Source organism: Scleropages formosus, chromosome 7 (genome assembly GCF_900964775.1).
Source record: "Scleropages formosus chromosome 7, fSclFor1.1, whole genome shotgun sequence".
Lineage (NCBI taxonomy): Eukaryota > Metazoa > Chordata > Actinopteri > Osteoglossiformes > Osteoglossidae > Scleropages > Scleropages formosus.
Window position 1 is genome coordinate 1,842,065 of NC_041812.1, and position 141,961 is coordinate 1,984,025.

General features: G+C 44.4%; 3 protein-coding genes across 11 annotated transcripts; all 3 read right to left on the reverse strand.

The window, feature by feature from the left end:
- Positions 1 to 39,311: 39,311 nt before the first annotated feature.
- Positions 39,312 to 43,074, reverse strand: zbtb14 (zinc finger and BTB domain containing 14). 2 transcript variants are annotated; one of them, XM_018745103.2, is made up of 2 exons: positions 42,578 to 43,074; positions 39,312 to 40,716 (listed from the first exon to the last, which is right to left on the reverse strand). In XM_018745103.2, the coding sequence occupies exon 2, from the start codon at positions 40,700 to 40,702 to the stop codon at positions 39,365 to 39,367; it is 1,338 nt and encodes a 445-aa protein (XP_018600619.1). In that variant the 5' UTR covers positions 40,703 to 40,716; positions 42,578 to 43,074; the 3' UTR covers positions 39,312 to 39,364. The 2 variants fall into 2 exon arrangements, with proteins under 2 accessions (XP_018600619.1, XP_018600620.1); XM_018745104.2 differs by lacking the exon at positions 42,578 to 43,074 and adding an exon at positions 42,042 to 42,571.
- Positions 43,075 to 45,337: 2,263 nt separating this feature from the next.
- On the reverse strand, positions 45,338 to 113,595 carry epb41l3a (erythrocyte membrane protein band 4.1-like 3a). 8 transcript variants are annotated; one of them, XM_029253725.1, is made up of 26 exons: positions 113,405 to 113,595; positions 81,895 to 82,037; positions 80,955 to 81,143; positions 75,091 to 75,195; positions 74,965 to 75,007; positions 74,798 to 74,873; positions 74,164 to 74,382; positions 73,230 to 73,317; positions 70,720 to 70,872; positions 69,809 to 69,906; positions 67,134 to 67,309; positions 65,638 to 65,813; positions 62,330 to 62,899; positions 60,553 to 60,606; positions 59,416 to 59,454; positions 58,961 to 59,026; positions 58,254 to 58,439; positions 56,072 to 56,149; positions 53,836 to 54,177; positions 51,678 to 51,797; positions 51,064 to 51,141; positions 50,102 to 50,230; positions 49,616 to 49,714; positions 49,112 to 49,192; positions 48,730 to 48,845; positions 45,338 to 46,439 (listed from the first exon to the last, which is right to left on the reverse strand). In XM_029253725.1, exons 1-25 carry the CDS (start codon positions 113,565 to 113,567, stop codon positions 48,735 to 48,737), a joined length of 3,582 nt encoding a protein of 1,193 aa, XP_029109558.1. In that variant the 5' UTR covers positions 113,568 to 113,595; the 3' UTR covers positions 45,338 to 46,439; positions 48,730 to 48,734. The 8 variants fall into 8 exon arrangements, with proteins under 8 accessions (XP_029109558.1, XP_029109557.1, XP_029109560.1 ...); XM_029253724.1 differs by having other exon boundaries at positions 65,638 to 65,867; XM_029253727.1 differs by lacking the exon at positions 58,961 to 59,026.
- A 12,578-nt stretch (positions 113,596 to 126,173) lies between these two features.
- On the reverse strand, positions 126,174 to 139,354 carry tmem200ca (transmembrane protein 200C, genome duplicate a). The gene is made up of 2 exons (XM_018741720.2): positions 138,968 to 139,354; positions 126,174 to 129,316 (listed from the first exon to the last, which is right to left on the reverse strand). The coding sequence occupies exon 2, from the start codon at positions 129,281 to 129,283 to the stop codon at positions 127,757 to 127,759; it is 1,527 nt and encodes a 508-aa protein (XP_018597236.1). The 5' UTR covers positions 129,284 to 129,316; positions 138,968 to 139,354; the 3' UTR covers positions 126,174 to 127,756.
- Between the last annotated feature and the right edge of the window lie 2,607 nt (positions 139,355 to 141,961).

Genomic DNA, 141,961 nt, shown 5'->3' on the forward strand with positions numbered 1-141,961 from the left:
CGGATGCCTGTTGAATGTGTGTAATGGGAGCCTTTTGTGTGTTTTCTGATTGCATTGTGAACCCAGGTCCTCGGGCAGCAGTTCAAGAGTTCCTACTCCGGGGCTACTGGTGGTTCCAGAACTTTCTGGTTTGCAGCCCATCAGGGACTCACCACACTGGCTGCGCACACATCATGATTTTTGTTTAATAATGTTTTTTTTTCTTCCCCTATGCTAGTAGTTTCACTGCAGGCGTGCGAGATGGGACAGGCATTCCAGACGTCCCGCTGTGGTCCGTTTCTTCCTGAGGGAAAATGACTTGAGTAAATTACTCTGGCGTCGTGTTTCACAATACATCAACGTGCTGTTAATCTTCCTTCGATTCCTCCCTTTTGGTGTCCGGCTCGTGTGATGAGGGTGCTCTTGTTTTCATGTCTGAAAGGCCCTCACGTCGTTCCCAGACAGGTTCTGTCACGGCCGGTTTTTGATCTCACCTTTACCTGGTAATTTGGGGATTTTCAGTGCAAAGGTGGGGATTTTCAGTGCAGTGGAAGGTTTTTCATGAAGTGAGATAAAACGCGGTGTGACTAAACGCCTGTCTTGAAGATCCTTTTTAATTGCTCACTTTTTTTAAAAAAAGGTCTCCACCTCAAAAATGTACTGTAGTAGATCACTTCCATTTACACCCATTTCATTTATCAGACACTTTTCTAAAGAGTGACAAACATCTCATGGAAAATACAATGTGTTCATTATATTAAGAGACACTTAGATGCAGAGACACTGAGAACCTGCACTGCCTGGGAATCCAGTGGTTGATCGGTAACCATCACACAAGTACTCAGGGTAAGAGAGGTGAGCCTGGTAAAGCTAAGAAGCTGCACTGGTCAGGAATCGAACCCAGGTTCCCTGCCCCGCGGGAACGAAGTCTTGCGATCAAGCACCGACACAAAGCGCTTACCCTCTTGGGCCAAAATTCCATGTTGTCCATCTAACAATTAATGCTTTGAAAGTAAACGTAGCACAGGGGTCTGCCTGGAAAGAAAAGGTCAAACAGGATCCAGTAGCGGGGAGATCGGCGCCGACTTTCCCGTTGTGTACGAACCATGTGCTCCTTCTTAAACGTTATTCTTTTCATTAAGAATAAGTGTTAAATACTCAATGGCTCATTACTGCACTGTGGCCGTGGCTTCCAGCTCAGCGCTGAGCGAGGACACCCCCTGTGGGGGGGATGAATGGGACCGGATTTGCTGAATGGGAGCCGCTGGAATGGAGGGGGGGTCCTCAAGAGGCGGTAGGGCGCACAGTGTGTAGGGCTGCTGCCTTGCAGCCAAAGGAGCAGGGTTTGAATCCCACTCTTGCTCTAGTACCCTTGGGCAAGGTACTTACCCTAAAGTGCTCCATAAAGGGGTAAATAACTGAGTGTACCTTGTCATTGTAAGTTGCTTTGGTGAAGAACACAGTTAATTGTGTAAAAAAGTAAATTATAAATGTTAAAGTAGAAGAGGGAGGTGGAGCTACAAGACCAATAGGAGGGGGTGGGGGGGGTTAGAGTCTGCGATCAGTCGTTCTCAATTCCCATTGCTGCCACCAAGTCTTGGAAAAAGAGCCAACAGCCTTTCCAACAATGAAGCAAGAGAAACACATGTGGAAAGTGCATGTTCACTCAACACAGGACTGATTTGCTGTAGCGGTTCCTCTCTTTATGACATAATCATAGGAACTGTTTCATGGCACATGTATTTTTGACATTGAATGTGACCAAAACATTTACATATTTACCAGATGCTTTTCTCCAAAGCGACTTCCAACCAACTCTATGTAGTGTTATCAGCCCACACACCTTATTCACCGCGGTGACTTACACTGCTGGATACACTACGTCACTCATCCATACAGTGGAAGACACACACTCTCTCTGTCACTCACACACTACGGGTGAACCTGAACAGCATGTCTTTGGAGTGTGTGAGGAAACCAGAGCACCCAGAAGAAAGCCACACAGACATGGGGAGAACATGCAAACTCCACATAGACTAAATGCGGATTGAACCCACATCATCTCGCACCATCCAGGCACTGTGAGACAACAGTGCTACTCATTGTGCCACCTTGCTGCTTGTTCCCCGCGCACTCTGTGTGGAGCCTGCATGTTCTCCCTGTGTTTGCGTGGGTTTCCTCCAGGTGCTCTGGTTTCCTTCCACACTCCAAAGACATGCTGTTCAGGCTCAGCCATAGTGTGTGAGTGACACACAGAGAGAGTGTGTGTGTGTGTGTGTGTGTGTTCCGCTGCTGTATGGATGAGTGACCCAGTATAAATAGTGTATCTAGCAGTGTAAGTCACTGTGGTGAATAAGGTGTGCGGGCTCATAACACTACAGAGAGTTCATTGGAAGTTGCTTTGGAGAAAAGCGTCTGCTAAGTGAACAAATGTAAATGTAAATATACCCTCATCTTCAGTGTAAACATCCACAATAGTAATAAGCAATGTTGTTCATGCTTGATTGTGTGTTATATTCCTTTTACCAAGGTTTGTTAAAATAGCTGATTTTCATGCGTGAACCTGTCCGTTTTCTTTAAAAAGTAAAAGAAAGAACAAATTTTTGGTAGGAAGGTCATCAGAATTCATCTATCCTGCATTTTATGCACCTACCCGATTGATGAACATCGGTGCATCAAGTGGAAAGTAACAAACTAGGTTTATTTAAGAATCACATGTCCGCAGCCATGTCTCTTTCTCTTAACGTAATGAACACATTGTATTTTCGCTGAGATGTTTGTTGCTTTGGAGAAAAGCATCTGCTTAATGAATAAATGTAAATGTAAATGTCTGAAAAAATAACAATAGTTTCCTTTTTGACCTGGCAATGGTAGCTCATTTATTCATTCCAAATCAAGCTGCTTTTGGAACTATTTCCACCACTGAATATTTTATGATTGGCAGCATATGACTTTTATTGTCAAAAACCGAGCAGGTGACCTTTTCTAGGTAACGTCGATAAGTTGGGATTCCAGAATGACCCCCCAGAATTTACTGAGCTCAGCGCATTTACTGTACTTTTACATACTTCTGCATTCGTGATTTAGCAGACGCTTTTCTCCAAAGTGAGCAAATTTCCACTTTGTCGCCGTAAACATGTTTCGTTAACATGACAGTATGTCTGCTTCGTTACTATTCGCAGATAATTTGGAGGGGAGTGGGCGGAGGGGGGGCAGAGGGGATTACTTTCAAAGCTTTCCTTCACAAGTCAGCGGCTGGGCCCGGGACCGACTCATTCCCAGTGTTCATAAATGGTCGCAGCTGCCATTTTTCCAAAAGTGAGGTCAGGCGGCGGTGCGAGGGAGCGGGGGGTTGGGGGGGGGGCAGAGAGAATGTCTCCCAGATCTCTCCTCCTCTCCCTCCTCTGGACGAGCTCCACGCTGCTTTGATGTGGCCCGTTCTGGGATGGCGACCGCAGCGCCAAGGAGAACCAGATGGCGGCCCGTCTCCCTTGCGGTGCGAGAGCGTGTATAAATAAAGTCTCGGGACGGGCCTCCGCACAGGCACAGCTCGCTTTCAAGTTCACCAGCAGAGCAGCCCAGTGCGGCGGCGTACGGCGCTCATCTGCGCTCTCGCAACGCACGGCGCAGTGTCCCTCGGCGCACGTGAGCGTACGACGAGTCGCGCGGAGCACCTCGAGCGCCGAGACGCGAAAAAGAACGAGCGAAATGGGGCGTTACGGCGAGAGGTGTCCGAAGACATTTCCGCCTGAGAATATTAGGTTGCCGGAGGTGCCCCGCTTGGCTCCCGATGCTTCGGGAGGAGGGCTGGGCGGCGTTCTGCCAATTTGCCACTGAACCTTGAAATGAAATCTGCTTAATTCCATAAGAAATGCAGTATAATAAATGAAAGCTGACTCAGTGACTTGCTGATGGATTGATTACAGCGTTTTCTCCTCCCCGCTCAGCTGGCCTCTGTGTTTTGGAAACATTCTGCAGGTAGACTCTGTGAGGTGAAACGGGCACCGACAAGTCCTTGCCCGGGTTCCGGTGGGCCGCTCGCTCTGCCCTGTAGCGCCCGTCTTTCTTTGCTGGTGTTCGCTGTGGCCACCTGGGATTCGGAGGAGGAAACCTGAGTACCCGAGGCAGGCAGGTGTGGGAGCGAAGGTGAGGACAGCGGAGTCGTGCTGGGGAACCGAGAACAGCATCAGCACCTGAGAAACGGGAAGTGTAAGTGAGCAGGAATCCTGTCTGATGATGCTCCTACACATCGTGCTGCCAGACTGATCGACTCATCGAGCGAAAAACAGCTCTGCACTCAGTGCTGCCGTTTCCGAAACACCCAGCTTCGTTTTTTAGTTTGCATAAGTGTACACATCCATAGCATAGTACACGTTTATGGAGCTCAAGGGAGATAAGGGCAAAAGTGGGTCTGAGACAGATGACTTTTGAGAACCTTCTTGGAGGCTGAGAGGGGATTCAGTAGTTCTGAGTGCAAGAGGGAGCTCAAAAACCACCTTTCTTCTCTGCTCTAAAATAATTTCCCTTAGTGATCAGCTGAACTGCAGCTGTGCACTTTGTACACATGTGGAATTTAATTAGCATGAAAATCTTCAAACCTTGTGAGCCCAAACATTTAAATTCTGCTATGACAAAAATCACAGACAAATTGAGTAAATCCCTGTATTTGTCATCAATAACAGTTCATCCTCCTATTTGAGCTTTACTAGGTTACATTTATTTACTTAACTGATGAATTTCTCCGAAGAGACTCACAATGTTAAGTTACAATTATTTACCGCTTGAAAGAGCCGGGCAATTTTACTGCAGCAGTTTAGGGTAAGTACTTTGCTCAAGGGTACTACAGCCTGGCGTGGGATTCAAACCTGTGACCTTTGGGTGCAAAAACCACACCTCAAACCACTACACTGCCAGTTGCCCCTTCCTGGCTAGTAGGCCTGGAAATGATACAAATGGTGCGTGTGTCCCCAAGGCAACAGAGCTGTTTATGTGTCGGGATACAGTTGTTTACTATAGTATTTTAGACACTTCAGCAAAGGGAAGTAACTGGAAAACAAAACTGCTCTCCAGCTCCCTTAAAAAGCTCATTATCGTTTGATTTACAAACCCCTCGTTACTCCGAAGGCTTCGGTTCGCCTCAGAAAGCCATTCGTCTCTCTCCATAGCTTGACCACATGCACACGCAAAGTGCCATTTAGAACTTTCCTCCGGTTGGGCGACAGTCCACGTCCAAGTCTCGCCCTGTTGAGGACAACCAGCCAACGGCCTCCAAAGGGCTGGCATTCCAGTCGAAGGTCTCGCTCAGCTTTGCGTTCTCCGAACTGCGAGCGGCCTTTCGTCCTTTGGGAGAAGAAGATCACGAGTTGCGTGAGAAACATCAAGGGGGTTGAGAAGTCTTCCAGCTCTGTGGACGCAGGAAACACTACACATTGCTTCTTTGAAACGATAGAGCGTTATCACTACCGAAGAACCTTGACTTTGTTCAGGAAACTCCAAACTGTGTACCGTAGCACACTGGGTTTGAATGGGCGAAGAACAATGCACAGACACCGTTCGTTACGAACACTTATTAGACCACCAGCACGCAGCAAGACATATGAGCCAAAACCCAACAGAATAATACATTTAGTCTAAAGACCCCTTTTCCTCAAGGGCCTGCATCTCAAACCACCTCCTCCAGCCTGCTTAGAACATCTCAGATTTTCCTTACTTCAGAGAAGCCGACAGACACCGACCCCCTTATATTTCCCGTGAGTCCCCACAGCGGTTGAACAACCATTTCACATTTTACCCACAATTCTCAGCTATTTACCATAAACCTCTTTTCCCGCTCAATCATGACCCTCCCCAATAACGCGGCTCGTTCCAGTATTATCCGAGTCTCAGGAAAAACGTGAATTGTGAGGAAATGTGTTGCGTTTCCCTACTGATGATGTCACTTGCGTTGAATGTTATGAGCCGTTAAGGTCAGATAAACAGTTGTTCATATGCTTTGAGCCTACAGTTCGCTAACATGTCCCTTGTGGTAAACGCACACCACTGACATTCCCCTCTGGGCTAATTCTCCACCAGATTTCCCCCCAGTGATCAAAAGACAGATGTAGGCAATATCTGAGTGCACCATGCCTGTCTCCTCAGGCTCTGTGATCTTAGAAAGTCGACGACCCCGTCTGGTCGCTAAGTGCCCCTCCTCGCTGCGGCCCCGCGGACCCATCAACAACAATGCGACCGCTGATCTCCACATTAAAGTCACCGCTGAGCAGTGAGGTTATGAGCTTCCTGGAGATCACAGCATCTTTGATGAGGCCCTCAAGATGGGACTAATAAACGCTTCTGAGTGAGCGGGTTGCGAAAATTAAACGCCAGTCCTCGAAGAGGATCCTCTCCAAAAAAGAAGCACACGTTCAACATGGTTTTCCGTTGAGAGCGACGAGGCGCTGTTATCGCAAGAATGGAGGCGCCGGATTTTTGTTTGAGGGTCACATCGCATTGTCACGGAAAATAAGAGCTCTTTGAAGCCAATGTTTAATTTATAACATGCAGCTCCGCCGGACGCCACGTGTGGTTGATTCAGCACAAGTTAGTGTACGGATCTGCGTGAGATTTTTGAATTTCTAGTGAAAAGGAGTTGATGTGTCTCGCTAATTTCAGTTTATTTCCTCATTGGCTTCCACAGGGTCAAGGGTCTAGCAGGAAAGACGGAGACGCCGTGTCCTCCCGGCCCCGCATAGCCGCGCGTGTTGGGTTCCGCTTCAGCGGTCCGGAATGCAGCACCTGGAAGAGCGGCCCGGCTCTGTTTGCACAACACGCGCGAGCTCCAGTGACACCACACAGTGTTGACTTTGTTACCGATAAGGAGCCACAAAGGGCGGATTCGGAGCTCACTTTCAAAAGCACGTCCGCACAACAGCAGCTAGTTGAAAATGAGGGACACGAGACGAGTGGACGCTTTCATGTGCTGCGGTCCACAAGTTGCCTTGACCTGGTCCTTTGCGCTAAGGGTGTTTTTTATATTCATTGATTACGATTTATTCGACGGACAGAAGACACACTGGAGCAAAGGCACCTCGACAAGTCACAGGTGGCCCCCGATTTACGATGGTTCGACTTGCGATTTTTCCAACTTTACGATGCTGAGCTGGCAATAGACATTCAGTATAAACCGTACTTCAGATTTTGAATTTAGATTTTTTACACGAAGCGATACTCTCTCGCGACGCTGGACAGCGACAGCGATCCGCATCTCCCAGTCTGTCACGCAGAGGTGCGTATTAGCTGTATTAGGTGTATTAAGTGCATTTCCGACTTGCAATATTTTCCACTTATGATGGGTTTCGGGAAACGTAACTCCATTGTGAGTCGGGGACCACCTGTACATTTTAATGCAACGCAGTATGACTTGAATAAACTTGTTATAAAACTGAAGACATAAGCGAATGATGATGATGAGATGATGAGGTGATGATGAGATACTTTGCTGTCATTGTACGCAATGCAATACGACGAAATGTTGTGTGGCAGCCCTCAGAGCAACAGCAGCAGAAAGAAAGAACACTTAAAATAAGTAAATAAAGAAACAGATAAATCAATAATAAATAGGTAAATAAGTAAGAAACTGAAACTTTGAAGTCCTTTCATGAAGATATTTTCTAATGGTAACGTAGCCTTGGCCCTTGGCATAGCCTCCTGCACCAGCTGTTATTCGCATAGACGCACAGTCTCCTCCTCTGCTCTTCCCAGAGTCCCTCGTCCGATCCGCTTCTGATCTCGCCCATCTCGTTGGTAATAGACCTGGGGGTGGTGAGGAACGGGCTCGGAAGCGCTGGTCTCTATGGGTTTGCCTTTAGCTGAACATGTGGCCCGGGCTCGCATCCCCGCTTCTGTTTCGTCTCCCTCCGCCGCCTGCGCTGCCTCGCCGGAGGGATGGCAATTCCGATGGGCTCTGGGGGGCGTAGGATCTCCGAGGGGTTGGCTTGATGGCTTGTACATGGTTAGAGCCTAAGGATATGTATTGATCTTTATTTGTCTTTTCTGCACTTCTCTTTGGAAAACAGCAATTCATGCTGAACATAGTTTGTATTATTAAACATTTTGGTAGAAGCTTATGTAGCCTGAACTGTGAGGCGTGAACATTTATGGTAAAGGTGCCACGTGGCACTAAACACTACATTGCTGTGACTTTCTGCCTTCCCTGTCTAAGACTTCCCACTGACCACTGTAACCCCAGGCTCGGGAGACACGTGTGTATGGAGACGACCATGTTCCTTGTGCACAGTATGATGTATAGTACTGTGCACAAGTTTTAGGCACTTGGGGAAAAAAAGCTGTAAAGTGCTTTTAATAAACTTTTAATAAACTTCCTACAAAGCTCAGTAAGCATCCATCGTCAAAAACCGCTTCTCCCCACCGGGGTTGTGATGGGCTTGGCCTGGCCCCTCTCTCCGGTGGGTCTGGGGTTCGAGTCCCGCTTGGGGTGCCTTGCGATGGACTGGCATCCTGTCCTAGGTGTGTCCCCTCCAGCCTTGCGCCCTGCGTTGCCGGTTAGGCTCCGGTTCGCTGCGACCCCGCTTGGGATAAGTGGTTTCAGACTGTGTGTGCGTTTGTACTTTCTTTCTTTAACGACATACAAAACCCTTACTGTAATACTGTAACTTTTTGCAGAAGGAATGCTTGGAAATGTAAAATATGCTCTTTCCCATTGACACTAATGCAGAAGACATTAAATAAGCATCTAAAACAAATATTTCTGTGAAACATCTAAGTGCCTAAGACTTTTGCCCAGTACTGTACCTGCCACCCGCAAGGAACACTTCTGTCTAATTTTTGAACCACCGTTTCAAAATCTGCAGAGGCCCATAGTGCACAAGCGGTTTGCACGTTTCCAATAGTTGTACCCCAGAGAAAGGTATTTAAACCGAATCACTGGAGTAAAATATGCAGCTTTATTAACTGCCAAAATTGCAAGTCATATTGGATAAAACCGTCTAACATGTTGCCCACACTGACCAGTGGTTATTTTTTCACTAACGTGCTCAAGAAAGAGTGAATGGAGGTTTCATGCTGCGCTGTGCCAGGGTTCGAGCTTGGAGGCAAACAGCGGCGATGTGAGTGAAAGTCAGAGAAACTATCGTCTTACGGTGCAACACTGCCTTCCTGGCAGATGGAACAGCCAGATCCGTCACAATGAATAATGGAAACAGCATCAGCAACAACAGCAGCAGAAAAAAATCCTGAACAAACTGGTTCGCTTGAGCATTCGATTCTGATGTTGAATCGGCCCGTTCGCATTGCATTACATTACGTTTACATTACGTTTACATTTATTTATTTATCAGACACTTTTCTCCAAAGCGACTTCCAACCAACTCTATGTAGTGTTATCAGCCCACACACCTTATTCACCGCGGTCACTTACCCTGCTAGATACACTACTTACACTGGGTCGCTCATCCATACAGCAGTGGAAGACACACACTCTCTCTGTCACTCACACACTATGGGTGAACCTGAACAGCATGTCTTTGGAGTGTGTGAGGAAACCAGAGCACCCAGAGGAAACACATGCAGAACAAGAGAAGAACATGAAAACTCCACACAGAGCGAGCGGGGATCAAACCCCGCTTCTTTTGACCATACAGCCCCCCGGCCCCCAACTGCCACAAAGCCAAGGCCCCTCCTGAGCTGGGACACCTCAACAACCCATCAAACCACCGCCGAGCAGTCAGCCTCACGATGGGACTGTGTTATCCGCCGTCTAATGAAAACAGGGTGAGGCACTTGAGAGCGACTCGGGACATCGTCATTCGAGAGCCTTGGAAACGAGGATCCCTGTAGATCTGTGTCTCATTAAGAGACTGTGAGGCTCCAATTGCGATTAGCAGCTACAATAATAAATCGAGAGATTGGACACATATGATTAAAAGTCACCCACATTTCTGCTTTCTTTCGCAGGCTGAAGGGACGGCTTTGCCCCCTCACGACTTCTCTGCAAAGAGGCCTCGCTGCTCACGGAACGACACACCAGCAGCTCCTAGAAGTGGACGCAGTCCCCGAATGTCCGAAACGAGGACTGCAGTCCTTTTCTGTCCACTCATACAAACTGACCCCGAACCTGAGCATGGCTGAGAGCAGAGCGCTCAGCTGAAGTGCGGAGTTATTCAGAGGTGACGGTTCTCCCTGCATTCCTTTCCCTGCCCACCTCTGTCTGGCCACCCAAGCAACGAGCCCTCGTCCACAGGGAAGACGATCACCTGAGAGGGGGGACCTACATGGGGCATTTGGAGAGCAGCCCACGCTTCCATTAATGTGAGCTGAGGAAAAGCTGTGGCAGAGACCCCGGTTCTCTGGTGGGGGGCACATGAGGGTCACAGTGGATCAGAGAAATAAGGGCACTGCCCTCCAGGGGCAGCAGGGGGGGGTAGCGGTTGAAGAGGTCACCTCGCATCTGCAAGGTTCGCATCCCATTCTTGCTGAAGTACCCTTAAGTAAGAGACTTACCCTTCACCGATCGCGTAAAAAGTGTCCTGCTGTAGAGATCAATAAATAAATAAATACAGGTTCAATAAATGTGAGATGTTTACCAAGTCACTTTCAACAAAATGTCAGCTAGATGAATCAATTTCACTCACTCACAGGGTTGTGGTGGTGCAGAGCCTATCCTGGAAGCACTGGGCACAAGATTCACCCAAGTCTTTGCCTTCTGCTGAAATGTAACATTTCTTCAAGGGGTGCATATAGTAGAGACCTTCATCAACTGTTACTCCACCCATTTTGAGTACACACACACACATCGTCTGAAACCGCCTGTCCCATATGGGGTCGCGGCGAACCGGAGCCTAACCCGGCAACACAGGGTGCGAGGCTGGAGGGGGACGGGACACACCCAGGACGGGACGCAAGTCCGTCGCAAGACACCCCAAGCGAGACTGGAACCCCAGACCCAACGGAGAGCAGGCCCCGGCCAAACCCGCTGCGCCCCCCCTCATTTTGAGGAATACAACAAAATGTTTATTATATTATATACAATATAATATAGCATATTATTAATGTTCCGAAATACTTGTGGTTTTCTGAGAGAATCGAGCAATTTTACGGTGACTAGTAGTTTTTAAAATTCCACAGTCTAAGGACTGGAAAAGTGGCAGAAGCGTGTTTGGTACCCCCCCCCCCCCCAACCCCCAGCTCTGTGAAACAAATCCTGACAGATGAAGTGTGAGACAGACAATTGTGCACAAAGACTCATTTTTTTCCCGCTCGTGACACTGACACCAGCAGTGTGTTTAAAATAGCCTCGAGAAGAGAGGTGAGGCTTTACGAAAGTGTCCAGAGAAAGCAGTATTTCTTAAAACCTCTTTTTTAACAAGTCCATCCAGGGCTTCCCTGCACCCCCACACCCTTCAAGTTTTCAAAAAGGCAGCTGCTTTATGAACAAAAAAGGCCGACTTTGGAACTTCCTTTGAGCTTTCAATAAAATATAATGAGAGGGTTTCATTCATTACTGTAACAAATATGACTGACATGTTTCTTGTGGGTCAATAAGAAGTCAAGTTTGCAGACAAACACAAGTAATCCATTGAGTTTTTCTGTGTTAAATACCACGTGAACTTGTGATTTTGACATCTTTACGGAGTCAGTGTGTTTCACTGTCTATATTACAGTGTTACAGCCCCATTCGTACAAATACTGTATTTTGTTCAACAGTCATGATAAAGAAATGGTCGGAATCTTGGCTCATTCTGTGGCCATAAAAACCTGAATCTCCTAAAATACCGGAGTATTTCGTCAGTGAAAGAAGCGATTGAACTTGTGCTCCGTGTCATTAATAGGAGCTGTATTCATCCACAGGAATAAATAACAAAGTATTATGTTTGTGATGTTATTTTGAATGTTAATATTTAGACTTTAGGGCTGCACAGTGGCGCAGCGGGTAGCGCTGCAGACTCACAGCACATGGGCTGTTCAAGCGTAGACTTAGGTTCAAAAACAGCTCAGCCTCTGTAGATTTTGCATGTTCTCCTCCTGTCTGTGTGGGTTTCCTCTGGGCGCTCTGGTTTCCTCCTAAAGAGGTGCACTTCAATTGATGTGGCCAAGCTGAATTGCCTCATATCTGGGTGTATTTCAACATGTGCGGCTCTGGAATCCCAGCAACGGACTGGCGTCCCATCCAGGGTGAAGCCCTACTGTCGCAGTGCTTCTGGGAAAGGCTCTGGGCTGCTGTGACCCTCGCGTGAACAAGCAGTTAAGAGAAGCGAGAGAGTTAGTATATGAAGTATAAACACGCACGTTTCATGACGAGTAAGTCCAGATGGAAGTGCACACACCTGTTAGAAACATGACTAGGAATTAGGCTGCTTAATGGGCCATTAAGAACATCAGCGCCAGGGCTGAGCAGCGGGTCACGTTCATTACCGTTCCGCATGCGGTAACGTCGCCGTTCACACTAACACTGGGTTCGTTCATTTCCGCACGGTGAAAATCTTCAGGTTTGTATGAGAAAATTTGCAGATTCATGGCTGTTCCACTGCTGTGTTGCACAACTTTTTTGTTCCGATCCAGTTTGAAAAGTTGACGCTGACTGACGGAGGGACCCGGTTCTGGCTCCTGGGACAATGTGTACAGCCAGCTCTGCATTGCCCCAGAGCAGTTGTTTTGAGCTCATCGCTTTCGGACGTTTCCCTGGGACACGCTGAACTTCAGGCAATTAATCTGCAGCCAAACTGCTTGGCTTCGGATGCAGCAACTCACATTTTAACCCTTGACGTGGCCACAGCAGAACCGCAGAAATCATATGAAGGGCCGAACCTTTCGGGAGGGTTATTGCGGTGGGCGGGAGACGTTAAAGTGTCACGCTTTTCTTCCCCATCTACGGAAACATCTAGTCTATCTTGTGTGAAGTTTAAGCCCGCTGAACGTTTCAGCGGCGTCTTCCCGATTTACGGTGCTTGGAAGCTCCGCTAGATGCAAATCCGTGACCGTATTGATTGCTGGGAACCCGTGTTGATGATCCTCAGGACACCACAGAACAAACAGGCTCTCGATGCCTGTTGGAGTCGCGACGGGCCAAAGCCGTGGTTTCCTAGGAACACTGGCTCCATCAGCAGCTCCCCTGCTCTTGCCATTCTCATGCTCCTGGAAGTGGTTTGCAATAAAATGCCCAGCCTTTCTGCTTCTCCCCTCCGCACAGGCACCACTCATTCCTCTGGAGGGGAGGCTCCAGAGTCCAGATGTGCTCAAGTCATTAGGCCAAAAACAGTGCTCTGCAACTGAGTCCCATGAAGGTAGAACTCCTGCTCCGGCAGGACCAGAGCACGCAGACAGGTGTGCGTCCCGTGGGAGCGCTTATAAAATGAGGCGCCCACCCAAGAAGCACGCTTTTCGGACCTGTGGAGAGGCGGAGACCTACAGCCATTGAGGTTCCACCTCCACAGCACCTTCACCTGTGTCACGATCGGATTCACGGAGCCAGATGGAAGAACGTTGGCAAGAATGAGCAGGAGGGGCTTTCGGCACAAACTGGATTTTGTTCCGGAAAATGGACTTGACTTACATCGGATCTGTTTGATTTCCAAGGAAAGCTGAGGATGGCAGAAAGAGCGAGAGCACAATTTACACTGGAAATCTGCCACACAGTGTTGACTGCACCGCGGTAAAACATTTAAAGAAAATGTTTCTGAAGTGACAAATACACTGCACTCAACTCCCTGCAGTTCTTCACCCATCTGTAAATCACAGCAATGCAATGTATACATACACACATGCATTTATTTACCAGACACTTTTGTCCAAAGCAACTTCCACTCTATGTAGTGTTAGCAGCCCACACACCTTATTCACCACAGTGACTTACACTGCTAGATACACTACTTACAAGGGGTCACTCATCCATACATCAGCAGAACACACACACACACACACACTGGGTGAACCTGAACAACATGTCTTTGGAGTGTGGGAGGAAACCAGAGCACCCAAAGGAAACCCACACAGACAGAGGGAGAACACACAAACTCCACACAGACCAAGCGGGAATCGAACCCATGTTCTCCCGCACCACCCAGGCGCTATGAGACAGCTGTGCCACCATGCCAGCCACACACCTTATGGGCCATTTAGAGTCATCGGTTCTCTTGAAGCCGTGTATTTCTGGACCGTGGGAGGAAACTGGGTGAACAGGTGGAGAACAAAAAACCGAGCAGAGGCCGAACACCTATCACACCCACCTCTATGCACACATCTGGGGCACTGTGAGACACCGACGCGAGCCGCTGCACCGCCCACACCAGAGACCAGTGCCACCATGTGGTCTCCTTCGCAGCTACACTTCGGCTCGGCCTGCGCTCACATCTCACCCTCCACAAGCTGTCCGTCTTATTCCACGAGCGGCGCTTCGTCTGCACTCTCTTCGTTGATTCCTTTTGTCTTTGCTCTTTTTGGCATTAAAGGTTGAGCGAATGCATAAACGATGATGATCATGTGTCTCTATGTTTCTCTTGCGAGTGTTTCTTGACCACAGTACGCAACAGCTACGAAAGAGCTGAAAAACAGCATCTTGCACAATATCAGAGTAACATTTGAGGAGTAACACTGAGTAATAGTACAGCACGAGCCGGGGGCGGAATTGGTCCAGGAGCTCTTCCGCGGACGTTAAAGGGTCAACGAGCGTGTGTCAGTGGTGGCCGTGGTCAGCGGCAGGTCAAGGTTATGAAAAGGGGGTCACATCACATCGTGAGCGCTGAGAGCGTGTCCATTTATTCACCAAAATTTGATCAATTTACGAGCTGCGCAATGACTGTACGGGTCGTGTGCGAGGAATGTTTTTCTTGACCCATCCAGCAAATTCAAAGCAAAGTTTTTAAATCCTTCTCAGCTGTGCTGAATGCAGCATTTGTTCCATCCTAGAATCCAAATACGCCAGGAACTGTAACGTATAACAAGGAGTTGCGCAAACATTACGCCTGTAAATTGCATCTTGCCAGAATTTATTCTAAAGCGCATTTCCATGATAGCAGAACATATTTACATCAGTGCAAATGTATGTTCCCTGTTTCTTTTTATTCCAAGAATGCCATTGTTTAAATGTTTTTTTTTTTTGAATCGTGAAAGAAAAATAAGATCCAGTCACAGAAAACCCTTCTCATTATAATGCCACATTTAATACTAAAACATTTTGTTCCCCAGTCCAACATGTTGAACGCTTTAAAGCGGACAGAATCCATAAAATATGATTCATGATTTGCATCCTGGTTGTTTATGCCACTTGGGCACATTGAAAGCTTTCTGGCCGCTTTCATTACGTACCGCATGAAAAGGGGGCATCAGTTACTATGTCGCCAAAATATTTGAACGCTTCGGTCTTCAGCACCGCCGTTGGGTAAATGCTGCAGCACAGCGCCGAGAACACGACTGAAAGTCGGCTTTAAAAAGGCTTTTCTGAACACGTTACGACGCCCGTCCCTCATCCGGCCGAGCTCGGAACTGACCGCCGCTGGACAACATGGAGCAAAAGTGATCATCGGGTCTGGATGCTGTTTGATAGGCTGCGTCATGCTTTTAGAAACATTCATTTGTGTTTCTACAAAATACGTTCCCGGCAACAGAACGATTTGCAGCGAAGCACTCGTGGAGGAGTCTGAGCGGGACCCCCATTGGTGTGGCACAGTCATCACACTGAGACTTGTGCTTCATCTCAGCAGTTATCTCAAGCAGTTTATTTCCACGATCGCAACCCCGTGACATGAAATCACCGCTTTTCACAGAGACGGAGGACTGCGGAACGTCCGACCGAGTCTGGATTACATCACCGTAAACCATGTGGGCTCTGTGTGAATGGCTGGGGGGGGCCCTGCGTAGAGAAACATTCGCAAAAAACATGTTTTATCAGCCAAAGGCAAAGGGAGGAAGCGCCAGGCTTTGCGATGAGTATCAATTCCACATTCTTTAAACCCTCTTCTGGACTGGAGATACACGTGGCCTTCTGTTATAGTACATTCGTTACACATTGTTATTTCTCTTTCTTTTCTTATTAAGATTATGCAGTAAAAACGCTGCACTTTGCAGTAATTTACACTGAGCACGGAGACTGAGTGGCACCCTGCGGTTTATTTTCCGAATGATGCTGTCGTTACTCTTACTGTTTGCTGCAAGAAATGGTCCTGGGTCACAGCAGAGGGTGTTTTCTTCTCCAGTATAACACTTGGGCGACACGTGAAGCGGCCGCTGCAGGCTGGCGAACGGCACGGCGGAAGAGAATGAAAGTGACTTTTCCGGAACTCTTCCCCGGCGGCTGTTGGGAAGAAGGACGGACGGAAGGCATTCTGGCGCCTCCATAACAACATCAGTGAAGCATGCTGATAAATCTGCCCCCTCGCGTTGTCCTGCCTCTCTGCTGTAATCCCTGGGACAAACAGGCGGGTCCTTAACCGCGCTGCTAGGTCACACCGAGGTGCTGCCCGCAAGCGAGACAATAGCGGTCGGCTGTTTGGTCCCGCTTCCCCAGAGCGGCTGGGATGGATGTTCCGGGGCCCCATTGTGATGTCTCTGCGCCTGGGGGTCCGGCCTGCCGCCGGTCCTTTTGTGCCGTTCAGCTCGGATCGGGACTGAGCCGGTGAAGCGGAGACCCGGACCGCGCCCGCTTCTTTATCCGTGTTCATTCGAAAGCATCGGCAGGAAATGGAACAGGACGACGGAAGAGCGGAACCTCGAGCGCACATTCGTAGTGTTTCCAACATCCGATTAATCGCTTGTTTTGTTTTAGCCACAAACCAGGGAGTGTTTCTGTCGGTGCTGGAAAGTCATTATTAATATTCTGAAAGTGGCAGCTGAAGCACTTTTTGTCAGACAAGCCTTGAATTCATTTTTTAACACTCGCCTTATGATTTTCTTAATCATCTGGAGAACACAAAGGTCACCGTTAGATATTTAGAATTATGAGCAGCACGCAAGCTGCAGCGTTTGCCCCCTTTCCTCATTTCCACCTTTATTGCAGATTGTTGACGCTGAATGCTTTCGGGTCTCCGAGCAGAACCCCAGACTCATTCACTTTCACTAACTGCTTGTCCTGCTCAGTCTGGTCTGCGGTGACCCAGAGCCTATCCCAGAAGAACTGAGTGTGAGGCTGGGGGAGGGGGTACACCCTGGACAGCATGCCAGTCCATTGCAGGGTAGCCCCACGTACACACATACTCATTCACACACTGTAGGCAATTTAGCATCTCCAGTCCACCTGATCTACATGTCTTTGGGCTGTAGGAGGAAACCAGAGCACCCAGAGAACATACAGACTCAATGCAGACTGAGCCAGAATTGAACCTACGCCTGAACAGCCCAGGTGCTACCCGCTGCGCCACTGTGCCAGTACCAACCAGAACCTAATATTAGATAAAGGTCACCTGAGTGAAAAATAACTGATTTTTTTTTAACTTATTTAATTGTAAGTAATGTATTTCATTCAATTTTTATACGTTTTTAATTTCACAGCTTGTGCTTGGTGAAAAAGTATAATTCAATATCAGCCCTTCAGATTGGAATTTTAGCCCACTCTTCCTTGCAGAACTGCGTTAATTCAGAAACACCGGGAGGTTTTCAAGCATAAACTGCTCTTTTCAGGTCTTGCCACAGCACCTCTAATGGGTTTAGGTCTGGACGTTGACTAGGCCTCTCATAAACTTTCCTTCCGCTTCTTTTTAGCTATACTGATGTAGACTTGTTCCTGTATTTTGGATCACTGTGTTTTTCATGGTCCAAATATGCTTCAGCTTCAGCTCATGAAGAGATGGGCAGACATTCTCTTTAGCAATTCTGTGATACAGAGCAGGATTCATGGGTCCTTCACTGATGGCAAGTCATGCAGGTCTTTCGGCAGCAAAGCATCCCCACAGCATCACGCTACCGCCACCGCATCAGACTGTCTGTATTATGTCCTTACTGGAAATGCTATACTTGCTTTATGCCAGACATAATGTGACAAATGTCACCCAGAAAGTTATGCCTTTCATTTATCTGTCCGTAGAAAATTCTTCCCAAAACTTGGGGATTATGCGGATGCTTCTTGGTAAATGAGAGACAAGCCTTTCTGTTCTTGGCTTGCAATGATCTTTGCCCTTACTATGCTACCTTGAAGCCCATTTTTGCTCTGTCTCCTTCTGAGACAATGGAGTCACAAGCACTGATCTAAGCTAATGCAAAACAATCCTGCGGTTCTTTAGGTGTTTTATGATTCTTTTTGACTTCTTGGATGATTGTACCCTGTACCATTGGAGAAATTTTGGCAGGACGGTCACTCCTGGGACGATTCAGTACTGTTCCAAGCGTTCTCCATTTGGAGATTATGATTCTCGCTATTGATTGGTGGCATCCCAGAGGATCATAAATGGTTTTGTACCAATTTCCAGACTGATAGATATCAACAATTTAGTTCTAACCACTTCAGGAGTCCCTTTTGATCGTGCCATAATGTACTTGCAGAACGTTTGTCCTGAAACTTGACCGTGATGGTAAGGGTCAAAATACGAGAGGTTTGTACTGAGCAGGACTGGCTCTGTTCCATCAGCTGACTCTGATGATCCCTTTAATATGGTTTATTTAATGTTTACTTTATAAAACAGTGCCAGCTGATGTTGGATAACTTGATTCTAGATGTTTCTGACCTGGAAACATTCAGTGTCAAAAGTTTGCAATGATGAAGGAAATGAGGAAGGGGGCAAATACTTTTTCACGGCACTGTAAGCATCACGGGCTTTTTTCTAAACAATGATTCCTATGATGATTCATCGGAACATCATGACTCTGACAGCATGTTGTAAGCAGTGACTAGAGGCTAATGCAGCCTGACTTCATGTTCAGAATGTGATCCGCATCAGTTTCACGAAACAAAATAATATGTGACTTGTAAATTTGAGGCCCAGTTTTATAAAAATTCTCTTGCAAAATCAAGTCTTTAATGGTTGCTGTTTCATTCTAAATGCTTTTATGCTTAATATAGTTTAAGAATGCAGTCTGAGGCATCCACTGGCCACTTTGAAGGAGCAGAACGAGCCTCTTTGCAACACATCCTCGGAGCATCAAGTCGAAAGTCACATCTGAACGGTTGGAGAGCGGGTGCCGGACGTGATGTGTTTTCTAATTACACCATGCAAAGGGCCTCCGCCACCAGACGGGTGGGTCCTGCGTGCGCCCAAAGCCATCCGCGTGCGTGGCTCAGAATGTTCTGGAATGTGCAGCTGTGTTCCATTTGACCGACGGCAAGGCGCAGCGTGCCGGAAGATGGGAGGAATGCGATCGAGGCCACCGACGCAAGAAGGGAGATTTTCCAGACGGATCCGCCTGCATTTGATGCAAACGGGCAACTGGTGCGTGAGAAGCCTTCTCCCGCACGGACTCCTCGAGCGCCACGACTCTGCGTACAGCTGCTGGGCTGATGGGCGCTCCTTCCTGTCGGACAAGGCGTGAGCACCGGTTTCAGTTCTGTTTACAGCTCACGCTGTTTACATTTGTTGCTGCATCAGTAGTGGGGAACGGTGCCAAGCTGAAGAGCTGCTTCCATCTGTGGCGCAGACAAGCCTTATTTAGGCTCCATCTAACAGCTACTTTGTTATGTACATTTATTTATCTATCAGATGCTTTTCTCCAAAGTGACTTCCTATGAACTCTATGGAGTGCTATCAGCCCACACACCTTATTCACCATGCTGACTTACACTGCTGGATACACTAGTTACACTGGCTCACTCATCCATACATCAGTGGAACACTCACACACACACACACACTGTGGATGAAGCTGAACACCATGTGTTTGGAGTGTGGGAGGAAACCAGAGCACCTGGAGGAAACCCACACAGACACAAGGAGAACATGCAAACTCCACACAGACTGAGCGGGGATCAAACCCACCTCCTCTCGCACCACCCAGCCGCTGTGAGACAGCAGCGCTACTTGCTGTGCCACTGTGTCGCCATTTATATTATTTTTTTAAAGTTTGCAAGCAGTACAGTTCCAGCGTTTCTGAGCCTCGTGCACTTTTGAAAAAGCTGATTATAAAAGCGTGCTTTCAAATTCCTACTGCACTGCCGAGCAGAAGTGCCACCGAGTTTAGCGTTACGATTACAATTGTCTTAAAAAGACTTAAAAAGACAGAGTGTCTCCTGTACAGGTCAGTCTGCTCTTTAAAAGTTGCCTCCAATCTCATGGTCATGTTCCACATGCAGGAACTGCGCTCACGGGGCCCTTACCATAAAGTCCAGGATGCTGCCCAACACAGATCTGTAAGCTGAGTAAAAACCTTCATTTACCGCTCCTTCCTTCTGCAGTCAAAACCAAAGTGAGACACCGAGGTTACGGTTTACGCGCCAGTTGGAAATTAGAGGAACGCAGATGGAACGAGGGACCAGGCAGCGCCTGCATGATGAACGGCGGTGACAGCGGGAACGGTGAAAAGGAGAAGAAAGAGACGGTGAATTCAGGAGGATCGAAGTTAATGAGCACGACCACTCGCTCCTCGATCGAAACCGAGCAAAGCAAACGAAACTCTTTCTGCCCAAGTGGAACTCATTACACATTAACTCATCGGCTCTTTGTAGCCATGGCTTCAGTGGGAGTGAACGTTTAGAGCTTCCTTTGAACGCCTCATTTCGAGGGTCTGGCTGTAATTTAAAAGGTCGGGGTGTGACCGGGCTGCGCGTTAAACAAATGTGCCCGGCGGCTGCGCCCAAACGTTTCCCAGCATGCAGCATGGCGTGAACGCGTGGGGCCTTCCTGAGCGGCCCTGTCGCAGGACCACTGCGGTGTCTAGGCACACGGAGGGGAACGTTGCATGATGGGTCCAGCCAGGGTGGGAAGGGGTGTCCGTCCATCTGAACCACTCTCGCCCCATACGGGACATGGGGAACCGGAGCCTAACCCAGCACGCAGGGCATAAGGCCGGAGTGGGAGGGGACACACCCGGGACGGGATGCCAGTCCATCGCAAGGCACCCCAAGCGGGACTTGAACCCCAGACCCACCAAAGAGCAGGACCAGGACCAGCCAACTGTGCCACCGCACCATGGGGGGGGGGGGGGGGGGTCCCATCTTGTATTTCCAGGGTAAAAAGTAATGTACCACAGTAGAAAGACTCCTCACCCTGTGGCCACTCTTTTTGCAGGACCAGGTAACAACGGGCAGAGTTGGACTGACGCAGGATGACTCTTTCGTTCGTTACCCGTCCTCAGAAAACGGAGGGAAATAACCGGAACAAATCTCGCACGGAAGGTACTCGTCACGTCCCGGTTTACGGGGTGATGCCAGCGACAGGGCTGTTCTTCTCGGAAAGCGACGCTTCTTTTGATTGTTTGCCACTCCACGTGTGGAAGTTTTACATCATGACTGGAAGTACAATGAAACCCGATGTCCTGCGGAGAGCAGCTGGTTATTCGACATTATCAAAGGGGGGTCAGCATGTGACCTAGGCACGGAGCACACCCTCCTGGGGGGGTCCTGGTCTCTTCTGGGGCTTTGAGAAGGGCTTTTGAAGAAGACAAGGTGAGTGCAGCTGGATGGTCGCTGCTCACACACGCTGATCCAGAGAAGAAGCACAGATCCTGGAAGGATTTGGCTAGAAGTTCTAGGTGGAAAATTCGGATCACGTTCCTCTCATTCCTCGCTCCGGGAATCGGACTCTTGTGTGTAAAATCATAGTTATCTTTGTGTTACTATGAGCGGAGCGGTAAGCGCAGGTCGACGAGGACCGTGGAAATAGGAGTCACTGGTTTTCCTGGCATCTCCAGGTTCATTTAGAGCCGTTTACTGAAAGCCTACAAGGAACGGGACGGAATTTGCCACCTGACAGCAACTGTCACCGCAGCGGCGCTGGACACGCGCAGTTAGAGCGGACGGACTGGCGTCCGGAGCGTTCGCCACCAGTATCGCGAGAATGCAAACCTCCGTCCTTTAACCCCAGACCCGAGGCCCAGCAAAGGACTCCACACATCACCGGCCAAGAAGGCTGAACCACTGAGAACATCCGAAGCACAAGTTCACACAGAGAGCTTTTCACCTGCAACCCTTCAGCTCTACTCAATCCTTCCTCTGTGCGTTTTTATTTATTTATTTATTTTTGATGAATTAACTTCAGTCGGTGTTTCAGCAGTTAAACTGGATTCACGGTCTCAGATGCTGGGACTCTGCGGGGCTCTGATGCTGCTCAGACCTTAGTAAAAGACACCTCAGATGGGACTGAGGAGCAGAGGGGAATGTAGCGTAGACAGTGATGGGTATGCTTACCGTAAATAACCAGGTAAATCAGGGCCCCAACACCACGTCTCCCGTTTCTTCACCCAACGGAGGTTAGAAAAGCCCCCAGGTTACTGTATCAGGTCTTGTGCTGTGAATATAGGAGCGTTCACAAAGCGCGCACACACACACACACACACACACACACACACACACACACACACACACACAAACGTGCACAAAGAGCCAATCGGGGGAGGAGATCCCTGACAAAGACAAACTGCTCCTCATCAAGTGTCTTTGGAGTTGAATTCCAGTGCTAATTAGAACTTATTAATAGTAATTTATTTCAGTTGCTATAACTTTTCTTTGAGTAGAGGAAGAGGAGGAGGATGAATCAAAGCTTCGTGTTTGATGGATGTGTAGAGTCTCAGGGGTAACATCTACCTCTGAGTTTCTTCAAGCGGTGCCTCCACAACCTTCAAAGTTAAGGGAGTAATGATGATGATGATGATGATGATGATGATGATCGTGATGAGGGACACATTCTGTGGTTCTCCAGGGTTATAGTCCTGGGCCTTTTACAGGATGCACTTTAATTACTGTCTGGCTGACACCTGAAACAACAGGTAAGGTGGCATAACATACAGAAAACTAAAATTAGTGCTGTCTCACAGCGCCTTGGGGGTACGAGAGGACGTGGGTACGATCCCCGCTCAGTCTGTGTGGAGTTTGCATGTTCTCCCTGTGTCTGTGTGGGTTCCTCTGGGTGCTCTGGTTTCCTCCCACAGTCCAAAGACATGCTGTTCAGGTTCCCCTGTAGTGTGTGAGTGACAAAGAGAGAGAGAGAGAGAGAGAGAGAGAGAGAGAGAGAGAGAGAGAGTGTGTGTGTGTGTGTTCCACTGATGTATGGATGAGTGACCCATCGTAAGTAGTGTATCTAGCAGTGTAAGTCACCGCGGTGAATGAGGTGCGTGAGCTGATAACACTACACAGAGTTCATTGGAGGTTGCTTTGGAGAAAAGTGTCAGATAGATAGATAGATAGATAGATAGATAGATAGATAGATAGATAGATGTAAAACTAGCCAAAATATAAAACTAGAAAAAACACCCTATGGCTCCCAAGGACTGGATTGTGTTCCATTGGTTTGACTCAGCTGAGAAATGCAGTTATAATTGATAAATATGCTGTAAGACATGAATAAATTGTAAGTGTAACTGATAAAATACTGTGACAAATGCACTGTAACAATAACTGATACACTGTAACTGATCAATATACTGTAAATGTACAGCAGTTCTTGTTGTATTGGAGCTATTTTAGCAAAGAGGTGTTTGGAAGAATCAATGTAAAGATTTTTTCCAGAAGTGGCCCTTTTGGCCCATTTTTTCTGCTCCACAGACTGTGAATTTCACTCTTGAAATGAGTGACCCTGAGCCTTCAGAGAGCACAGGCAGAACGTCGAGCAGTCCCCGAATTTCCATCCCTTGCGATGGACGCAGTCGACGATAATCGGCGGCAGCGCGTCTGTAAGGTGTCGCTCATCTTATATCGTCTTGAGCGTTTCACCGCAGAGTTTGCCTTTGAAACTGTGGGAGACGTTTGTTCGCCCGGGGGGTGGAGGTGTTTTCGCTCTTCAGGTCTCCATTGACCCTGAGCTGCGGTCAAGGCAAATATGTTTCAGATATTGGCTTTTGCCGCACACACATACCAGCGTTAACGGAGGTCCAGATCCGATCGAGCGTGTTTTCCAACCTTCTGCTCTCAATCCAGACTCAGACAGGAACATCGTGGATCCCCCGGCACGTCCGCGGAGAACGGAGGCGTGCGAGCCGCGCTGGATCGGGGAGAGCTCGCACACTTCGGCTCCGCGGTTTCTACGGTTACGAGTCTGACGAGAGCTCGAGGAGAAAAGTACTTTTTTATTCCCTAATTTATTGCCGCAAAACGACTGGAAAAAAGTGACAAGTCCGTCAGAACGCAAGGGGTGTTGGTGCGGAAACCGGCGGTTGGAGGTGCGTGCGTCTGGGGTTAATCCTTGTGGCACGGCCACCTCCGTGGGCTTCGAGAAAAAGCCCCGGCACTGCAGTCAGTCAGGAGGCCGCCCGGGAACACCCCCCTTGCACCCAGGACCGGGGACCGGGAGGACTGCTTTCTCAGGTTGCAAGGCAGCGCTGGGCCTTCAGCGAAAGTGTCTCCGGCGGGTCCCTGAGCGTCCAGGTCGTCGCACCAGCCGCCGCTCACCGTTCACGCGGCGACTCAGGGCACGTATCGTTCGTGCTTCGCCTTTCCCACCCACTGAAAGGCATGCACATACACGCGCGCACACGCGGCATGTTTATATTTCACATTAATTTAAAACTTTCCTCCACACCTTAGTAGAACAGCCAACGTCTCTGTACGTCAATAATCTCTGTAGAAAAGGTCTGCATCAATGGAAAAAATATTACTGAACTTGGTATAAAAAAACATATATATGTAATGTTACTTACACACACACACATTTTCAGAACCGCTCGTCCCATATGGGGTCGCGGGGAACCGGAGCCTACCCGGTAACAGAGGGCGTAGGGCCAGAAGGGGACACACCCAGGATAGGACACCAGTCCATCACAAGGCACCCCAACCGGGACTCGAACCCCAGACCCACCGGAGAGCAGGACTGTGGTCCAACCCACTGCGCCACCGCGCCCCCGCGCCCCTCCGCCATGCAATGTTACATTTTACATATATACACATACATTTATATATGTATGTGTATGTTGTATTTATAAAGTGCTGTATCGGTGTCAGTCTGTTGACGATAACTTCCGATCAATTTGCCACCTTGGTGACAATGCAGGTGTGTGAGAAGTGACTGTGAAACAGAACCTTATTCAAACTGCGCCAAACGTCTCGCTCTCCTGCTTTTTTGTTTGCAAATAACGATAAAAATCACTACATCATTGACAACAAATAAGTACAGCGGCTTCCTCCGTTAATGTCACACGTCGGCAAGAACGATTCACCTCTATTACCCATTCAGACACCCCGGTAATTTCAGGGTAAGCGCACTTCAGCAGGACGGGGATTCGAACCCCCGACCTCTGTGTCCGAACGCAGGAGTGCTACCCACTACACCTCCAGCTGCCTTTCACACATTCACATATTCTGGGGTTTTTTTTGTTCTTCTGCTCTGCATGTGTGGCACTCAAGCGCACCGGCCTGGGGAGAAGCTGCCCGTGACCCTGCTCCTTCGGCTCACGATGCTCTCGGTCCGCTTTGGGACACCGAAGGCTGTATCTGGCGTCCGGCCGGACGAAGGGCCCGTGACGGAGGCGACGTGGCTCTTCGAGGGCAGCGAGGGCCGTAGCCCGGCGTGAGCCTGTGCCGAGGCGCTCCGTGCGCGGGAGGTCTGTCATTCCAGTCGTCCGTTCGCCCGTCCACCAGCCTCTGGAGGGTGAGCGTAAGTGTAGGTAGAAAAGAACTCCTTTGAAATGAAGTGATGACGTAAATGATGCTCCTCCCCTTTGGCACGTGCAGGTAAAAAAGTCCTCAGAGTCCTTAAAGTGGGAACATGAAGGCAGCAGTAAAAAAATCAGCGCGAAGACACGCGACATGCAAGCACTCTTCCCATATAGTCCCTCACGATTTAGGCTTCTGAACAGAAGTGTTGCTCTTCAATACGCATCCGGTGGGGGGGGGTCCACAGCGAGGGAACAGGTGGCAAGTGGTCAGAGCTGCCACCTCGAGCAAAGTACTTTAGTGGAGACTGTGAAAGTGAAATTACGCAGCTGTACATTGACATCTATTTATTTATCAGACATTTTCGTCCAAAGCGACTTCCAGTGAATTCTATGTAGTGTCATCAGCCCACACACCTTATTCACCACGGTGACTTACACTGCTAGATACACTACTTACACTGGGTCACTCATCCATACAGCAGTGGAACACACACTCTCTTTCTGTCATTCACACACTGTGGGTGAACCTGAACAGCAGGTCTTCGGACTGTGGGAGGAAACCAGAGCACCCAGAGGGGGCCCACGCAGACACAGGGAGAACATGCAAGTGGGGGTCGAACCCACGTCCTCTCGCACCACCCAGGCGCTGTTAGACAGCAGTGCTACTCAAACAAAACATCAGTGTTAGCACGTTAATTCTGCACATTGCTGTCAGCTACATGAATGAACACACACGTTCACAAAGTATGGGAGAAGTCAAGCTCCTCAATTCACACACCTTCAGTCGCAACAGAAAGATCTTGCTGGTGGAGCTCATGACCCCGATCGCTCAAGACAGTCGCTCACAAACACGGTAAGTGCTAAGTGCACAATTAATAAGAGTTTCCTCTTCGTGATGAACAAACAAATGATTCATTTTGGCATTTTCACACGAATGGTGAAAATCGAAACAGCTAAAGAGTGAAGAGAAAGGCGCCACATGCAGATCCTGGGGACCTTTGAAGCTCTCGAACCCGACGCAGCCTGGGCCACAGGTGTCAGACATCATGCCAACTGTTCCCTTTCTATCAGCGGTTCAAGCGCTGAGTTATTAGCGATGTGCTGCGGCACTTCAAGCGCTATTTTCTTACACACACCACAGCTCGGAGGGAGGGCTGAGGACCCTCTGAAGAGCAGATGGGGCGCAACCCTTCCGAGCTGGTTAAAAGAAGCAGGGTTCGATCCCCGCTCGCTCTGTGTGGAGTTTTCATGTTCTCCTCGTGTCTGCATGGGTTTCGTCTGGGTGCTCTGGTTTCCTCCCACACTCCAAAGACATGCTGTTCAGGTCCCCCCATAATGTGTGAGTGACACAAAGAGAGTGTGTTCCACTGATGTATGGATGAGTGACCCATTGTAAGTAGTGTATCTAGCAGTGTAAGTCACCATGGTGAATAAGGTATGTGTGTGAGTTCATTGGAAGTCACACACACATTGTCTGAAACTGCTGGTCCCCAGCAGGGTCACCATGAGCCAGAGCCTAACCCAGCAACAGAGGGTGCGAGGCCAAAGGGGACACACCCAGGAGGGGACACCAGTCTGTTGCAAGGCACCCCTAGCAGGACTCGAACCCCAGACCCACTGGAGAGTAGGCCCTGGCCAAACCCGCTGGGCCAGCGTGCTCTCTTCATTGGAAGTTGCTTTGGAGAAAACTGTCTGCTAAATAAATAAATGTACTACAGCTGGAGACAAGACTCAAAGCTGCAACCTCTGGGTCTAAAGGCAGCAGCTCCAACCCATACGCCACCAGCTGCCAACTTTACTCCAGTTACGTGAACAGAAGGGTGATCACTCCAAGGAGCACAACAGTAGAACCACACGCTCAATTATCACTGAATGTTCAAAACCAGGTTTTTTCTGAACGGTAAAGATACAGGAAGCCCTGAGTTTTCATTCCTCACTCAATTTATAACATATGACAAAGCTGTGGACGCAGGGTAAACGCTGCACCGCCGGGGGTCCGCAGGGCCAGAAGCAGCCCACCGGCGTGCTGGCCGGGACCGGAGCGCTATGAACACGACCCCGGGGTCCCGGGGCTTCAAAGGGCCCCTGCCCTGCTGGGAGAGGCTGGAGCCGAGCTGCGCTACGAGGGACACAGCCGATACTGTTGATCCGCAGCGGGGCGCGGGGCCGCGGGTCGCCGCTCATTAAAGGCACACATGAAAGGCGCTGCTGGGGTCGCTGAGGAAAGACGCAACTGGGCTCCACTGATACTTCCACACCTGCCGGGATAATGAAAGAGCAGCAGCCCCCCCGACCCCCCCGACACGTGGGCCGAATAAAGAGAGGCTGAAGACAAGATCCTCACTATGCAGAAACGCCCCGTCCCCACCGGGTGTCCCGCACAGTCGTTTGGCACCTACACGCAGGAGGTGACGAGAGGCTCCGGAAACCTGGCCTCCGGGTCATGTGATCTGATTTAAAACGCACACAGAAAGCTGGTGTTTGCACAGCGGCTCTTGAAGCTCAGCATATCTGGCTCAAATCTCACTTCCGATGGGAAACACGGCACTCGTAACAGCAACAGGTCGAGAGTACGAGCAGCAGCCTCTCCTCCAGCCAGCCCGAGAAAGAACCATTTATTTCGTCTCATCTTCGTCAGAAACACTTGCGGCTCATGGCTGAAACCGATCAATATCAGGCAATCAATATCAGTCCCGTTGACTTGCTGTAACCCTGGAACACAGTCTGGGAGAAGAACGGACATTTTCCACACATTGCTTGATTACACACAAACTGAGCATGAATGAAAATGGGCATGCACGGTATGAATCAATGTCAAGTAAACTAATAAACATCAACAACTGGAACGGTGAAAATGAGAAGTACTTCAATAACCCCTCGATCGGCCCTCCCTGCTCCCAAAGCCCTCGCATGTGACCTGCTGCACATCCTCTCCTGTCCTTCCTCACGTCTCCAGAACGATCCCTGAAGGCTGCTACTGAAGCTGCTCAGGTGAGGTGTCCTCACTCTACAAGTTGAAATCTGCAGCCTTCGTGAAGATGTGCACCCGCAAACGCCCCTCCACCCCCCCCCCCCCCGTCACGCAGACGCACAAACCTCGGCCCCCCGCTCGCGGAGCGTTGGCGAGTCCGAGGTGCACCTGGACATACCTTTCATGTCGAAGGCGGATGTTTGAGATCTGGGACCTGGACAGGTGATGAAAGTTCTGGGAGGAAGGTAGGCGTGAGCCTCGGACTGTGGGGGGGGGGGTCCTTCTGTAATCGATTAGGAGCCTCGCAAATGGACACCCCCTCTTTCCAGAGACCTGCTTAATGTAAATGTGTTCCAGGGATGTAAATCAGGTTTGACCACTTAAAGCACGTGTCTCTTAAGTGTCACGGGGGGGTTTACTCTATTTTTTCGGCACATGGACTGGTCCAGATCTTTAAAGTGTAGCGGCAAACATTTTCATGGCAACATTTGTATTTGTAGTCCCTCTGCTGCAGCGGCACATGTGTTTTGTAAGGTTACATTATATCCTCTTTTCACAAATATGCACTGGCAATAAAGACCCTGGACCGACATATTACAGCATAATTAGAGAACCAAATAACTTAAGGCAAAAAATTATTATTTTCTTCTCTGCTCGCAATTTTCGGCGAAATAGCGATAGATTTTGGCTTTTAATAGCACACGAAGTGAACATAAACTCATAAAGACAACCACACATTTCACAGCTATACCACGTCCTTCGGTTTTTATTATTAGAACAGTCATCGTGCATTTAAATATCTGAAGAGGAACGCTTACAGTACAGAAATACATATTTTAAATGTCTCTTTAATAACACTAATCACATGCTTGCAAGGATGGACTCAGTGTGACATTTACAGAGCAGCAGTAGAGGAATAAGGTGCTAAAACCCTGATCGGTAACGAGACTCGAATTTAGAGCCGGACACGATGTTACACTGAGCACGTGTTGCATGTGCGTTACGGAGCCCAGAAAAAGGATCGCGGCATTTTGGCACAACAAAGCCTGCAGTGTTTTATCAAACTTTTTATCCAAGACAGCTCCTAATCATCTCTGCTCGATGGCTTAAAAACACGATGAAAATAACTTCGTGAGAGGTCACGTGGGAACCATCTGGATGCCACATGTGGCTTCTCTTGGGGTCACCAGGGCTGCTCCCACCCGGTGCCCAGGTCCTCGCTATGAGCCACCGCAGCCATCGCGGGGCCCCGGGCAGAGCCCGATACCCAGACGCTGGCTGGCAATAAACTGGCCCGAAAAGGGCCTGGAAACCACGGGTTCGCGTCCCATCGGCCCCTGCTCCACAGCGCACGCTCCGCAGGGCCACGTGCGGTACGTCCCTAGATAATGTCACTTCAGTTAAGCGCGAGTGGACTGGAAAAGTACAAGATTCATGGAAACGTAGCTGTTGCTTCTCTGCCTGACCCGCCCAAGTTAATTTTAATTCCGATTTTTAACACACTTATTGGTACGAGGCTTTTCGGTACGGCAGCAAACGGTTTATTTTCGGAAAATACAGTGATTCTTCGAGGTCATCTGATCGCATGTGTGCTTTACCACTTTTCTGCTACACAGTTAAAAATCTTACAAGCAACATATAGAGTCAGTGTGTGGCATTCCGGCTACGGTTCAGCACTTTGCGTTTCTGTGTTTTCATGGCTCCTCCTCAAGGGGAAATCTGATTAATTTACAAAAAGACCTTTACCCTGCGTCTGGACTGTACTGCCCCCACCCCCACAAACAAGTCCACTGATGGATTTCTTTTCAAAGCCATAAATGTGGTATTAAGTGTACTGTAAGTGTAAGAAGGGACGGGTTCGTGACCCGTTTGGGTTTTGAACACAGAGCCGCACGTTCATATACTGTGTGCCAGCGACTGCAAACGCCAAATGCGGCACTGCTCATTTCACGAAAATATGACTTGTTTGCACTGTCCATTTTACCATTTTTAATAAGTCTATGGGAAATATAAAAAAACTGATTAATTCTGTCTTTTTTTTCTGCAAAGCCACAGTCAATTAAAACGTTGATCTTTAAAACCAAGCGGACGAGCTCAAGCAACTGGATATTTAACCAGGTGATTTCTGAATTTTCACTTTAACCACATGAAACCACACACACACACACACACACACACACACACACACACACAGTTTCTGAACTGCTTGTCCCATTTAGGGCCGCGGGGAGCCGGAGCCTAACCCGGCAGCACAGGGCGCAGGGCTGGAGGGGACGCACCCAGGACGGGGTCTGCTGAACGAATTAACGAAAACGCGAAGCTCCTCGCTCCGGGGTTCAAGAGCAGGAGCGTACCTTTCACTTGACCCAGCAACCCTCGAGCGCTCATCCTTCGGCGCCTCTGCTGTGCGCTGCGCTCATCGTCCCGAGGCGGCTCTCGCGCTTCCCCGCCGACCCCCCCCCTCCGGCGTGTCCCTCGTCCCGTCCAGGAACACGCAGCTCCGTTCTTTACTGTAATTGTGCAGCACCAGCAAAACCACAGCAGAGGCGTAATGACTCAAGGAAGAGAGGCGGCGGCGAACAGACCCACCTGCCCTTGATGAAATTAATATTCCACCAGGGCCTCTTATAAAAATGACCAAGCGAGACTAAAATAAGAGAAAACACGACGACTGCTAATCCTGACCTCGCCAGGACAGTCGTTTTCTTCACGATTCGTGTCACTTCAGGAACAATAATAAGTAAAAGGCTCAATGTTCGTAAACAACTCTTCAGCGGTTGTTTACCATGTCCCCGGTGCCAGGATACACCCTTTGCGGCGTACGAGAGCAATGCCCACGAGGAGAGTCGTTGGATTTGCGGTGGCGCATCGCCGAACGAGAAAAGTGTCGCAATTTTGAGCACCACGGAATGTTCTGGAGGAAGAAAGTCCCAAAGTGGCTGTTTTGCATCTCTCTTCTGGAAAAGAAATCAATGTACTTGATTGCTTTTTCTTTCCATCCATCCATCCATCCATCCATCCACTTGTCCTGAGGGGGGTCCCAGTGATCCAGACCCTATCCTGGAAGTAATGAGGTCAAGGCTAAAGCGGGGAGGGGGTTACAGCAGTCCGTCACAATGTTTTTTTTTTTTCATTTTGCTTAAATTTACTTACAGCAATTGTAACGGAATAGTTTCTGGGAACTGGTGGCTGTGTGTGTGTGTGTGTGTGTGTGTGTGTGTGTGTGTGTGTGTGTGTGTGTGTGGGTGGGGGGGTCATTTCTGCATTCATTTATAATTCAGACAAAAAACATTAAACATCAAACAATGCGAAATGAAACGATCCATTGTTCTCATTTCTCTTCCGGACGCAGACTAAGACAAGCTGAGCTGTACAATAAGGAGGAACATTTATTTCGTTTACAGGCCCATGTTGAGCTCCGCAGACTCTGCGATTAAAGGAAAACTCTGCGGATGCAACTAAGAGGCTGAAAATGAAATAATGATGTTGCTTGTTTTCCATTTCATTCATATATTTTTGTGTGTTACACTTTTTCCTTATGAAATGAGGCATCATGCAGGGAGGTGAACAGGGGACCTTCTTTGTATTAATTGTATTCTTTCTCTTTGAACTTTCTCTTTGAACTTCATGGTGCACTTTACTTTCGCCACATTCGCTCCGTCTTCCGCAACCGAGCACGACCGGATAACGGGGACACGTGTCTGTGAGCGCGCGTGACACTGCCCCACTGCGCATGTGCCGGGGAGCGCGCGGCTGCGTGGAGACAGGAAGTCTGAGGGCGGACGCGAGAGGCGCGGCGTCGTAATGGAAACCGCGTGTTCGTGAGCGCGCACGTAGACGCAAAGGCCCGCGAGTCAGTTTTCGCCACCAGAGGAGCCAAGCGCGTCCACGAGAGCTCGCACGTGAACGAGGAACGGCGGCGAGAAGAGGAGGAACGAGGCGCCGCCTTTTCCGTTCAGACGTTGACGTCATTTTTGCGAAAGACGTTTAACCCCAAATTACGGGGGATCCAAGGGCTTCTGCGAAGAGCTAAGAAGAGAGGTATCAGTGCTGGGGGGGGAAGGGGAAGGAGACGCGGACGCGGCCCCTCCACACGCACACATAAAGGCACTTCTTAGTTATTGTTTCTCCGCGTGTCACAGTGACAAGCCGTTTTCCACAATAAAGTGCTTCAGGAGACCGGGTAACATTTACAGTATCGTGCAGGTTTGTTACTCGATGAGTTCAGTGTGTCGGTGAAAAGGCCCGAAACAGGAGGACCAGGGCAGAGGCATTAATCCCAATGTCGCCCGAGAATCACAAACTCTGCAGCGGTAACCACGCATCAGTGTTTTTTTTTTTTTTTAAACATCTTTCGAGATTCATCAAGACCCCACACGGGTAGAACACGCGCTGCCCCCGTTTCTACAAAGGGCCGTGTGCCACCTAGTGGTCGCTTTGGAGAAGCGCAGTCAAAGTGGCGGTGCTACTGCGCTGTTACGCGTTGCGATTTACTGTAATTATAAATGCAAAGAGACTAAACAAGTGGTAAGATAGAAGAAAGCACAGTTTTGTGTTAGAAATGCTGAAAGGATTTAGAGCAAATTCACAGATCCACTTCAAATCTTGAATTTCCTCTCAAAACCTAGCAAGTTATGCTTAGTTCATTTGGTGTCCCTTCACAATAGTCTTATACATACGCATATAAATGATACAAAATGTAATTAAACGACAAATACACACACCCATCTGAACCGCTTGTCCCATACGGGGTCGCGGGGAGCCGGAGCCTAACCCTTCACACAGGGCGAAAGGGACACACCCAGGACGGGACGCCAGTCCGTCGCAAGGCACCCCAAGCGGGACTTGAACCCCCCAGACCCACCAGAGAGCAGGACCCAATCCAACCCACTGCGCCACTGCACCCCCCTAAACGGCAAATAGTGTGTGATTTAATCCTTGTTCAGTGTGAGTGAAGCACGGCTAATATGAATTTGTGGATTTCAAAGTAGAACCTTCAAAGAATATACAGGTTGTACAAGTGTTGATCTATTATAAGGGATCTCAAAACAGTTATAAATCCAAACTGATAGAGAACTGACCTGTTCCAGAAAACAGTACCTGTGCATCCAGTCCCCACAGTGCAGCTTAGGCAGCACGCTAAAGTTACTCTTCCAGGTTTTATTCCGTTTCATTGCAATCAATGCCTGCGATTTGAAGTTATCCGGAACATTTTCAGCAAGAACATCATAGGCTTCTTTGCTTAGATTTTACCATGTTACGAAGAAGGACTGGACGAGGAGCAGGTCATTGACACACTCTGGGCCGGAGAGTAAAAACCGTGTCGAGTGTAGCTCTTCACACACAGTAACTGTGTACTGTACTGTAGTGTACTGTACATCGGTTCGTTCGGTCACGAAGCGCCTAACTGTAATTTCACCTTGAGGCCACACGAGGGCGCTGGTTGCGCAAAACTTCCACTGTTAAGATAGAGCTCCGCGGCAGTATGACGGCGCACTGATTGCGCGCTGAGCGGCCCGAACTCCTGAAAACGGACCGAATAAGGAAAAGCCGGATAATGAAATGACTGATTTCATTATTTCCTGTGGGGAAAAATTCCAATTCTTCCCAAGCCCATCGCAGGTTCACCCTAAAATCACACTAAAGGATGCCAGTAAAAAGTTGCTTATCACATTAAATTTGATTCAAACATTTCATAACATTATTCATGTTTTCTTTTATTTCATCGCGTTTGGGAAGCTTTTTTTGTCGAATCGCGCGCCTATCTGCTGAGCTTTTAACAGCAAACACAGGCCTGGACATAAAAAGGTTCCTCGCCTTTCTACATCGTAGGGGTTTTTTTAAGTCTAATTTTGGAATGCAGAAAAGAACAATGAATTTTCAGTTCATTATATTCTATGTTTAAAAATACACTCTAAATTACAAATAAATGCTAAAATTAAATGTTTATTATTTTATAATTTCTCCCTCGATATTTACCGCGTCGGCAGGATAACAGCAAGTTATTGACGGAAATTTCCATGAAGGGTCGTGTATAAAAAATTATTTTATAAAGCAAATTACACTTTTACACTGTCAAGACTGGCTTTAAGACGAATAGGACGATTATAGCAATTGTAGCACAATTAAATAAATTTAAGTTTCTCATATAAGGAAATTAAAGCACAGTGTTGTTTTTATTTGCAGTTGTCAAATGCATACAATTAATTAAAATACCAAAATAAAGTGTTTTTATACATGGTAGCAATAACAAAGACATATTTTATCATATTTTAAAAATTATTCTTATCATGTCTTTTAATGCTTTATTTTATATTCATCTTCACTTTTTCAGTGAAGGGTCACGGAGGTCCGGAATCTATCCAGAGAAAACAGGACACCAGGCAGGGGACACTGGATAGGGGACACTGGATCACTTGGTGCTGAGTAGATGTAGTGACACTACATGATCTTCATTTGATTGTCACATTAAGGCTTTATTTATGATAGTGTGAAGGTATTTATTTTATTAAAGCTGTTTATGTTGCTCAAGTAATTGATTTCACATTGACATGTTTTCAAAAGCTAGTACTAAAGGGAACAAGAAGCCCAGCAGTTAGAGCCACTGCCTTGGATTGAAAGAGCCTGGATTTTAATCCCAAATCCACCTATAACAGGCTTGAGCTGGGGTGCTGACCCTGAACTGATACTGTAAAAATTACCTTGATGTACAAATGGGAATGAAGCAGTAACACTGTAAATCAATTTGAAGAAAAGCTCTGGTAAATTATTTTTACAAAACAATATTGAATCTATTTCAGTCGTGATTTATATTTACCTTAATTGAGACTTGTGATTGGTTGAGATTGTCCATGTGACAGGAAGTAGACATATCTATCTAGTGTCTGCTAAATGAATAAATGTATCTGTCTATACAAAATCATACAATACAAATAGGATACATGCGACAAACACTACACTGGCCAGACAGGGAGGAAATTTTTGACACAACTCTGAACACAAACTGGCCACAAGAACACAAGACCCATTGTCCCTGATATCTGTGCACCAGGACCAGGAAGGACGTATTTTTAACCTGGACAACCCAGAAATCCTGTCTCAGGCGGATACAAAGCACTTGAGAGAGTTCCTCAAGGCCTGGTGCTCTTCAAGAAAGTCAGTAAACAAGCATATCAACCTGGACCCCCTCTATGAGCCCATACGATGCAAAAACCACCCAGCGTGCACTAAAAACTAAACTGGTAGGGTTTCATTGTCACGCCCCTGGGAACGAGCAAAGCACAGACACCTGTGCCCACTCAAGAAGACCAGGGATAAAAGAGGCTGCAGGTCCACACCTTGGCGTGGATTCTTGCAATTGTGCTGTGTCTTTGCAGTTTTAGTGGCTCTCCTCAGCATCTGGTCCTAGCTGCCTCTTGTGTCTTGAGCTTTGCTTGTTCTTTGTTTGACCACTGAGTTTGGATTGCCATGTTTGTCCCTGATTGACCCATGCCTGTTCTTGACTCTGACCTTGTCTTATCCCTTGAACCTGTCCTAGGAGATTAAAGTCCAACCTGCAATGGAGTCCACAAACTTACCTGTGTCCAGTCCTTGTTCCTGACACTAATCAGGTTAATCAACCAGGTTAATTAGGTTTAGAATCAGTTACAGCTGCAGTGATCAGCCAACCAGAAAGTAGAAGGGGATCCAATGCTCAAGGTCATCTTAAATCAGCCTCGCAAGGAAGTGTCCAGCTTCCAGACCCAATATAAAGACTGATATTCAAAAGTGCATTAAACAGATTGAGCACTGATGGTGTTACCTTGACTGGTGAGGAAATAGTTGCAGTCTGAATACCAAGCTTGGTCAAAAGTTTGGAATCACCCTGAAATTTTCAAGTTTTTGAAAGAATTCATACTTTTTGAATGAAGGTGCCACTGAATTAATTTAAAAATATTGCCGAAACATCATTACTAATGCTGCAAATGGCTGATTGAAATGACTCATTTATCATTTACTATTCACATATGGCTGCAACCCGTCTTCAGCAGCCATTACTCCACAGCAGCTTGAACCACTACGATGCCTGCTGCCTTTCAGAGGTTCAGATGTTCATGGTTTTTTATTGGGCTGCTCTGCATTTTTGGCACTCGGACACTCTGTCCTGGGGAAAATCTGCCCATTACCCTGTTCCTTCGGCTCATGATGCTCTCAGTCAAATCCCTCCTCTAGCTGTAGTGCCCGGAAGTAAGGTACTTGCCATAAATTGCTCCAGTAGAAATTACCCAATTGTATAAATGGCTAAATAGCTTTACAATGTAGGTGGCTTTGGAGAAAAGCATCAGATAAATGAACAGATGTTTTCATTAGGGACAGGTGACCTGTTACCAGTGTTTATCCTAAATGTCTTACTTACATATCAGGCTTCAGAACCACAAATATAATAGCCTTTCCTTGTGTAACAGGCGTAATTCACTCCTGAGATCTGCTCATAATGAAAATTCTCTTCAAGAAATTCTTTAAGAACTCGTTTACCAAACTATAGCCATTGTATCACCTTACATTTATTTAGGGGTTTGCCCTTTTAACTTGTAGCACTTTCTTTCTTTAGTGCTCTTTTTTTTCTTTTCTTTTTTTTACTGTTGAGCTCATTGTTATAGATGATAGTCATGAGATTTCTGAGAGATGCTCTCAGGTTGTTATGGGTAACTGACATGTGCAGGAGAAGCTATGCCCCGAGCAGGGGGGGGGGGGCGGGGGTCTTTGTTGTCAGCTGTTCACCTTCTGGGCATCACGAAGACACATATTTTGAATTGAGATGTTTGTTTTTCTAAATTGCAAAATTCTCATGCAAATTGTTATGCAAATTCTCAGGTACAAACTACATTTGCTCCTAATCTGGAATTCTTACAAAAGCCTTCATTATACGAGGTAAGTCTGTACAGGGTTTGGAAGCAAAGGTGGCATGAAACATGCATGGCCCCCAGTGTCTTAGCAACATTTCACATAAATCATATGAAATAAATATAACCTCTGCACAAAAAGATCTATCTGCTACAGCACATATTATCCAAAATGTACCAGAAATAACTTCTTAAATACCACATAATGTAGTTCATAGAACTTTTTAGAATGTGGAAATAAAATTCCTAAGCAGTTTCTGAAGAGTATATAAAATTCCTTAATAATAAAATGTAACTGCTGGCAGATAATAGTGTGCTTTATACATCTACTATTATCTTTTGAGTTATCTGGGCATTTATTACACATCCTTGGCCAGGTACACCTACAGCTTATAAAAATATGAAAATTAGACAATTACCAGAATATTAGAAAAAAATTATACAATTGAAAATGTATTTACAGAGACAATGTATATACAGGAGTAAAATTATTTTACACAAATCCATTTTTATATCTTAATAAAATCCAAAAACAACATTCATTGCACAGATTAAATTTAAGAACTGTAATGATAATATCTCAGTCTGACACTCGCTATTCTTTTACACTTGTTTTGGTTTGCCTCTAGTTAAAATCGGGTATGGGTAAACCCAACAATGTATTTTTTTTTTTTTTTATTTTCAAGGTATCCCCCTACTTCCAGAAAGCGTATACAAATGCCTGTCCTCTGTGCCTATTAAATCTTTCCATTTTCCTGAATGGCACCATTCACAATGTATGTAGAATTTAAGGGAGCAGTAGATTTAGCTGCACCTTTAAACAATAGCAGTTATGAACTATTGGGTGTAGATAATGGTAGTGACAAGTTCAGATTTATCTATAATTTCCCCCATGTTAAATATTCAAGAATATGTAAGATGAGTGGAATTTTTTATTTATTCTCCCATGCCCTCTTTGAGCACAAAGGCTTACAAAAGGGTGAATTTGTAGAGGAAACCAACAATGTGCTGTAAGTGAAAGAATAATGCAACTGAAACAAGATACAAGAACTAGGAAACACTTGCAGTTATGTTTAAGCGATTCTTCCATCTACTAAGTTTCATTAAACCACCATTAATTGTTAGTTTTTATATAACTTCATATTCTGCTCACTGGAGATATTAGGATATAATATGAAAATTCCCATGGAATTTCACACTTTAATTCTGTTGCTTAGCTAACCTTTGACCCAAAGCAACATAATACTTTAGCAAACTGGATATTTTACTGCAGCAATATTTACGTATATTACAGCTACTTGTGAGCTACTGTTAAAAATTAATAAAATGTAGCTAACGGGAACTATTTCTTCATTACAGCAGACATTTAAAAGTGCTTTATCCATTCATTTGAGTTTATTTTTCCCATTCCACGCTCAAGCTAGAACATACATTTTGGGATCACACATAAAACTGAAGCTGAAATAATTATCAGTCTATACAGTATGCATCTAAATCTTTTCATTAATGCTACAAATTACTTATATACAGATTGTGTGATGATAAAATTGGTACTGTATAACAGTACATATATTGTAAACCAGGTTAAGGCTAAGCAGCCCTAAAAATGACTGCCAGAAATATCGCACAGCTTTGGTATGATCTGTGTCAGAGACCAAACTCCTCTTCCACTTAAAACGTTATGAGTAAATCTTACCACTGAACAATAAAACTAAGCCAAAACTTAAAAGGAAAGAAGTCTGAGACATACAAATTTTCTTATAAGAGTAAATTTAACATTAAAAACGCTTTATTTATAGAGAATTTTCCAAAATGAAATAAGAAAATTATGTTCTAAGGATATTACAGTGGCAGGCCCACATGGAGCTGGCGCTCAGGGCTACGAACACGCGATGGATTCCAGCTGCTGATCGGCCTCAGCCGCCATAGCGGCAGCCTGGAGCTGCTCTGTCTCGCTCTGTAAAGCGCCGATGGGCAGCTGCTTCCGCTCACTGTGCATGTTGTTCTCATGCCTCTTCAGGTCCGAGGCTTTGGCGAAGGCCTTCGTGCAGGCACCGCACACAAAGGGCTTCTCGCCCCGGTGCCGCCGTTCATGGTCCTTCAGGTGCGATTTGTGCTTAAAGGCCTTGTCGCACATCTGGCAGCCAAACGGTCGCTCATTGCTGTGGACGCGCTCGTGCTTCTTCAGGTCCGGTGCCCGGATGAAGGACTTCCCGCACACGTCGCAGCGGTATGGTTTGAAGCCTGTGTGGATCTTCAGGTGCTCTTTGAGGTGGGCTTGGGTGGTGAATGCCTTCGTGCATATCTCGCAGATGAAGGGCCGTTCAGCAGAGTGGAGCTTCTCATGCTTCCGCAAACGATTCTCATCGATGAAGGTCTTGCCACACACCGTGCAAGCAAGCTGCTCTCGGTGCCCGTATAGCAAGTACTCAAATTTCATGTCGCTGGCTGCAGTGGTCCACCCCGGTGGTTGCTCGTCTTTGACTTCGCCCATGCTGTCAGCAAATGTCAGAGTCTGGGTGGCGTGTGACCCCAAGTCCTTCGGCTCAGCCTCCATGGCTTCTACTTCCTGATCGTAGCAGCCAACTTTGTGAACCTCCTCAGCAGCACTCAGCTCCTTCAGAATGGCTTCCTGCACCCTCAAGGCACTGTTGGGAGACTTCTCCAAGTCTTGGTTGGAGTTTGGCTCCTCAACAATGTCATCCGTCGGATTTTCCTCGTGGTCCCCAAGTACCTGCACCTCCTGATCCCGATTCTCTTGAGATTCCTCGTTTGGAATGGTTATTTTCACGATATCGTAGGCAAACTTTGCATTTACGCTATCAGTCTTCTCCTCGGGTGGAGACATATCACGTTTCTGTGAGCAGAGCTTGTCCAAAAACCTGATGCCAAGAATCTGACCTGAAGACATCATCAAATTGACATCTTTCTTCTTCACAGATATCTTGGCTGTGTACATGTAGTTCAGGACCTCTTCAAAAATGTCTGAGCGGATGAAATCGATCTCTATGACAGAGGAATTGTCTACCTCGTGTTTCTTAAAAAGTTTCTTGAAGTAATTGCTGCAAGCTGCTAAAACACAACGATGTGCCCTGAATTTTACGTCTTCAACAACCACAGCAATGTCACAGTGTTCACCTTCCAGTCTTTGTTCGTTAAGTATCTTCAGAAAGATGGTTTTGTGTTCTTCGTCAACATACTTAATGGTCTCTGACATGTTGTAAAGGTTTCCTTAAATAAAAAATAAAAACACACAGAATATAAAAATATTTCAGGAAATCACTTTATGTGCACGAAAGACACACAACTAATATTACCGCAGCAAGAAAAGTTCAGTACACTGAGTGTGCTATTAATTATTATGATCACATTATTCAATTACTACACGTTTTCAGTTTCAACTAAATGAAAATAAAGTTTTAAAAACACTATGAGAAACTCCAAAAGAAACATTACTGACAGAAAAAGTTACAGCAAAAAGGCTTCGCTAATGTTAAGTGCACAATTCTCCATGAGTACATAAATATTTTTTAAAATTCATTTCATTTATGTACACAACTGAATTGCCTGGCTAAGGCTCAAACTTAAACTCGGTAAGCTGAAGAAAAACATAATAAATTGCAGCTTCAACGTCACTTCGATCGTTTCGAGCCAGTTTATGAGTGAAAATGTGTGCAGTTAACAGTTAAATACAACAACGGCTACAAAATCCAGGCGAGCGCGCGGTAACGACAGGGCACAGGTGAGAATGCACGAGAACGGCTCGCGGCGTTCACTCGCGCGCATCGGGCACACCGCGCGCATGCTAGGGTTCTGGCCGCGTGCAGAGCGGCGGCGGTCTCGCGCCGGAAGGACGGCCCGGGAACCCGCACGCACGCGACTTTATAACGCCACGAATAGGCTGCGATCGCGACAGTCACGGGCGGCGGCTAAAGTAATGCGCGTGGAAGTGCAAAGCGGAGTAACTGTGTCGTGTTTACCGCCGTGGAGGAGTAAGACAATGAGGGTCGAGCACGAGACGGGGGGTTTCTAATGGCGCCAATTCTCCTGCTATGCCTGTGTTCGTGTTGTATTGTTCGCTACCCAGTCTGTGTTTATGCTGTAAATAACCGTTTACTTGGCGCGCCGTTAACTTGTCACGTCTGGGAAATTATTCTTGTATGTTGTGGCATTTTATCCCTTCTGGCTGCTGGTTAGCCAGCGTTAGCTACTTCTGTAATATAAAAAAAAAAAAAAAAAAACTGAAAAGCCGCCCAATGTTTTCTTTTCTAAAAAGCCACTATTGGGGACGCAATGCATGTTTTCGGCACGGCCGGCTGGCTAATTGTTCTTGCTTGTGCAACGAAGCCTTGTTTTCTGGGCTTTTTGTTAGTGCACGGGAGTATGTTCACTGTGCCTTACAGTACCCGCCAGAACTGCAACATGCCCGAGCAGCCATGAACGCTCCTAGAGACGAACTCGAGCTTCTAATGAAATCGTGAGCGCGCAGGCATCTCAGCCCACTGTAGTGGCTTACTGAACTATGGTAACTCTCGCGCAAAAAATATCGTGCTTACCTGTATTGAAAATGTGTGCCCTTTTTAGCAAAGTCTGTGAAAAATGTCAGCAAAGCAAAAAAAGGAATAAATACTTTGTGCAGTATTAGCTTGAGGACGAGCATTGGCGGAAGAACGCGCTGCGCAGGCACGGAACTGCCGCTGGCTCGAGCACCCAGTGACAATGCGCGTACGCAGAGCGGATTGCAAATGGCGGCCGATGGAAACGAAACGGCGGCATAACCTCCACTTGAGCAATAGTCATCCGAAAAGTGGGCTCTACACCGAAAAACACGGCTCTCCCGAGTGACACTGACTTTAACGGACGTTAAAATTGAGGTCCAAATACGTAGCCACTACTGGGGGAACGGGAGAGCTCCGCGTGAGGCGATCATCATCATGCCTGCTCACAACCGTTTGACTCAACTACCGAGATTATAGATGGGTGTACCTCCATGTCGATTGTTAAACTTAAACGCTACGATCTTCGAACTGAACTACATAGAATCCCACTTCCTTAACAAATTGCCGTTACAATTGCTTAAGATTCAACTCACATTTCTGCCTTCGGTAGAGCATGCGCAGTCCGTCTGAATGGCTGGGTAGCGGGAACGGGCGCGTCGCGGGAGCGCGGTCGGTCGTATAGCCTTACGTCAGTCTTACGTCACGGGCTTAATATAATTAATCGCACAGAAGAATATTTATACGGTCCGTCAGTGGCGCTTCTAAATTGACGATAACATCTGCAGTTCTTGCATGTGCGTGGTGTACAATTTTGAAGTGCGTTTCATGATTCCAGATATACGTTTTTGTGTCCTTTGTAAATCTCATCACCACTACTTACGCAGCCCAGTAGGGGGCCCTCTCTCCCAGCCAAAAACATAGAGGGACGAACGTCATTTTGTGGAATATGGACGATGTCTTAGTACCATGGTAACTGGGTCGCTTTTCAGCATGACAAATTAACGTTGAACATTTTCCTGAAATAGTGCAATCTTTAAGTAAATTCTGTTGCACTTAAATGACCAACAGAGACGGACTCCAGGGTTCATTGTGAACATCCCATACGATTCAAGCGTATATAAATAGAAATATTAGTTATTTAGACTTTTTTTTTTTTTAAACATTCACACCTTTTCAGTCACGGATTTAAAAAAATGACTAAATACTGAAATGTCGATTTAAATTGAATTCATTTTTTTTTTTTTTTTTTTTTTTCCCCAAGCCGGGAAAAGGATTATTGTGAATTTGATATGACGTTGACTGAGCTGAATGATTCCTGAAGGAAATTGTTTAACTTAAGTTATTTACCTGATCATGCAGTGAAGTGTAGTATAGTACAGCCATTTACTACATACAGGTGTTCCTTCGTGAAGTGAAATGACCAAGTTATGTAAATTAACAGTTGTGATGGGGCTGGAATTATTTCGTATGGAAAACAATTGGTTGTAGGGCAAAAATGTCTCATTGTTACCTAGATGAAAGGTATTTCTGTGTTTGGAAATATCAACATTTTATATTTGTTGTTTTTATATTTGTTATTTCTGGCTTGTATGTCAAATGTTTAAATTATCTAACTTTTTCCAGTGCAGGGTCACAGCAGTCCATGGTATACCTTGGAAGTAGATAGGATGGAGACAGTTTATATTACAAATGTTTACACTGATGAATGAAAAGTTCACAAGATCACTTCCCATGTCTTCAATGCTGCAGAGTACAGACACTAAGCCATTAGAGGCACTCTGAAGTGTAACTTGTTTGGCACTAGAAAAGTGTGGCCTGCAACCCTAACATAGGTTACGACATCTCCCAAGTGTCATATTCGACAAAGAATGAGGGGAAAGTGTCACAAAAGTCTTTGATTGCAACGGTAATGCTTTATTTACATCGGTGTAAGGGTATTCATGTTACTAAAGCTGTTTCAATGTAAATATCAGGTTAAAAGTTGCATGTGTATTTCTAAAATGTAGTATTAGTTTTGGACTCGGCTTAGAATCTATGTTCCTCCTGAGCAAGGTACTTGCATTAACGTTTATTTAAGATGCTTTTCTCCAAAGCGACTTCCAATGAACTCTATGTAGTGTTATCAGCCCACACACCTTATTCACCACAGTGACTTACACTGCTAGATACACTACTTACACAGGGTCACTCATCCATACATCAGTGGAACACACACACACACACTATGGGTGAACCTGAACACTGTGGGAGGAAACCCACACAGACACAGGGAGAACATGCAAACTCCACACAGACTGAGCAGGGATCGAACCCACGTTGTCTTGCACCACCCAGGTGCTGTGAAACAGCAGTGCTACTCTCTGCCAATCAGTAAATCAGTGTAAGCATCTTAAAATCATAAGTTGTTTTGGAGAATGATGCCAGTTGAATTGATGGTATTGAATTTAGTTTTTCCATTTGTGATTTATAGTTACCTTAATCAGTGATCCTGATTGGTAGATTGTCAGTGTGACAGGAGGGAAATGGCTGGTTTTGTCATGGAAGAAATGTGACTGAAGGAAAACTGACACAGATTCCAGTCCTCGCTGAGAGACAAAAGCCTTTTGGGTTTTAGGTACCAGGCGTGCATCTCTGTTCCAAAATGTGACATAAGACATCATGAAAAAGACAATACGTGTTGTATCAAATGTGCTGTTGCATTGAGTAAAAAGTTGCTCTATACAGAGTGTGTTTTTATAAGCTATTTCATAAGCAGCTTTTTGTTGCATGGGAGCCCAAATGAGGAGCTGAGTATACGTCAGAATAAGACTGGAAGAGATTGACTGTAGGACTTTGATAAATGTTTCACAAGCTCAGTATCTAAATGCATACTGATAAACAGCCTACAATTCTGAATGACCCCCCCCCCCCCCCCACTGTAAACTTATGCAAAAAAAATTAGGCATTTAAAAGTGTAATGACTTTCTGTACATGGTAGAATTATTTTTAGATGAGGCCATCACTTTTTCTGAACAAAACATTTTCATTTGCATGTATTTGACTGCCATGTCCATTAGCTATGGCAATTTCCACCCTGCGAAGCCTTTCAGACTGAACCAGAAATCAGATCAGTTATTCCTCAAATTTGTTGATAAAACAATGATTTTAGTCCCACCCCCCCAGTTATGAGCTTAGCTGCATGTTTTTCAAAATTCTTTGAATGTTGATGATACTTGTCCTACAGTAAGTCAAAAACCCATTTCACAAATTAGTTGTCACTTTTGACCCTCTTGTCCATCTGCAAGTTATCTTAACACCTTTTTGTCTAGCTGGAAAAGTGCTATTTGCATTTGTTCATAATTATCTGGCCTTAATTGCCACACAATACAGAATGACTGATGGTTTCATCAATATAGTTTTATTAAAAAGAAAAGACAAAATAAATCACAAAATGCATTTGCCACTTTTATTTCACTAATGTGGAAACACATTTGACATGGATGCTATTTGCCAGCTAACAGTGGGACAGAGCACACATTCACACACCTGGTGTCAGACCAAACAGTCTCCCCTGTACGATTTAAGGCTCAGCCGTGCCCGGCAGACTGAGTGGAGTGGGGGGGTGGGGGAGGCTCTGGAGATTTGCATGTCCCCACCTTGGGACAACAGCTACATCACAGCTCCTTAAGCAACAGCGTCAGTTTCTTTTATTGGCGAACAGTAATGAGTGAACGATAAGCTTTCTCCATCAATCTGAGATAATTTAGTGGAAAATTGTTAGAACAATTAAGAAGGAAAATAAATTGGTAAAAAACAAGACAGAATTGTGGTTGAATATTTGACTTGCCTAAGAAGCAAAATGTACATATGTGTTATATTCAGACCTTTTAAACTTCAAGGTTTACATTTTTTGTTTGGCAGGCAACAGGATTAAAGTAAATGAAACAATGGAGGGAGGAAACAGGATCTTGGCAATATGGTTGGCACATCTATTGAATGGTTAAATATTGTGCGCTCATATTCATAAAGCCTATATTAATTTTGGAGTGAAAGGTTGTCACATAAATAAAATGAAGCTACATAAATTATATTTTTAACTCATTACTTCATAAGGCAGTGAATAAAAAGTTGTTTTCCCCTTCAGTATGTCTGCCTATTGTTCAAACGTGCATGTGAAATAGGAACCAGTTATATTATTTTTTTCCTTCTACAATTTATTTTCTTTAAAAAAAAATGCACCATTGCTTCTTTGTCATGCAATATGCATTTTCCCATTGATGGATCAGCGTGATCTGGAAACACATAAGCCGGTGTTCTTAAGGGCGATTAGAGTGGGAAGTTGATTAGTCCTATAGTGATTCAATGCAGTAAAATATCCGTTAATGCGTGTTGGCGCCGAAGTCAAAGTAAACTCCTCTTGGGTGTTCTTTATTCTTTAAGTAGTGAAGGAGAGTATCTGAAGCACAGGCCTCAGTCCTAGGAGCAGAGATGGAGAGAGTTCATTAGCACAGACAGATGGGCAAAAGTGCAGAGCAACAGAAAACTGGATGGGAATATTGTTAAGGGCTTCACTGCTCACATTTCCAGACTTTGCTGCCACTATTGTAGCCAGTGGCATTCCAGAAAGGGGAGTGTTTTACACATGAAAAATTGTCACAATCGGCTATTTTTTTTAAGCAACAAAACAGGACTGGGTCACAACAGACAGTCAATGTAGTAATACTGTTTTTTATAAATCTAACACGCAATGCAAGACTAAATCCTCATGCAGATAGAATAAAGACATTGAAAAATACAGAACCAAAAAGCAGCAAAAAGCTTTATGCAAGCACACTGAAGAGATGGCTTCTCGCTGGGCTCATTTCCTACTGATAAGTTTACACAGCCCAGATGCTAAGAAAGAGACTTTCCCCACGTCTCGACAAATGAAAGTACTCTGCATCTGAGTGAAAAGCATGATGCAGCAGGAAACACCAGAGGCCCAAAGAATATGGGTTTTCTCATTCAAAGCAAATGCAATTACTCATATTCACACTGGATGTACATGTATTTTCATAGTATCGCTGTAGAAGCTATTTGAGAAAGAAGAAATTAGCCATGGAAATCATGGTTAATGGAAAGACCCGTGTTCCATCAAGCTCGTTTAAGGCTCTTGATGAAAACATGCCAATTACAGTGGCTCGCCACACATGCGCTGCTCGTCAGCCTGTACCAAGGGGACGCTGTACACTTCAGATGGTAACTTTACACAAAAATGTGCACACAGAATGACTTAGTTTGACATGTGACTTAATGATGCAATTTACCTCTCTGATGGATATTCCCACAACTGAATACCCCAAACCTGATTAAACTATTGATCTGCTGAAAGCTGGTAAATGTTTACTCCAGCCCTGTATAAGTCATGGTGTGTATTTTTCAGACATTGTCCATCTCCAATAGGTCCAGTGTTGATTGTGTGGGGGTTTTTTTTGGGTTTTTTTTTTTTTTTTTTAATAAAATAAAAAACACGTCCCCTGTTAACTAGTGCTCGCTCGTTCAGGTGAGCAGCAGTGTAGGGAAGACCAGCGTGGGGATGGCTTCCACGTCTCGACATGTTTCCATCTGGTAATGGAACAGCTGAGCCTGGGCACAGCAGAATCTGCGTTTTGACAGCAGGGGCATGTCAGCACACCATGCAGATAAAAATGAAATCCTAAAAACCCCCCCCACTGGCCAAAAGAAAGACTCAGATGTAAACGCTTTGGACTCCATGTACTCTTGAGGTCAGCCACATTAGCCAGTAATTCCTGTACACTTTACAGGACAGAAAACTGCAGCACCACAGTCAATTTTATTGCAATGGTTTTTTAAACAGATTTTGTTTTTTTAAACACATAACCAAGCACAGATTTAAGCCATCTTTTCAGCAGGGTTTACAGATTTGGTATCCACCAATACAGCAGACCATGGTAAAGCCACTCCACTGCACACAGTTTGTATCCAACCCCTGTATTTAGGTCATTTCTTTTCATGAAAAGTAATAATACAGTGTAGCTGAGTGGCAGATCCATCTACAAATCCAGTTCCTTCAGAACTGTTCAGTGGAACAGCAGGCCGACTTTAATGTACTTATTTACTTTTTATGGCCTCACGTACAGCACTATATGCAGCGCTTCCCTATTTGAATTTTCTCAAACCTGTTATCAGCCATGGTTAAAAAGTAGGAGCAGTCTGCCTTTTGTACACAATGTACCATTACTATTAGAGTAAATTCTGTTCGTAAACAATGTTTTGCTTAAAGGCTCATGGAATTAGAACTGAGCTGGAGAAAATGTGATCTGTATCAAAATGCAATTCAGAAAAGCAGCAGTTTGAAAACACTGCATAAATAATTCTGAAGTGTTTCATTCGGGAGAAGGTGTGCTGGACCACATGAATGTGCTGCAACTGTATTGGTGGAAATCAGGTGGCCTTGGATTGTTCGCTGTAAGGTATGTGGGCCATGACAGCAGTAGTATTACTCTTCTACATACATTGCTTACATTAGCTGCAAATATAATTTGACCATGGTAAGATTAGTGTTGAGTCCTGTCAGCAGAGCAATAGGCAGAGAAGTGAAAGCTGATAGAAGCTGCTGGTCAGTAGCGTATGAGTCGAGCTGGTTGCCAGTGGGAGGGGTGAGTTTCGTCACACCAGACAGGTAGGATTGCGGAACTGGAGGGGTGGAACGGATAGGGTGGGAGTGGTAGTGGCCCTGCCCGCAAGCCGACCGCAGCCTTCTTACCTGCTTTACTCGTCCCCCTCCTCGGGCGTGATCTCTGTCTCTTTATGTACCACTACTTTGGTCACTGACATGTCAGGGTGCTGCTCTTTGGCTTCCTTAATGGCCTGAGCCAGCGCCTAGCTCAAGGGGATCGCGTGCCGGGAGACAGAGAGGAGGCGGAACGGGCATGATCAGAGGCAGGGAGGAGAACCCCTAACACGTCACGCACATCATTCAATAGGGAGAACCAACCAATTACGGCAATTATGAAACAAATGCAAAGGGCAGGGGAAGGAGGAGCCGTTAACTCGGTACTTTTCCTCTTTCCCTTCAGTGTTACTATTGAAAAAAGACGATCATACATTGGACGGGTCAAGGAAAGGGTGGGTGGGAGAGTTGTTACCTGATCGTGGTCGATGTCTGCGTCCCCAGTGATGACGATTCGTTTCTCAATCCTCGTTTCAGAGATGCCTCCTTTCACAGTCTTTAGGAAGAAAACAATTTGTCGATCACCTCACTCTTCCATTACATGACCTTCAGGACTCATGTAGAGCTCTGCATTTTCACCTGAGCAATTCAGGAGAAGTACCTTGGTCAAGTGCACTGCAGAAGGAGCAGGGAACTGGGGCTTGAACCAGCAACCTTCACGTTACAAGTCCTTAAGCACCATGCCACACCTACCACCAACTTCACAAATTCCTTTGTGATTCATTAACTCACAGAAACATGTTGCTATGTTCTCGCCAGAGGCATTTGTCAAAGCTGAAGCAGTTATAGCCACTGATGCTAAGAACTGGTGAGAAAAAGGAGACTGATGTATGACATTTGATCTACCAGCTCATCATGGAGCTCCTTGACCTGTGTAATGTGAAGAGGGGCAAAACAGGAGAACCCATTGACCTCTGACCTTTGTGATGTGTGTGGTGGTGGTGGTGCTTGTCGTTTCAGAAGTGATGGTCTGGGCACTCATCAGAATTCCGGGGTCAGAATCACCGCTGCCATCGCCCTGTTGGGGGGGCGGGGTGTTAAGCAGAAAAAGACACATCAGCACAGTATACTTGTTAAGTGTTCAGTGTCTAAAGTAACAGGTCTCATCCCCAACATTCACAATTAGAATTATGTTTTTTGTTAAACTGGTACTCATTATTTGCATAATGGGAATTACTTGCTTTGTATGGTTTATTATTATTATTATTTTTTTTTTAGTTATTTACTAACTGCAAGGTTTGCAATTAAACAAAAGTACTGATATAAATCCTGCATTACCAGCCATAACTGGATTTTCTAATAGTAATTCATCTTCATTCACTGTTTAATTATAGATCTTTAGAAGGTAGAACTGTAAACAATTACCAGGCAAAAAGTTGTGTGCCTTTCCCACAGGGAAACTTACCACTGAAGATTCATAGGTGATGGTCTTGGTCTCTGTGTGGACAACTGGCACCTCCTTCGTGGTAAACTCCTCCTTGTCCTCTTGTGTTGTGCTGCTGAAACTCACAGGCTCTGTTTTCAGCACCGGGGACTGCGAGTGAAAAATGTGGACAGACATGACTGTGAGAGCAGTGGAGTAAATTCTCACTCATCACATGAGTGAATAGGGAAAAAGAAGGTAGTTTTTTTTTAAAAAAATTTCTATCAGCTGCTTTATACCTGAATCTCCAAAATCACAGTGAAATGTCTATGTTTGGAAAGCTGTAGAATGTACTACACGTGTGGAGTCGAGCAAAGTCTTTTTTCTACTGAGATTACAGATGACCTGATTCAATTTTTACTGTGCATCATACAGATTTCTTTACTGTCTAGCAGGTATGCAGCTCCTGCTCACTGAGTTGCTCATGAGAACACAAGAATATTTCTTTCGGCCTGTTCCTGGTTTCAAGCGCACATCGCCCTGCCTCTGCGGAACTGGATGAATTTCAGAGCACACACACTGCTCCCTGAGAGGTTATGTCCTCTTCCCACTTGTCGTGACCGGGGCAGAAAGTGTTCCAGGTGGAAATGCTCTTCCCCTAATCTGCTTCAGCAGCTCCGTGCAGCCAACAGAGAAGCTGAGCATGTGGCTGATCTGAGTTTTTGTGACAATTTCCAATATGTGGTCAAGTCTGAGAAGTGCAGAACTTGGCTGACACACTGATGTGCAAAGACGTCAACAAAAGGACCCATTTTGGCGGTTAAATATGAGCTCAAAAGAGGGCCGTTGCCTAGGCTGGACAGTGTAGGGGGGTGTGTGGGGCAGCCCACTTGGGGTGTCTGAGGGTTGTATTGGGGGCCTGCCTGCCTGCCCTGCACCTGCGGCTCAAGCAGTGTCAATGTAGTCCCTCCCGTGCACGTTCTCCACTGGCCCGTGAAGCACACCTGTGACACAGATGTCATTCCCGCCTGCTGCTGGGCTTCTAGAGTCTCTGACGCCTTCCCCTCTGCCTCCTCCGTGGACTGCAAGACAGCGATGCCAATGCTGCCATCAGGCGTCTGGACACACAGCCCCTCCCCCCCCCATGTCATGACACTGCCCATTCAGCAATCCCATAGACTTATGCACTTGTGAGCTGAGCCGGACAAAAAAGTCAGTGAGAGATGCCCTACATAAGGAGATGTTTCATTTTGTATCGGTTTTAAATTTACAGGGAAAAGTTCCTTTGGGTGTCCTGAAAGCAGCAACATACTGCATGAAGGAAAAAAAAGATGTGGAATTACCAATTTGTCAGTGATGAAACAAACAGCGGAAGTTCTTCCCTGATTAGAATGATATATTCATGTCTCTACCTATTTACCTAACGCTACCAGAAAAATGCTACTTAATGAACCACATTAAGGAAGGACAGAGAAGCCTTAAACATGACAAAATTTGCATACAGGATACAAGGGGCTCAGTACAAAGCCATGTTTCAGTGTGTACAGTGCAAAGATCACTGCTAACAGTGTAACTTCCAGATTATCTGTGCACACAGACCAGAGTAAAGAATGGCCACCTTAAAAATGGTCTGACTATGTGAAGTCGTGGTGGTCCATCCCACTGAGCTGGTCTGACCTCTCGCAGATGCTAAAAGAGCGGTTAGCTGCGGCGACATCTCATCAAAGGTCGGCTTAGGCTGAACAGACAGAGAAATGGAAAGTCAACAGAGTGGAAGGAAGGCAGACAGTGAGCACACAGGACAGAGGCTCAGACAGATCTCTAGTGACACCAAGACACATGGGGGGGTGGGGGGAATGAAATTCTGGACTTATTCATAAGAGCGCATTCTGACACAGAAACCACCGACTCCAAACTAACCCCAGGTTTTACAGGGGTTGAGAAACTATTCCAGGGGCTTTGGTACTGGGGTTCTCTGAGCAACACACATCAAAAATGCAATGAAATGGCTGGCAGTGGTTTCAGGGAGGGGTCAGAATGGGAAATACTTAAGAATACTAAGAATACTGCCAGCACTAGTAACAAGGCTACAAAACATGGTACGGTTTTCTCAGCCTCAGGACGACACGTGAGGCACAAACTACTGAAACTGGGATACCAGTAATTGGGGAGGAGCTGTACAACTGCTGCTGCAGTTCCACGAACACAGTAAATCCGTGTACAAGTTAACATACACGTCCGGGGGGGGGGGGCACAAAAGCCTCTCATAGTCCTGGGAACGTTGGCACACCGGTGGATCCTGCTGTAGTTACTGGGACAACCCACATCTCCTAGGGCAGGGTGGCCCCCAACAGAGATGGGAAGAACTGTGACTTTAGGGATGAGCTTCTTCTACACAGCATGTTGGCTACATTTATATTTATTCATTTAGCAGATGCTTTTTTTTTCCCCAAAGCGACATACATCTCATAGAAAAGGGAACTAGATTAGAAGGGAACATTACCTGGCACCAGGCCAACGTGCCTCATTGCACAAGGTAAGGGCTATGACTTCTGCGCTGTAAACTCATGAGACGTTTACTACAGTGCTGCATGAATGGGTACACCTCTCAGTCCTACTATCAGTTCCACTTTAAAATGTGTTTTGGAAGCACGAGACACAGCACCACTGCATTCCAGACAGGCAGAGAGACAGAGAGACACTCAATCTTCTCTGCTGGTTCAGTTCCAGGGGTCAGCTGCATGCAAGCGCACATACACACGCAGACACACACACACAGATGCAGAGCTGCAATGCAGTGGAGGAGGTAGCAGCGACTCAGCAGCCACTGTGTGTGATGCAGTGTTAAGCACAGGTCTACTCCCTCCAGTCAATCCAGTTAAGACGGACGTGGGCTCCGTTGGGTTTCGGTACGCGGTGTAAAGAGTGTTGCAGCAATAATCGTGAGCAATGCTGCAGAGGTTCAGGTGAACACTAGTGGTAGCAGCATGAACAGCAAGATGAGGAAATGTGCCTTAATGAGCTCACCTCTGCACAGAACATGTCCCATTTCTCTCAGGCATTTCCAATTAAATAGGTGAACGAGGGAACAGCGGTCGTGCTTCATGTAAGGAGTTTAACGCATGCAGCTATGTAAATACTGAAAGCTGCATTTTTTTAAATGACTTCAAAGTTTTCAAAAAGCTTCACAATTTACAGTAGTAATAAGAAGGCCTACACCAAGTTATACTGGAGTGAGGAAAAGAAAAAAAAAAACTTCCCAATATCTCTTATGAATAGTGATACAGAGGAAATAAATTAAAAGCAAAGCAGCAAGAGAAAAGGAGAAAAGGCACAGAGCAGAGGACAAGTCAAAGTGCGGGGGTGTTCAAGCAGTGCCAAGTAGCTGGAGCGTGGATCGCCGATTCAAGATTGACATAACACCTCGCAAGAGTGCCGCTGTGTGAAGCCTTGGAAGCAGAAGCTGTTATCCACCAACTGAAGGCCAAAATGAAGGGGTGAAAATAAATAATAAGCAGATAAAATTAAACTGAACTGCTGCTGTCCGGCAACTGCATATTGGACGACACAAAGTACCACAAAAGAGGGATTTGTGTCATTTTCCACAGAAGCCAAGCAGCTGGTGGTGATGTTTTTTTTTCCCTCAGGCAACTGTGGCTGTTTTTTTTTTTTTTTTCCCCCTCCCTCTTTTGCCTCAGCCATGCGGTGGTTGGGGCACTCGGGGCAGGGGCTCATGGCAAGTGGAAGGGAAGATGGCATTGGGACTCATTTCATACCACCGGTCTGAACGTGGGCGACTTCTTGGCGACATAGTGAGCCGTGGTAATGCTGGGCTGCAGCTCCCCCGGACCCTCTCTTTGAGCCTCGTCCTTCTGCAGCAGTCTTGCTTCCAGCCTTCTGACCTCACCCATCTCCTCAGTGGACCTCACAATTACCACATTTCTGAAACCACCCAGCGGGGCTTCAGAGGGGGATGGCGTCTCTGCCTCCTTGATGGCGATCAAGGTGCTCTTCCTGGCCTCTGCCGTGGGCCCCGGTGACTCATACTCGTCCGTCACAGGGATGATCTTGATGGTCGAGGACCTGTCGGCCATCCTTCTCACATCCTGCGAGGTGAACTGAACAGACTTGTCGTCGTCTATGGTACGAGTCGTCATGGTGACAATTTTCCCAGACACAGTGTCATAGGACTTCCCCAGGGTGTAGGTCTTCTGTTGAACCTCTTCCTCTGTGGACTTTGTGTTGTTGCGGACTTCCTCAAAGATTTCCCCACCTTCGCGCACTTTGTCAGAAGCAGTGCTACTCACGGCTATTATGTTACGGCTGACAATGATTTTCTTTTCTGCTACCTTAGGAGGGATTTTGTTTACAGTAACCCTCCCCTCTGAATCCTACATGTGAGATATAAAAATTGGATTAATTGTTTGAAATGTAGAAGTTTGAAGCAAAAGTGACAGAAAATCCCAAGGAGCAACACAATGAGACTTTTCAGATTGGAATGGATCTAAGCGCTTCTGAATAAATGGAAAATAACCAAATTTTTCAGAGCCAATCTTAAATTATACATTTAATGTAAATATGATCTTCGTATGAAAACTGACCGGGCAGACTGTGAGCAAGTGGAATCTAAAATATGGAATAATATTTGTGTTTTAAAACGACTTCACTAGAGACATTTGGGAAATTGTTTTTTATGCAATAAAAGGATCAGTTTGATCCCCTACACACTACCCGCTTCATCAAAATTGAAGACTTGCAATGGCTTCAAATAAAACAGCTGTCCAGGAGAAAGGACACAACCACCTCAGCACTGAGACAAACACCTGAAATACCATTCATATAGGAATCGTGGCTCCTGAAAGTTACTCATGGGATCATGGGGAATATTAGTGGATGTTTAAGTAACTTAAAAAGTCAGTTTGAATCTACAAGCATCCTTACTGAACGGAACAAATAACAAGCTTTTTCTAGCTTTAAAAAAAAAAAAAACAAAAAAAAACTATCCTTCAGGTTTGTCTTTTAGCAACTCACTGCTGCTGTGCAAAAAAGCCACTAAATGGTCTCGCAGTGTGGAGGGACCTGTGCAAAACGGTAGCAACGTTTGCTGCTGCAGCGGGAACAGCGAGCTGTTCTGTGCCCAGAAGAGCAGGGAGAAGCTCATGGCTCAGCTACAGAACAAATGGCTACATTTCACTTGTCTGAACCTACATAAATCAACAAACTCAAAGGGCAGCAGATTCCATTTTTTTCATAGCTCTCTGATAAAACTCAAAAATAATACATTTATTCATTTTGCTGATGCTTCTCTCCAAAGTGACTTACAATGTTAAACTTACAATTATTTATCCAGCTAGGTCATTTTTACTGGAGCAATTTAGGGTAAATGCCTTGCTCAAGGCCAATACAGGTAGAGGTGGGATTTGAACCTACAACCTTGGGGTTCAAAGGCAGTAGCTCTAACCATTTTGCTACCAGCTGTCCCCATGTAACTTTGTCAGGCTGATGCTTTTTGGTCATGGGATTATATTTTAAAATGCTAACAATTATTGAATTTTCTAACATGATAGTATGCTTCATTAAAAAGAATCAAGAAATAAATCAAATTAATCCTTTAACAGTGAGCAAGAAACATGTCGATTTACTTCTGTTGCACAACGGCAGTCAGTGAAAAGTAGGCTGTAGTATCTCCCCTCCTCGCTGTGCTAAATCTTTTTTCTTAGCTATTTAAATAATCCACTCCCTTATCTGACTCCTATTCCCCAGTCTAATTTAGAGATCCTGAGGGCGAAGACAAAAGCAGATACCCCCAACCCCCCGCTCTGCTCCAAAGCCCAGCTCACAATGACACACAACGCACAGCGGAAGCACCGTTGGCAGCACGTCCTCACCAGTAACAGGCAGGTGTCACTGCAAAGCTGCTGTGCGTCTCTCCCTACCATGTGCTCCCAACGTGGAGTATGCAGTGTGTCGTGTAGTTAGCTGTGTCTGGGATCACGACTTGTTGCTGCGTACCTTCAGGGGTTTACTTTCTGAGACGATGGGCTTCAATTCCGTGGCATCGAACACCACTGCCACTGTGTCTTCTTTGGTCTGCAGAAACAGGAGGAGACTGAGCAAATAAAGATAAAACTAAGAACAATCACTACTGGCCAGCAAGACACTCCTAATACATTGGAACTAGATTTACCTGAACTATACCCTATACATTTTGGGATTTCATAAAGTGACCTGTTCTTGAGATTCAAGAAATCTTAAGTGTACAAACACATAAAACTACTGAGCACACATGCATGACTGAAAAAAAAGAAAAATCACGAAAGAATAACTGCTGTGAAGACAGCTTGTAAAAAAATAAACCATGTAATTTTGAAGAATGTTATATAGAAAACCAGTGCAATGACATTCTTCAGTCAGTATAGATAGAAGAGATATATCTAAGGGAATAAATGTTCATTCCTTCTGAAGACCATGACCACAGGTGAGAAGCCACGGTAACCCTGGTAGCTCTGGTGATTTACTGAAAGCCAAGCAGCTGAAGGTGCTGTACTACATTTCCTGGGGTCCCATTCTCAAGGACCCTCCCATGTCACATCAATCACACACAAACAATCTGAAGGTGTCAATGGAAGGTCAAGTGACCCACACATGTGACTTCGGGTGTTTACTAAAAAGCACCATTTGCTACCATAAGCCTACAAAACCACAAGTCCCATCCTCATAATTACAAAAATATTTGACAGAAAATGCAAATAGCCTACAATGTAAAGCAGCAGCATTTTGTTATATACTCATAAAATTTGTATTTCAGATCAAAAGATGAATTTGATGCCGAAATACAGAATGTCATCTTTTATTTCTGTTTAAAGTGTTTCATATAGCAAGCATTTTCCTATTAAATAGTAATGATAATTTTATGTGTTTTCATTGGTTCAAATTTTTACATTAGACATTTTTTGTTTCGTCCACCAGTTATAGCTAATTGCAAACACTGAAATAAATTTAAACAAATTACTAAGTGAAATTTCATTAAAAAAACAAACCGAAGTTGAGTAAAGCTAGGATTTAGGGCAAAGAAGGTGTCACCAGGCTCTTAATACATTTCTTTGAGATGCTCTGCATTGGTTATAACAGGCATATAAGTTCATCTGTTCTTAAGAATTGCTTGTTTTTCCATCAGTCAACTTTCTAGTTTTCACCTTAGGTTCTACCTTTTACATGAAAACCAGACTCAGACTCCATTGGTTACAACCAATTCGACACATTCAACACCTTGTGTGTGCACAACTAAGGGAACAGGGGACACTTGGGCAGTTAACACCACCTGTCCCCCATTTGTCCCAATACTTATATTCAACTCAAAGTGGGAGACTAAACAGAAAATAATTGTTCCAGCACAGTTTAACCTGTATAAAAATACTACCCAGAAATGAAAGCTGACATTCTGTACTTCAGCCTTGTATTCATCTTTTCATCTGAAATACAAATTTCACATAAATGCAACAAAAATAACCATTATTAATTCACTGCCCCAATACTTCTGCTTCTCACTGTGTATTTAAGTTGTAGTGTCAAAAAGGCACCTTACTTCCTTCTCATTCACTTCATTATATATTCTGTAACGGTCAACATTATTGTGAGACTTCATGCACATGAGGGTAGTCTCTCCCCCTTTTCTCCACTATTAATACAGAATTTTAATATTAAAATTACTTTATGATACACAAAAGGCTTTTACAAAATGCCGACGGCTGTTACGTTCATCTCAAGTGTATTTGAAAATGTTGATCTGACTTTTCATGCAGTTAATCAGCCACCTGACAGACAATTGCCTCTGTTAGCGAAGACTCAAGAATACGTAATCCTCTCCCTCTTGCCTGGTGGTCCACTGTTGTCTAACACAATGAGTTTTGTATCCCACATGATGAGTAACTATGAAAAGTACTATGAAGGTATTAGTAGATTCAGACAGAAACTGAGCGACTGTATACAGAATAGAGCGTTTCAATTTAAAGAGCAGCTTCACGCGGTGAATTAAAGCAACATGTGAGCATTTGTACTTTCGTACTTTACACTTGTATACAGTAAATCCATGTGGCTGCTGCTCTTGGAAACCCGCAATAGCACTAATCTGTCTGTGTAACTTCAATCTGAGTAGAGTTGCCTCGGGGTGTTCTGAGACCACTCTGGCGCTTACATCCTCGGGCACAAGAGGCTCGATCATGGGGGCGTCGTCCAGCCTGGGCGAGCGCACAGGTGACGTGGACAGCCTCTTCTCCCACTCGGTGAGCGTGGCTGTGTCCGAGCCCGTCTCCAGAAACGAGCGTTTTAATTCGCTTATATTGGTTTGCCGTTTCAGCAGCTCATCTGGGGTTGCGGTTTCCTGGCCAACCAATGGTGAAAGGTAAGAGGTGGAGGGGACAGTTTGTGATCTACACACTTCCACACAATGTAATGAGCATCACCCCTGACAGAGCACACAAAACGAACAGTAAGCGTGCGTCACACTGTAAGAATGCCTCCTGACACAGTTAATGATACGAACAAAGTTAATCTGGCCTCAACTTTTTAAATCTCATGCCTGTCACATCTCCATGAAGTTTCAAGTCAAGAAAGCTGTACAAGCAGTTCACGGAAATCAATTAAAACGGAGATGACCATACCCAACAGAGTGATGTAAATTCCAGACAAACCACACGGACAAAACGGGTGTTTGCAAATTAAAGATGTAAACGTATAAGACACAGGGACACACAGCTGGGGAGGGAAGTATGCACACAGTTAATGCTGCTCTTCAGAAGAATCTGCCAGAGACATAGGGTCTCCATGCAGTTAGAATTCATCAACTCTCAACTTCTCAAACAAAACCATCCAGCATGCAATTTCCTGTCACCCCATACCAACCTCTAACATCAGATTACTGTGTTTGACAAATACATTTTCTCCTTTTACTCGTCTTACGAAACTATACTGGAAAGACAGAGAAGAGAGGAGATGTACATCTGAGCACAATTTATGTTTCATTCCACAGCTGTGCATCACGAGGTCCTTGTTAACTTTTAACACTCAACAGGAACGGCACCTCTGGAACTTTCTTCTCCTGGGGCCATCTGCCCAATTGTTAAGACTGTAAATTTTACCCTGCCACTGCATAGGCCAGGCCACTGTACAGTAATACAGGGGATTACTCCACCATCATACCACCTCCATCTAAGTGTTCAAGATGGGCTGCCCTGAGCAAGCGGGGGGGGGGCAAAAACAGTGCAGAGAATGAAGTTGTCATGTTGATAGTCCGTGACCCACGGTGAAATGAAGTGAAGCTTGAATTGCCAGGCTGAGACAGACAGAGCCCTCAATACCTGTGTCTTTATCTCAGAGATCTCATCCTCCTGGTCCGACTGAGAGCATGAGGCAGTAAGCAGAGGGAGAAAGGATGTTAGGGAAGGAAACAGTATAGAAATGGACACGTCCTGCAGCAGCAGGCACACAGTTCACTCACAGAGACCCAAAAAGCAAGTTATAATAGGAGGGTAGAATAAATAAACCCTGTTCAGCAGCATATTTCCAGTATGACCTCCTCAGAGTCCTGATTCCACATCACAGCTCTGGGAAGCTGAAGCCAGAGGATGCTTCTTTCAAGACCGCAGAAGATCCCCAAAGTGTACTTCTATTTTCCTTTGTATCAGCAGGCTACACTGGGGGCTGTGGGGACTGGCGTTTGATTGATCTCCTGTCTGCTACTGGATCTGATAAATTTCACATGCATTAAAAAGGATGATGTTAAAAATGAGCTACTGACAAACAGGAATGGCCTGCATTTTATCAGCTGCCATAAATTTCTTACTGTGCATAAAACGTAGCCTGAACCCGAACATTTTCCTGCAACAAATAATGTAGCTCCTGTAACAACCGTATATTTAGTGGTTTTCTAATTTTAAGAACCCAGTCACCAATATTAGTCATGTGTGGCAACAGAAAGAATGGAACATAATCCAGATAAATACCTTCCAAATAAAGGCTTCTGCTGCAATATAATGTTCAGGTTCAGCTTTATCAAATAACCAAGCATTCAATGAACTATTCTTCATCTAGGAATACACTGGAGGCACATTACATGTTTCAACATACCACATTTCATAATGTTACAAGTTCTGTGTGCCTGAGAGGTGGTGAGAAGATTAGTCTTATGCAAGTTACGCTCGCTGTGCGCTCAAAAACAACACAGGAGATGAGGGCTGTTTTAACTGATTCACCTCTGCATTGGTGACTGCTGAAGGACAATTGTTTCTTTTTTCTCCATGGTTACACATGAACCAGCACAGCCCAAGAGCACCTGAAATAATGTGCTGCTGCAAAGGCTTGTAAATTTTAAATTAAATAAATAACTTGTCATGGACTATAATTTATCCTATTAATTTCATCTCAAGAGGAACTGAGCTACTGTTGCAAGGACAACCCATTGACTGGGGGTGCCTAACAACAGGCTGCATACAAACCTCAGTGGCCGTTGTCTCCCCATCGCAGGCAAAGTCTGTCTGCTCGCTGTCGGTCTGCGCAACAAAACGATACCATTCATCCAAAGGAAGGCAGGAATAGAGAGAAAACCCAGTTCGTCAGTGGTGTGCACGTAAACTGGTCTGCCCAAAAACTCACATACTCACACTGACGAATGGGACTGTGGCAAGGTGACGGGATTCCACAAGGCCAATATATATATATATAATATATATATGTATATATTTGGAGCAGTAATGCGCATGAGAGAATGACTGAAATAAGACAAACAAACAAGCAAACTAAATTAGCAAAAGGGAGAAAACAAAACAAAAAAACAGCATCAGAGGAAGTTTTATGCATTTGGGCACTTGTGCCATTGATGTCACAAGCTGTAGCTGAATTGCCATCTCAGACTGAATTCAGTGTGGAGGCTAATCTTACAGCTAGTTCTTTGCTGCACTTCATCTGAAATGCCAGGTGTCCATGTCTTAGTTTGGGTTCATGCCGTGTCCAATTTCACAAGCCATTTTTCTCAGTTTGCTCTTTTGGAAGGAGACCGCCTCAGTGTAGATAACAAATCAGATTCTCAATTGTTCCTTACAGTTTCAAAGTCAACAGGTATGACGCTGCTTCAACAGTCACCTGACTTTCAGACCCTCCTTTTTACCCACCGTACGCATGGCTACAGGTGCAGCAGTCTATCTGCATTCGCTGTCATCTTCTCTTTAATTTCAAGCAGTGAAAACTCTCCCCTAAAACTCAGGGATATTAGGGATGCATCTCCCAGCTCTGTACGCAGCCAATTGGCAGCTGTCTCAGCACTGGGAGGGCACTGGACCGCCAGGGAGAGACACTGCGTGCATGGCGCCGGGCTGCTCCCTGAAAAGACCACCTGGGCCTTTGCAAAGTGGTCCTCTGCTAGAGCCGTCAGCACGGCTTTGTCCCAAAGACGCTTTTTTGTTCAGCATGAAAGTGGCCCAATCTCAGTTCTTGCTGCAGTCTGACTATGTTATTCAGGCTTTTTGGCAAGTCACAATGCAGAGAAACTCCTACACATCAAATACAAAATGTGTCTGAAGGTTTGTTTCATGCAGCTGTTATTTTGCTTCGGTCTATGGCACTAAATGTGACAAATTTACAATCAGGCTGATTAAGGGTCAGCACAAAGTCCATTAACCTAAAACAATTTACAGGGTAACTGCAGTGAATTCTTATCAAGAGTACATAATGCCACGTTACCAGGGACTATGACAAGGAAATGAAATGTCCACCTGCTGCTCTGAAAAAGGCAGCATTCGGTTTTTGCACAAAACAAAGTAAGTGAATGAGTTATATTATAGATATAATGGAGACGTGTGGTATGTAGCCGTTGCGTGTTACAGGAAAAAACTTGTTGAATAACTTGTGTACATGTTCATAAGGTGTTTAGGACACAGAATCGATCTTAATTATCTGGAGACTAGAAAGTCATTCGAACAATTGTTTTGTCTGAAATATTTAGGTGTCCTTAAGTTTTCATATGTTCTACATACATTTCTTTCAAGTAGAAAATTCAAACTTTGTGCCTAACCCTCCTAAACAGCCAATGAAGGTATTGAAACAATGGAAGACCCTGTGGCTTTTTCTCAACAATCTGAAATTGTAGCTCCTGTATGGAGCAGGAAGGCAGAGATGAGGTTCTGAAAGTAGGAGAACTGACACAGCACGGACAGAGATCGGGACCGAAGCACCAGGGTGGTCATACAGTGGCAGTGCGTTTCAGGCCGGGGGACACACCTCTTCCTCTGAACTGTCATTCAGGCCCTGGGCAAGTGAGGCACCCAAGGAGGCTGCCTTGGGCTCCAGGTAGCAGAGGCACAAAGCCAGAGGAAAGGAGAGGGTGATGGCATAGGGAACAGAGAAGGAGGTGGATAGAAGGAAGAAGAAGATGAAGAGGAAGCAAGGGATGAGGGAAGGTGAGCGGATGGGAATGAAGTGCTGCATGCTCTTGGGAAGGAAGCGCAGCTCAGACAGGTCGGGGAGGGTCAGGTAGCCGTCGTCATCTAGAAAGGCTGAGAGGTCAGGGAGGTGCAGAGAAAAGGAGAAGAGGGTGCCACCCTTGTTCCCATCCAGCCGCTGCTTGCGCGCCGACAGCAGCCGGGCCTGCTCCTCCAACAGGGCAGCCTGGCGGTCAGCCTGGGCCTGGCGCCGGCAGCGGCCCCCATTGCTTTCCGAGGGGCTGACAGACGCAGCCCGCCTACGGGCACCCTCCCTGTGCCTCCGTCGGACTTTCATGGATGACACGGGGGAGGAGGGCAGGGACATTTCGGAGCGCAAGGGATCAAAGGGCAGTGTGCGTGGTGGTGGCTGGGATGGGCGGCGGTTGGGGGGAGAGCGGAAGGGACGCAGATGGCAAGGAGCACACACACGCATAAGTACAGCACGGGGTCAAGAAAGGGGCAAGAAAGAAGACTAATTAGTAAGTGCACACGCACACACGTACACACGCACACACACAAAAAGCGCATTTCAATTATCGTCTATATGAGAGTGGAACAGGGTCAGCAAGCATCCATGTCACAAAGGCTAATAATTCCAGATTTAGAAACACACATGATTAAGGGAGACTTAATATCAAATTTTAATAATATAATTTTTATCTTCTTCCAATTTCATCTTTAATTTGTTCTCACTATATGGTTTATTTGCCCCTTTTATCATTACTCTGGATTTCAAGTACTTGTCGAACACTAAAACAGGTCTAACTGCACAAAGGACAACACGGTAAAATGACTGAAAACATCTCAAGCACTAAATGAAATGAGTCCCTGAACCTCATTTATTCACTCTGAGCAAACCTCCTCCTTCTCGCAAACACAGCATCATAAGTTCGGAAATGTTCATTTGAGAAAAACAAAGAGGTAAATTGTACTGATGGTCAATAATGACAGTGTACTGGGTATAAGGTCTGAATGACTAAATGATTACAGGCTCCCTATTAAATCATCACCATTTCAACACATTACCCACTTAAAACACCACAAGAGCCCAATTAGCCCATATGGTGCTAATCACTGTATAGACTTTTCATCTTGGTGCCCTTTAAAAACAGAGATAAAAATCCATAAAAAGTAGTCATGACTGCAAAGTGGTAAAAAGGTGCCAAGAGGGTACATCTTTGTTTACATTCATGGAGCCAATGAGAGCACAATACCTGTGTGCTACATGCAGTCAGTGATCAGCCCTCTGCTACGACCACATTGTGTGAACATTCGGGTTCTTCATGACTTTCTAGAAAATGTTTTACAGTTTAATTAGAAGTCTTGGTCTTGCTGTACAACATAACATGCAAGCAGCATAGTGGTTAGAGTTTCTACCTTTGGACTATGTACGTTGAATTGGTACAGTGAAAATTACCCAGCTGTATAAATGGGTAAATCACTGTAAGTCGCTTTGGAGAGAAGTGTCAGATAAATGAATAAAAGTTTTGTAGGTGTATCACGCTGGCTGTGGAACAAAGCGTTGTTACATTTGTGATCACCCCCTCTTTTCTGCTTTTGTCTCAATGCATTTTAAACATGTGCGTTAATCATGTTTTTAGTGACTGAGATGGATTATGCAAAATAGAGCCGGACTGCACAGCACTAAACGCATTTGCCGTCTACCACCCCCCACTGCCTCTCACAGACAGGTAAGGCGACCTTTCTCATCTATTACATTCACAATCCTTCATATTGTGCTTTTCATTATACAACATTGCATACTGTGCATCAGTTATTCAAAACTCATATTACACTGTTTACTCATGCTCTTTATACACAATATAGAGCATTACTGTATTTGTGTCTCAGGTTAAAAATAACCCTTCACTACTGCAACTTCAATTATGCCATTATAATGACCATTTAGAGCACCACTTTATTTAATGCTCCATTTTTTAGAAAGTGCTGAAGTATTACTGCATTACATGAAGCTGTTTAACTGGTGTTTCTTTTGGACTGATGTTCGCTGTTCTCTGATGTTCCTTTTCCATGTGTTTTAAATAAATATAACAAAGATTTGATAAATTACTCTCTCACTAAACATTCTGCTTTCTTCCACCTCAAATTCTATGTGGCCACTGGATATTTTTAATGATAATCACTTCTGTTTTTCACCGGTCTCCTATTTTAGATTTCTAGCTGTGTGTGCAGTTTTCATCAGAAGTACACTGGTGATTGATGGACAACTGCACTCGTAAGCATTGTTACTGCACACCTTAAATTAGGGACAAGAACAATTACTCAAATAAAAAAATAAAATAAATAAATAAATAAATAAATCTTCCTCACTCATTAATAATCCATTTTACATTCACAAATGTCACTTCCGTCATCTGGGAAGCTGTGAATGGTAATGACTGCAGAAGACTGCAATTGCTACAGCAAAGGAGATAAAGGTCGCTGTCATTATGCTGCTCCAGCATCAAGGTGAAAGGCGACAGGACTGTGCTGGTTTGCTCTGAGAATAATCTACACTCCTAGAAGCAGACTTATTGGGCCTCAGACAAAAGGGCTAGGGGGACTACAGAAGGACTATCCAAAAATCTGGCAGCCCACATATAGGTACTGTTTCTTAGGTGCCCTTGGGTCTTAACCATCCCCTTCTACCCAAAAAGTCATACGTCCTGCAGACACTCCTGCATGAACTCAAATCAAAGCACAAATGACACAAATACATTTTGACCTGCAAAGATGCTGGGACTTACACATTACTTTCAATAGCATTTTATACCCCTAGAGCCCTTAGATAATCTCTGAGTTATCAGGTTATGAGATGTGACTGTGCATTTATCAATCCTTTATTACCATCTATTACATTTATACTTCGTTTTAGAACTTGGAATTATTCTTAAACCTTGTTCACTGTTGTACTTCCTGATAAGTGATACTGACTTAACTGGTTAGTAGCTCAGAGTCTTTGCTGCAACTTCACATTTACAAACCTATGATCTCAGAGAACTCCGTTAGCATCGTCTGACCTGACACATCTAACCTGACACATCTAACCAACTGGAATTTATATTTTTCGAGAAGGGTAAATCAGGGATTTCTGAGGGACATTACCTTAGTGTCAGGTCTGATGGGCGTGGCCACGGGGGGCTCAGAAGGCTCTGTGACCTGAGTCTTCTCCTCCTCCTCCTCAGCCTTCTCCTCCTCAGCCTTCTTCTCTGGCGTTACTGTGGTAATGAGGTCACCGGTGGCGATGGCCTTGGCTGTCCCATACTGCGCTGTTCCCACCTCTGAAGCGGAGACGGAATCCTTCATGAGTATTTCCTGGTTCTCAGTCATGGGAGCTAGATTGCAGAGAGATATTTGGAACACTGATAATTAGCAGGAATTCATGGTGTTAAATTTAGCAACATTCACAGTACAGAAGTTACACAACCACAGATAAATGGTAAAAGGAGAAATCAGGTGAAATTATAAGAACGGTACATGTTGTAAAGTGGAAAATAATTGCTGAGTTGAACTGAATTATTGAATTACTACTCAAAAGACAGTCCTCAGTTATCATGAGGAGTGAAGCACCGTTAAGAATTTCTACCAATGTCTGAACAATTGCCTGTATTTTCAATGAATCAGCTCTTCCAGGATGGTTTCAATCATATCATAATGATTATCATCCATGAAATCTTAATATTCCACTTCAGGCTCTAAATAATTTAGAGACCTAATGAGTACTGTCCTCGAAGAAAGAACATCAAGCCCTTCTGCAGAGTGTAGTAATGGCACTGATCACTGCAGAAGACGCAAGTGCAGAGGAAATGAATTCATGTGGCGTAAGTAAGTTTAAAAAAAAATTAAAAAAAAAAAAAAGGCAGGAGTGTGACAAATTCACCTCCGTGCCAATTAGCAAGGCGGTCCCATATTATCAGACCTGTCTATATTAATACAAAGAAAAACATAAAAAGAAGCTAGTCAGCTTCAACAAATAAATTTATATGCATGTTCTGTACGTGTCTAAAAAACAGATGCATGCCTACCATATGTATATATAAATACACTATTTTGCATCCGTTTCAGGACGGATAATGGAACAATGCAACTGAATGATGTTTAACATGTTTTATTCAGTTATGAGGGCCTCCTTAAAAGCTTCCCTCTGTTCCAGATACATCATCTGAGCGAGGCACAAGGCCCACATGGATGCCAGCAGCAAGGACAGACCTAATAGATCACAAAAGCAGAAGGGGAACAGTTCAAAGGAAATTTGCATTTTGGAACAAAAATGGCCACACATGCTTCATATCTCCAGAGTGGAAAGCAGGTAAATCCTTACAGTGAGTAATCCCTTCTTTGTAAAGGTGTACAGAATAAACACAAAGTCTGGAAATCTGTCCTATTTTTGGACTGGTCATACATTACAGGTTTTCTGTAAAAGGCCTTGATAAATAAGGACATTAACGGTGGTCTGGGAATAGCTGATAAAGTTCAGACCTGAACAAATGAATCCACAGTGCTCTAGATTAAAGAATGGAGATGAGCTGGATGGGGTTGTGGGACAGTCAGGTAAATCAGATGCACCATAGCCAGGGATTATGGGGGGACGCTATACGTACCCCCATCCAAGCTTCGGGACATGGTGTAGCGCTTGCTAGAAGAGCGTTCAAAGTATGGTGCTGGCCGGACAATCTGAGAACTGGCCCGTCGCGTCTGCGCCTGGGTACGTCCACTGTAGCGGAACTTTGAGCCCAGTGTCAGGAACTTCTTGGGGGGGGCCTCTGGGGACACCAGCCTGTGGGGGGGAGGGGCATCAGTTTCAAGGCCACAATAAGGACTTGCAATCCCTGTATAATTAGAGCTTTCATAGGTATCTTTAACACACCATTAACACACATTCACTCCACTTATGTTACCAATTGCCTCCTGTGACACGAAAATGTTGCCTTTTCAGAAACCAGGTAATTACAGTACACTCAGTTTCCCAACAAAGCTCTGCATACATCTGTGAAACACCATTGAGAGAAGTTCACTTGGATGCATCCTTTCCTCACAAAATCTGGTTTTGTTCTCGATTAACTTAACTGGATTCAGTGTTCTTTGCAGGCAGGCTGCTAACAGTTATTCTTTGGCATTATTGGGTTTGTTTTCATTTGTGTCCTGTTGACGTACAACAGATGTCAGAAAGACTGAGAAGACAGATGTCAGGCTAGAACTGAATCACACAACAGTTTATTTCAAGAAAGCTGGTGTGACTCAAGTTGTTCCACTCCATGCCAGTTCCTTCAGGAATATTCATGACTGTCTAAATAAGCATCTTCAGGGAAACCATTCAACAGACTACACCCCAAAAGAAGGTGGGTAAGGATCTCACCTCAAACAATATCTACAAACAGAATATCCTCAGAAGCCATCAACTTAATCTATCAACAACTTAATGAGTATAATTTGTAATAAAAGTCAAAGAGTGTGGCAATGGGCACAGCAGATGGCACAACAGGTAAGGACATGGACTTCTTAGTCTCCCACTTAAAAAAAAAAAAAAAAAAAAAAAAAACACTGCTGTCTAAAAACGGGTACATTCTGAGCAGCTTTGTTTAAAAAGCACCAACCAAGCAATGAAAGCAATGAAGTAACTTCATTATTATTTCAATAACTTCAACTTTATATCTCATCAAGAGGTTGAATCACCTTTGATGAACCAAGGTTATGAACAACAAAAACAGCAGCTTTAACAAGAGTTGATCTGCTCTGTTGGTACATGTCTCTATATAAATATTTTTATATCATGAACACTGTTGAGCCAAGTTATCAAAATGTCTCCATTCAGTGCACTGCTTCACATCCTGTGCTTATGAGGTAGACTCTATACCACTAGAACCTTATGCAATTATTAATAAAAAATTAATGAATGGATGGATGAAAGTACACTCATCTCTGATATTCAGCCTCCTGATCCTGGTTTTCATGTATCCAGTTTGCTAGTATTAAGACCACTTATTATTGACAAGATTCTCATTCATGTGGTCTGGGACATCAGCCCAGGCTGGCAATATTTGGTCCAGCCTGATAAACTGCGTTTTAAAACTGTGCCAAGCAGCTGAATGAGAGACACTGTGGGTCGCAGTGCATTCTGATAACACAGCACCCACACTCTCAGTTGCAGTTCACTATTCTACCATATGGACGGATGACGCGTCTCCTTTGCATCGTGATTAGGTCTCAGGCTACACATCCTTATAGATACAATGGTGCAACACAAGGCGTTAATAGGGAACCAAAGCTCGTGGACCTGTTGGATGAACCTGAATGTTTTGCATTATTGTGGTTTTATTACCCAATTATTCATTTATTCTCGTGAAAAAATGCTCAGAAAGAAGAAAAAAAGTGTTAACTACGTTGGAGAAGGCAAACGTGCGGGACTAGCTCATATCTTGGAAAAAAATTTGAAAGTGTTAAAGCATATAGAACATGGTTACACTCATATTTCGCCTGCATTAAGTTTGGTTAAAACCAAAGTGCAAACTAGAAGAGTGCAGCCTCTCCATCACAATCTACTCCACCACCCCACACACACACACACACACACACACACACACACACACACACACACACACACACACACACACACATTTTCTGAACCGCTCGTCCCATACAGGGTCGCGGGGAGCCGGAGCCTACCCCAGCAACTCAGGGTGTAAGGCTGGAGGGGGAGGGGACAGACCCAGGACGGGACGCCAGTCTGTCGCAAGGCACCCCAAGCGGGATTCAAACCCTAGACCCATCGGAGAGCAGGACCCGGTCCAACCCACTGCGCCCCCTCGCTCTACTCCACCACTTGCCACCAATAAGTTTATTTTATGAAACCATTACTTTTAAAATTTATAATGTTGTAATGTTTTATTGGGCATCATATAGAATAATTTTGAGGTTAACTTGGGATTGGGTTGGAACAAACAAATAATGGAATAAGTAATTTCATTACATAATTTTTCCCAATTCAGGAGCAAATTAAGACCAGTTAGTTAATGGGGGATAAGTGTACTACATTAAAAACAAGGTATAAATAATATATTTTTTCCTACAAATTACACAGTATGTTGAGGTTGTCACTGTCATGCATTAAAATACCTCTTATTTTGATTTTCTAATTAATTTTAGGTGACATTTTTCACTGGGATAATGTTAAGATGATCCCCTCCCAACAAGAATTTGCCTAACGGTGAATTTGTGGACCAAATTAACTGCATTAAAGTGAGAGCTGGGTGTACTGTGTTCAGCCTGGAGGTCTTACCTGAAAAAGGTGTGGTGTTCTACACAGACCTTCCAGAGCCTCTTGGCTGCTCTGTGGTTGGGGAGCTTGAATCCAATAGTGCTTTCAAACTGCTCAAACTGGAGGGAGAAACACCCATAGTGAGTGTTCAGCATTGGCAAACAGAAATGTAACGACAGGATTTGACCTCCATGTCTAGCCTCTTTCAACTTTCTGTACTTAGATGATGGGCAGAGGCCTATAGTGAGGTGATACTGTATCACACACCCATGCGCTGTGTACACAACACACAAACAGAGGACACAGTTTAAATTCCCTTTTATTGGGCTGATCCCCTTGGCTGTAAAATGGGAGAGAAAGGCAATGATCTCTCAAAGCCAAATAAAATGGATAAGAAATGTGCTGTCCTGCTGTTGGAGAAAAACAACTTCAGATTTTTCTTTCAAATTGCAGATGATCTCACAACAAAGGTGCTGAAGTTTTAATAAAGACCCACTCTGACACTGAGCTGTTTGTTCTAAGAAGGTTGTTTATGCAAATCACTCACCAGAACAAAGGGGTATTTTTAAAATCATAAGTTGCCAATGGAAATTTAACACCCTGAAAATGCAACAGCTTTTCTTAAAAAAGGTTGGTAAACCTAACAAATACATACCCTTGCCCTCCTTCATTCTCGCAGTGACAGCCATTAAGGCAAAAATCAACAAATAAGTAGACACACCATGAACAGAATAATTTTGAAGCTCAATAATGGATTCTGAAGGGCCATTTTTGATTTTTTCATCATTAACTGCACTGCAGGAAGATGCTATTTGAACACAGGGGACATTCAATGGCAAACATGACACACAATTCAAATTATCCAGCAAAAGGCCTTTCTGTATCAGTGAAAATCCTCAGATGAGTGAGCGGGAACCGGCTGCGGTCTTTACCTCGCCTGGTCTTATTTTGATGTAGAAGTTGTTCCGTTTGTAGGATATCTTGAGGACCTTCGGCCAGGCGAACCTATTAATGCGCAGCCTGTCACGGTAGATGAGTAGGCCGCTGGCGCAGACTCCCAGCATGATCTCCACTCCCTCTGAATCCTGTAGGCAACAAGCACTGGTCACCCTGGTATCTGGCCAGCCCCCAGACAACCCACACTCTGTTTTTACATGATAAAAACATTCACTAAATTTAAAAATTAACCAACGGATATCAACGGATTCAAGATGGATCGAGACAAGTTTTGTCTTGGACTCTGACTGTCCTTCAGCACCAAATTCTTTCATCAAGTAGGCTGGACCAAAGAGTACTGGTACTGAAACCATAAAAACGGAGCAAAGCAAAAGTGCCCACATATGACTCTCGATGTCTGCAGCTTCTTGAGGCTGCTGAACGAAAACAGAAGTTTCGTGTATATTCATACTACTGATATATGTACTGCTTACTACGGTCATGCATTGTACACTTTTAACACACTGGAGAAAAATGGCATTCATTAAATGTGCAAACAGGTGTCATTTTTCTCTTCAATGATTCCACAGAACACAAATGAAATACGCAATTCACAAATATACCAGCTACTGTAACTGCACCTAAGATAAAAGTGCAGTGTTACTACCACTCATCATTTTTGTTCATCATTCCTGACCTACACTAATGGTTCTTCAAAGCATATGTTAAGAGCACATTCAATTCATTAAGGTGTCTATTATTCTACACACTCATACACTGTCCTGCAAGGACGACATAGGACAGCAGAAATTATGCACCAACAGGAAAATAAAATACAGAAATGTCATTTGTTCTAACGGTTGTTTCTTTGATACTTTGCTTTTTTAGAGGCCATATTCTTTTTAATCACACGGCAGAGAGATCGGAGAGGGAAAAAGAGCCGTACCTACCTAGAAATGTGCAATAACACTGACAATCTGGAGAGGGAAGAAAGAGCGAGGGGGATTTTGCCCCTTAAGTTCTTAAGGGCCATGAGAGGCTATGACCCATATGATCTCGGTGGACATATGGTTCTCAAAGGTAACTGGGTGAAGAGGGCTAAACTGGGGCCATGGGGCAGGGCCTGGGACAGGGCCTGACTGTGACCTTGTACGGTCTGGCCAGGGACCTTTTCCTTGTGACAGCAGTCCCGAGAAATGACGTCCAAGCACAGCACTGCAGAGTGGCACGCAAACTGCAGCCCAGATGATGAGGTCTACAATCTATGGTCATGCACGAAGACCACCTGACACAAACACATAAACACACACAGAATGCAGCCTTACCTCCCCCTTAGCTGGAGCCAAGCACTCAAAGATGCTTCCTATCAACTAGGCCATTTGGTAAGAAAAGAGAGAAGACATATGCTGATCTATGCAAATTGAGGGAAATGTCCTTATATGCATCCTCACCAAGAACACTATGAAGACCAATGACTGCACGCTGACATCTACAGTATTCTTAGACATTGTCATTTTAGGTAGATAGTCATTGATCTGTTACGTAGTCTGGTCTCATTTCGAGGGGCTAGGTGAGCATCTTAAAGAGCAGAGCAGCTCAAATGGCATCACAGGGGCAGCAGACAAAGAACAGGCAGCTGAAGTCATAGTGAGGGAGGCCTCACTGCACAGAGCTCTCCTTTGCAGGACTGCCCAGTACTGCTTCTGCAAAATATTCCTCAGCTAAATGTGTTGAAACAGCAAAGAATCAAATGGCAGCTTATTCTCTATACAGCAACTTTTGTGCAAATTTTCTACCTTCATTACATGACGACAATGGAGATGGTCTAAATTAACAGTAAAATGATGTTCACTGGAGACAACTGAGCTCATGTTTGGTCTCTGCACTGTTTAACAGCCATCTGCACAGTGAGCCTGATTAAGGGCCAGTAGGAGGTGCTGCAGGCCCCAAGTTGCCACCCCCATGAGGGGGCGCTATCACAGGCAGCAAGCCCACACTACTGGGTCAGACAGACAGACAGACAGACAGACAGACAGACAGACAGACAGACACACACACACACACACACACACACACACACACACACAGGGGAAAAAAGGCATGCTCCACCCTGAAAAAAAATCCAAACACCTGAAGAATGAGTGGGGTTCGCAGGGAGGTCTCACAAAGGTCTGGACAGAGACAACATCACAATGAATGCGTTATAACATCATCACATCTTGTGTGGGCAACATGACATCGTTTTATGTCATGTTCCTGGATGCTGTTACTGTTGGCCCATCATAACAAAATTGTTGGCCCATTGCTGGCCCTCAGGCTTTTCTACAAAAAGACTGCGCATGCAAGCATGAAGCTTACAGAGCCTTTTCAGGTGTTCAATGTGTGTTCCCAAGCTGCGTTTTCCCTGCTAAAAATCTGATGCTTAACATCACACCTCATTCAATGTACATCAAAAGCACTCCACAGTCAGATGCAGGATGGAGGCAGGAGAAGAAGGTCTGTTCACCTTGGCATGGTGGAGGTCCACTCCATACATGGACAGCTTCTTGGCATTCTCTAGGAAGTGCATCTCAGCTTCAGCAGGTGTCATTCCCCTGTGTAAAGAAAGCAATTTTAACACCCCATGTCCCAAATCTAACAGAGAAAGAAGTGCCATTATCACTTACGTGACCAGCTCCTACAGTGGACAGACACAAATGTACTATATCACCACTATCTATGCACATTTAAATTAAAAAGGGTTCTGCAGTCAGTGACCTGTATACAAAGGTCCCTCCTATCGAAATGAAAGGTTAAAAGAACACAGCTATTAGCTAACACCTATATAAGTGAAAGTCATAGTGAGGCAGAATGCAAGAGGTAAATGTGTACTTTTGTCACGACTGAAACATGAAGATGCATGGTATTAAGACAACGCATGGCTCGCACACTAGGAGTTGAAAGGGCTCTCTGAGAGTGAGCTCTGGACCAACAAGGAGGGTGGTTATCCTGTTAATCCTCATCTTCGTAAGCATCCTTCTCACCGGGGCTGGGGCTGAGGCCTTGCAATAAGCATGCCAGTAGCACAGGATACGTATGACCAGCGGGGTCTGCGGGTATGTTTTTAACTCCGTTTCCATTTGAAATGAAATTAGAAATGCGAGCAAAAACTGTATGATTTGTACAAGGTTGACTGTTAGGTATTATTGAAGCTGTACCCAATTCCATATATATATATATATATATATATAATTATAAAATTTATGTACACACACACACCACCAGAGTACATCTTTAAAGTGCTTCCATTTTTTCTGCATTCCGTCTATCCTATGTGGAATAAATCTGATTGGACAAGGTAAGGACAAATTAAATATCTTGGTTCCAATAATGCCAGGCAGCTGACCGAGAAGAGCAGTAGCAGCAGACCAAGCAGCAATAAGCTCTGAAATATGACACACTTGTAGTTTTTATGTAAGTCCATGATTTTCTCCTCTAGCTCCTTGGTCTGGTTGGGGGCGAAGCGGAACTCGCTGACATAGTCCGTGCCAAGCTCCTCTGGGTCATAGTCCCCCAGCTCAGACTGCACCGTGTAGGAGCCCAGGACAGTGTGCGTAGCGAAGGAGCAGGGCAGTCGACCTGACACTACATCGTCCCGCAGCTGCAGGCACAGGTAGTACCTGAGAAACGAGACAAGATCAGTAAGAGCATTGACCATCAAATCATCTTGAATCTCAGGACTAGCAAAACGACTGTTTGAAAAATAAATTTTACATGATGAGCAAAATTAAGAGTGAAATTTAAGATATGGAATCTAAGTAGCAAATTACCTATATTTATTAACAACTTCTTACAGTTAGAACTATACCCCAGCTGTAACAGAATCTGAGTTGTGTGAAGTCTCTGAATAGTGCTGTGGTGGGGGGGGTGAGAAGACCCATTCAAATATTTTATTAGTTCCAATTTTTCAATGAAACAATGACTTTGAATACAAATACTAATTGCTGACTAATCTATAACACTTTTCACTGCCAAAAAAGTTGAAGATAACAGAAGCATGAAATACAGAAACGTGAAGACAGATTCTGCACTCACCGTGTAATATCCTCGGATAACTGGGCAGGATCTGGTGGGTAAAATTTCACATTGAAGGCGAAATTCCAGGCTCCACCTGAAACAGATCACATAAAGTTGCATAAATGAAAATGCAGGGCTGAATAGAACAAAACAACTGAAGGAGTGAACTATAGAAGAAAACAGACTTCTTATCTGCTTCTTCAGCTCCTTGGCAGGGTCCAACCAATTCTGTAAAACAAATCACTGATAATCAATACAAATAGCCTTAACAGCCTTCATCACAACAAAATTTGGCTGTATTGAAATGGTACCTTCTGATTTTCCATATCACGGAATGTGATGCCAAAATAGTCTTTTTCCAGAAGGTTGAGATGATCACACACTTTGTCAAACAACAACTGGCCCTTGGCCCGTTTCTGTTAAACAAAAGCAAAAGACACATATATGGTTACTCTGGGAGGCTGAAGAGAAAAGTACTGAAGTGCGATACATGCGAAGAGGAGGAGTATGGGTAATGGCACAGTGGGACCAAACAGCCAGGATTATTAATGTTCTCCACAGCATTGGGCAGCAGCCATGAACTGAGAGGCTGTCAAATACTTATCACTGCAGGAATAATGTTTAGAACCCACATCAGACAATATGAACTTCTGATTCACTCCACTGCAGCTTGAAATAGAGAAACTGAGCAGAAACGTTGTAAAAATAAGCGGCTGATTGACATCATCTGGTTCACGTGAGCCGGCACAAGCAGCAGAAAAAGTTGAGACAACTGAGGGATACACATGAGCTACAAACAGCAACCAGAATGTGCACACAGATCTGACACACATTTAGTGGAGACATGTCACCACATTACAAGGGTCTCGCTGGTTCAATAGTACTGGAGTACAAGTAACCCACGCACATCTCTGTATTACTCTTACTTTGCAGGGACAATTTTGCCCCATTTTATCTAAGTTCAAGGGTCACGTGCAGCAGCAGGTAGACAAAGGGCTGGTGACACTCATGGGGAACGAAGCATTGGCTGCTGTGACAGCGAGGATTGTGGGAGGGACAGCTGAGGCAGACATCTAAGGAGCCTCTTTACACAGCAGGGGCATGTTATTCTCCACCTGTACCGCCACTGTCCCATGAACACCCCTAACCCCACTGATGATTCTCCTACTGACAGCAGTTCCAGGGAGCATGCCGAGGTTATTTTTAATCCAGTGTTGCCAAGCCCTCCTTCCCCAGTTTGACACCATCATGGCCTAGACAATAGAGCCAACTGACGAGAAACTGCTCTGTTGAGGGGGGTAATATTTGAGATGGGGTACGTATTTCTCCAGCACACACATCCACAGACACTCACACAAAGTGACCAATAACGAAAGGCTTTCGCAGCAACCTTGGGATGACATGTGTCTATGTATGCGGGATGGAGGCACAGCGAGTAGCGCTGCTGTCTCACAGCGCCTGGATGGTGCGAGAGGACGTGGATTCAATCCCTGCTCAGTCTGTGTGGAGTTTGCATGTTCCCCCCATGCCTGTGTGGGTTTCCTCCCACAGTCCAAAGACATGGTGGTCAGGTGCCCCCACAGTGTGTGAGTGACAGAGTGTGTGTGTTCCACTGATGTATGGATGAGTGACCCAGTGTAAGTAGTGTATCTAGCAGTGTAAGTCACTGTGGTGAATAAGGTGTGTGGGCTGATAACACTACATAGAGTTCATTGGAAGTAACTTTGGAAAAAAGTGTCTGCTGAATAAATAAATGTAATGTAAATGTATGAAATCCAAGCATCTCCTTTTACTGTTCCAGGTCGCAGACCTCTATGTGAGACACTTCAGGATACAAGAGTGATACGTATGTACACCTCAAAAAGCAGCCTCAGTGACACAACAAGCTGGCCCTTTAACATGGGAGGGGAGATTTCTTGCAGACACCAGACACACTTGGCATTCACTCTACTGGTGTTACTCAAGGCCTGAGAAGAGGTAAGGATAAACCTTGATTACAATTTTTTCCAACATTTGCTTTAAAAAGATTTCCTGTTTTGACTGTGAGATTCTTGAGATTAAAAAACAAAAATGAAAACAAACAAGAGAAGGAATAAAGGAAGTTCTCACATTAAGGATTCTTCTTTTTAACCAACATACTCACCTCCATTTTTACATTATATTTACATTTATTCACTTAGCTCACACTTTTCTCCAAAATGACTGACAAGGTGAAGATCCCCACAATTTACCCATTTGTACAGCTGGGCAATTTTTACTGAAGCAGTTAGGCTAAGTACCTTGCTCAAGTGTACAACTGCCGGAGATGACAGTCGAACCTACGATCTTTGGGTCCAATGGCAGCAGCTTTAACCTCTACACTACCAGCTGTCTGTTGCATTCAGCTGCTTTTGTACTGTGCTGCAGGTACAGCATGAGCAACAACAGGTTACTGGAAAGCAGGGTGTAAATGCATGGGCTTTCGTCAGTGATTCATTTCTACACATCTGGTCTTCATAGCAATAGTGCAGAAAAACACTTAAATGAGGGTAAAACTGACAACTGAGGCATATGATAGTCAAACTCAACCCTACAGTTACACGTCATCTGTTATATTTCATACCTGAACTCAACCTTCATATCCCTCAGTTTTTGTAGCCATCTCCCATGACTGTGGTAAAAGCAAGAATACTGCACTAATTTAAGCATTCCTTACCTTGAGGCAACTTCACTGCAGAACAGATAAAATTGTACAATTAAATTTGTAAAGAAGATTATTAAATATTAAGGTCCCTAAACCGATGAGGACTGGCTGGAAAAGTCAACAATTTGTGATCCTGTCCCTCTAAGCTGGACTGTCCATTCTAGTCAGCGGTCCTGGGAATCCCTGGGGACACAGCTCAGCCGTAGGGTTCAGCCAGACAATAACAAAATGTGGCTGTACTGAAACAGTACCTTCAGTACCTGCCCAGCACCGCAGCAAGGCTTTCGCCTTCCTATAAAGGAACAATGAACAGAAACATGGCTATATAGCTGCCTGGAAAAATGTTATGGACGTGGTCTGTGTGCCAGAAGTGCAGCGTTCATGCTGACGAAGCAGACCTTTTCCTCCGGTGCTGCACGACACCTTTTCATGCCAGTTGTGCATCGGCAAAAGGCTCGACCCCCACCCCCACGCCATCCAGCATGCATGATAAGCCCATGACATCACTCACTGCATTTTCCAGGACAACAACTGTTTGTTGAGCTTTCAATTTGATGCTAATACTAATCTTCCCAAATCCAAAGCAGAGCTAAAACCACTTTAAGTAGATTGCTTTAGAGTCCTTGGCACATTACTTTCCCTTTCCTCTCGGTCAACCAAGCAGAAAAATTCTGGGGACCAGAAAAAATTTGCCGGGACATTTTCTGCTTACGGGTAGTAATCCAGGGGGTGGGGCCAGAGGAATCCTGTTTGTTGATGTGCTCTGCTTCGCTGACAGTGATCAGACTATAAGTGCTACAGATGAGGAGGAGCCAAGAACCCCTAATTTGGCAACTACAACCTAAATCACTTTGAAAGCTGCACACAAATCCACAATAGAGCAGGAGGGCATCTACTGTATATCTATATTTTGACTTCGTAACAGAGAGAACTACTGGCTAGCATGCGCTTTAGCTTCAGGACAGAAAAACTTTGCAAAATACACACCAGCATTCACTAAGAGATCTCCTGGCCCCTGTCTGTCTTGGTAAAGACGCAGAAAGCTATGATAAATGCCATTAAAATTGCTCTGCGACACTCATTTGCTGTGCTCAGCTCAGCCTGTATGGCGTGACTACTGAATTATTTGTCGTCCCCCCCCCTTTGTCTCCTCAACAGCCTCAAGTGCCCTGCCTGCATTTTGCCATTTACTGAAGGGATTTAGAAAGCCAACTGGCACTTGGATTGCATTCTTGGTCTGAGAAAAAAAATCTTTGTTTTTGTTTTCTATAAATACAATCTGAGCTGTGATTTCAAAATTGGTATAATTAAAACCAAAAATCCAGAATGTGGATTCACAGTGACATTCACAAAGGGCTTTACTGCTCTGACCTCAAAAGAAGCTGCTAAAATATCTAGAGTCAAATCAGATTTTAATGTAAAAGCCAGTTATCAAACGTGAATATTTTTAAGACACAGATTACAGCAATGCATTTGAATAACCCACTACTATTTTCTCCAAGGACCAAATTAACACTTCAATCCAAAAATTCTGAAATAGATATTTTTAAAATGACATTTTTATTTGAAATCATATAACAGTCTCTTTCAAACATTATGGCAAGGTTTTCTTTCTGAAAACATCTTCTGAACCCAGATGCATGTAAGATGCTGATGAAATCACTCTGAATAGGTCAGAAAAAGAAACAGATTGTATAGCAATCAGGTGAAATTCAAAGGTCACATGACGTGCAACCTTTTCTAAAATTTTTCTTACAGCACTTTTTTCAAAAGAGAACAAAACAGTAGTTCTCAGCTAATACCTGTGCAATTATGTTCCTGCTTTCAGAATGGAAATTCTCTCATGGAGTGACCGTTAAATCAAGGAAAAAAAGACTGAGCATCAGTAAAACATCCCTTTCAGGCATGAGCATTAAGTTTACCATCCTCCCTTGAAGGCTGTATTTCCCACATTCAAAGCCTCAGTGCTGCATTTCTAATCATAACAGATGTCAACATTCAGAAATACTAGCACTTTTCATACTGTGGAGCAAGATCCTTTACACTGCTCTTGCATCTACACATTTCACCATCCAGGTGTCAAGAGGTGTCCTTAACCTCATATGGAGGGAAAGAAAAAAGAAAAACCTAGTTTGCAACATGATTTTTTTTCTCCATGCCCCAAAACTAGCCCTGCTGAATGAAGACACAGACAAAGCCAAGGAGTCAACAGCATGTAAAAAATATAAATTCTGATGTCTGTCTGCTGCAGTTCATCAGAATGCATTTTTTTAACGTGCTGTTGACTCCTTCAGCTAGTGTGTCTTCATTCAGTACAGATGACTGTCTGCTGTCCCAAGCGCTCAGATTCCTTTCCACTTAATCTAAACCAGAACTGTTGTGATCATCGACCTCAATTCCTACATGAGAAAATAGTAAAAGGACTATTTCAAAATAGTTTTTTTCTTTTTTTAAAAAAGTTTTCGGCACTGCAATTTAATCAAATGAACGTAACACAGACTAAAAGACATGGTGTACATATGCAAGGCGCGAGACAAACAGGACGTTGAAATGTGTCTTCAGAGATCAAACCCTGTCCAAACAAATGCTTGCTAGATCGGTAAAAGGATTTTATCAGTCTCTCCATGTAACCTAATCAGGCAAGATTAGACAACACTTTATATAAATGTACTGGAACAAGTTGCCTCAATCAGATTTTAGACTCCTGTCACACACCTCGAAACATAAGTTAAAATGCAGTTTACCTTCACGGTGCTACATGGCAAAGGTACCCACAGAATAAGAAGCCCGAAATGATACAATCTCTGACATTAATTCTCTACTCAGAAGGACCTGCATTGATTCTTTTGGGTCACACAGCTTACCAGTAAAACTGTCTATTCATAATCAAACTGCATTATGAATTTTAATATAAAAAACTGACATAGCAGTAATGGAATATTGGCTGTTATCCATCTGGGTAGGAGCTCAGCCGTGGCTGGTATCCATTAGTCACTAGTGTGGAAAATACTTTATATTAGATTTATTCATTTAGCTGATCCTTTTCTCTAAAAGCAACATACAATGTTAAGCTACTTACAGTTATTTACCCATTTATACAGCGCTTGGTAATTTTACTGGAGCAATTTAGGGTAAGTACCTTGCTCAAGGGTACTATAGCTGGAGGTGGGATTCAAACCTGCAACCTTTGGGTCTAAAGGTAGCAGCTCTAACCACTACGCTACCAGCTGTCTATAACATACATATGAAGAATCACTGCACTACCAGCTGTAAATGTAAAATAGATTTTAAATACTTCCATATCTCTGATATGATTTTCAACTTAAATGAGCCAAAGCTCAAGAGATTCTGTAAACTTGGTTTAAGATATATGAAAAAGCAATCACTAATAATTTCTTCCCCCACTAGGTCGGAAGAACAACACAGAGGTTTCCACTTGGCCTAGAACATCTATATTGACTGCCTGAACCCTCAAACCCTGTTCCTGCTCACCTCCACCACACAGGTGTAGTCAGACCCATCCAGAAGGGTGACTTTGCACTGCATGTTTTTGGACTTCTTGGGGGTCTTCAAGGGAGACTTGGACAGCTTGCTGGATGAGGATCTTTGAGATGTCTTGTCGTCGTCTATCTGGTAGTCAAGCTTGGAGGCTGGGGTTCCTTCTGCCTCTCTTTGTTCGCTCTACAAATAAAAACACATCAATATTAATACACGCATTAGGTACTGTTCTACAGAGCAAAGCGTTACACTCACATTTCTGTACCATATACAAGGTATTTTTTCACTTGCATGCAAAACAACTATATCTTTATTAATTTAATAGCTCCATAGAATCCCTACTTCACAATTTAGACATACTGAGCAGCAAAAGAAGCAAGAGCACTGGGAAGCAGCTTTACAATAAAGATTAACCTGTCTTTGGCATGCACATTTCTTAGGAACTGACCACATTCAGTCTCCATTCTGCCATGATTTTAATAAGATTGTCTGAGATGAGCATGCTGCTATACCACAGCCGGCATAATCAAACACGTAACGTGGATACACATAGGAACGGGGAAAGATGTGCACAACAGCAAACCACTTATTGATGTAGCTTGCTCTGTAACAACAAAGGTGTCATGGCAAAAATTGTGCCACTGTTTCTTTTGTTTTTTTCTTCTGGCTATTAGCCCATAAAAGACCTCAGAATGCCCGCTGTTGTGACCAGCTATCCAATTCCTGCAAATATTTCATTTTTAGTAAGTTTCAAGTGGGGGAATTTTTACAGATGTTTGGTTTCTGCAACAGTAAACAAAATGTATTTGTCAGTGTGTGAGCAATGCACGATGCATGCATAATTCCTACTGCATAACTGTAGATTTCAGAAAATAATATAGAAAGCAAGTTGGAGGGTTCTGCGATGCAGGGAATTCACATACAGCTCTCTTACCTGGTCCTTTTTTGCGGGTGTGCTGTGACCGGCGGCTGCTGGAAACTGCTCCCCGTCGAATGGCTGGGAGCCCTGGAGGGGCGGAGCTGGCTGGGTAGGTGGGGCCTGGTCACGCTGCTCCTGCTTTGGCTCTGAATCAGAGCCTGATTCGGTCGTCATGGCAGATCACGCTGTGGGAGGTGCACAGAGAACCCACATGAAGAGCAGGGACGGCCCACCCATCAGCACGCAACAGCTCGACCTCTATCCAGAGCACCTCAATCCTACCAGCTCACACCTTTTATCCATATACACAGCATGTAAATTACAGAAATAAACACTCCATGTATGCATTAAGCAAAACATCCAATAGTATCTAAAAAGCCAGCAGATTTCAGATGAATACTCATCCATTAATACAGAAAAATAACTGTCAACAGCCTGAGCAACAGATCGCTTTGCTAAAGCTACGACTGTGGCGCTCTCACTCATGATGTGAACTTCATGACCATTATGTAGTCATTAATAACTTAAAGTTCATTTCACTAAAAATGTGTATTCCATTAAAGCAACTGTTTTCTTGCGAATACTTAAGATTTTATTTGCAACTTATTCACTAATATCACAAAAATGACAGCAGTATCCAATCTAATTACTTACATCAGTGATGAGACCGCCTCAATATATCTTCCAACCATAACTATAAAAATTGCCCTTTTCCCATCTTCGAGATTTTAGGTCAAGTGCTAAGATCCACTGATGTACATAAAATCCTTCACACGGATGTCACAATGAGCATGGACTGAATCAGAAGTTACTGACATATTCTCAATGCATATACCAAGGAGAAGTGACCAGAGACAGACATGTATCATGTCTTCATATTCTACCTCAAGTTTACTGGCCTTTGAGCAAAATGTCATATTACATCATTAGAGCATTCCAGGCTCTCCAGGGTGACATCATCTGAAAGACTGAGGGGCAAGTCCTGTTGCTGCCCACCATCATCACCCATAATCCATGCTGTGGTGGAAGTCACCACATGCCGTGTAGAGGTGTTCTAGGGGAGACCCGAAACACACCTATTATACTGGCAAAGACCCCAAGAACAACAAGAGTTTCCCCAAAGTCAGGGAGAAGTTCTGGATTTCTCACAAGTGGGAGGTTCTGAAAGGGTTTGCTCCTCTGCTGACTAAGTAGGCAGGCAAAAAAAGCAGAGCTGTTCCATCCAGCACACAGAAAAGACAGTAGTAAAGCACACTTACAATATCCATCACAGGCTTCTGAGGAAACGTGCCAGGTCAGTGGACCAGAGCCACACGAAGGAAACTGATGAGGTGAAGAGAGGCCTGTGAAGCCTTTGTGAGAAACGCCTGCCCTGACAGTTATGGGAGCTGCTGTGTAATTTCAGTCACCCTGTGCACTGTGGCAATGCAAGTGGAATCCCATCATACATTTGGAGGAGAAGCAGGAATGTGTTTTGAAAGATGTGGCCCCTGGCACTGCAGCACATGGAGAGGCACGCAATGAAGACTAGAGCGTTTGTGGGGCAGGGCGACCGCCGCTGCTCCCCCCCCGTCTCTATTTTTAGGGCCATGTTTACAGTGGAGGTGTACAGATCCAAAGCAGGGGCTCCAGTTTATGGAGGTGCAGGGATTGGGTTGGCAGCGACTGAAATGCACAGTGTTGATACCACAGTTAATACCAAATCCCCTCCAATTGTCATAGGTCCTATGTGAAGGAAACCAAGTAACTGAGACTTGGACTGCAGAAACATGACTGGATGGATTCCTTACAAATACTCTATTTACACCAGAGTCTAATCCTTCGGTGACGGATGTCAGGGACTAAAAAAAAAAAGAAAAAAAAATTATCCTCCCTACAAAATAGACCGAGGCTTGTCTGTGGACCCTGAGGGCACCGCTTTTGTAGAAAAGAGCCGAACTGCCTGATCTTGTAGGAGCTACTCCGTGTTTAATCCAATCATAAATAACTGACGTCACAGGGCCAGCTCAGAGGAGACACGCAACACAACATATCCGTGCTTCCTCTGCCTTTTCAGCTCACATCACATAATGGAGATCAAGAAGAATCACCAATTAGCTCACCAAAGCCTAATAAAACAAAATCATCCCCAGGGGCAAAAATGCAATTTCAGCTAAGAATTAAGCAAAATTCTAGATACAAAAAGAACAAATATTTCAAAATATACTAAAACTGTCATGATAGAATCTGGTGGATACGAAACAAGCAAAAAAAATAAAGCATTGTGGAGCAAAAGGAATGTGGCTGCTTCTAATGGATCTAATTATTTAACAATCTTCATCTGCCGAAGGATTTACATGAGGCTTTATGCAGCTGTACATGGCAAAAGACAAAAGTTGTGCACACTGAATCCAAGAAATTATTAATCTAATTAAGTGATTAACTATGAGACAAAGAGAAGAACTTAAGCACTGCAGGACCACAGTCATTCACCCTTTCCTAGGACAAATAAGCATTTAATTTCTCTTTTTATGCCTGGCAGGGAAGGATCTGTGTTAAAATCACAAGGGAAGAGGTTTGGCAGCAGCTGCCAGAACAGCAAAAATGATCTGTATTATCTGTAGTGAATGAAAATGTCAGCAATGACATTCATAATCCTGGTTTTTGACAAAGACATTAGGTGGAGCTTTATGATGCTATATAATTGCTTTGACAAAGATAACAGACAAAATGGCCCATCCAAATCAGGAATGTTTCTGGGTTTCATTTTCATCATTTTCTGGCAAACAATGTGGCAAATACAGTAACTTTTAAACAAAATGTTTACCGATTCAACGCACAATAACTGTAATCATTTTAAAACATGGCACAGATTAAATCGGTATATAGACAGTAATAATGGATTAAAATAAAGAAGAGCATCTTTGTCCTCGCAACATAGCTCATTTTTACAGAAATGGCACTTTAGTAATGTAAAAAAAGATAAACACTAATGACGTCATAAGGCCGTGTGCTTGCATACTTGTGAAAATTTACCAGCCCCGCAGTGTTTGAATAGTACAAGAACTGAAAGAGTACGACACAAAATGTGTCTCTTTTTCGTTAATTCCGTAGTCTAACAGATCATTTAAGTACTGCAGAAGAGCTGGGTGGTATATGATGCCCTTTATCACCATGATTCTCCAACTTTGGATTGCAGTCTGTCCAACGGGATGCACAGCAGCAGACATGCTGTGGAGCAAATTGAGCATATGAACAAAGTCCCTTGGTCATTCTGAGAACAGCAGCTGAGAAACTCTAAGAACATGTCAGTCAGTGTCCCAACAGCAGGGATCTTAAATTTGTCATTTTTTTGTATTATATAACAACACAGCGGTTCTTCCCCAAAGAGAACATCTCGTTCAGGAGATCACCAATCATGCAGATACAGAGATCCATGACACATCCTGCAGACCTGACAGCAAAAGGGGCGAAACAGCAGCAAAGCAAAACAAGGCAAAAACATATGAATGCAGATGGGGCACATTCCATACTAAAAACAATATTGTCAATATTAAGGTAAAGAGAATGGCCTTTCCAACGGACAGTCTCTGCCAGGTGGATGAAGGTGATGGTGCTACTCAGAAACATCAATCCAAACAAACAAATCCTGCAAGAGCAAGTGATGTTGTTTTATATCTTCAATAATGCTGCAGCAAAGTCCCTTCAGACACGCAAATCACTGACCTTAAGATCCCAACTAAAGACAACAACATCTCGTAGCTCGGCAAGATGTAGCCCGCGTAGGTCTGGTGCAAAAAAAGGCGAGACATCCACAGCTCTCAGATGAAATAAGGAAACAAGTGGAGCAGCAATAAGGATGCCACCGGGGAAAGAACAGCAGTGTGTGACACAGAAGGCAGATAGTTGGGACAAGGATGGTGCAAACACCATAACGAATGAAGGGGAGGGAAAAAAAAAAAAAACCCACAAAAAACAGCATGACACAAGTGGCGTTGCCTAGCAACCCATGCAAAAAGGCTGTCTATGAACATGCTGAAGTTCACATGTGGTTTCAACAGCAGCTGGCTAGACTGACGGCTCATTTTTGGTTTGCTTGTTCAACACGGTGTTCATGGGCCCAAAAGTAAACGGCAATTTACTGAAGCCCCTTGTCCTTTTGCCGTTTTCTCCAAACGAGGAGAGAGAATGGTAACTGAAAAAAGCAATACACCTTGAGACGATTCCTAGGTAAACTGGGGCTTTATGCACTTACAGTTGACCAGACCCCCCTGTAACGCACAACTGAACATGGTTACCATAGCAGCCCCTGATAAAGCCCATAATGAACAACAGTCAAGAGTCCATTGCAGACACCATAGAAGTCTGTTTTGGAAAAGGAACAAATAAACATATTAGGGAGGAAAACTGTATTTAAAGGTGCTGCATGAGATAAAGAGTAAAACACGATGACTTTTTGAAAACCCGTGAAAGAGGAAGAACATTTCTTTTGGTTTGATAAAAACTTCAGTTGACTCCCGAAATCAATAACCTTTTCCTTTTCACTTAAAAGCAATCTACATTTGGAATCGTCATTAAATCTAACAGCAAGTTAACATTGATGGGATCCTTTTTAATTGAAATAAGTAATTTTACTGAACGGTGTTGCATACAGGAGTATGGTGAATATCTTTCAGAGACATCTTATAATAACGTTCATTAGAATGTTAAATCAGGCACTACACAAATTTTGATTTATAGCAATATAAACTTAAAATAAAACATTAAAATACTACTATTATATTATTAAGGGGGTGCAGTGGGTTGGACTGGGTCCTGCTCTCCGGTGGGTCTGGGGTTCGAGTCCCGCTTGGGGTGCCTTGCGACAGACTGGCGTCCCGTCCTGGGTGTGTCCCCTCCCCCTCCGGCCTTGAGCCCTGTGTTGCCGGGTGAGGCTCCGGTTCCCCGCGACCCCGTATGGGACAAGCGGTTCAGAAACTGTGTGTGTGTGTGTGTGTGTGTGTGTGTGTGTGTGTGTGTGTGTGTGTGTGTGTGTGTGTGTGTGTGTGTGAGCAATTATGTGATGGGGGCCTGCTCCTGTATATGACCACCCTGAGTGGATGGCAGTGAGGAAACACTAGGGGTTCTATGTGTGACAGCTGCCTACCCTCCAGCAGTACGCATGTCCAGCCCTGACCCCCTCCCCCCCATTGCAGGCCTGCACAGATTGCTTGCTGATCCCGGGCTGATCCACCGGAGAGCAGGACCCGGTCCAACCCACTGCGCCACTGCGCCCCCCTGTAAACGATTTACTAAAATTCAAAACAAATACTAAAATATTTTATTTTCTAAACCAGAATATAATCCATTTAGTCTATACAGTAATTAGCAGAGACTCTAGACTTAACATTCTGCCAGCTTATATTCTAAAACTGCAGACATTCACATAAACTAACTTACTCTAAAAGATGTCAGGCAAAATGGCAAAGTAACCTCTATACATACAATCAATAACACCTCTTTACTCAAAGATGGAGTCCACACCTTAATCTTAGACCCTCATGTTGACTAATGAAACAGAATCCCTGGTCACCAAGAGCAAAACAAAATAATAATAATTTTTTTTTTTTTTTTTACAAGACATGTATTTCCCTCAATACCATTCAAGGTGATGGAGTTAGCTGCACCGCAAAACGATGAGCACACAATTAAGAGTACAGAAAGGAAACTGGTGTGGCCCAAACTGGGTGGAAAGCATATGGAAAATGTGTTAATTCTAGATGCTTTGTTTGAATTCAAATGTTGTTAGATGAGCCCACTGCTCAACTATATTAGCTGATTTTCTGCTGTTTTGAGACAAAGTTCATCACTGAGTCTGACTATGAATCCTGACTGTATGGACTGGGCTGGGGGTGGAGGCCATCTGCCCCACTGTTTCCTGATAGTGCCACAGCTGGTAAGACAGCTCCCCAGGCTTACTAGGTTACACAGTAGGGGATCGGCAAGCAATCTGTGCAGGCCTGCAATGGGGGGGAGGGGGTCAGGGCTGGACATGCGTACTGCTGGAGGGTAGGCAGCTGTCACACATAGAACCCCCAGTGTTTCCTCACTGCCATCCACTCAGGGTGGTCATATACAGGAGCAGGCCCCCATCACATAATTGCTCTCAGAAGAGCACCCAAGGGACAATTAGTGCTTAGCTGCCCAACCCTGCCAATAAGCTGAAGAGGGGGCACAAAGACATCACAAAGGGGGGGGAGGTATCCATTAGGGTAAGACCTCTAGTTAGAGTTTGTGGCTGCAAATGAGCCCTGATGCACTGGGGCACCTTAATGGACATGTGCAGACAACTCTCTATGGGGGAGGGGCTGGACAGAAGGGACACCACTTCAGCTGTACCAATGGGCCTGAGCCTTTGGGAGGAAAGAGCCCTGTGCAGTGATGGGGGGGGGACTGGTGGATGTAAACAAACACACAAAATGCCAAACCACAATAGGCCCAGGACAAACAAGCACTTTGATTTGTCTCTTCTTGCAGACATGATCAATACGATCCAAGGAAGGCTTAAAAGCAAGATTCTGAAGGGAAGTTTTAAAAAAAGTGCATTAAAGCTAGTGAGAAATGCAAGGTGTATATAAAGAAAAGAGAAAGGCAAAACAGCCATCCCTCAATTACAAACTCTTCCTCCAAAATTTCTATATAATAGTGCTAGGGATTTTAAACCCAATTTCTGATTTACCCAAAAGAGTAACAAAATTCATCAGAAGCCTGCCCAAAAAAAAACACTTAGAAGTCATACATTACATCAGTAAGTGGAAGTGTTTTAACGTGCTGCTGTTAGCACTGTTTCTTGCCGTCCGCTGGATATAAGGAAAACGCAACTGGTTTCCAAAATATACCCATTAATTACCTCATTAAGTGTTTGATAATCATGAAGTGATTTACATGTCTGCATGTACCTCCCTCCATCTGCTGGTGCGTTATGAACGTGAGAGTGTTGCATTACGGGTAGTGTAGGAAATTCCAAAACAGTGTCTGTCATTGTACTGGGTGTGTTGTTTACAGTTATTCATTCAGCAGACATATCTAAAGACACTATGTCAAGTTACCTATAACTATTGACCCACTTATACAGCTAGATAAACGTAGTGGAGCAATTTAGGGAAAGTACCATGTTTAAGGGTTCTAAAGAGTCGGTGAGACTCACACCAACAACCATTGGCTCCAAATGCAGCTCTAACCACTATGCCAGCACCCCTTAATAATATCAGGAGGTGATGTCAGTAGCTGCTGCTGTCCTGAGACGGCTGACAGCACAGTTAAGACGGGATGTTGTATTATGTAGATGCTTTTGCAGTGTTTCAGTAACATCTGAGTAAGAAGACTTGGAGTTTCAAAGAGGCTGGGAGCACATTATTAAAGTTATATTTTATAATTATTAAAATCAAGTATGCATAGTGTTTTCCCGAACTGTTTAGTTCATTAAATTGAAGGATACGTGCATTGGCTCAACAAAAATCCCAATATGACTGCTTAAAAGTGAAGTCAGACGTTGTTTATTTATTGTTTTGTTTTTGTGCAGTACTATCTATTGTTTTTTTTTTTGTTCACAGTCTGAAGAAGCACTCAAAGAAGAATTTCATAGTACTGTGTACACGGTACTTGTGCTTATGACAAACAAACATTCCTGAATTTTCTGCTTCAAACAAACATTTTTGGAAGAACATCCATCATCACATCACTAATTATAATGTGGTTACAATGCTAAAAAAGTAAATACAAAAATGACTAGATTCTGAAATAATTACTGTATAGTGTTTTTGTTTAACAACAATAGAACTGGGTCACAACAGTACACACACAACAAGATACAAATAGGCAGATATAGAGACAGGTTACAATATCTTATGGTTACAATTTTAAAAACATTAACTATATGGGGCAGCAGGTAGAACTGGGCCATCACACTGTAACCTCAAGATCCCTGCCCAGATCCCCAGTCTTGCTGTAGTACCACTGAGCAAGACACAAAAACTTACAGCTGGTCCAGGAAAAATTCTCATATTAATGGGTAAATAAATAAGCACACATTTGATGAAATAACACTGTAAATCACCTCAGACTAAGGCACCAGCTAAATAAATGTTAAAAATAATAACAATTTCCTTCATCTCCCACTACTTCAGGCAAGGATTTAAAAGACATGCAAAGCCCCAGACCACTGGACTCCAACATAACCAGTCTCTCCACAAAATGTAGCCATGGATACCAGGGGCCTGCATCTGGATCCCCGCGCCTGCAGGACTGAGAAAACACTTTAGCTTTGACAGCATGTGAGGGGCCTTGCCAAAAGGATATTAAACAGCACAGCCCAGCACTGACCACCACAATACACATACCTGTGACTGCAGCTCCACTTCATTTTTCCTGCCTTGTAAACTGGCCTAACAGTCACAAGTGCAGCACTGCAAATTCACACTGGTCCCAATTGTATTCATTTAGTCTTAATGCCTTTTTGAATAAGGACCACTTGAAGGTTTCTGTGAAATTCTTAAGTTTCCTTCCTTTGAACAATTTAGAAGCAGGGCTGGTAGAGAAACTGCCATTTTTGTACTAATAGTGTCATGGAGTTTATGGAATACAAAAAATTAATGTCATATTCAAAGTCATATGTATTTACTTAGCAGACACTTTTCTCTAAAGTGATTTCCAATGAACTCTATGTAGTGTTATCAGCCCACACACACCTTATTCAACTAGGTGACTTACACTACATACATTAGTGGAACACTCACACACTGTGGATGAACCTGAACACCATGCGTTTGGACTGTGGGAGGAAACCAGAGCACCTAGAGGAAACCCACGCAGACACAGGCAGAACATACGAACTTCACACAGACTGAACGGGGATCAAACCCATGTCCTCTCGTACAGCACCTGAATGCTGTGAGACAGCAGCGCTACTTGCTGTGCCACCCATTAAGACACAGTGACAGTATTGTTTCACTCTGAACCCCTTTATGATAAATGTGGTTAAAGCAAAAGCAATCGGCCTTTCGTTGGAAAGCAGGTATGCCCAGTATTCACGGCTGGATCCACCAAGCCCATTACAATAAACAAGTATTTGAAATAGCATGTGCACTGTCTTCACAGTCACAGAGTGAAAGTACCACAAATGATCCTGCATGACCCTTTACATGAATTAGACTGATATCCAAAAAAGTCCCTTAAGCATCTCATCAGCTCAAACGAATGTACACATCGTACTGCTCACAGGACAGGACTTTATTAATCCCTGCAGGGAAATTCACAGACAGCACATATTAACAAGGTACAGTTATACCAAGAAAAATAATGAAATAAATTCCAAAATAAATGGGGGGGGGAGAAAAAAAAAAAAAAAAAAAAAAAAAAAAAAAAAAAAAAGACAAAATCAACAACTGAGTTAAATGCCATGTTAGAAACTGCACATTTAGCAAACTTAAAAACCAGAGAAGCCACTTCAGTCAGGACTGCATGCAAACCAAGTCTTCCAGAGGTAATAACAGGACGCTCCTTACGGACATTTATGGTGACAGCAATCTTCACAGATTTGCAAAGAAACTTCAAATTCCTGTCCTTTTTAAGACTCCAACTCTGAAGGATGGTCCTACTGGTGGGAAGAGTCGTGGAGTGTTTGTACCAAAGCCATAACACTAAATGTTTTCGCATTTGTTCATACATTCACGAAAATGGTACTTTGACCTCTTATTGAAAAAATATCTATGTTGCTTTGTAAAGAAAAAATAAAGATATATAAAATATATTTTTAAGAAAAGACGCATGAAATGGAAATTTAAATATTATACAGAAAATTTTCAAAGGACTTAAATTTTCAAAGAAAAAGCTAGCTGTGTTTACTTTTTTTTTTTAAAATAATGTAAGTTTGACTTATTAATCAAATAGGGTCCCTCTGGGAGCAAGCAAAATGTCAATGTTTGCAAACATGCCAATAACGCTGTCTGGAAATTTCACTCACTCAGACGCTGTGTGACACTGGACCATAATAAAGGTACGCTATCCAACGTCTTGTTGAGGGAACAAACAGCCTCGGCCCTGTCCTTGTTTTACAAAGGACAAAAGAAGAGCTTCTGCTCAATCAAACAAATATGACGTCTTGCTACTACGTGGTCGCAGTTCAGATTTAATAAGGCCCATGGGTATTAGGCCTTCTTAAAAGCTTAAGCAGAGTTAATTGGTAAAGCAGCTGCAGCTCAGTCCGTGTCTGCGCTGCCCGGCTGGTAACGATCCCATAGCAAGTGCTGTTCCGACCTTTGAGCCTCATGTTGCAGCTCCATGGTGATTCTTGCACATTCCTGCTGGTTATCTCCCATCAAGGGTGTGAGTCCTGTAGATTAAATGTTGTAACAGTATGATGGAACGTCGCGATCAAACTCAAGAAGGCCACGGCTGGTTTTGTGGACATCAATCATTGATCCACAGCAGATTCCCCTCCATGTTTGTTTGCACCCCTTCAAGGAGAAACATTTTGATTGATCATCCATTGTCTGTTTTGCCTTTTTCTCAATTTAAAAAAAAAAAAAAAAAAAAAAAAAAAAAATTATGAATCTGTCTCCCTCAATTGCCATAACACATTTATTCATTTAACTGACGCTTTTCTCCAAATCAACTTGAACTGTTAAGCTACTTACAATTATTTACCCCTTTATACTGCTGAGTAATTTTAATGGAGCAATTTAGGCTAAGTACCTTGCTCAAGGGTACTACTGTTGGAGGTAGGATTCAAACCCATAACCTTTGGGTCCAAAGGCAGCAGATCTAACCACTATGCTACCAGCTGTCCATAACATACATATGAAGAATACAATGAGGTGGTATAGTATCCCAAGGTATGTTACCTTACACTGCTGCAAAAGGAACGCCTACAGTAAAAGGCCAACCAGATGTAATACAATTACGTGTTGCCAGAGCATGTCCTGTTCGATAAAGATGGGGAAAGCAAGGAAACAAATTTTAACATAACCTCCGCCTCACTGCACAAAACGACTGGTCATATAACAGCAGAGTGGCCATCAGTCATGCTTTAGCAGTAAATCCTGCCTTTGATTTGAGCCCAAATGAGAACCAGGTCGACAAGCGAAGCCACTTCCTCTGCACCTGGGGCCCAGCTGCCTGGGGAGATCTTTGATCAGAGCACACAGTGCCGCCTGCCCCACACCTTTTTTTACCATAGCAGCTTTCAAGGACACTGTGTAAAGTAAAGGCCTCCAGCATCACTGCTGTGAACCTCAGCAGTTATGACATTTTGTTTCCATTCAGATAACAAAATGGTGTCAGTTTACAAATTATGCACTTTTCCAATCCCAAAAGCTATTAGTTAGCGATTCATCTCTAATGTCAGCTGTGCAAAATATTACATAATATGCTGGAGAAATAAAAGGTTGCCATGATTGTTTGCACCTGGACTTTGACAAGCTGCCACTGCCTCACATCTCCACAGTGCTGATACAGTAAATACCTTTGAAGGTACGAATGACCTCACGTCTTATCTCACCTTCTTCATTCTGCAAGCTCTCAGCATAGTAAAAAACAGAACTGGGCAACTGAATGGCCAATGATCTTCACATATGCAAAAATATTACCATGGAATAAAAACTGATATTCTACTGTACATAGAAAATGTGGAGAACAGAATACTTTGTTGCTATTATATCTCTATGATTTAATTAACTGGAGCCAAATGCAGCCTCTTTCACTTGCATACCGACAAAATACAAAAGCAGTAAACTGACAATGAAACGAGAAGAGTCCAATTTTTCAGGAACATTCCACATGTCGTCCCCCCCCCCCGTCCCACTTTACCTTGTGCCGCAGTGAGCAGACATGGCCAGATCGAGTGTAAGTTTCAGATGTGCGTGTGCGCGTGTCAGCATGCGCGCTCCCGAGTCATCACTCCGGGTCCGTAGAACTGTGGCTGCGTACGCGGCGGCGGTGCACGCGCTGCTGGGTTGCAGCCCACAGCGGCGCGTGCAGGCCACACCCACCGCATTGCAGAACTCGGGATGCCGAAGGGGTGGAGCGGCAGCGGGGGGGGGGGGGGTCCATTCAAAATTATAGGAAAGCGGCGCTCGGCGACACATTTGGACGATACATATATGCGCACTAAGCACCAGAACACGCGCACACGCACAGACATGAGGACATAACCCCAGAACAGCTACGTGTACAGAAAGGAAACTTCCCGAAACTTGCAGACGTTACATTTCGTCAACATCATCATGGACACCAAGTCACGCGCTAACATACGAAAACCCTTCTCCCACCTCACGAACACACACATAGTGCGACAGCGGTAAAGAAACGAGCGCGATTTGCAACCACAAAAAAAAAAGAAACGGTGAGGAACTGATTGAATAACACGAAGTGAGGGGAAGGACAAGGTCCTGTGGGAGACACAGGTGTGAGTCTGTCAGAAGGACGGGCGGTCACCCAGTCACTGGACCGCCTCTCACTGACTGACTAAGTGGCCCCATCACGTAGCTTTAAATGAGACAAAAATCCGCATAACTCACTGAACAAGAAAGAGTCACACCAAGCACGTTTACGAGCGATCACTCCGTCCCGTTTACCAGGTTCTCCGCAGCCTTTGGCTTTGCCGTGTCCTCCCCTCGGGATGGCGAGCCGCAGTTTCCTCCGGCGGCTCCCTCACTAAGTGTCCTCAAGCGCAGAGACGCGGTGTCGCGCGGCGTCGCACTGCATGCTGGGATAGTGGAGGAGCGAGAGGCGCTGGCGACCCCCCGGCGCCCGCAAAGCGGAGTGGCGCGAGCGAGCGAGCGAGAGAGAGAGCGGGGGACTCCTTTCGCACGAGTCATACGCGCCTCCATATGTGTGTGAACAACGCCGCAGTACGCAGATGGTGCCGAGCTGCACATGGACACGTTTCACTTTCGACTCGACTAAATGACAAAAACAGCAGTTTTTTTTTCTTTTTTTTTGAAGAAACTGTCTGAAGGCCCAGCTAAGAGGTCTGTTCTTGGAAAATACACTCACCGGCCACTTTATTAGGTACACCTGTTCAACTCCTCGTTAACGCAAATAATCACCCAATCACATGGCAGCACCTCAATGCATTTAGGCATGTAGACAGGGTCAAGACGATTTGCTGAAGTTCAAACTGAGCATTAGAAGGGGGAAGAAAGGTGATTTAAGGGACTTTGAACGTGGTACAGTTGTTGGTGTCAGACAGGCTGGTCTGTGTGTTTCAGAAACTACTAATCTACTGGGATTTTCATGCACAACCATTTCTAGGGTTTACAGAGCATGGTCAGAAAGAAACTATCCAGTGAGTAGCAGTTCTTTGGGCGAAAATTTCTTGTTGATGCCGGAGGTCAGAGGAGAATGGCCACACTGGTTCGAGCTGACAGAAAGGCAACGGTAACTCAAATAACTGCGCGTTACAACCGAGGTTTGCCCAAGAGGAGAGCATCTCTGAATGCGCAACACGTCGAACCTTGAAGCAGACGAACTAGAGCAGCAGAAAAACCACACCAGGTACCACTCCTGTCAGCTAAGAACAGGAAACTGAGGCTACAATTTGCCTGGGCTCACCAAAATTGGACAGTAGATTAGAAAAACGTTGCCTGGTCCGAGTCTCGATTTCTGCTGCGACATTCAGATGGTAGGGTCAGAATTTGATGTAAACAACATGAAAGCATGGATCCATCTTGCCTTGTATCAATGGTTCAGGCTGGTGGTGGTGTAATGGTGTGGAGAATATTTTCTTGTCACACTTTGGGCCCCTTAGTACCAACTGAGCGTCGTTTAAACACCACAGCCTACCTAAGCTGTTGCTGACCATGTCCATCCCTTTATGACCACAGTGTACCCATCTTCTGATGGCTACTTCCAGCAGGATAAAGTGCCATGTCACAAAGCTCAAATCATCTCAAACTGGTTTCTTGAACATGACAATGAGTTCACTATACTCAAATGGCCTCCACAGTCACCAGATCAATCCAATAGAGCATCTTTGGGATGTCGTGGAACGGGAGATTCGCATCATGGATGTGCAGCTGACAAATCTGCAGCAACTGCGTGATGCTATCATGCCAATATGGACAAAAATCTCTGAGGAATGTTTCCAGCACCTTGTTGAATCTATGCCACGAAGAATTAAGGCCGTTCTGAAGGCAAAAAGAGGTCCAACCCGGTACTAGCAAGGCATACCTAATAAAGTGGCCAGTGAGTGTATAATGTTGTCGTTTCTCCTAGCTGTGTAGCTCTCCCATACCCATTTGGACCCATGCATTTTTTTTTTTCCTTTTGTGTTTTGTTTTCTCTTCTCGCCTGTTTAGCCTTCTGGCTTTTTTTCTCCCACACTGACTTTTCTTAAATTGTGTTTCTATAGTTATGGTGCTTAAATTACTTCATGTCTCTCCTGATATTTTCTATCAGCATTTTTTTAAAATTGTCTAAGCACCCAGGGCAACATACTGGGAAGGGTACTATATAAAAATAAACTAAATTTAATAAAAATAAATTGAACTGGGAGGAAAAGTCTGGAACAACAATCAATGTAAGATTGATTAGTGCTAATTTAATCAAGTGGCAAAATAATTTGTAAAAAAGCTATGTTTTCTAGATTTTCAATTCTAATACTAAAATGAAAATTTACCATAACTAAATTACAGAACTAGTAAAATTATGGTTCAGTCTTGATAAAGGATTAATGAAGCCTATTAATTTAGGTTCTGTAGTGTCCATACTCAGGACACAATTATGGAAAGCCATTAGTATCTAATCCAATTAGAAGCTGATTCTGAAGCAGGGGAGAGAGTGGTGAAAGATCAGAATTGAGAACAGTAAAAGTTAATTGCAATAGCTGAATAATATGATGAAATTTGTAGAAATAATGCAGGGTTATGCACAAGACTTTCCTTGAGAAGTTGGGAGTCTTTTTTTTGGGGCTGAGATGACTGAAACAGTTAAATTTATTTTGATGGAACTGGTCCAATAAAAACAAAGTTTACTTAAAGCCATGACAGCCCTACTGGAAGCAGAATTAAATTGGTTATAGAACTCAATTGATAAAACATTTTAAATTAATTTCAGAAGATTTAAGTTTTGTATTTGAAAATGTGCTCATGCAACTGTTATCCCACCTGGTATACAGAGCCATAATTCAGCATGCAGTGTCAGTGGATGAAATCTCATTTCTCAGTCAATTTTAAATATTCCATTTTCCAGTCATAAGGAGCAGTTCCGAGTTGCCCGGGCTCTAGATATTCAAAGTAGAGCAGAAGGGTGCACTGTCCTCACTGCTTCTCCAGGGTTAGGTGGGCTGTGTTACGACACAACATTCAGGCTGAAACGATCGGATAAGCGCGCTGGTGCATTAGCTGCTGCTCTGGGCCCAGCAGCTACAGACAGAGCAAAGGCTTACAGTAAATTAGCAGGGGGGGGGGGAAAAAAAAAAAAAAAAAAAAAAAAAAAAAAAAAAAAGCACAGAGGCAGCACAGAGCTGAGCTATTGGCCCCCACATTAATCTTTTCAGATTCCCTGTGTTTGGTTTCAGTACATTTCGTCAGGAAAATTACTTCCTTCCGTAAGTGACAGCAGCAGTTGTCATGTAAAACAAGCAGGGAAAAGGGAGAAGAGGGAACTACACTGGGTGGTACACAAAGTGAGTGTTCTCCAAAATATCCATTTGTAGGGCCTTCTTCACAGGCAGAAGGGATACACTACACAAAACACCTGTAAAGCTGTTTCACTTTAGGCAACACTACATTATTTCATCGTTCCATTTCATTCAGTTGTCCAGTTTCAGGTTGCAGTGATCTAGAGCTTACTGGCCAGCAACCCATCACAGGGCACTATATTGTTTAAAAGTTCATATGAAGAAAAGCTTTATAACAAATACAAGAGGCCCTTTCACAGCAGCTACCCAGAACCCAACCTCTTTCTCACAGCCTTCTGCAGTCAAGACTCTTCTGTGATTAAGACCCACATTTGTCATGGATGACATGACTGCTGTCTAACTACATTGCCACTTCTGTTACCATCCATATGTCCTCATATCTTTCCTGCCTCCCAATGCCACAGGAGCTAACCAGATGTCTGTATTACTGACTCCTATACTTCCAAGCCACCTCTTTTCTAAAGAGCTTCTTCTCCTGCAGCCCAGATGTTTATGATTTTTAAAGTGCAGCAGACACAAGCATCTGCATGAAACCCAAATGCTGCAAACATATACTCATATATATTCACCTGTTGCAAAAAAAAAAAAAAATTACCACAAACTGTCAGTGTACAGAAAAATAAGCCATTATGTCAAGCAACTAGTATCCCATTTTATGCACTGTAACTGAATATATACAGCTGATTGAATCAGAAGTTCATTTAGAAATTGTACGGTTTAAAGCGGAGAAGGCTGCGATCCTACATTCAAAGCATGAACAACACGAGAGCCAAGTGAGAAATAACAATCATCGCCACAAAAATTGTAGGTTCTTTATATTTCCCATGTAGTGCAAACAGGTGAAAAACACAATACTAAAAATCAATAAAAACAAAACTGCACAAGAACAACAAACTTCAGAGTTGAGACCTATGTGAGTAAAGCCCTGTTCCCTCAGAAAGCTGTAAATCCCAACAAATCACAGAGGAACAAAGGGAATCGGCGAGGCTCAGCGCATTCACCTCTCTGACCAGCCTCCAATTCCACAGTGACTTTGACACACAAACGATCAAAAGGAGACTGCAAACCTTGTTGTCCATTTCAGGAGTTCTATATCTAAGGCACTAAACATAAAAATGTCAGGTATACAAAACACTCCATTACTGAACACACAGACATAAAAATGTTAAATATTAGAGATAAAAGGAGAAAAGTGATAGCTGGGGAGAATTAGACTGATTATTAGGTGGCTCAGCATCAACCTAATAACCAGTTAAATAACATGAAATAACTTCCATCTTCAATCCTACATTTGTAGGAATTTCTATATGTTTAAGAAATACAAAACACCAATACGCATGGGGTCTAACTTCTTGTCCTGTGTATCTTGAATGTCTGTTTAAGAAATACGAAACACCTGTAAAACAAATGCGGTTACTAGGTACAGCATATTGAACTAATTGCCACCAACTCAGGTAACAGGCTTAAGCAGAAGTAGAAGGGGGGGAAATCTGACCAAGTCAGCAGAAGAAAACACACCAGACAGCACCAACACTCCTGATTTCTGAACTTGATTTTTTTTTTTTTTTTTAAGTACGTCTTTTTGTCTCCTTTGTTCTTAGCCCACTTAACACTGTCAAGTCAGGAGGTCCATCAGCATTTTTCTTGATGACTTACTTCCTCTGAGTTTTACAAATATTCATATGACCCTGTGCTTGCACATTAATCTTTGTGTAAATCATACTTGAAACAGCTTAACAGATTAGAAAAGCCATGAGATGTCATGTTGCTTAACATTTACATTTATTTATTTAGCAGCCACTTTTTTCCAAAGCAACTTCCAATGAACTCCATGTAGTGTCATCAACCCACACACCTTATTCACCAAGGTGACTTACACTGCTAGATACACTACTTACAGTGGGTCACTCATACATACATCAGTGGAACTCACACTATGGGGGAACCTGAACCAGCATGTCTTTGGACTGTGGGAGGAACCCAGAGGGAAACCCACACAGACATGGGGAGAACATACAAACTTCAGACAGAGTGAGAGGGGATCAAACCCACATCCTCCCACAGACAGCAGTGCTACTTGCTGTGCCACCGTGCCCCCCAAACACAAAGACCAAATTTCTGATTTATTTATTTTGTGGTAAAAAATTGGATTCAGGACACTGTCACTGTGAAGCAACTGCAGGATTATTCCTCAGGCAGTTCACAAGGGGTTTTAGCAACTCTGGAGTGTGACTCAGCAACTGTAGTTGCCAGTTTCAAATCCCTTCAGTCAGAGCAAGCCATTTTTATGAGGTAGAAACCACTCCTGTACCTATATATCGGTACTTACAATTAAAAATTAAACACACATTTCTGAACCGCTTGTCCCATTCAGGGTCACGGGGAGCCAGAGCCTAACCTGGCAACACAGGGCGTAAGGCTGGAGGGAGAGAGAGGGGACACACCCAGGACAGGACGCCAGTCTGTCCCAAGGCACCCCAATCAGGACTCGAAACCCAGACCCACCAGAGAGCAGGACCCGGTCCAACCCACTGCACCACCGTGCCCCCCCAAAATTAAACAGAATTTAACAAAAAAAAAAAAAAACATTTCAAATGTAGTACATACTAAATGTGAACAATTTTCAATGTTCTATCTGAATGAGCTATAAAAGAGCCCTCAAGTGTCTGTATCTTTGAAAAAAAATAAATTTTAAAAATCTGCCTTTACAAAATGAAATGTAATTGGGTTTAGAGATCCCACATTAACCTTGTATATACTTGGTTAAGTTATAATTTCCAGTGCTTTGATTTACATTGTGTTGTACTTTGCACTACAGTATACCATCATAGCTTTGAAATTTCTGTTCAACAGCTTTTAAATTCACATTTCACATTCATTCTAATGTAGTTAGAGAAAAAGGTTATTCCATGATGGAGAAAATGAGATACTATAGGGAAAATTTAGTTCCATTTCATTATATTCCAAAGGGCAAAGAAAAAAGTGTTTCATTGCATCCAGAGGTTGTCATTAAATTGATTACGTCTGTCGTACATGATTTTTAATTTTTTCTGTTGCTGCGGAGATACTTGTGTCTTCTGTTAAAAGGATTGTTACCAAGTACATAGCAACATTTTAACATTATAAGCATCACTTTTTGAAAGATTTTTCATCTGGCACAAAAATTACATTACATGTCAAAGATGGAAATATGCACAAATACATCAGACAGTCTAAGTAATCATTACTTTTCCAAAGGCTCGAGTCCTGCATGGGGTGCCTTGCGGTGGACTGGTGTCCTGTCCTAGGTGTGTACCCTCCCCCTCCAGTCCTGCGCCTTATGTTGATGGATTACGCTCCGGTTCACCGCGACCCCACTTGGGACAAGTGCTTTCAGACAGTGTGTGTGAGAGATTTCTACGTGATGAGCAATGGGAAACGATTAAAAAAAAGAATGTTATTTAAATCACCTTTACAACTACTTTACCCTTGCAGGTGGCATCCAGCATGCCCATGTAATGGACTGTGTCCTCAGTACATGGGCCAGGGGCTGGATTATTGCACAAACCATAAGCAAATTCTATAAAACCTGCTTTGTTCTCCACAGCAGGTTCCAGCCACAGGAAAGAAGGAAAGCAAGTTTAGCCCAAGAAAGGGTTTTTGTGGTAGCTGTTAGTTCATTTCATAATTTTAATTTATTATTGCTGTTATGCTATTATTTTATGGTGGTGATCAGATGAAATTTTAACAAACCGGTTATGTCATTACTATTAAGTGATCAGCCATTTAAAGAACTTCTAAAAAACATGTTAATACAGGTATAAAATTTTATCCTTCCATCCATCCATCCATCCATCCATCCATCCATCCATCCATCCATCCCACTTGTCCTAATAGGGTCGCAGTGGCACTACATTACTTCAACAGCATAAAAGTATAGCAATAACAGCATAACAGTACAGTACTCAATTCTTGAAGCACTAAAGACCAAGTAAAGACAAACTCATACTTCAGAAATCAGTGAAAGGCTGACTGAAAAGATGCGTTTCGAGCAAAGAGGGAACAGAACTACCAACCTGGAGGAGGACATTCTTGGGTTTATTGGCTGTACTGTTCCCAGAAATGTTCTCAGATGGAACACAGAAACTGTGGGTGGGATGGAGAGGAGCCCAGTGTCTGAGGAACAGGAGCTGTGAGTGGGAGTGCAGGTGTGTATCAGAGGGGCAGGCAGATGCAAGGCCACGAAGCAATTTGTACTCAGGTGGGAGGACTTTATAATGAATGTGGTATTTAACTGGTCCCCAGTACAAGCTGAGCAATACAGGAGCCACATGCTCCCTGGTTTTGTACAAGTGAGAAAGGAAAGGAACGGAAGGAATACATTTCCACCTACCTAACTGGGCACAGCAGAGGATCTAAAGACCAGAGTTCAACAGTCCAATCAAGACGTAACTCATGCATGGATAAGCGATTCAGTAACCATATCAGTAAGAATTTAGAAATATTTCAAGGAAGAACAAAGAAAGTTTTTCCATTTTGGGCGGATTTTGAATTAAAGAGTGCAGCCCCAGGGTTCCTGTCACCAGTGTGTCTCTTTGAGGCAAACTCAGAAACTGGAAATAACTGCTAAAATGTTCCTATTTATCAAAAGGCGCTTTAAAGTCTATGACTTCAACCTTGCTTTCCAAGTCATTAAGCTTAATATCAAGACAACCAATTAATAAAGATAGTGACAGGTCAAAGGCAGGTTTCCAAATCACACAGATCTGATCATAATCTGCATAGCAGTCAAGTTCCTCCTTTGAGTTTTGTGATATATGGCCCAGGGAAAGCGGCTACACAATAAATCATGTCATAATGCAGTGAGAAGAGGGCTGATACGGCGATCAGAGAGTAGCGATATGACTTCAGAGCTTCAGGACAGTGAGTTCAGATATTCAGCACAGTCTGTGTGGAATGAACATCTGCCCCTGTGATTGCATAGGTTTCCTCCAGGCACTGTGATTTCCTCCCAAATTCCAAAGACAAGGCACTACGATGAACTGGGGACTATAAATTGCTCTTACCAGTTAACTATGTGAGTGAAACTAAATACAGTGCGAGTAAGCGAGTGCCTTTCCCATCCAGGGTGTAACATGTACTGTAACTCACCTCATGGTTCAAGCTTCTCAGGACTGGAACGTTTGCTGCCTACATGGGTCCGAGATCAGTCCCTTCTCAGTGCAAATGCTGTGTCATGAAATGTCTAAAGCAGGACTTTAACTGCACAAACATTCTCAGCACACGTGGTAGCTGACTAAAATCTTTTATCAGTCTTACACTGTGTATTCAGCATTAAAGGCAGAATGAGCCCTTTCAACACTTGCTGTTAAAGGCAATGCATTCCAGAAAGGGGAGCAGGGAGTGGCTCTTAAGTCCTAACTGCACGTTCTTTTCCAGTTCTAAAAAGTTCTTGTTCAGTAATCCATGGTCTGTGTGGCACTTCTGCGAATGGAACCTAGACTGTCTTACAGTGCCCACCATCACAGTGGAACTTTTTGCTTTCTGCATAACTTCCACAAATAAATTTTATTACCAGTAAAGCTTTTTAAAGCTTTAAATGAACAACATTACATTCGCTCATTTAGCTGATGCTCTTCTCTGAAGCAGCTTACAATTATTTACCTCTTCATAGACCTGGGTAATTTTATTGGAGCAATTTAGGGTAAGTACCTTGCTCAAGGGTACTACAACCAGAGGTAGGTATCAAACCTGTGACTTTTGGGTCCAAAGGCAGTAGCTCTAACCACCGCAATACCAGCTGTCCCATCAAATGACAACTGGGAATCACCGCAGTAACATTTGGTCCTAGTTGTCTGAACTGTCCTCTCTATGTTCCTATTTTAGATTGACAAACTAAAAATGTTTATTTCACTTGTGCAAAAAATGTCTGATGCAAGTTTGTACGTCTGAGAGTTCCACAACATTCCGTGCTACGTGATCAACAGAGCATTAATTCAATATCTAGCAGTAAAATTCACTTCAGTTATGCTCTTGATTAGAACAGCCTGCCCTTTTGAAAGTAGTCCTCATCTGAACTTTTTTCATTCTAATGCATTCGAACCGCACGCACGCACGCAGAGTCTGAAATTGCTTGTCCCAAGAAGGGTCGCGGCACACCGGAGCCTAACCTGGTAACGCAAGGCTGGAGGGGGAGGGGACACACGCAGGATGGGACTCCAGTCTGTCACAAGGCAGCCCAAGCAGGACTTGAACCTCAGACCCACCAGAGAGCAGGACCTGGCCAAGCCCACCACATCATGCCACGGCACCCTCCCCACATACAGACAAATATTTCTCATTTGTCCTTCAAAAAGGTCATATTTTCTTTCTTGAAAGATGAAGGCAAAGATTTTTTTTAAAACAAGCCATTTAAGATATTTACATTTATTCACTTAGCAGATACTTTTCTCCAAAGTGACTTACAATGGATACTATGTAGTGTTACTAGCCCACACACCTTATTCACCACGGTGACTTACACTGCTAGATACGGTACTTACACTGGGTCACTCATCCATACATCAGTGGAACACACTCTCTCTGTCACTCACACACTAAGGGGGAACCTTAACAGTATATCTCTGGACTGTGGGAGGAAACCAGAGCACCTGGAGGAAACCCACGCAGAGACGGGGAGAACATGAAACTCCACACAGATTGAGCAGGGATCGAACCCACGTTTTCTCGCAACACCCAGGCGCTGTGAGGCAACAGCACTACTCACTGTGTCACCATGCCGCAAGATATAATAACCCATGTGTTTTTACTAAAATATTGCAATTTATGAGATAATGCATTTTGACATTTCTCCCCTCAGTGCAATTTTTACAATTTATATGTACCACCACTGAGAAGGAAGCATATTTAAGGCATTTATATGACATGTTCAAATCTGAGTTGCTTTAGGTGTATCATGAATATGTTTTCTGAAGAAAAAAAATCTGATAAAACTGATATAAACAATATTATTCCAATAAAATACTTAAAACTAAAACTGTAGAGTCTAAAGAAAATTGGCCATATTTAGCAAACGCCAAAGGTGTCCTGCTGACAAAACGTAGTGAAATAAATGGTAGGGATAAGAATGGGACTAGGTTCCAATATATGATGAGAAATGGGAATCTAATAGGGTGCTGATGTCCTCTAGTTCAACCAGCTCTTAATTCTGCTGGTGTGCAGGACACACAGTTGAAACGTTATGGAGAAAAGGAGCCGGATGCAAGAGAATGGGTATAATGCCAAAAAGCAGATTCACCCAAAAAACGCAACACAGTGCAATCATATATTGAACCGTCAACTCCTGAGAGCTGACCCGTTTTTTTTTTTTTTTTTTAAAGAGTGAAAGTCACACATTTAATACAAAATGTTTTCCTGCTGTTCTTGCATGTAACATCTGAGGACAGCCTTGTCTACCATACAGCAGGGGGAAGCATTGATGGACTGGGGCAGCGAACAGAGAGCATCGTTTTGCTTATTAACTGGCTCATTCAGTCCCTTATCATTGCTCTCTATTTCCACAATGAACCCTTATTGCGGCTTCTGCTCTTACTGTTGAGTGTCGCTCGGCCTCATGGTGCTTCCTGCAAAAACAAAGTAGACATTTCCTTGGTGCTCAAAGAACAGTGGGTTTTTAACCGCTAAGTGTTCTGCTTATGTGTGGGGAAATTATTCTCATTCAGCAACACACTGTGCCTCCTGAATGCCATTAAGAGCTGAATGAATCCTGTCCCTGAAGTATTTAAACTAACTTGAGAAGTTCTGTATAGCCACGGTGCTCTTATGCCAATGCAACATACAGGAGCACAAAGCAGGCTGATCTTTTATGTTTTATGGGAAGAAAATGTCTTTTCTGTTTCAGGCATCACTGATGCTTGATGTACATCACAACCTCTCCTGCACAGCTCTCTCAAGCTTTCATCAGCTGCCTTCTAAAGCAAGCAAAGAGCTCAGATTCATTCAACATAGTTCTCACTTATGTAAATGATTTGGGTCAGCCGCTGCTGCATCACCATCTGTCATTGTGGACGTCTGACAGGTCGTTACATCAACTACATAAACCCCCAAAAGCACAATCGGGGACAGCAGAAGAACAGCACATCAAGATACGGTAGAGCAATGTAATCTCTAGGTCACTGGGCTACATTTTTGTTGAACGCAAACACAAAAGAACAAACATTAATTGGGAAAAAAAATTCTTATGCTATGCAGTCATCTTTAAAAATTTCCAAACTGGATTTTACTATTGTAAGGAAAGGTCTACAGAAAAAGAAGTAGGATTGTTCTTTATTCAACAGCAACAGTAAACACCACCCCTAAAACAAAATATACAAAAAAAGTGCTACAATACATGACAGAAAACTGCATGACAGTACCAGTATTTTACAGTTTCTAACAATAACCACATAATTCTCAAAGAAAACATTATCTCTAAGAAACAGAAGAACAATTTGGTCAAAGAAACTTTTTGAACAAACTCATTTGTCTAGCACATGGCAGTCTTATCAATGACTGCCTTTTCACTACAACCGTGACCTATCTCGGAACAAAATAATTTCCGACTTTTAACCAATTTAAACTTATGTCTTGTGAGTCTGGTAAACGTAGAGCAGGCATTTAAAAATCTAGGAGCTGGGGAAGGGTTGAGAAGCACACCATGCACAATCAATTACCCATGAGTGCCTGTCTGGAGGGGCAGCGGGGGAGGGGCAGTCATAGTCCATCTGGGACCCCAGCATCAACCCTGCCCATCTCTTGGGCCAGACAGCAAGTCTTACTTGCCACATGGCCTTCATCAATAATCCAGATTAGAAGCCACCCAGGACAACCCCTTAGAGCATTCGCACTTTAAAGTGTCATCCTCAGTGCCCAGAGAATCCGACAAGTTAAAGCAGACAGACTGCTTGTAATCTGCAAGATGTTACACCATCCCGTTAGTCTTTACACTGCATATATTGTGCCTTTAATTCAACACTTTGCGCAGCTGGTTCCAGCAATATCCAGATGGGAATTAACATTTGTAATTTTTAAATATGTCTCAATAACCAAAAAAAAAAAAAAAAAAAAAAACACTGTACTGCATGCCTACCTCACAGAGGGTACACAGCATGAATATATTTTTCTATGTGTGAATGAGCATATGCATATATGAACATGTGTCCAGAGCCAGAAATTAACCCTCAGCAAACATTAATGATTTTTGGATCTGATAAATTTGAAACCTCCCAGTCCAGTGACAGAAAACTAAAGAAAATGAGAAAAGCACAGGACCGTGTTCTTTCAACCAGGTTTCTCGTTCTTCCAGCTGTTATGAATCAGATGTTTTAATATTTTCTCTTTTTTTGGTGTTCATCTGACATACCATTACCTGCTAACAGCAGGGGGAACATGTAATTAGAAATGCTTACTAGCAGTAAATCAAAGCAAGAAAGAAAATCAACTGAACAAAATAAATTGTCATGCTGAAAGTCAAAGGTTGTGATATTAAAAAAAAATTACAAGAAAATAATACCACCCGTTTTAAAAAAAATATATATATATGTCTGTCTTGCAAATTTTTTATCGTGCCATTGTGGTTAGTGGACCAAAATGTTAATTTGCCACCTTGATGCAGACACATGCCAACTGGGTTTCTGTTACACCCTTGAGTACAGAGAGACAACTAGGCTTGACAGTCATTAAGGTCAGCAAGCAAAAATGAACTTGTAGAGTCCGACAGCTGCAGCTCAGACACATCAACATCCCGTCAGACATACAGATTTGTAATCAGCTACGTGCAGCACTAGACAATTCCAGAAAGCACAATCTAGATGAGCCTATACATATTCATGATTAATCCAGACTTTAATTAAACACGTAACTCACAGAGAACATCACACTGAAACGTACGCAGAGAAACTCTATACTTCAGTGTTGCTTTTCAAATCGAATGGGAAGGTGTGAAAGGCAGCAAAAATCTGAAATCATTGGAATTAATGACTAAGTAGTGAGTGCAACAAGAAACTGCATATTGCCTTTTCTCAGAATTGTATACTGTCCAATACTTGAGTTTCTATCCAAAGGAAACTGGCTTGAAAACTACAGACTATCACTGTGTACCCATTCAAACAGAGCCCACAGGTAACACAGGTAGCGTGAAACCCGGCTAACAAAAGTCCTACCTGCTCCTTATTCAAAACGAAATGGAAAAATAATGACAAGTTATGTCCAGTGTTGGGCAGCACATTGGTACAACAGGGGTTAGGGCTGGTGTCTCACAACACCTGGGCTGCCTGTTTGGATGTGGGTTTGAATCTGGCTTCAGTGTATGCAGAGTTTCTATGTTCTCATCCTTTTTTCCATGGTGCTCTGGTTTCCTCCCACAGTCCAGAGACAAGTCTTTCAGCTGTATTTGTTCCTCTAATGTGTGCATGTGTGAGTGAACGAGCATGCAATTACCCTGTGATAAGCTGGCATCCTGTACAGGGTGTATCCAGATTATGTTTCTGCGATAGGCCCCAGACCACCATGAGCCTGCACTGCACTCAGCTGATGAAAATGGAAGTGTGCAGTGTTAATAAAATCATGTTTTGTAGCACATCTTGCATAATATTTCCCTGCCTGACTACAGAGCAGCGAGAATCTCAAAAGAACTTACCTATACCGCTGAGCACAGCATGTAAAACAGACTGCTACTTTATACTAAAAATACTCCTTGATAACTAAAGCATCATCCCCACACAACTTCTTAAAAGAGACAGGGGGCTTTGTGCCACTCTCAGGAGATCATACAGACCTGTGAGATAGCAGAACTGTGCTCAGCCTCCTTATCACTTCTCAAAATGAGACTGGAGCGCTCCGTTATCACCCACACTTGGGCCTTTGACTAACACTACTCCAATTACTCTGTTCTTCCCACCGTCCACAAGGGGTGGGGGGAAACTGCTCAAAATACACACTAATGCACTATTCTCACATGTATTTGAGCCACTTGGTCAGACATCTGTGGAACCAAATGTACCTTTGGCCTACAATTTAAACCGATTGTCCAAAGTTTCTGCTGATGAAACCATTTTACAAAGACTCAGCAAAATAAAAGATGCAACAGCTTTCCTTGGTATTTTTGCTGATGCTTTACTAGGGAAAAACCACAAAATATTATTCATGGAACAATACAATACTAGGAACCACTAACTGACTCCCTATTTATTGAACATCATGCTTTCCATAGCAGTGATTTCACTCTTCCTCCCTTTTAAAACATGAACCCATCAAGAACAAGAATCCATATGGCACTTCAGTAAAGCCTCAAATGAGATTTTTTCTGAAGATTCTAGCTGACAATCAACAATTATATTTCATTCATCAACAAGTCTGTTTGTCCCAAAAGAGCTTTTCACCTGAGTTCATTCTGTGTTCAAACTGGGGCCTTTGTGTGTACTTTCCCCCGCAGCGATAATTTCATCAATATAAAAGCACTGGTGAAAGCAAGAAAAAGTAAACACGATGAAAAACGATCGCTGTCAAGTGCTCTGATTTTCTTTCTGTGGTCACAAAAAACACAGAAGTAAAAAACTCACTGCTCAACCATCTGGTAAAGGACAGTGAGCAAACAAGCTCAACGTTTAGCTGCTGAAGGAATGAACTACATAACTGACCGCTTGCTCCCTGCAACTGACCAAAATAAACCAATAGATTGTAAAAGGAAGATATTACAAGAAAGAGAGTGAAAAAAGAAACTGGCTTTTGACCAGTGTTCCCTACACTATTTATTTTACCTGTTTCTTGGGCAGCAGATGTCACAATGATTAGAGCTGGTGCCTTACACTTAAAACACCCAGCACAGAACCCCACGTACTGCTGCACTACCTTAAGCAAGGTGCTAATCCTTACTTTCTCCAGTAAAATTACCCAGCTGTACGAACAGGTAAATAATTTAAGCAACTTAGTATACAAATCTAATGTGTTGTTTGCTTCGGAAAAAACTGTCAGCTGCGTGAATTAATATCTGTCTTTTCCAAGGTGACCATCTGCACACATCTTTAAATGCGGCAATGTAGGCAAAGCTGAACATACACAGTTCCTCTACCTAGTTCCTCTGTTCTCAGGCCACACAGTGAGGTGAGAGCTAACTGGAATATTCCACAGTACGAACAAACCCCAAAGTGGAGCCTTGCGTGCTGCAGTGGTAGGAAACACTAACTGGTGGGTAAGAGGCCCGACTTCCTGTTTCTCAGACCATCTGCATTCTTTTTCTCCTTTTTTAAAGTTTCATGTCAAACAAGAAAACACAGCTGGACCCTCAGAATGATTCATAACACACACACACACACACACACACACACACACACACACACACACACACGCCAGGTACAAATCAATATTGCTCGTTCCAGAAATCACTTAACATTAGTTAATTTCCATTAGAAGAGAGCAAATCATAAGGGACTAGCTGTCGAAACCATGCCCTCTGGCCCCACTCAAAAATGCTGATATCAGCAGTTATGGCAAAATGTACAGCACATGACTGTAAAAAAAAGCTTTGATACAGCCTTGTCTATAAAAGGAGGGTTTTGCTACATATGTTATTCCCCATGTACAGTGAACAAAGCATATCTGGGATTTCGACACAGTGAACACAACAGCCACGTGTTTCATGGGTCTTTGATAATGACTTCCTGGTATATGCACGCCACAGCAGCACAGTATTGCAATCATACAACCGCTCTGAGAGCATTGCTGTCATTCCTTTGACAAATTTAATGTTTAATCTTTTTAACTAGGCTTTCAAATTTGTTGTAGGAAAATAAAACCTCTTTTTTAAAATTAGGGAACCACTGCAAATGTTTAAAAAAAAACTGGTGACTCACACCAGTTTTTCCAACAACTTTCATAATGCAGAATGACAAAGTCCCAACACAGTGGACAATAAATGGCTGTCCAAGGATGAGGAAGTACATATGCATGCCTAAAAAGACTGCAAAACAAACAGTTTCATCTTTATCTAGTAACAGAGCCCTTTTTTTATGCAGACATAACACAAAATTACAGGATCTTTGAAAATATCCTGTCTGCTGCCATTTCTATAATGGACCATTTTATGGCCTACTGGAATAAGTAGATTGTGATTGATTTTCATGGATCAATAGCCATTTTTTAAATTATAGCCATTTTTAAAATTATTTTTTGCAGAGATCATGTTACACACAAAGGGCATGCTCATCAAGTGAATAATATGACACGGAACACACTAGCTTGACATTTATCCATCATTGTGCAAAAAACACACACTTTAATCCTGGAACTGCAAACACATAAACCAGACCAGCACACGACCATAAAGAGATTCTACAGCATGGCATGTTTAATACTCACAGGAAGAGATGGGATTTAATCTCAAGTGGGGAGTTTATAAGATTAATGATCAGGCAGAAATCTTAGAATTCAAACCAGGCCAGGAAGCCCTAGAGAGACTCCAAAGAACTTAAGACTGGCTTCATTCTTTTCACCTCCAAAACTCCTGCATAGTCTGTCCACACGGAGGTCACATTTACAATAACGTCAAAAACTAACTAAAAATCATCATCAAAATCACACACACACAGACTGAAACCACTTGTCCCAAGCGTGCTCACAGCGAGCCGGAGCCTAACCCGGCAACAGAGGGCACGAGGCTGGAGGTGGAGGGGTCACACCCAGGACGGGACGCCAGTCCGTCACAAGGCACCCCAAGCAGGACTCGAACACCAGACCCACCAGAGAGCAGGACCCGGCCAAACTTGCTGCGCCACCAATATCCCTCCATTTCCCATCAAAACAACAACAACAAATATCAGAAGCTAAAGAAACACTGAGGATAACGTTTTATCATCCGAAAAGAAACTATCATAAATAGCATATATTTCATCGGTGCAGGCAACACAAGCAGAACATCTGTGAACTGATGGGAGGAGGACTGGTTACTGGTTGTAGGATCAATACATACATTCAAATTTACAAGAACAGACCTTCTGAACTTGAGAAAATTACTGTTTCCATGGAGTGCACAGTTCCCCCTCAAAATCCCCACTCAAGAATGTTCTCTGGGAAACAATGTACTCACCATGTCAGTCCACATCCAGGGGAACCATCCAGGATTGTTTTCAGCAAGTACCAAGTTCATGCAGGAAAGAAAAAAGAGCAAATCAACATTCCACAGTGACAATTTTACCCAACCCAAATTTCAGTAGCTGGTAATGTCTGGGTAATAACTCTTTAAAATCTGTTTTAATGCATTGCAAATATTCTTTTAAGATTATATTCATCCAGTTAATATACCTGTTCAATCTACTGTCCTGTTTCACTTTGTGAAGTCTTGTCCTATTTTCCTTCCAGGAGCTCCTTACAATGGAAAAGAGCAGCTTCAAAGCCAGCAGTAGTAATGCAGCCTAATGTTTATATGCCTAATGCACAAGATCAGCATCTTCCTACCCCCCCCCCCAACACATCAATAAGTGCTCAGTAAGGGCAGCTCTTATACTCAAACACAGTCATTTTTTCTTCTCAAAACTTCCAGCAATCTTGATTTTACATAAATGACATACTGTCTGGGAACCATTTGCTCCAATTTAAACTGACATCTCAGACATGTGATCTCACATCTCATACAAAGCAGGTTACATGCATCTCCAAATCCACACTCTATTCTCCATTTTCCAGCACCAAAAAACATCAATACAACAGATTTTGATATTTCTAACACCTCTCCCTTTGGCCCACAAATATTCACAAAGGCACAAAGCTACTTTATATTTATTGCTAAAAATAACATAGAACTGCATTGCTCTCCACCTAATAACAGGGGCAGCTGGTAGGTTTGGACCCAAGGTCACAGGTTCATGTTCCATCTCCAGCTGTAGTACCTTGAGCTGGGTACTTACTCAAAATTATTACTGTACAATGGATGGGTAAATAATTGTAGGTAGATTAATATTATCAGTCACTGGAGAAAAGCTTCTTCTACATGATTACATGTAGATGTAATGCACTGACTGATCGCGTTGGCCCAGCACGTGCCAGTCACTGGACCCGCTATGCTGGACCTGTCGAACCCCTGGACCACTGCACCTCATCGGCCACCAGCACGACGGGACACTGTGTGGACACGTGACCTACTTCACATATTCAAATCCATCCGAGTAAATAATTTAACTTGCAGAAGATATAAGATTAAAAAAAATGCTAATGATACACAGATTGGTGCATTGTTTTGCAACACGTAAAACCTAAACTTATGTCTGTCATCTGTTTCGCAAACGAAAATGGTCACGCGCGGATGCAAAACAGTCCGAAAAATACACAACACATTTGATTTGCTAAGACAAAAAACACATTCTCAGCTCGGGAGCTCAGCTAGTTACAGACTGAGTGAGCTGCGCAAAATTGTTTTAAAAATGAACACTTTTCAAGAACAGCAAGAAGCAACTTGGGCAGCTCTACGAATAAACACCGCGCGAACATTTACCTCAGATCGAGTTGACGGACTCGAAAACGACTGAAATACTCTTTATACACAGCGTGAAAGACAACGCAACGGTTTTCTGTTTAGTTAGTGCCAAAACCACGATAATAACTTATAAGTATGCAATAATTTTTATGCGGCGCTTAACGAAAGCAGGAAATATTATGCTGTATAAGACAACAATGTTTTCCCGACAACGTCCCACCCCGGTCGGAGTGTTGGACCGCGCCGCAGCCTGACGCTTCAGGGACTCATCATCGCGCCCGCCCGCCTCGCGCCAGCCTGTCACCGTCTACTCCCGATCACCATCCTCCAACAAATCCCAAAAAAACCTCGTAAATCGCGACGTGACACAAGAGTCCTTCACTCACAGTTAGCCAGATTAAATCCTCGTCCTTCCGGGCGAAAAAAAAAAAGCAGCGGAGCAACAAACTTTGTGTGAACTAAGCCTTGGTCCAACAAGAGGTGCCAGTGGCGTTTCCGACAGCACACTCCAGCCGGGGCGCGTGCCAGTGCAGCACACCTGCAGAACATCCCCGTCTCGTTCTCTACCTACGCGACTCCTCACAACCAAACCCTGGGTGCCTTCGCTCCGCCTTCGCCGCCTACCATTGGCTACCGCACTTATGAACCCGCCCCTAAACCACAAAAGCCACACCCATATAGGCGTGTCTTTTAATCACAAGAAGTCACTGCCTATTGGCTGAGCGCACCGCCATTTGACGTCTCTCGTTTCGGACGTGTTTGATTCCAGTGGGAAAATTTTACCTGAGTCACAAATACACGACATATTAAGACGTGGCCGTGTAATTTCTGCACTTGAGTGATTTCAGTACCGTAAATGCACACAAATGAGTCATAAAATGAAAAAAAATGCAGTGAGCACGATAAAATTATGGTTGCACAATGATAGTAGATGTGTTCTTCTTCAACCATTTGAATTTGCTAAGAAATCCTGCTGATTTTGAAATGAGACCTGGGAGAGCCGTTGTCCATGATTTCTCGTTACTACTAACATGATTTCTCGTTACTGTTCCTCCCGCAGTGTGAGAATGAGGTTAGGAGGTGGCCGCAGTGTTGCTGCAAAAGGTAAACGTTCAAGATTCGAGAGTTTATTGTCATATGTACAGTAGACAGTCTGTTACACCATACAATGAAATTCTTACTCTGTGAATCCTCCCAGCAGCTCATGACATAAATTATAAGACATAAGGAAACGAGATACAAGACATAAATTACACATGACATGTACAAAATAACTGTTGAGCCCATAGTGGGTATATTGGGGGGGCCACATTTGTAGCTAGGTGTCCATGAGCCCTTAATTGCATTTGGACTATTAGATCCCACCAAATGAGCTCACTACCACCTCCCCCACCTGCCCCTCCTCTTGCTGTAACAGATTCCAGATGCAGATCCAAGAAAGAAAATGTGGTTAAGGCACACTGCCGTCACACATGACTTTTCTCTGCTGTTCTGTCCTTTGAAACGTTCTCATTTTTCGTTCAGCCTCAATCACTGTCTCTTAATCACTATAAATCATTCGGCTAGTAGCGTGGTGCTTAGAGCTGATGTCTTCGGGCCCAAAGGTTGCAGGTTTGAATCCCACCTGAGCGACGTACTCCCCATCAGCTGCTGTGCTCTGTTCCCCAGCTGTAAAAATGGGCAAATAATTGTACTCAACTAAATATTGCAAGTCGCTTTGGAGAAAAGCTACATGAATAAACGTAAAAGTAAGCACAAAAAGTACGAGTGGTCAGATGCTCTTGACCAAAATAATTTTGCCGACAAGACAGAAGCACCGCAGACAGTTACGTTTTCCTGCTTTGCATCTGTTTCTGACACGAAGAAGGTTCCGTGTGCTTTCAGCGTTCAGTATTCCGCTTCTCGGTTCGACATTGTGCTTTTGACGGAGGGCGGTAAACTGCGCTCAGACTGGAAATGTCATGTTGTAAAGCGTGAAATTTGTTAAAGTTCACAGGGATTTGGAGTGAAAAGTGAACTGCTTCTCAAGCCATAGTCATACAGTAGATATACTGGTACGAAAATATATATACACACACACACACACACACACACACACACACACACACACCAGAGCCCAACCCAGCATGCAAGGTTGGAGAGAGAGGAGACACACCCAGGATGGGACACCAGTCCATCACAGGGGACCCCAGGCAAGACTCAAACCCCAGACCCACCGCACAGCAGGACTTCACTAAACCCACCGTACCACCACACCACCGCACCCGTGATACAAAAATAATAATGACTAAATACAAACAGATTTACTACTGGCCCACTGGGAAGTAGCAGTTGAGCTGTGCAGTGATACATCAGATCCAATAAGTGTCCCTTCTAATAGCCTGATGTCTGCAAGATTCAGTATTGTGTTGTTACCAGTGTAATATACCATAAAACTGCTCTGTCTCAGTACACTGCATTCATTACAATTACGATTATGTGACGTGCCTCATAACAGTGCGAACTGCAGCGAACACAGTAACATGGCCGTTAAAAATTATAGGGAGAGGTTAATCTTTTTTTAGCACCAGTAGTGGAGGATCCTGCAGGGCCTGAGGGAGGGAGGCTGCTAAATTCTCCTGGAGAGCGTTAGAAATGAGCGACAGCATTACTTTTCTTATTAGGCCTTTCCTCTCTGTTGGCCACTTCTGGAACGGTCATTAAGTCGTCTTACCGTCCACCTCACCCCTTTCCATGAGAAGAGCCCTTTAGCTGAAGTTGCTTTTTAATGTATATTAACCTGCAGGGGTGAGCAGAATTAAAGGAACAAATATGTCTGTGCAGAGCTTGTTCTGCTCGGCGCTTGCAAACACAAGCCGTTCGATGAAGGCACGTCCTGCAGAAACGAGAAGCAGCAGCGTCATTTTTCAGAAGCACATTGTTGCTCCTTTCTGCCTGGGAAACCCGAAATGTGTCCGGCACATAACGTTCTACATGTGCTGAGTGTTTACGGCCTGTCGGTACGTTTAGTCTGCCGTGTCGATACTAAATCGCATCTGCGGAGAGATTTAGATCACATACATTTACTTATTCTTTTCTCCAAAGCAACTTCCAATGAACTCTATGTAGTGTTATGAGCCCACACACCTTATTCACCGCAGTGACTTACACTGCTAGATACACTACTTACACTGGCTCACTCATCCATACATCAGTGCAACACACACACACACACTCCCTGTCACTCACACACTATGGGGAATCTAAACAGCATGTCTTTGGAGTGTGGGAGGAAACCAGAGCACCCAGAGGAACCCCCCCCCCCCACACAGACTGAACAGGGATCAAACCCATGTCCTCTCATACCACCCAGGCACTGTGAGACAGCAGCGCTACTCGTTGTGTCACTGCACCGCAGATTTAGTCATAAACTGTCTAAACTCATTTGTGCTGCAAGACGGAAGATTGAGCCAGGGAAGAATAAATGCTACAGCTGTCAGATTTTAACGATTAAATTCCCTTAAAATGTTCAAATTAAAAGACACTATGAACTACTTGCCAGTTTTTCTGGTGAACTAATCAAAATACTTTAAAAAAGAATATCATGATTATGTAAAATGTACAATTTACCATAACTGAGTTCAGCGAGATTCACGAAGGCACTCAAAGCATTAAATGATCTCCTGTTTCAGCATGTCGCCCTGAACTCCTCTTTGTTTCCCGAATATAGCGCGTGAATAACGGCTAATTTTCTATATGAACGCTTGACAGCGCGGCGGGGAGAAGACGGAAAACAGCCTGGAACCGGATCGGATGCGTAAACATCCCGACCTTCTCTCACGGGTCCGTAGGATGACTGCACCCCCGAGGCGCTGCCGGATGCCTCCGAGAGCCGGGGATGATGATTCAAGACATGGGTTTGCTGAAGGTGACGCTTCCTTGAGCATCAGACCCGGCCGCCCGCCGCGGCCTTGCGCTCGATAGCTTTCGACGTGTTCGGAAGGGTCTGGGCTGAGATGCGGCTCTGGCAAAAACAACCCTGCCTTGTGGCAAATTCCAGGAAAAGAGAAGTGGAAGATCAATATTTGGAAAGGATCCAGGTGGGATTTTGCTACAGAGAGGCTGTGCAGGAGAAGCTCTTGGGCTCACTCTGTACTGTATCGTCTAAGCGATGCCCAACGATGCTCACCTGTCGATACGTTTACATCCACGTTCGTTCATTTAGCAAACGCTTTCCTCCAAAGCGACACACATCTCGGAGAAGAAAACACAGAGTGCGTCACGTGAACAGAAGGAGAGATTTCGATGGAGACGCGTGATTCTTGAGTACAGTCCATCTGTCACCTTCCACAATGTGAACCAGTGTCCATCACACCAGTAGCTGCATGTCGGTTCGGCGTCACCGCATCCCTCCCAACGTAAAACAACGCAGACCAGCATCTCAACTTACTGCCCTCACCCAACTCTATAGGACGTACACATACGGATGAAAATAAACGTGTTTTAGCCGTACTACTTTATTTTCCATTGTCTCTCAATTAGGGGGGCACGGTGGTGCAGTGGGTCCGACCGGGTCCTGCTTTCTGGTGGGTCTGGGGTTCGAATCCCGCTTGGGGTGCCTTGCGATGGACTGGCGTCCCGTCCTGGGTGCGTGTCCCCCCCGGCCTTTTGCCCCGTGTTGCCGGGTTGGGCTCCGGCTCCCTGCGACCCCGCATGGGACAAGCGGTTTCAGATGATGATGATGATGATGATGTGTGTCTCTCAATTATAGCTTAATCACACAGTCGTTTCATGCATGTAGCAACACAAAATATTTTGGGTTCTCATAGCAGTTTCACATCCCTGGAAGCGATCCCGACGGACATCCGTCATCCTGTTGTGCCGAATATTTCAGATTTTCAGGTATTTTATCGTTCTCAAAAGGGGTTTTTAATGTTATTTATTACTTGAGGATGCATTGCAGAAAAGAAAAAAAAACAGATCAACAATATCTATCGACTGGAATGCACTGCCACGTTTCGTGCCTTTAACACGGCGATGACAAATACAGCGAGATGAGTGAAAAAGGTCGAGGAGGCTCCGCGGTCATGGAGAGTCCATGTGCCTTTCTGACCTTTGCGGTGGGGAGCGCAGCAGCTCGGTGAGCATCACTCTAAGGACTGTAGGAGTGACGTAGGAGTCACAGTCGTGTCCACGAAAGCGCAGACGTCAAGGTGACACGGAGTCTGCGGTCAAACAGCCAGATTTACAGCCGGAGCCTCTGCTTACGGGCCACCGATCCAGCTGATCGATAGTAAAACCGCATTAAAACGGAGGGTTTCTGTGCAGCCCCTCGTCGCTTAGTGACCCATTTCATCAGCTCAGCTGCGTAAAGTGCCATGAAAAATGGGAATGTTGAGGGAAAAAGTGACCTTATTCGCGTCACTTTGAAGGAACAACTAGCCTGGGTTTGAAGCACAATTTTTTTCTTTTATAGGAAATCACACTCCCGCTTGATGCTTAAATTTGAAAGGTTAGGGTTACGCTGTAGGTCACGACAGCGCTGACATCACATGACAAAGACGATGAGGGTGTGAGGAGATGGTCTCGGAAAGGAGGGCATCGCCCCCCCCCCCGCCTCTATGAAAGCACCTCGACCCGGAACATTAGCGAGGAAAACGCACTGGAAGGAGAACAAAGACAAACCCGCATCAGCAACACACACGGGATGTTAAAAATGCGAAACATTTGCACATTTTGTCCAGATCAGTTGCTTTACACGTCACCTTAGGTGCTGCAGGGGACGTGGCATTTACTGTCTTCTCCTTCTCCGGTGTCCACATGGCATGGAACACACACTAGAAAAATGTCAAGGGATGAATAAATAAAGTGGAAGGCTTGACAGTCCATCGGTGTCATTCCCATGATCCTCTGGGTGCAAAGCAGGAGAGCTCAGCTGGAATCCTCACCCCCCCAACCCCCTTTAACCATCTGCACTGACCAAGCTCAAACTGCAACGTCCGTTTAAGAATCAGCTCGGCACCAGTTGCAGCTACGATGTAAAACATTAACAACTAACATCTAGAGGCTCAGCGAAGACAAACGGACGGATGGAATGCGGAGAAGGGCATTAAATGTCCTAATTACCAAAGGCAATTAAAGTGAAATGAAAGTCTGCCTGTTAGGAACAAGTTGAAGGTGAAGGAGTTGGAAGCGGAGTGTGAGCTGTGTGAGATACAGCGATTCTGGCTGGGGGTGGTGGAGAAGTTATCATGAGAAAGAGGGAACCGGGCCTTTCTGTGTTACTAGAGGTGACAGTTTTAAAGTCAGAGAGCAGCATTTGGACTTCGGGGGGGGTCCTGCGACGGAGACCAGCGGATGGGAGTCGCTCCTCCCAGAACCCGGCCCAGTTCAGCAGGCCTCGGCCTCCCGCTGCTCCACGTGGACTGTGTTGGTGACCTGAAGCACGTGCCAGCGTCCGGGTCCCTGGGCCCAGTGTGTGGACGCTGCCACCTAGTGGTTCGCCCTGGAAGCGCTCATTACTGGCCTTTCCTCTTGCAGCACCGCTCAACACGGTCGGTGTGTTTCTACTCCCAGTCCTTTGTTCCTGGATGATGGATTGCAAACAAAATTGTAATGTTCCTGTGTAAGGGGACAGCTGGCAGCGTAATTATTAGAGCTGCTGCCTTTGGACCCAAAGGTTGCAGGTTCAAATCTTGCCTCCTGCTGTAATACCCTTGAACAAGGTACTTAGCCCAAACTGTTCAGGTGGAATTAGGCAACCGTATAATAAACGGGCAAATAATTGCAAGTCGATATGGAGAAAAGTGTCACCTAAATGAAAGTATGAAATGAGCAAAGCTGTATCATCTCATTATCATGGTGTATCCAGGGCTTCCTTGAAGTGAAGGTGTTGACAGGACACTGTTAGCACCCAGGTACAAACAGCATCTTCTGTGTGACAGAAGAAGTTAAAAGAAAAGAACGAGAAACTGTGAAATCTCTGTTACAGGAGGTTCAGAATCATCTGAAGACAGCAGGTCATGTGGTGGCTGGAACTGCTGTCCTCCACTCTGAAAGTTCCCAGTTTCGATTGCTGATCGTACTCCAGGACCCTTAATCAAGGCACATTCACTGTAAATCACTGTAAAGTTACTCCTCTAAGTTTCCTTCAGGCAAGTAAATAGAGGCAGGAAGTCTACTTTGGTGCAGACGTACAGGACTGAATTACAGTGCTCTGTAATTGTGCATTTAGTTCATTTTCTCCTCTGTTGTGAAACACAGCCAAGTCCTGAGTGCTCCGAGTGAAGGATCGGAAGAGACTGTGGTTCACCTGAGGTCCTCTGCTGAAGGGAACTGATGATGACACCCTCATGGCTGCCATTTGGAGTCTGCTAATTCTGATGCAATTTTACGGATGGCAAAGAGGCTCTGGCAGATGGACAGAAGGAGACACAGGGGTTCCTGAGGGAAGGGTGCGGCACGGTGGCACAGCGAGCAGCGGTGCTGTCTCACAGCACCCGGGTGGTGTGAGAGGACATGGATTTGATCCCCACTCAGCCTGTGTGGAGTTTGCATGTTCTCCCCGTGTCTGTGTGGGTTTCCTCTGGGTGCTCTGGTTTCCTTCCACAGTCCAAAGACATGCTGTTCAGGTTCCCCCGTAGTGTGTGTGTTCCACTGCTGTATGGATGAGTGACCCAGTGTAAGTAGTGTATCTAGCAGTGTAAGTCACCGCGGTGAATAAGGTGTGTGGGCTGGTGACACTACATAGAGTTCATTGGAAGTCGCTTTGGAGTAAAGTGTCTGACAGATAAATAAACGAACGTAAGTGAAATAAGTCAGAAAGAACTCTTGTTTCTCACCTGTGAGGCGCAGTGACGCGTCTCTCCAGCAGGTGTCGCTAAAAGCAAAGCAGAACAGAGAAACAGCCATTTAACAGCTGGGCCTCCACTCCCCGAGAGGACCTTTCCAGATAGATTTTCCCCACATCCACTATGCTGCTCAAGTTCAATACACATCACATCAGAGTCCTCGCCGGTTCACACATGTAGCCACCAGAGCTGGGATTCCAAAGAGTTGGAAAAGGCTCCCGTTTCTCCCGCGAGAACGTCCGGTTTGTCGCTGTTACTCGGACCCTGCGCTCGTGACGCCGGGCTCTCGTCCCCGGGTTTGAAGGGGGTTTGCTGATACGGAGATGTAGAACGAAGGACGTCTGTAAGGGTGGGGGAAGGGACAGAAGACAGAATGTTTGGGCGCAGTTATATAAATACCAGGGGCTATTACGTAAGGCAGTGCGGTTTTTTCCTGGGTTCTCTGTTGTTTCACCATTATTAATAATCCATTTATTTTCTTCACCCCACAGACCACAAACCCTTTATTCTGCCGATACACAAGTAATTTTCACAATATAACCTATGCATGTTCATCTCATTTTAGTATCATGTTTTGTGGCCCTTTTAATTGTGTACGAAATGATTCTCAACACAATTATCAAACAGTAAACGGGAAATTCTTCATTACATAAAACAGCTGGATTATTTACATTTTGTTCAGGAAATCTTTCTTTCACAGTCCTGGAGTATCAGGCAAAAGGCATTTCTGACAAAATGGAAGAAAAATTCAATTGAGCCAAGTTTTGTTGAATTTCCTTCGCATTGCACCTAATCAGATTTCCCCCTCAGAGCCAGATTCAGAAGTATATTTTCCTTTTCCATTTCCAGGAATGGATGTGACATGGAGTGGATACACCCGTGACTCAGAAAGCAGACACCGTGATCCCACGAATCCCGTGGGCCATGGCTTAATGTAACCACAACAGGAAGACCGAACCCAAAGAACTCCTGTTTTTTGACTTGAAAATGGGGAGGGTGCAACACAGTTTCCTGTGCAGAGTTTCACATGTAAAGCACAAGAGGGAAAAGCCAAGGTTCAAGGTTCAAGGGTCTTCAGGCAATGAGAACAGGGGAAGGAGAGCACAAAGCTTCCAGTTCGGCGGCATCTTCTGACTCTGCACTTGAGGTATCGATGTTCCTCTAAAGGCTCCCGGGGCTTCGCTCAGAAGCCAGTGTCTCCACCCACAAAGCAGGTTCGGTTTGTGGCCGTGGGTTGACACACTCCAGTTTGTGCTTAGTAACTCTTCATTGATCTCATTTCACCTTGACATGTTTCACTGCTTTCCAACCAAGTTTAAGGTTGTCTTCTTCAACAAGGGATTAGCTTTGAAAAGGTCACAGGACACCATTAGACATGGTTTTTATACATTGCATAACAGCTGGAGATAAATCATCTTGACAAAGCATGATGTGAACCTCCGGATTTGTTCTAATGATAATGATGATGTTCTACTAATTATTTCACAAACTGGTCTATAACATACTAGTATTGCACAACCTTTCTGTAGCATGAGGCAGAAAAGCAATCTTATTGTATACTGTAACACAATGTATATATATATATATATTTTTTCATGGGGGGTGCAGTGGCGCAGTGGGTTGGACCACAGTCCTGCTCTCCGGTGGGTCTGGGGTTCGAGTCCCGCTTGGGGTGCCTTGCGATGGACTGGCATCCCGTCCTGGGTGTGTCCCCTCCCCCTCCAGCCTTACGCCCTGTGTTGCTGGGTTAGGCTCTGGCTCCCTGTGACCCCGTATGGGACAAGCAGTTCTGAAAATGTGTGTGTGTGTGTGTGTGTGTGTGTGTGTGTGTGTGTGTGTGTGTATTTTTTCGTTTTGACATTCTGTGAAAATGTAGTAAAGGAGGTTGAGAAAATGTGAGAATTTCAGGGCAGTAACAAAATGATGATGGCAAAATAATTACAGCAAGGCATAGATGTAGAATAGTAAAACAAAAATGAAAAATCACAATCGTTGACACTGAACTGCAGTCTTCTGCAATTTTTTTTTTTTTTTAGTATCAGTGAAGTTTCTGTGTGTGTGTGTGCTGTGCACTTTCTGACATACTGGAGAAGAAGTGCTGCTGGTACCTGCAGAAACATCAATGGGATCTAAGCTGGACTTTGCTAAACTGTACACTGGAAGGGTTAGAGTTACACCACACCGCTGCAGGGATTGGTTTCATTCGCTGATTGCTGCATATGGTAAATTTGGGAAACGGAATTACGCCGTTCGTTACACTATGACATTGCTTTTCTGTAGCTACTTACAAGTAGCCGTATGGTCCCATGACTGGTGCGGCGAAGCTCAAACTCTGGATGTCTGTGTGGCTGCAAGGTGCTTTGTAACGCAGTCTCCTCATGCAGCGCAAATCCCTGTCATCGGAACCATTCGCTAGCCTTCATGACATTTACACACATCAATTCGTTCACCAAGCGCTCCACGCTGAAGGACAGAAAAAACGCTGCTCAAAGGAATACGACCGAAGGAACGGCCTCGTGGCGCTAATTGGGAACCTGGACACTCGGAGGGCGTCCCGTCGCCGATGCTGCTGCTTTGATGTAGGAACAACAGGCTGTAAGTCAGAGACGTCTTTCCTGCCATGTTTTCTTCGGCTGCTCAGGAAAGAGAACCAGAAAAGACCTTGAATTCCACTAGAGTTGAAAAATGCAATGTTTGACCCTGAAATTATGTGGTAAAACAGGTGCATGTTATCACCCCGCTAAGTGCTGCTGACTGCAACCCTTCGTCAGGAGAGCTCAACTTTGCACTGAAAAAATGTTTGGCAGCAGGTGGCGTAGTGGTTAGTGCCATCACCTTGCCCACGTTCAAATCCCACCTCTTACTCTAGGACCCTCGGGGAAGGGTACGAATAGGTAAATAACTGTAAGTGGCTTAGTGTACAAATCTAACGGTGTAATCAGCTTTGGAGAAAAGTGAGATAAATAGCAGCTCAAGCTGAGTGAGTTATTTCACTGCTCGGCTGTATCTTCAGCTTTACTACAGTAGTCACAAAACCCAGGGAGAACCTCAGTAATCCTGCAGATGGCTGGTTTTCATCTCTGATCATCACTGGGATTAATCAATCCTTTAATCATTCGAAAATGACTGTGAGCCCCCAGTTTGTACAGCTCTAATGTTGTAGCAATTGAAACCATACACACACACACACACACACACATTTTCAGAACCGCTTGTCCCATACGGGGTCACGGAGCCTAACCCGGCAACTCAGGGCGTAAGGCTGGAGGGGGAAGGGACACACCCAGGACGGGACACCAGTCCGCCGCAAGGCACCCCAAGCGGGATTCGAACCGCAGACCCACCGGAGAGCAGGACTGCAGTCCAACCCACTGCGCCACCGCACCCCCTCCTGAAACCATACAATCAAGTCTAATTAAAAAGCAGGAGTGAAACCAGTGAGCCGGACCTTTCTGCACTGTGGTTTGGTCCCGGGGAGTGTTGACCCCCTGCAAAGTGAAAACAGCCCAGCAGGCAAATTGTTACGATATGTGACCTTGGCTGAAAAACACTCAAGGTAATAAATTTATTGTGATAACATGCTGCCATTTAAGTTTTACTGTCTGTACTGTAGCAGTACATGAGAAATTGTTCTTGTTTTCAGAAAGGTACACTGTGACGCAAGGCAGGTTATTTATGAAGCCTTCTGTTTCCATGGTAATGGATATTACTGTGTTGTGCACACCTCACTGATTTGTAAAGAGTGTTTACCAGGGATATGCTGACATGACAGGCCTGAGGCAATATTTATGGCTGACCCTTGTCCTCCTTTGCCAATGTGTATAACATTCAATTCAATTTTGCAAAGTGAAAATTAGCATTTCATAAACCTATGTAGACATCATAGCTGAGCACAGAACACTGGTATAATAATGTAGGTCAGTCCATGCTTGGAGTGCTTCAACATACATTGTATTGCATTTGGAAATATATTTAATCCTACAAAAATGAAAATCCTTATGTAAGAACTGCGTGATTAATAAATAACCCCCACTTATGTGGACTAAGGTGAAACCTGAAAGGCTGAGGAAAACCTGAAGGTTTCGAGAGTCATTATGGTAGAACCATTACTTTCGCATCTAAATGAAGATACAAGTTGTGTTCCTGTTGGTGAGCAGAGTCCCCAGTGTGTCCACAGGCACCGGTCTGTTAGGTACCCCATGCATGGTCCCTCACACACATCCCCACACACCCACCACACACCCACTCATCCCCACACACACACATCACTCTTTATGTAAGGCTTATTAAAATCTATATTCCCCTTTCAAGTTTAATTACGGCTGCAGGAAGACACTTCAGGTATCTTTCATAAAAAAGTTTGCTATTCTTCTGGAAAAAGTGTGCGATCCAGTGAACCGTAGATATAAAATGAATGTTGACACACATCGTTCATATGTGCAATTTCAAGACTGGCAAGAAATTCTGTTTAAGGCAATGTTACATTTTAAATTATTACTGGCCACAGTCAGCTGCAGTATTTTGTGCATGTTTATTTAATGAAGTTATATTAATGTGCCTGAATGTGCCAAGCACATTAATTCCTTTAATTTGACATACCGGAGGGCCCACTTCTTACTAAGATGGGACTGGAGTTTGATATAATAGTTTTGTTGCATTAAAGTTGCTCATCCTCGGAGTGTGAGTGTGTGTTCACTGACAAAAAATAATTAGCAGCACTTCGTGAAGTGTGACTAAAAAGCGAGCATGGCCAGCGACCGTGTCTAACATTTCCTAGAACAGCTGAAGCATGCGGTCGATGGTAGATTCTTGCTCTTGGGAAAGCTGTCGCCACCGTATTTTGCAAAAAAAAAATGGCACGACTCAGAAAAAATTGCAACAGGAAGAAACAGAAGCTCTTTCAACAAATTATAATAATTATGTTGTGGAATTGTTTTCACCAGACCTTTGAATATGAGAGAGATGCCCAACCTGCAATCTGCTCAGCAGGGAACAGCTGTGGGTCAGTCAGTCTTCGCTGGCACTCTGAGGGCTGCAGTAAGGCTCCAGTGCAGGAAATATCAGTGCAGAAAGAATCCACTGCAGGAAGGCTGCACTGCAGGGCTGATGGGAGTTGCCGAGACCTCGGGTTCCTCTGTCTGCACCTCCGCTCCCACACTGACATAGGAGGAAACATTGCCACTGGAAGTTTTTTCAGTGAACACTAAAGGAAAGACCACCACCCAGACAGCAGCAGGTAGCAGTATGTGGCTGTAGGAAGTACTGTATGTATAGTGACACATGTCACTGAAAGAGAGTTCCTGTTCTAGTACATTTGACAAAGGTATGTGTAACCATTTACTTTATTACAAGTGTAATTCACCTCCATTATAGGCATGTGGTAGGCAAAAAAGCACAAAAAGCCCCATCTCTACTTGAATTACAATGTAGCATTGCTCATTTCTATTATCAGCATTCTTGGATGGAGGACATAATCTAAGGTAATGGAAGAAATCTTTCTTCCTTCCAATACACCTTGTTCTTAACTTCAGCAGAATCCTAGTAGGGATCATCTAGCAGGGAAAGGGTTAATATTGCTGTTGGAAACAAACATGTGGTTTGTGTTCCCCGGCTGAAACCTGGATTGTACCAGCTCATCTTCAACTTTCACTTTACATTCTCCTTTGTGGAACTGGTAAAAGGACTGAAAAGCAGATTTACTGTGCCATTTAAAACAAATACTCTGGATTAATTTGAATTTAGCACGTGTCTTTAATGAATACTTGTTCAGATGCTTAGAAAGCCAAAAAAGGAACTTGTTCTGTTAATCAGAGTTAGTTTGCATGTCATTTTAACAACAGCAACAATCATTAGGATTAAGAAATTCTGCCAAATTTTAGTTTTAAATAAATGGTTTTGAAGATGTCTGTCCCTCAGGGCAATTTCAGATCCACAGAGAACTACACACTTTTTCTTACACATTAACATTTAGACTGAGAGCTGGGAATAAATTAAAACCTCAAAACACCTGAAAAAACCCAGCTTATGTCTTTGCCTGGTATGTCAACATTTTAGATTACATTCCAGCCAAAATGCTGTTATATGGATATATTTCTAGATAAGCAAGCCAGGCAACAGAAGAAGAAGAGGGAAATAACGGATAATTTAACCTCTATCTCTCTGGTGAGACAAATACACAAGTTGGCTTTTATCACACAAGCAGTGAAAAACTTGTAACAGATGGTATTGCTAAATTTGGTTTCAAACTAGCAGTGGTGTCAGTAAAAATAAACATTTATGACACCCTGAAAGAAAAGAAGTAACACATTTGTCGACACAGCAGATCACGTAAGGACTGAGGAGTCAATTCAATTGAAGTGCTTAAAATAACATGACAAAACGTAATACTGCATTTAACAAATTACTGATGTTACCAGCTCCGTTAATTCTGAGTACTTTGATTGCATCAACCCCTGAAGTGATACATAATTAGATACTACATTTCTAATTTATAATCTAAGGAGACATATTACTGTATCACAACGTAACAGTACGACACTTTGTATTTTCTCTTTCTAAGTGTTTTTGCTTTAAGTCACCTGCATTTATCGACATTGTACACATTCTCAGTCTTTGGGGCGGGAACTCAATCTGCCAATCAACATACTGTACCTTCAGCAGCGCTAAAGACCAGCAGCGCTACTGACCAGCGCTGACCTGCAAGCTGCAAACTGCATATGTAAATGCCTAATAAGAATTAACGGCATGTCATTAGGCTTCGACCTGCAAACATTTCTTGAGGATTTAGACACCGTCTCCATTTACACTTTCAGTGAATGTCTTCATGAATCATTCACACGCTGCTGTTTGCAATTCCCTGACCTGCTACCCTTTGAAAACTTGTGCAAGTAAAGGCTGTCAGGAGACACTTCAAATACCACTGGCCTGCACTTGGCTGTCGGCTGTGGCTCCCTGTGACTGGGCAAGCTGGAGGAGCTTTTCCTTGCTGGAATATTGCTCTGGTGCTGCTCTCTGAGGGCCCATGAGGTGGCTCTCCTCCAGGGGGTTCGGGGAGGGGCGCTCTTGTCCCTGAGCAGGCCCCTCCCCCACCACGTCTGCTGACTCAAAGGACTCCCCACCCAGGTCCCCCAGTTTGATGTAGCCCTTGCTACTGGAGCGCTCGAGGCGGGGACAGCTGAGGCGCCGGGTCCTCTCGCCTCGCCCGTCCCCTGCTGCCGCCGAGGAGACGCCCAGCTCGACGGATGTGGAGTAATCCGCGAGGGCGCTGAGGGACAGGTGAGAGCCCATTGCCCTCCGGCTGGGCGACGGGGGGAGGAGTTGCACACGTGAGTCCTGCCGGGAAGCTTGCGGCGCTCCCCACGGGCGGTCTTGGGTGCCTTTGGTTTCCGCAGAAGCAGTGGCCTGGCTTTCAGAGTCTCCCTCCACTTTGCCTCGCTCTGGGCGCTTGCACTCATCCAGGGCACAGTTGTTCAGCTTGATCACAGGAAGAGTGAATGCGTTTACGGAAGAGGTGACGATGGAGCGCGTCTCCCAGCGCTTGGGCACAGGCGCCTGCTCACTGCTCTGGTGCTGGTCCCTGTATATGCTGTACACGGTGTCAGTGAAAGTTTGCCTGCCGTGAGATGACAAGCTCTGCTGCCGTGTAAAGGACCGCTGCCTTGACCTGCTGCCGTCCCCTTTCTCCTGCTCCCTGCCAGAAATGGTGGAGGGCCATGAACTCCTAGCCAGCATGGTGGGGCCGTAGGAGGAACCTGGCTTGCCGTCGATGCTCCTAGACTGCACATAGTTCACAAAACCGTTGAGTGGCGTGCAATCTTTGGTCCGTAAGCTGTGGATGTCGATGACTGTGGAATAAATGTCCCTAAGGTTGATGATTTTAGTCTTTTTGTCCCTGTTCTCATGCAACACTGCATTGGCACAGATAAAGAGGAAGATCCCAATTCCCATGATTAGAGGGCCCAACACCTTCAGCTTGTCCGAATACAGGTATCTGGCCAGGAACTCTGCAAAGAAGCCTAAAGGTGGCTCAGCCTCTGCTATAGTGCCGTTAGCGTGGCTGTAATTGTTGAAGCCTGTGTCTGTGTGGTAGCCAGTCTTGCTGCTGCCTGTCCAATTGCTCCGTTCAGGCAGTTCTCTGTCAGTGCCGATGTGACGATTGGGAAGTGCATGGGGTAAACCCACCTCGGGATAGGCTACACTGTCTTTGGGCCAGTATCCTAGCACAGCCATGGCCACGCCCACCAACATGATAACTACGCCTACTGCAGCCACCAGACCCGAGATGGAACAGAGCTTTAGTTTACCCTTCACAACCACCACATCATTCTTCCTCTTCTTCCTTGCTTTCCTCTTCCGCTTGTTCTCAGCTCGGTTTTTAGATCGCAGCGAATCCTGTCTTCTGGATGAGATGCGCAGTAGCCCACCGGTTGCGATCATGATCAGGAGTGGATGGTGGTGCTGTCACTCATCCTGAGGAGAAAAGAGAAGAAGAAATGAAGGTCAGTTTGATAAAAAAAAAAATTTTAATCTGCATTTTGAAAAATTAAAACAAATAGCAAATCTCGTCGATAATGAAGAATACCCAGATTCTCTCCATGAAATATGGAATGGATGGTAGTCCTTCGAGAGCTTAAGACATCTCTGATTTATATAGGTATTCACTTTGTTGCTGATAAAAGCTAAGCCACTGGAACACTCAATCACGTTAATAGTACATAACACACATCTTCCTTGACTGCTCAGAAACAAATCTACACTTGTGTTGTCAAGATGGATAGTTTGTCACCGGCTATTAGCTGTGAAATATGGAAGAATGAGTTCCGTGGCATGAGAGTGACAGTCAGTGTATGTGGGCTGTTAAGAGATGGGAAGGATATGATGTGTTGAATTAATTAGCCTCTTTTTTTTGAAAAAAACACACTGATATGAGGCTTGCAAAATTGCATTGTAGTGGTACATGTTACTTATTTGATAATAACAAAATCTCTCACTATACCATGTTTTTCTTAGACTAGTTTTAACAGGACTCCTTCCAACTAGGCTAGAATGACAATCAAATGGGAATAATGTTCTACAGCACATGAGAGCACATACTCTTTTCAGGCTTCATGTAGCATCTACCACTGTTAATTTCCATTAATTAACAGGGGGGTAAATGTTTCAGCAGTGATTCAGCAGCAAGGATAAAGCAGTTCTGAGGGACACATGGAGTTAACTGACACTGGGACCAAACTATACAGGGACCAAGACTGAGAATGAGCAGGCTTTAGATTTTGGACGTCTTGTGAGAGGGATAAGCAAGCGGTCAGAGTTGGAGGAGCATAGCATTTGTGCTGGGGTTTAGGGTGGATCAGGTTGCATGGATTCTGTATAGATTAAAAACTAAGACTTACAGCTAGAAGACTGCTGGTTTGATTCACAGTCCTGCTGTAGAACTCTTGAAGAAAAAAAACTGAGTTGTTTAGTGAAAAAATAAGTAAAAAGCAATAATCTTTCCATAATATTTGTGTAAAGAGCAAAAATCAATAAACCTTCATTTCACTTGAAATCCTTGCAGTTTACGGCATTCGCTTATGCAGTTTAACACAGTGACAGATCAAATTTTCATTAATAGCAATTTCTGGATGGCATCTGCTTAAATATGCCCCAATGTATGATTTTGATATTTAGTGCCACCTTTGTTGAAAATATTCTTGTTTAAATAATATAATACCCATAACTATCAGTATCACAGTATATTCCCAATAAAGGGCTGAATTAAAAAATAAAAAGGAGTTTTCAAAATCATACAAACTAACACCTGATTTATTTTAAACTAAGCCTGTAGCTATTTCACTTTAGAAAGCACATAATTATATATGGCTTATGGTTAGACCATGAATAATTTATTTTTGGAAATCTCAGTACAGAGTCGAAAAAAGTGTTTTCTGATGGGTGCTGGACTAAAACAACCACACATTTGCAAACAAAAGAAAGACAACAATCAACACTTATTGAACAAACCAAGCAGAGAACACACACACACACACACATTTTCAGAACCGCTTGTCCCATACAGGGTCACGGTGCCTACCCGACAACACAGGGCGTAAGGCCGGAGGGGGAGGGGACACACCCAGGACGGGACGCCAGTCCGTCGCAAGGCACCCCAAGCGGGACTTGAACCCCAGACCCACCGGAGAGCAAGACCGTGGTCCAACCCACTGCGCCACCGCACCCCCTCCAAGCAGAGAACAACAACTAAAAATGTTCCAAATGGTCTAAGGAGGAGGAGGGGGTTCTCCTTTGTTTCTCTCCACGTAGCTCTAACTTTTTTTTTTAAACAGAGACTGTCGGGTGAACAGATGGGTTGGAAAACACCTGGTGCTTAATCTAATGGAGAGAGACAACACAAATCGTTCACAAGCCCTTCGGAGCTATTTACTGTCTCTTGTGCAAAACATGTGCACGGTGCCCAGCCACATATAAGATTCAGCCAGCCGTCTACACACTGTAGATGCAATTGCCATACAGTGCTTTAACGGTCAGCGCCAATGTGTCGGTGCTGATGTGTGAGTGTCAGAATCCGTACTGAAGTGTCAGTGATTAACTGTTATTGCCTGCATATCACTTACTGAAATGTCAGTGACTGTGTTCCAGGATCTCAGCATCAATGTTTAAGTTATCACGGTGACTACATGTCAGTGAATAAAAATCTCTGAGGTGTCACTGACGAAGTGTCAGTGCCTATGAATCAACAACTAAGCATCAGAGATCCAACCACTGATGTTACAGTGACTAAGCATTAGTGCTGAAGTGTCAGTGCCTTTGTGTCAATGGCTAAGTACCAGTGATTAAAAATTTGTGTTGACATGTCAGTGACTATGTGTCAGTGTCTTTGTATCTATGACTGAGTGTCAGTGCCCAAGCATTGGTGCTCAAGTGTCTATGCCTATGTGTCAATGACTAAATGTAAGAAAATTGTCAGTGACTAAATTTCAGTGCCTTTCTCTCGACAACTAAGTATCAGTAACTAAGTATTGGTGCTGTGGAGTCAGTGCCTGTATGTCCAAACCTTCTAACGGTGAAGTATCGGTGCTGAAGTTTCAGTGCCTAAACCGTCTTCAGCAACACAGTGCACTTGCTTCTTTCACATGTAAACCCCTTTTCACAGTCCTCTGGTGTCACACATAACTTGCAAAAACTTTCAGCAATGCTGAGAAAGCAAAAACTTTCCATCACCCTACGAGAGTCAACAGTGAGTCCGCCAGCTAGCAATGGTACAAAACAGACAGTAACAGCAATGCAATGAAGTGTGTAATCCTGATGAAATGTGACTAAGCAGAACGAAGCCAGCGTCGGATCGTATTTTGTTACTGTCATTACACTCATTCGTGCTCCTCAGGTGGTCTGCATGTTGGGCTTGTTCAGTGTTTCAGTAGAATGACCACTGATAAGAGCACAAGGGGAACACGCAGCATAACCATGGCAGTCCTGCAGCTAATCAGCTTACCAGCAAATATCTTTTCTCCTGGAGTCATGGAATAACTGAAACTCCAGCTGAATCCTGGCCTTTCAGGTACTTCTTGAAAAAAAAATCACAATGTATCCATTTTTATGATATACCAGTGTAGCACGCCGGGGCGGGCTAAGGGCCAGGCGGAGCGGGGGGCGGAGCAACGACACTGGAATCTAAGCAGGTCCTCAATTTCTTCCCTCGGGCAGACAAGTAAGGGAGAGAGAGAGCGTGATGCCTGGATGCCGGAGACGAAGCCGGAGCACCAGGAAGCACGAGCCCGAGCACCTCACCGATCCCGCACCCGGAGCACCACCCCTCGACACCAGTTCCCTGTGCTCCCCTTTCCCCCCGTCCCTCTGTCCACTGAGACACCTGCCCGTTAATAAACCCCTCCTCACGAGCACCGCATGTGACCGTCTCGGCCTCCTTTTGTTACAACCAGTTAAAAATAAACACATTTTAAAGACAAACTGGAATCAAAAACCGTTCGGTCAAGTCAAGCCTTCATGTCTTTCTGTATGTTATGTATTGTTATGTACCATCAGTGTAGTGTTCTCTTCAGAAAGATTCCCTGTAAATATACAATTACAAATATATTTGAAATAAAACTTCTCTCTGAAGTCAGAATTATGATAAAATTAATAATTCTTCACAGAATGAATTAACAAACAAGAGACTCCAGCATTAATAAACAGTGTAAGTATTAGACTGAGAACCACTGACACATCCCAGATGAGCACACATTTTAGGGAGGGCCCTTTCACACATGATTTCAGCAGAGGGAAAGAGAGCTGGGAGTCAACGGGACAGATACTGCATACTGATTCCTCCTGGGTTTTGAGGAGCTGGGCTTGACAGTAGCTTAGAAAGCACAGGTACACGGGTCAGGCCAGATCCGTCCTCCCTCCCTCCTCCCTCATCCATCATAGGGCCCAGCTCTGTGCATCTGCCCCCCACCGGATGGACCACGAAGGCCTGTCACACTCCCTCCTTCCCCTTGTCATTCACTGCACCGCCACTTTAAACACGGTGCCCACTGAGCGCAAGGCAGACTGCTGATCTGCACCGTTCCAACTTTAATTTGCCTCCGATGTGCGTCAGGTCTACTCATGTGGTTGCAAGGGATCCAGCTGTTATGAAAATCCATCAGCGGTCTGGGTGAAAACTATTCTTCAATTCGCAACTCGAGACCTTCCAGCTCAACCTTGGGCTCTTGTGGGTGGAACTGCCTGATAACACCTAATTTTTCAAGTGTTCCATATGAAGAATATAACATGGTTCTGTTAATGAATAAATATTTACAGGAAAACAGCAGTCACTGCATATGCTCAATATTCTGTGCTCAAGGATTTTTAGTTCATCTGCATTTTGTCGCCACGATACACTACAGTATGTCTAAAAGTGAGTTTCCATAGGTCAACATGGGGCCTACATCCATTACTTTATGGGTAGCATACTGCTGTAATGTAAATAGTTTCCTAATAATACACACACACACACACACACACACACACACACACACACACACTTTCAGAACTGCTTGTCCCATACGGGGTCGCGGGGAACCGGAGCCTACCCGGTAACACAGGGCGTAAACCCGGAGGGGGAGGGGACACACCCAGGACGGGACACCAGTCCGTCGCAAGGCACCCCAAGCGGGACTCAAACCCCAGACCCACCAGAGAGCAGGACCGTGGTCCAACCCACTGCGCCACCGCGCCCCCTTCCTAATAATAATAATAATTTAAAAAATTTTTGGTTGTCATCTATGTAACCTGCCCACGTGCAGGACCTCTTGCTGATTCATATTAAACCTAACAGCCACAACACAAACAAGAATGCATTACACAGAGGCAGGGAATTGTTCCACTGGTCTCCTTATACTGCGATGTCCACTATGATGATGAAAGTCCTGATGCAAGCTGCTGTTGCCCACCTGGACCAACATATACAGTAGGCCCTATGAGCTGCATCAGCAACACTGTGCTGACTAATCCACCTCCTCAACCTTATGGCAACTTGGTTATACAATAAAGACTAAAGTTTATTTATTCAGCTGGCATGTCTCCAAAGTGACATGCAGTGTTTGATTTGTATACTAAGATCCATCCATCCATCCATCCATCCATCTATCCATCGTTAACAACCACTCATCACGAGTGTGGTCATGGCGAGCCTTACCCGGCAACACAGGGCACAAGGCCGAAGGGACACACCCTGGGTCGGATACCAGTCCGTCACAAGGTATCTCAAACAATGCTCAAACCCCAGACCTGCCACACAGCAGGCACCGGCTGAACCTGTCACGCCACCACGCCACCCTCTATACTAAGATACTTAAAATTATTAATTTATTTATAAGTAGGGTAACTTCTACTAGAGCAATTCAGGGTAAGCAATTTGATCAAGTGTACTACAGAGGGAGGTGGAAACTGAACCTGGTTCTTCAGCTGCATGGCAACAGTCCCAACCACTACCTGACATGCAAATTTGATTCTAGACCACATCAGTACACTGATCATCATCATCATCATCAGTCAAACAGCTAACCCAGCATGACTCCATACACTACAAACCGCCTACAGTTCACAGCCCATGTCCGCGTCCATGTCCTGTCCTATGTATTTATTTACTGTCTTGTACTCCTGTTCTGTGTTGCACCATGGTCTTCGGAAAAACGACATTTCGTTCCACTGTATACAAGCTATATAGAGGAATGACAATAAAAACAACTTGAACTTTAATTTGAATTTGATGGATTCAGGGCCTATGCAAGTAAAAGTTCTATTTGTCTGACCGCTGCTGCATAGCATGTACATAGTACACACAGCATATCAACATTTAAAGATCATCTAAGCTATTAAGTGAAGCGGTTTCATTCCAGCTTGATTCCAGTGTCAGATTCTGTGACATATTTATCACTTGTCCTTAGAGACAGTACAAGTTTCATCATCATAGCATTATGTTTTAGGAGACTAAATATATGTCAGTCACATTGACATTTGGATACTTGGAATATATTTAACAAATATTGAGGAGGACAGGTCAAATGTTTTTGGAGAACAGCAAATGACCTCTTTGTACACTTATATCAAATCAATAACCTTTCTCTGACTGTACACATATGTGCACAAAAGACATAAAGCAGAAGAGCAGTGGAATGTGCTTTGGATATTCCAAGTGTAAAACATAGTTGGGTACAGAAAGTGTGGAGTGTAGAAAAAGCAGACAACCAGGATTAACTTCCAGAGGGTGTTCTTTTCTGAGACATTGCAGGAAGTCTGTGTTCTTTAGCACCCTGACATTCCTTCATACTCAAACACGGCATTAGATTGCACCACCTGCCCAGTGCTGTGAGCCGGTTCGCAATTCGCAATTTGCAGTGGTCAACCAGGATCGGTTTTGGAGCTGAACTTTACCCCTGTCCAGGGTGCTGATCCCTACCCAGCACATGCGCTACCAAGTGCCAAAAAATTTTACGTGCCAGCAGGGGTGAAGATATCAAGCGTACATTTAACAGACCTGACAGACCCTAATTTAGGACTTAATAACACACACACACACACACACATTTTCAGAACTGCTTGTCCCATACAGGGTCGCGGGGAACCGGAGCCTACCCGGTAACACAGGGCGTAAGGCCGGAGGGGGAGGGGACACACCCAGGACGGGACGCCGGTCCACCACAAGGCACCCCACGCAGGACTCGAACCCCAGACCCACTGGAGAGCAGGACTGTGGTCCAACCCACTGCGCCACCGCACCCCCCAACTTAATAACATTTAGACCAAATTATTGCTTCTTGATTGAAAAGAAACTTGTCCTGGTAACTGGCTCTGTCAGCTGCCTTCCGTTTTAAAAACTGGGATGTTTAAATGGAAAACGGAACTGGATATCTTGACAGTTCCTGAAAGGGGTTGTGAATGAGGTGGAGGATGGGGTAACGCATTAACACTGCAGTAAAACAGACAATAGTTCTTATTATAAACAGTATATTTTTTTCACTTCCCCTGGCCAGGTGACAGCTGTGAACAAAGGGTGTCTGAATAGGTATGATGGTGCCTGATGATCTCCAGAACCACAGTCCCAGACATACCCTTAACAAACACGTTCAAAGAATGGCTATGACAGAGAGCCTCCTCGGTGTCCTTTTTCAGTGTTCTCTACGCAGGGGGGTCCAGGGAGAACGCACCAGTCTTTGGACATGGCATCGCTGAAACCAAACAAGAAGCTAGAGAGGAATCCATGTCCTGCAGCAACTTTCACCGCTGTATATCAAATCAAACTGGTCCACCACCGTTTACACAGCTGTAGGGAAAATGTTAAATAATGCAACACACCCATTGTTCAATTAAAGCACATTCTATAAAAGTGTATGGCTGGGGGGAGAGGAGCACAATCAACACGGCTTACTGTTACCGTGGACTCCCCAGTGACGCTGTCCTAACCCATCAATAACAAGCAACAGCAGCAAGACGTTATGTTAGTAGATATTACCCACAGCTGCCCAGCTCTGACCTGTGCTGGTGAGGAATGCGGTAACGCACCCACGGCGAAAAAACTCTTGAACTGGAACGCTAGGACAATCACTCCGCTGGAATGAAGAGCGCTTTACCAACACAAACAAAATAATTGCTCACGTAACAGAAAAAAAATCTTCAGTCGTTTTTGCCCTATGAGGCAAGCAAGGTCCTTTGTAGTATGTCTCCTTATTTATGGCAATTCCAAACCGAGTCTGATATAGTGCTCTTCATCTTAAAAGCTGGCAGCTCTGCAAAACCTGAGAGAGCAGCTCAACTCATTTGTCTCAAACCATGTGAGAAAGGCAGCCATTTGCACCAGATTGCTGACCTTACATCAGTCTGAAGGGCTTTTAATTAACCACCAAGAAGGACAGCGTGTTTGACGCATTGCTGAAGTACTATTTGAAATTGCTGTCTTGAGAAAATTCCTTCATCTTTTTAAGAGGGACACATGAAATGAGGACAATGGATTAAGGCCACACTCAGTTCATTACAGGAGTCAACAGTCAGTGGCTGTTTTGCGCTCTACATTCCAGCAGTAGATATTCAAATACAAATGACAGTACAGCACAGAGAAACAATTTTATGTAAAACGCATTAGTGATAACATCAGCTGTAATGTTCCAGACAAAACTGAAATATGTTTCTGAGTAAGAGAGTCATCCTGCGAGACAGTTGAGTGGCTGCTTCCCACACAATGAGGACATTTCTTGTGGTTTGTCCCTGCAGACTTTTCATGTATATTGAAGGAAACTGATGAACAACATGGGGTCTTATTTCTCTTGCACTAAAAAGCTCCAAATCTCAGAGGACAGACAGTGCACCGCACATCTGACCAACCCAATCCAAAAACCCACTTTTGTGCCTTCACATGAGCAAAGTTGGAATAAAATTTCACAGACACCGATCAACAGTCTGCCGTCTTCTCATGTTGTGTACAAAGGCCACTTTTTTGCAAACCGACCAGCTGTCTTCCTGTCCGACAGTTACGGACACTAGATGATCAACCAGACCGGACCACGGTCAGTGAAAAATCCCACACGAAGCATTAAAAGAGTGGACATTAAGCTTCCCAGTGCTGGGTTACCGATCAGACAAAGTACTGGTAAGACACCCAGTGCTTAATGTGGCTCAAAGGCTAGCAGGGGAATGGTTGTAAATGGTACAGTATGTTTAATATCCCGTAAAATCATAGAATGATGATGCTGACAATCATGGTCTCAGCCCTGCTACTGCTAACAATAATTATAAGAACATTAATACTGATAGAAGCAACCAGTAATGGTGCAGTAAGTATAGGTACCATAGGTACAAAAAAAAAATCATGAGCGAACAATGGCATGATCCAATCATGTCTTTGGTATTAATTATACTTAAATATTCTATAACAAATATGAATGAATGAATGACACGTACTAATAATATAAAACCACGACCTGACACATTATAACGCAGTTGTTCACACGTGTTCTGTTTGTGATCGCGCACCTCTGCAAATAAATGCTACAAAATATGTACTGAGCGGAGTTGAATGATTATTTATTAACGGGAAATATTAATAAAAGCACTTAGTTGACGAATCCGGGATCGTTATTGTAATTCTTACATCAAGTACTCGTCTTCACACACGAGGGGGAAGCCTAATTGTTGTGCACATATTTCACGAGTCGGACAAGTAATATGCTGTTTTTTCAGTTTATGTAATCCCACTGATTTACATATTACTGCTGGTTCATCATGTGAATGTTTCAAAACGCGACGACAATGAATGATCGACACGCGCGCGCGCGCACACACACACACACACACAACACCGACGTGCAAGACAGCGTCTTTTATGTGTGTGTGTGTGTGTGTGTGTGTGTGTGTGTGTGTGTGTGTGTGTACGTTTAACGACTATTATACCTGCTGAGAGAAGAAGTGAAGACCGGGCGCCTGTGTCAAATCAAATGTGTGGTCAATTTTTGGTAGAACATGATTTCACTACATTATTATTGTGTGCAAAGAAAGAAGCTTCAGGCTCAATGAATGAAGCGGGTTTATGAATATATATATAAACTAAGTACTGTGTTCATATCGGTACAGGAATAAGTTACTTACCGAGGCGCAGACACGAAACTCCGTCGTCGTCGAGGCGGGAGGGAAAAGAACACGACGACGACGGAATGAAAAAACTGCAATTCGTGCCTTATTAAAGATGTCACACAAAGTGCCGTTTTCCACACACCGCCTTCTCATTCCGCGGTACAAAAGCGCGCTTCGTTGCGTCCTTATTCCTGTCAGTGTCACAAAATGTTCACAGTTTCCACGAAGGCTCTCCGGCATCTTCCAGCCGCGTACCTGAGCGTCGCGCACGCGGCTCTGCCTTCGCTGCGCGCGTTCACGCGCCCCCTCCTCGCGCCTCTCCCGCCTCTCCCGCGAGCGCGTGTCACGGGTCAGCGGGCTGAGTTTGTAACGGTCAGTTTCGCGCTGCCAGGCCGGGCGGATACAGCGAAGAGGAGGGTGGTGGTGGTGGTGGTGGTGGTGGTGGTGTGTATGTGTATGTGTATGTGTGTGTGTGTGTGTGTGTGTGTGTGTGTGGGGTGGGTCGCTGCCGCCTTTGTTGCTATGACACCGGAGCAGCGGGAGGGCGCGGCGGCCATAGGATAGGAAGCGATTAAGACTTAGTGCCCAAAGTATAAAATGTGACAAAGGGGGCCGGGGACGCGCGCGCGCGCGTGTGTGTGTGTGTCGGCGTCAGCTGGAATTGACACAAACTTGGAGAGAAACAGACAACGAGGCAACGGCCACGTCCCCAGTACAGTACAGTACAGTATCATTCAGACCCCCAGGTACTGTACTGCACTTTTACCGCAGCTCATCTCGTTAACAGTGTAATGATGTGCTCGCACGTCGCGTGCAGCACGTGACGACGTGCGCTCCCTCACGTGCTCGTAACAGTGCCGTCCGCGACACCCCCCCCCCGCCACTCCCACGCCCACCCGTCCGCCCGTCGCCATCTGCGTCGAACCGCGGACCTCCCCTGACCTGCGTGCACCGCAGAGCTGCGCTAAAAGCTCAAATAAACATTCCTTAGACCGCGTGGGACTGTCTCTGCGCAGCGTCCCGGGGGGGTTGGGGGAGGGGGTCGTTTACCATGGGAAAGAATGCTAGGGCCATGATCTAGTCAGTGAGCACTATTACCACATGACGTTGAGGAGCTGCAGCAGCCTGGTGCTGAGGGAGAGTCCCTGGCCGTCACCTTGTTTTACAGGGGTCCTGTGGACATTAATTATTATTAACTGTTATTTATAGGAGGCTCCTGTTCACAGGGACCCATAATACTAAGAGAATCAACTTTACAGTGATCTGCCCTGCTACGTTGCTGGGTTCCTGCGCTGTATCGGCGGAGAGTGCGAGTCTCCGGCGAGGGGACTACAGCAGCAGTGGGATTTGAACCCAAGACCTTCAGACTGCAAGGTGACAGCACTACTCACTGCCCCCCCCACACTTCTACTTCATGTTATTACATTATTCTCAGGTGCATAGGACCATAATGGGGTCTTGGGGTGGACAAGTGATCTGTGTCATCTTGAGGCCCACATAAATTACGGCGAAGGAGCCTCTAATGGTAGAGCAACTGTGTGCTGGAAAATGGGTCACAGTTTAGAGGCCCGTAAAGGTTTCTTCTCGTACCTCATTAGAAAAAGCTTTGCTGCCTCCGGTCTGCCAGGGGTTTGCTCCCAAAGGGCTCTAAATATTCTCGGTTTACTGGGGACTGATTAAACTACCTGCCAACCTCCGAAAGCCTCCGCTCTCGATCTTTTCACCTTTTACTCTCTGTGAAAAGCTCACTTGTTTAAAGTATTGCTGACTTGTGCCGAGATGCTTTGTTGACACCTGCATTTTATATTTTGTAAGCCTTGCTATACAAGCACCTTTCATAAACTCCTCAAATTACATTAAAGGTTCAGCCAAGCGTGTAATGTCAGAATTTAGCATTTTGACCATATATTAAAACAAAGGCATCGAGATGTCAGTTAATGCAAAAATGCTGAACGCATATTGCAAACTGACACCGTTCAACGGTTGAGTCTTCCATACCACAGAAACAAAAAGGCATGGAAAATGAGTCTCCTTTTTATAGACTAAAACACAATGTAAAAATATGAAAATCGTTCAATTTATAATAAATGAGTATTTTTGGACGGGAACATTTTGCCAGCTCTTTTATTAAGCCTCCAAGCAGGATTTTGAGCTGCAGGAAATGGCAAAATGTGACCAAGCATGACTGATATACCAGAAAATACTGCTATACGAAGTCTGGCAACATAGCAGTCTAACACTGAATACATGAAGTCATTGCATCACAGCAAAAAGATCCAGCTTTTGTTAAAACCAGAAAGATGTGACATTTTGGAAATAGTCTGGACATGACGAAATCAGATAATCGCAGCCATTTATTGATGCCGCAGCATTTTCCCTTGCAGCTGAGGCTGAGCAAAGATCATGTACAGAAATACGATCTCATCACGAAAAGGTCAAAAAGAATTTGTTGCGCGGAACTTAACCCAGTGAATCGACAAGCTCCAAAGTCAGAAATCGAGAAGAGGACTGCGAACACTTATCAATCTTCCCGCTGTACCGCACAAGACCTCTCAGCGGGCCTCATCGCAAAGAAGATGTCTTACGTTGGCGGGCAGACTAGAATCAGAGCAGTTCATCAGTGTGCGCACAATCACGGAGTGTTTACTGTCAATAAAGGTATCTGAAAGAAATGTGACGAACAATAAAAGTTAAATATTCAAAAGACTCGCATGCATGTATGTAAATATGAAACTATATTTTGCAGTTATATTTACAGTACACAATAGCAAAGACAGACACTGGAATTGCAATAAAAGACGCACTAGGATGGCATTCTTATGGTTTATTTAGTCAAGGTCGAAATGATGGTACTGGATAAAGTGTAATTCACCAGCTGAAAAACGAAACTATCTTACAAATATGCACCATACACGTGGCAGTTGAAGGACTGTCACCTCCCGCTCAAACACGTCCCATGTGCTGAAGTAAACAACTTTCACCTGTGCTTTCAGACCAAAATGCAGGCTG

Coding starts and splice junctions, on each gene's coding strand:
- zbtb14 (XM_018745103.2), bottom strand. CDS start 40,702: ATGTCAGAGACCATTAAGTATGTTGACGAAGAACACAAAACCATCTTT.
- epb41l3a (XM_029253724.1), bottom strand. CDS start 113,567: ATGTTCTGCAGGTGTGCTGCACTGGCACGCGCCCCGGCTGGAGTGTGC. Junction 81,144..81,894: donor CACCCGCAAAAAAGGACCAG/GTAAGAGAGCTG, acceptor TTTTATTTGTAG/AGCGAACAAAGAGAGGCAGA. Junction 75,008..75,090: donor GTGATATGGAAAATCAGAAG/GTACCATTTCAA, acceptor TTTGTTTTACAG/AATTGGTTGGACCCTGCCAA.
- tmem200ca (XM_018741720.2), bottom strand. CDS start 129,283: ATGATCGCAACCGGTGGGCTACTGCGCATCTCATCCAGAAGACAGGAT.